This window comes from Oncorhynchus keta, chromosome 25 (genome assembly GCF_023373465.1).
Source record: "Oncorhynchus keta strain PuntledgeMale-10-30-2019 chromosome 25, Oket_V2, whole genome shotgun sequence".
NCBI lineage: Eukaryota > Metazoa > Chordata > Actinopteri > Salmoniformes > Salmonidae > Oncorhynchus > Oncorhynchus keta.
In genome coordinates, this window is record NC_068445.1 from 39853381 (window position 1) to 39997559 (window position 144179).

The following is a 144179-nucleotide window of genomic DNA, read 5'->3' on the forward strand; positions in this document are numbered from 1 at the left end:
TCCACTCAGTCAAGTAGGCTTACTCCGCGAACAACAGCAACACAGTTCTCTATGGACCAGTTTATGCCAAAGTCTATATCTGTAGCAAAACAAGGCCAAATTGATATTGCATTGGCTAAAATGATTGCCACCAATTTCCAGCCATTTTCGATCGTGGAGGACAGAGGTTTTAACAATTATAGTAATAGTCTAAATCCAATGTACACAATTCCAAGCAGGAAAACCCTTTCAAAATCACTTATTCCTCAACTGTACAAGAGCACACAGGCTTCAGTGTGGGAAAGAGTCCAAAAAGCTACTGCGGTTTCTCTTACCACTGACTGCTGGACATCAAGGGTAACCACTTCTTACATGTCGGTTACATAACACTTCATTGAAGATTCTTCGATGTCTAGCTGTCTTCTGGACTGCTTTGAGTTCGGCGTCAGACACACCGCAGAGAACTTGGCAGAGGAACTGTTGAGTGGCCAGAGAATGGCAAGTAGATGGAAAAGTGGTCTGTTGCGTTAGCAACAATGCAGCTAACATAACCAAAGTCATGAAAATGTTAAAATGGACCCATCATCCATGTCTTGCCCACACAATCAACCTGATTGTAGGAGATGCTCTGAAGGTGATGAAGCCCACTGTGGACAAAGTGAAAGCAGCTGTGGAATACACCCACAGGAGCACAGTAGGTGCTGAAACTCAAGTCTACACAAAGCCAGATGGGGTTGCCTGAGCTGAGGCCTAAACAAGACTGCACTATTTTATATGTTGAAGCTGTTTCTTGAGTCAAGGATGCCATCATCTCTACCCTGGACGTTGTCAATGCACCTGTTGATGCTCTGACCCAAGAGGAATGGGAGGTGGTGGAGGAGGTGTGCAGAGTCCTGGAACCCTTTGAGCAGGTCACTATGGAGATCAGTGGAGAGAGGTACAGTAAGCAGTTATTACTACATCACTATTATATATGTATATGAGCAGTAGATAAGTATGTAGTATCAGTAGACAAAACATGAACTTGAACTAATAACTTACTGTTCTCTCTTTTCAGCTATGTGACAACCTCAATAATGATACTCCTGTATAAGGGTCTGCAGCGAATCACAGCCAGCCGCAAATGTAACCTCAAATGTAACCTCAGGACATGTGACGGAGTTGATGGACACCCTATGTTCATCAACGGACAGAAAGTTCCACAGAATGGAATATAATCATGTGCTATCAGAAACCGCTGCACCTGACCCCAGGTTTAAGAAGTTAGCCTTCAGTGATGCCAGAGCGATTGATGAGGCTCTTCAAAGAATAACCTCAGCAGCAGGGAGGGACAGCCCCAGCAGTCAGCTGGCTCAGGCACCAGGGAAACAGGAAGAAGAGGGATCAGATGGAGCAGAAGCACCAGCAGTAGTGCCACAAACGTCTGCTGTTTGACGAGAGAGCAACTGGGGATGCAGATTGAAGGAATCCCTCAGCAGATGCCATAATGGAGGTCCGATCCTATTTGGAGGAGCCCCTCCCCATCCTCTGAGCTGGTGGAAGAACAAGGCCTCTGTCTACACACGGCTTACTAAAGTCATGACAGGGAGACTCTGCATAGTGGCCACATCCGTTCCCTCTGAGAGGGTCTTCTCGAAAACGGGACAAATAATTACTGAGAGAAGAAACCGCATCAGCCTTTTGAAAGTGAGGCCGCTTGTATTTCTGACAAAAAATACAAAATATGGTCAGCGTTGTTGTGCTGCTGGTTATAACATGGCAATAAAGAAGAGAGAGAAAAGAGGGACCAGTTTAATGTTTTAAGTGCGATGCTGCAGTTTTGCACATTGTTATTTATTTTCTTTTGATATGGTGCAATATTCTATTATTATGTTGTTCAGATTGTATTAGTTTTGAATGGTTAGATTTATAGGCACTTTGTTTATATACATTAAAAAGTTATACTTTAAATAAAAATGTTTAATAGCGTTCTTTTTCATAACAACCCAATGCATTTTTAAATACATTGTGGTTAAGGTAGAGTATGATTTCATTTAATAATTGAAATAGTTTGACTATGATTGGTGTTAAAACAATTCTATCTCAAACTATTTGACTTGGAAAAAATACAAAACATATATTTTTTTAAGAGCCGTTTGAGGGCCAGAAGAGTCGGCTCTTTTTGGTGAGCTGAGCCGAACGAGAGGGCTCACTGAAAAGAACTGGAATGCCCATCACTATCGACAGTTTTGGTTACAATACCCATAAAACTTAGCGGTCAAGAAGGGAAGTGGTTCCAATCGTTTTTCAACCATTCCATTTTAGAAACACTTCCAATCAAATCAAACTGTATTTGTCACATGCGCAGAATACAAGTGTAAACTTTACCGTGAAATGCTTTACTTACAAACGCTTAACCAACAGTGCAGTTCAAGAAGAAAATATTTACCAAGTAGGCTAAAATAAAAAGTTATAATAAAAAGTAACACAATAGCGAGGCTATATACAGGGGGCACCGGTACTGAGTCAGTGTGCGGGGTACAGGTTAATTCAAATAAGGGCTGTGTTTCGTGTAGGCTCACCCTGGTGTGACATTTTGATAACCGTGTACATCTCTTTAGGTCAAGTGACTTTTATCAATATATTCAGCTCTATTTACTCCCAGATTCTAAAATGCTAATTAGCATCAAAGTAGACATCATGCAAAACTACAAGTCCCTGCACATCGCTGTCCTCCTGCACGTCATCTCTAGCTGACGCCTAGTTGCATTAACCTGTCAGTCTTTACAGACATCGTTGGGAGCGGGAGACGCCACTCTATCAATTGAGAGACTAAATCATCATACATAATAAAAACAAAGCCTATATTACAATTATTTAAATGTATGGCAGACCAAGCTAGTTACCCTATCCAGTACATCACCCATTCACTGTGACGTTCAGGACAGAACAGCTCCATCTATAGGAACTGCTTATGGATACTATCTCCACAATCCAAGACTTCCCATATTTTAATGTTTATACCTTAGCCCAGGGGTATTAAATTCTTACCCTACAAGGTCTCGTCACTGACCGGTCTTTGTCTTGGAGCGACCGCATGTCTCGTCGCCGCTGCAGGAAGCAGCACAGTTGTTCTCACAGCGGTTGAGTTTACGTGAAACCGGCTCTGTTTGCTGTACCTTCACCCTCCTGCAGGTGGTGCTATCAGAGACTTACTGCCTCGTCAGTGGTGTGAGGTACATAAGTAAAAATACTTTAAAGTACTACTTAAATATTTTTTGGGGGGTATATGTACTTTACTTTACTATTTCTATTTGTTCAAACTTGTACTTTTACTTCACTACATTCCTAATGAAAATAATGTACTTTTAATACATTTTCCCTGTACTCGTTACATTTTGAATGCTTAGCAGGATGGAAAATGGTCCAATTCACACACATTTATCAAGAGAATATCCCTGGTCATCCCTCCTGTCTCTGATCTGGCGGACTCACTAAACACACATGCTTTGTTTGTAAATTATGTGTGTTGAGTGTGACCCTGGCTACCCATACATTTTTTTTTAATACAAGAAAATTGTGTTGTCTGGTTTGAATAATATTAGATATTTTGATATACTTAAGTAGATTTTAGCAATTACATGTACTTTTAATACTTAAATATATTTAAAACCAAATACTTTTAGACTTTTACTCAAGTAGTATTTTACTGGGGGACTTTAGCTTTTACTTCTATTATGGTATCTTTTGGATACTTTTCCCACCACTGTGCCTCGTCTTGCCCGAAAGGCTGAGCATCTGCATGGTAGAGGATGAGGGAGTGAGACGGGGAGCCGTCCCTCCATGCTCTGCCACAGGCCTCCATGTAGGTCTCCATCTCCCACGGCGAGCTAGAGTTCACCACGTGACGCACCCTCGCGAAGTCCATCCCCTGCCCCAGCACTGCTGTTGCTATGACGACCCGGAGAACGGACGAGGGGTCGTTCAGGGAGCTGATGATGCTCTGTTGGATGTTCCCGGGGTTACGCGAATGGAACATGTCGAACAGTCGGTTCCCAGAGACATTTTCAGCTCCTGTAGCCTGACTTCTTTCCCAGGGCTGCCAAGAACACATACCAGGTCAGTTGACCACAGTCCTTGATGTCGGGCCCCTTGAAGGCCAGCTTCTCACACAGCCAGGAGAAGGTCTTCTAAAGCAAATCAAAGTTTATTTGTCACGTGCGCTGAAAACAGACCTTACAGTGAAATGCTTACTTACAGGCTCTAACCAATAGTGCAGAAAAGGTGTTTGGTGAACAATAGGTAGTTAAAGAAATAAAACAAATGTAAAAAGACAGGATATATACAATAGCGAGGCTACATACAGACACACTTGTTTGTCAGGCTGATTGAGGTAGTATGTACATGTAGATATGGTTAAAGTGACTATGCATATATGATGAACAGAGAGTAGCAGTAGTGTAAAAGAGGGGGTGGCGGGTGATGGGACACAATGCAGATAGCCTGGTTAGCCAATTTACGGGAGCACTGGTTGGTCGGCCCAATGGGTTTGAGGACACTTTTCACAGCCAGGCGGGTGTTGTCCCTCTCCAGGCTTTTGACCCCCTCCAGGCATTCCTATTGAAGTACACTACATGACCAAAAGTATGTGGACAACTGTTCATCGAACATCTCATTCCAAAATCATTGGCTTTAATATGGAGTTGGTCCCCCTTTTGCTGCTATTACAGCCTCCACTCCTCTGGGAAGTTTTTCCACTAGACGTTGGAACATTGGTGAGGGGACTTGCTTTCATTCAGCCATGAGCATTTAGTGAGGTCGGGAACTGATTATGCCTGGCTCGCAGTCTGTGTTCCAATTCATCCCAAAGGGGTTCGAGGGGGTTGAGGTCAGGGCTCTGATCAGGCCAGTCGATCTCGACAAACCATTACTGCATGGACCTCGCTTTGTGCACGGGGGCATTGTCATGCTGAAACAGGAAAGGACCTTCCACAAAATGTTGCCACAAAGATGGAAGCTCAGAATCGTCTAGAATGTCATTGTATGCTGTAGTGTTAACATTTCCCTTCACTGGAACTAAGGGGCCTAGCCTGAACCATGAAAAATAGTCCCAGACCATTATTCTTCCTCCACCAATCTTTACAGTTGTCACTATGCATTGGGGCAGGTAGCGATCTCCTGGCACAGCCAAACCCAGATTCATTCATCGGACTGCCAGATTGTGAAGGGTGATTCATCACTCCAGAGAATACGTTTCCACAGCTCCAGAGTTCAATGGCGGAGAGCTATACATCACTCCAGCTGACGCTTGGCATTGCGCATGGTGATCTTAGGCTTGTGTATATCTGCTTGGCCATGGAAACCCATTTCATTAAGCTCCTGTCGAACAGTTATTGCGCTGACGTTGCTTCCAGAGGCAGTTTGGAACTCTGTAGTGAGTGTTGCAACCGAGGACAGATGATTTTTACTCGCTACACACTTCAGTACCATGCAGTCCCGTTCTGTGAACTTGTGTTGCCTACCACTTTGCAGCTGAGCCGTTGTTGCTCCTTGACATTTCCACTTCACAATAACAGCACTTACAGTTGACTGGGGCATCTCTAGCAGGGCAGAAATTTTGATGAACTGACTTGTTGGAAAGGTGGTATCCTATGACCGTGCCATGACGATCGTTACTGAGCTCTTCAGTAAGGCCATTCAACTGCCAATGTTTGTCTATGGAGATTGCACGGCTGTGTGCTCGATTTTATACACCGGTCAGCAACGGATGTGGCTGAAATAGCCGTATCCACAAATTTGAAGGGGTGACCATATACTTTTGTATGTACAGTGTACTTCCTCACCCACTTCCTGGTGGTCTGTGATGCTGTGGAGGTGAGGGTGAGGAGTAGCCTCTGCCAGGGTAGGATACATCTCAGCTCATCCGCTAGTTTTCACCACTTCTGGAACGGAGCGCCATTTTGGTGTTCCTTTGCACCTGTTACAAAAAAAAAGCTAAATCACAATGGTCATGTCAGATTAAAGTAATCGAGGTCACCAATGAAAGACGTACAGCATAATTTATCATGATTAATAAGTCATTAATTTCACCCATTCTAGACTGACTTAACAGCCATAACTCAATATAGCCACAACTTGCTATTCCCAAATGTGGGCATTATCATTTTCATATTGCAGAGTCTCTACCTTTCAATATAGCCAGGTATTTGAAACATCCTCATCTAAAAATGTTGATTGTTTTCTTAGCTATCTAACTGATTTACTGTCGGACTACTGTGTAGACCCTTCCACGACCATTCCAACCAGTCGCTGTCCATACAAAGGACTCTCCAGTATTGTCCACATGGCATAATCGTTGAACAAACTCTGGTGACCCAAACACAAAGGTGAATTCCCCTTTGGCAATTCTTCCATTCCTCTCTGGGTGGCTGTGGCCAACTCATGCAGCAGTGATTGAAAATTCTACTTGATCTTCCATTGTCAATTTCAACAAGATTGGTTTCTTCTGACATTTTTGTGGATAACTTCTGCCAGCAAACCACTTTTTTAATTTTTTATTTGTTTTATTCAAACTTTATTTAACACATACTGACATCCACACTTGGTAGATCAAACTTGTGTTATGTGCCAAAGGCTCCATAGAAAAAAATAATGAATATGTATTCTTATTTCTATAAATGGCTCCATCCATGTTTGTTTTGGTTGTCCAAAAGCTCGTGTCTGTTTGTGTCACCGCCACGCTACCTATTGTGCCGAGGGGTGACAGTCATTGGAGCGGTGGGGTCAGATTTATGCAATATAACCAATTCACCACCAGAGGGCGTTATTCACACACAAATAGTCAAGGAGTACAGAGTGGGTATACGGAGAACGTTTCTCAAATTGGTCCTGGAGAGCTACTTGCAACATTTTCACAAAAACGTATATTGACGCTGTCCTTTCCAGCATGGTTCCAGTAACTAGGGTGCAGCTCAGTACAGCTCAGCTTTGCGCAGTAGTGTGAACTGTGAAGAGGATATGAGTGTGCATGGTTTCATTCCAAACCTGCAGTAACACATCTGAATCAGTTAATTATGGTCCAGAATGAAGACAAAAAATATTGTCAGGTGTGTTAATGAAGGCTGCTGGAAGGATCAATAACTGCACAAGCTGCTCTCCTGGACAGGATCTGAATAATCCTGGTGTTTTCAGCTCAAAACTAATCATATCTTTGGATCTTTGAAATAATAATATTTTGGGGATTCTCCTTTATTGGATTGTGTGCATTGAAAGGGGTTGTTATACTGTCTGTAAAGTGACACCAGGAAGGGTGGTCTCCTTGTTATACTGTCTGTAAAGTGACACCAGGAAGGGTTGTCTCCTTGTTATACTGTCTGTAAAGTGACACCAGGAAGGGTGGTCTCCTTGTTATACTGTCTGTAAAGTGACACCAGGAAGGGTTGTCTCCTTGTTATACTGTCTGTAAAGTGACACCAGGAAGGGTTGTCTCCTTGTTATACTGTCTGTAAAGTGACACCAGGAAGGGTGGTCTCCTTGTTATACTGTCTGTAAAGTGACACCAGGAAGGGTGGTCTCCTTGTTATACTGTCTGTAAAGTGACACCAGGAAGGGTGGTCTCCTTGTTATACTGTCTGTAAAGTGACACCAGGAAGGGTTGTCTCCTTGTTATACTGTCTGTAAAGTGACACCAGGAAGGGTTGTCTCCTTGTTATACTGTCTGTAAAGTGACACCAGGAAGGGTGGTCTCCTTGTTATACTGTCTGTAAAGTGACAGGAAGGGTTGTCTCCTTGTTATAGGAAGGGTGGTCTCCTTGTTATACTGTCTGTAAAGTGACACCAGGAAGGGTTGTCTCCTTGTTATACTGTCTGTAAAGTGACACCAGGAAGGGTTGTCTCCTTGTTATACTGTCTGTAAAGTGACACCAGGAAGGGTGGTCTCCTTGTTATACTGTCTGTAAAGTGACACCAGGAAGGGTTGTCTCCTTGTTATACTGTCTGTAAAGTGACACCAGGAAGGGTGGTCTCCTTGTTATACTGTCTGTAAAGTGACACCAGGAAGGGTTGTCTCCTTGTTATACTGTCTGTAAAGTGACACCAGGAAGGGTTGTCTCCTTGTTATACTGTCTGTAAAGTGACACCAGGAAGGGTGGTCTCCTTGTTATACTGTCTGTAAAGTGACACCAGGAAGGGTTGTCTCCTTGTTATACTGTGACACCAGGAAGGGTGGTCTCCTTGTTATACTGTCTGTAAAGTGACACCAGGAAGGGTTGTCTCCTTGTTATACTGTCTGTAAAGTGACACCAGGAAGGGTGGTCTCCTTGTTATACTGTCTGTAAAGTGACACCAGGAAGGGTTGTCTCCTTGTTATACTGTCTGTAAAGTGACACCAGGAAGGGTTGTCTCCTTGTTATACTGTCTGTAAAGTGACACCAGGAAGGGTTGTCTCCTTGTTATACTGTCTGTAAAGTGACACCAGGAAGGGTGGTCTCCTTGTTATACTGTCTATAAAGTGACACCAGGAAGGGTTGTCTCCTTGTTATAGTAAAGTGACACCAGGAAGGTGGTCTCCTTGTTATACTGTCTGTAAAGTGACACCAGGAAGGGTGGTCTCCTTGTTATACTGTCTGTAAAGTGACACCAGGAAGGGTGGTCTCCTTGTTATACTGTCTGTAAAGTGACACCAGGAAGGGTTGTCTCCTTGTTATACTGTCTGTAAAGTGACACCAGGAAGGGTGGTCTCCTTGTTATACTGTCTGTAAAGTGACACCAGGAAGGGTGGTCTCCTTGTTATACTGTCTGTAAAGTGACACCAGGAAGGGTGGTCTCCTTGTTATACTGTCTGTAAAGTGACACCAGGAAGGGTTGTCTCCTTGTTATACTGTCTGTAAAGTGACACCAGGAAGGGTTCAAAGTCTAAAAGTATTTGTTTTAAATATACTTAAGTATCAAAAGTAAAAATATAAATAATTTCACATTCTTTATATTAAGTAAATCAGATGGCACCATTTTCTTGTTTTTTTTTTCAATTTACGGATAGTCAGGGGCACACTCCAACACTCAAACATAATTTACGACGAAAGCATTTGTGTTTAGTGAGTCTGCCTGATCAGAGGCAATAGGGATGCCCAGGAACATTCTGTTGATATGTGTGTGAATTAGACCATTTTCCTGTCCTGCTAAGCATTCAAAATGTACTTTTAGGTGTCAGGGAAAATGTAGGGAGTAAAAAGTATAGTATTTTCTTTAAGAATGTTGTGGAGTAAAAGTAAAAGTTGACAAAAATATAAATAGTTAAGTACAGATACCCCAAAAAAACAACTTAAGTTGTACTTCAAAATATTTTTACTTAAGTACTTTACACCACAGTTGTAAAGTGACAGCAGGAAGGGTTGTCTCCCGGTTATACTGGATCATTCTTGATACACACAGGAAACTGTTGTGCGTGAAAAACCCAGCAGCGTTGCAGTTCATGACACAAACCGGTGCGCCTGGCACCTACCACCATATCCTGTTCAAAGGCACCCTCTGAATGGCACACATGCACAATCCATGTCTCAATTGTCTCAAGGCTTAAACATAATTGTTTAACCTGTCTCCTCCCCTTCACCTACACTGAGTGAAGTGGATTTAACAAGGTACAGCAATAAAGGATCATATCTTTCACCTGGATTCATCTGGTCAGTCTATGTCATTGGAAAGAGTAGATGTTCTTAATGTTTTTCGAACACTCAGTGTATATTGTTCTCTATTGAAATGTTATTAAAATTTCACAGAGAGCTTCACAGAGTTTTTTGTCAAAGAGCTTCACAGAGAGCCACAGCAGATTTTCATGTGATGCATATTTGCTTTTCAAAGTTTATTTGTCCATTTGTAGGTAACGGACTACGTACATAGGGATATGTTTTGTGAGAGTAAAAAAACATACACAAGACAGTCAATGTAAAAATGTAGTAGACATAAAATACTAGACGAGGTGGCCTGTCAAGTAAAAAGCTGTAGTTGTGACCATAGAGACTGCAGTCGGTGCTTATTCCAGACCTACGGGGACACTCCCTGTTCTGTCCTGTTGCTTATTGCCAGACTCCACAGTATTGTCCCAAATGACACCCATATTCCCTATATAGTGCACTACTTTTGATCAGAGCCCTATAGGTAATAGGGTGTCATTTGGGACACACACCCCATAAGCAGGTAATGAGTACTGCATTATTCATAAACCTTCCGTGGCCATCCTACTGAAGAATCAGCCAATAAGCAGGCCCTGTGCTGGTGAGATGTGATGAGCCTGGAGCTGATTGGTTGGCTGCTCGCTCTGGTGAGGGCTTCCCATTGTGACATCACTCAGGATGAATTCTGAAACCTTAACCCTGTGGAAATCCAACGGCCCTCAAAGCCATATATACAGACTGCCCCTATTCAGGGTTTAAAAAATAACGGCTTTCTAATCCTGTTTCAATAGTCACTTTTACTACAGCAGGTCTGCTCTGCCTGTGTGTCTGACAGTGGCTTACAGTAGCTTCACTGTATGTGTGTGTGTGTGTGTGTGTGTGTGTGTGTGTGTGTGTGTGTGTGTGTGTGTGTGTGTGTGTGTGTGTGTGTGTGTGTGTGTGTGTGTGTGTGTGTGTGGTCACCAAGCCTGGTCATTAAGTTCACATACAGTATTCACATGCTAAAATATTGATTGAGCTATCAGCTATGACCCCCAACGTTGAACTGAGTCTGCAATAAACTGTTCAAGTGGAATTCAACTAGGACACTGAGGGGTTTTTCATAGACTTACAGTAGTTATTTAGTTAGTCGAACCTAAAATACAGTAGTTATTTAGTTAGTCGAACCTAAAATACAGTAGTCATTTAGTTAGTTGAACCTAAAATACAGTAGTCATTTAGTTAGTTGAACCTAAAATACAGTAGTTATTTAAATCAAATTTTTATTTGTCACAAGGTTAGCAGATGTTAATGCGAGTGTAGCGAAATGCTTGTGCTTCTAGTTCCAACAATGCAGTAATAACCAACGAGTAATCTAACCTTTTTTTTTTTTTTTTATCAATTTCACAACAACTACCTTATACACACAGGTGTAAAGGAATGAAGAATATGTACATAAAAATATATGAATGATTGATGGTACAGAGCGGCATAGGCAAGATGCAGTAGATGGTATCGAGTACAGTATATACATATGAGACGAGTAATGTAGGGTATGTAAACATATAAAAGTGGCATTGTTTAAAGTGGCTAGTGAAACATTTTTCTGTACTGACCTCACCTTCTGGATGATAACGGGGTGAACAGGCAGTGGCTCGGGTGGTTGTTGTCCTTGATGGTCTTTATGGCCTTCCTGTGACATCGGTGGTGTAGGTGTCCTGGATGGCAGGTAGTTTGCCCCCGGTGATGCGTTGTGCAGACCTCACTACCCTCTGGAGAGCCTTACGTTTGTGGGAGGACCAGTTGCCGTACCAGGCGGTGATACAGCCCGACAGGATGCTCTCGATTGTGCATCTGTAAAAGTTTGTGAGTGCTTTTGGTGACTCGCCAAATTTCTTCAGCCTCCTGAGGTTGAAGAGGCGCTGCTGCGCCTTCTTCACCACGCTTTCTGTGTGGGTGGACCAATTCAGTTTGTCCGTGATGTGTACTCCGAGGAACTTAAAACTTTCCACTTTCTCCACTACTGTCCCGTTGATGTGGATAGGGGGGTACTCCCTCTGCTGTTTCCTGAAGTCCACGATCATCTCCTTTGTTTTGTTGACATTGAGTGTGAGGTTATTTTCCTGACACCACACTCCGAGGGCCCTCACCTCCTCCCTGTAGGCCGTCTCGTTGTTGTTGGTAATCAAGCCTACCACTGTAGTGTCGTCTGCAACCTTAGTGATTAAGTTGGAGGCGTGCATGGCCACGCAGACGTGGGTGAACAGGGAGTACAGGAGAGGGCTGAGAACACACCCTTGTAGGGCCCCAGTGTTGAGGATCAGCGGAGTGGAGATGTTGTTACCTACCCTCACCACCTGGGGGCGGCCCATCAGGAAGTCCAGGACCCAGTTGCACAGGGCGGGGTCGAGACCCAGGGTCTTGAGCTTGATGACGAGTTTGGAGGGTACTATGGTATTAAATGCTGAGCTGTAGACGATGAACAGCATTCTCACATAGGTATTCCTCTTGTCCAGATGGGTTAGGGCAGTGTGCAGTGTGGTTACGATTGCGTCGTCTGTGGACCTATTGGGGCGGTAGGCAAATTGGAGTGGGTCTATGGTGTCAGGTAGGATGGAGGTGATATGGTCCTTGACTAGTCTCTCAAAGCACTTCATGATGACGGAAGTGAGTGCTACGGGCGGTAGTCATTTAGCTCACTTACCGTAGCTTTCTTGGGTACAGGAACAATGGGGGCCCTCTTGAAGTAGACTGGGATAAGGATTGATTGAATATGTCCGTAAACACACCAGCCAGCTGGTCTGCGCATGCTCTGAGGACGCGGCTGGGGATGCCGTCTGGGCCTGCAGCCTTGCGAGGGTTAACACGTTTAAATGTTTTACTCACGTCGGCTGCAGTGAAGGAGAGTCCACAGGTTTTGGTAGCGGGCTGTGTCAGTGGCACTGTATTGTCCTCAAAGCGAGCAAAGAAGTTGTTTAGTCTGTCTGGGAGCAAGACATCCTGGTCCGCGACGGGGCTAGTTTTCTTTTTGTATTCCGTGATTGACTGTAGGCCCTGCCACATACCTCTTGTGTCTGAGCTGTTGAATTGCGATTCTACTTTGTTTCTATACTGACGCTTAGCTTGTTTGATTGCCTTGCGGAGGGAATAGCTACACTGTTTGTATTCGGTCATGTTTCCGGTCACCTTGCCCTGATTAAAAGCAGTGGTTTGCTCTTTCAGTTTCGCGCGAATGCTGCCATCAATCCACGGTTTCTGGTTTGGCAATGTTTTGATAGTTGCTGTGGGTACGACATCGCCAATGCACTTGCTAATAAACTCGCTCACCGAATCAGCGTATTCGTCAATGTTGTTTGTTAGTTCGTTAAACCTAAAATGCAGTAGTTATTTAGTTAGTTAAACCTAAAATACAGTAGTTACCACAACATTTGAAAATCATAACTTCATAAAGTCAATAAAAACTGTAACTTTGTTTTCTATTGTACATTTTTATTGTAAATTCCCTTTTTTTATTACAAAATATATGCGAAATACATCTGTATTATTGACTACAGAAGTATAATGCTCAGATCAGATCTCCACATTCGCCATTAGAAATGTGGACAAACCAGCAGTCTGTGACTCACACAATCCACCATGAATGGTTTCCCTTTCCCCCATTGTTTCTGACCATCCAAAGACAAGGGGTTTGAAACAGCCGTTTCTGACCATCCAGATACATGGGGTTTGAAACAGCCGTTTCTGACCATCCAGATACATGGGGTTTGAAACAGCCGTTTCTGACCATCCAGATACATGGGGTTTGAAACAGAATATAGTGTACATACTTTCGCTTGTTACACAGGAGGCGGCATCCATTTTTATGAGTGGCAGACATTTGAAGCCAAACCGGTTAGTTGTCTTGCGTGTGCAGTCAGTGCCACTTGTTCACACGGTTCTTTTCCACAATAACAACTATCTACCCAATCAAGCCAACGTCATCGCTTATTATAGCACCTTTATCTGCATACACACCAGTGTCTCTCGAACCTTTAACAAGTGGTAAATGTCTCTTTACATGTTCTCCCTGGCATTACAAACCGTTTACAACTCAAGTTCTTATAAGAGAAACAGGCTAAAGCTTTGTTTTTAGGGAATTACTTTTTCTAGGTTATGAAGGCTGTATTTGGCAATTAAAACAATTTGCAAGTACATTAATCAAGACGTTTGGGTATACTTTTTCACATTTACAATCTCCAGCTTTCGTTGAATGTCCTTGTTTCTTTGAAGACATTTGCCAATCTATAATTAGAGTTCTGTTACAGTACAGAACTCTAGCCTGGGTGCCAGTCTGATTCTGTTCTCTTGACAACTCCGTATGGAATTGTCATGCTAAACATGTTTGGCTTGGCAATGACAATACAGTTAGACAAGAGCACAAACAGATCTGGGACCAGGCTAACAGAACTCTACACCGTTGTGTCACAGTTCTGCTGTGGCTAAACTCAACTCTTAGTTACCCAGTAAACTGCTTCGGCATTGAACCTTCAACCCAAGCATAATAAAAAAAACAACGCCCGGTACTAACATGTACATGATGAGTAAGTCTTCATAGTCAACTGCTTTAAAATAAAAAATTAAAAGTTTGTTCACGATACAAAAATAGTCCAGAGAGAGAAAATCTGTCTGATTTCAGACGTTGTGTTTCCACTTTCCAGCACAATGAGGCATGATGATAAGTACACTGATGTTAGAGGAGGAATACACATTGAATGACCACAGTATGTTTTTTTTTTTTTTAAACACAATGAAATAGTGTTAAATATGCAATATGTATCTGTGTTTCTGTCCAGACATGATGCTCCTTGTTCTTGGGTATGTCCAAAATGGCATCCTATTTCCTTTATAGTGTCCTTCTTTTGACCAGAGCCCTATAAATGTGAACAGGGTGCCATTTGGGTCTTAGCCCTGCTATTGTGCTGGGAAGAGAAGTCCTCGGTTCTGTTGGGTTGGTCCCAGGGAAGGGCTCCCTCTCACCTCTCCTGTCTATACCCCAACACCCAGAGAACCATGATGATCCATAACATCTCAAGATGCTTTCTTGGTACAGGCGCCTGGGGTTGTTTCCTGCAGGTTTACCTTGGACCTGTAGAAAATAACGAACAAACACGACATAATAAACGTGACAGAAAGTATTGATCAATTTAAGCTATAGTGCATTCGGAAAGTATTCAGACCCCTTCACTTTCTCCATATTCTGTTACGTTATTTTGTTTTGTCTTCTTCTAAACTGTATTAAATGAATCTACACACAATACCCCATAATGAGCTTGAGAGGATCTGCAGAGAAGAATGGGAGAAACTCCCCAAATACAGGTGTGCCAAGCTTGTAGTGTCATACACAATAAGACTCAGTGCTGTAATCGCTGCTAAAGGTGCTTCAACAAAGTACTGAGTAAAGGGTCTAAATACTTATGTAAATGTAATATTTCAGTTGTTTTTTTAAAATACATTTGCAAAAGTTTCTATTTATGTTTTTGCATTGTCATTATAGGGTATTGTGTGTAGATTGATGAGGGGAGAAAAAACTATTTAATATGTTTTAGAATAAGGCTGTAACGTAACAAAATGTGGGAAAAGGTCAAGGGGTCAGAATGCTTTCTGATTGCCCTGTAGAGAGGAGATCTGACACGCTTTTATCTACTTCAATTAAAACCATTTGTATCGCTACATCTCCACAGACTTTTCCCAAATATTCCACCGTTCATCACACTATCCCAAACCCTCACCTGTTGTGGGTCATGTGACTCTTGACGAGGTGCCCGGCGGCGAGGGCAGCCATGAGAGACAGCTCACCGGCCAACACCGTGCCACACACCACCCTGGCCAGCTGCCTGGCGTTCTCCCCAGGGCACTCCTGACTAGCACCTTGCACGCCCAGCATCTACAGCAACACAGTGGGAGTGGAATCACATGAAGACATTTGGGGGGTAGGCCAACCATCTCACACTCACTGTGTGGAAAGTGATCTTCTGCAGCAGACACAACTATTTACTGATTGGACAGTGATCTTCTGCAGCAGACACAACTATTTACTGATTGGACAGTGATCTTCTGCAGCAGACACAACTATTTACTGATTGGACAGTGATCTTCTGCAGCAGACACAACTATTTACTGATTGGACAGTGATCTTCTGCAGCAGACACAACTATTTACTGATTGGACAGTGATCTTCTGCAGCAGACACAACTATTTACTGATTGGACAGTGATCTTCTGCATCAGACACAACTATTTACTGTGTGTGTGTGTGTGTGTGTGTGTGTGTGTGTGTGTGTGTGTGTGTGTGTGTGTGTGTGTGTGTGTGTGTGTGTGTGTGTGTGTGTGTGTGTGTGTGTGTGTGTGTGTGTGTGTGTGTGTGTATTTATGTAGAGCTTTTAATGTTTTGCTTATACGTTTCACACATTATTCATAGATAACTGTATGTCTGCTATGAGGTTATTTTATGGAATGAAACACTCATGTACACAATACATTAATATTCCAATCTATATAATATTGTAGTCTAGTCTAGATACTGTTGTGTGTGTGTGTGTGTGTGTGTGTGTTCCTACCTGTAGACAGGCTTGCTGTGGTGCCAGGATGGTTCCTCCTCCGACAGTACCCAGCTCTATGGAGGGCATGGTACAGCTGATGTAGAGGTCTTCTCCTGTAGGCCCTGACGTCTCCATCAGAGTGATGCAGTTACTGCTGCCCACCGTCTGGGCTGGGTCCTTAACGAGACAGGTGGCTTGGTTAGTGCCCCGACTAACATTATGGACTTGTTTCCTGGACCCAGATTACACATATTCCTGGATTTAAAAGCATTTATAGGGTAGGTTTCCTGGACCCAGATTACACATATTCCTGGATTTAAAAGCATTTATAGGGTAGGTTTCCCGGACCCAGATTACACATATTCCTGGATTTAAAAGCATTTATAGGGTAGGTTTCCCGGACCCAGATTACACATATTCCTGGATTTAAAAGCATTTATAGGGTAGGTTTCCCGGACCCAGATTACACATATTCCTGGATTTAAAAGCATTTATAGGGTAGGTTTCCCGGACCCAGATTACACATATTCCTGGATTTAAAAGCATTTATAGGGTAGGTTTCCTGGACCCAGATTACACATATTCCTGGATTTAAAAGCATTTATAGGGTAGGTTTCCTGGACCCAGATTACACATATTCCTGGATTTAAAAGCATTTATAGGGTAGGTTTCCTGGACCCAGATTACACATATTCCTGGATTTAAAAGCATTTATAGGGTAGGTTTCCTGGACCCAGATTACACATATTCCTGGATTTAAAAGCATTTATAGGGTAGGTTTCCTGGACCCAGATTACACATATTCCTGGATTTAAAAGCATTTATAGGGTAGGTTTCCTGGACCCAGATTACACATATTCCTGGATTTAAAAGCATTTATAGGGTAGGTTTCCTGGACCCAGATTACACATATTCCTGGATTTAAAAGCATTTATAGGGTAGGTTTCCTGGACCCAGATTACACATATTCCTGGATTTAAAAGCATTTATAGGGTAGATTTCCTGGACCCAGATTACACATATTCCTGGATTTAAAAGCATTTATAGGGTAGGTTTCCCGGACCCAGATTACACATATTCCTGGATTTAAAAGCATTTATAGGGTAGGTTTCCTGGACCCAGATTACACATATTCCTGGATTTAAAAGCATTTATAGGGTAGGTTTCCTGGACCCAGATTACACATATTCCTGGATTTAAAAGCATTTATAGGGTAGGTTTCCCGGACCCAGATTACACATATTCCTGGATTTAAAAGCATTTATAGGGTAGGTTTCCTGGACCCAGATTACACATATTCCTGGATTTAAAAGCATTTATAGGGTAGGTTTCCTGGACCCAGATTACACATATTCCTGGATTTAAAAGCATTTATAGGGTAGGTTTCCTGGACCCAGATTACACATATTCCTGGATTTAAAAGCATTTATAGGGTAGGTTTCCCGGACCCAGATTACACATATTCCTGGATTTAAAAGCATTTATAGGGTAGGTTTCCCGGACCCAGATTACACATATTCCTGGATTTAAAAGCATTTATAGGGTAGGTTTCCCGGACCCAGATTACACATATTCCTGGATTTAAAAGCATTTATAGGGTAGGTTTCCCGGACCCAGATTACACATATTCCTGGATTTAAAAGCATTTATAGGGTAGGTTTCCCGGACCCAGATTTAGCCTCGTCCTAACACATTAAACATAGCTTCTTAGTTCAGGATTAAAAAACTATGTTAATATCTCCATGTACACTATGTAACAAAATACATGTACAATTCTTCCTACTTTAAACATTTATCCGATGAAGCTAAACTATCCCTGTTTGAAAAGACAGGTCCTGCTCTTCTCTTACCTGTCCACAGGCGATGTAGATGGCCGCCACTAGGTTGGCTGCGTGGGCGTTGTAGCCTCCGATGCTTCCAGCCATGGCGGATCCTACTAGGTTCTTGTTAATGTTGACATCTACCAGGGCTTCAGTGCTGGTCTTCAACACCTGGTAGATAGACAGGGAAAATACACTCAACACAAAGCATAGATCGGCTCGGACATAGAAACACGGTGCATAGATCGGCTCGGACATAGACACACGGTGCATAGATCGGCTCGGACATAGAAACACGGTGCATAGATCGGCTCGGACATAGAAACACGGTGCATAGATCGGCTCGGACATAGAAACACGGTGCATAGATCGGCTCAGCCATAGAAACACGGTGCATAGATCGGCTCGGTCATAGAAACACGTTGCATAGATCGGCTCAGACATAGAAACACAGTGGATAGATTGGCTCGGACATTGACACATGGGAAAATACACTCAACACAAAGCATAGATCGGCTCAGACATAGAAACACGGTGCATAGATCGGCTCGGACATAGAAATATGGTGCATAGATCGGCTCAGACATAGAAACACGGTGCATAGATCGGCTCGGTCATAGAAACACGTTGCATAGATCGGCTCAGACATAGAAACACAGTGCATAGATTGGCTCGGACATCGACACACAGGGAAACATGGGAAACTCAACACAAAGCATAGATCGGCTCAGACATAGAAACACGGTGCATAGATTGGCTCGGACATAGAAATATGGTGCATAGATCGGCTCAGACATAGAAACACGGTGCATAGATCGGCTCGGACATAGAAATATGGTGCATAGATCGGCTCGGACATAGAAATATGGTGCATAGATTGGCTCGGACATAGACACATGGTGCATAGATCGGCTCGGTCATAGAAACACGGTGCATAGATTGGCTCGGACATAGAAATATGGTGCATAGATTGGCTCGGACATAGAAATATGGTGCTTGGACATAGGTCAAATACATAATGTTAAATATTTGAGCTTTATTTGATGCAGTTTGACTGGTTCAACAGAACCAATGGAATTTCCCACAGAGTGCAAACCCTTATATAAATTAAGCACACCTCAAATACTTTCCATATGACATATGTACTTGACCTAGGTCTGGAATGACGATCAATATGACATTTTGAATGAAAAAACAAACAAACAGAAGAAACTAAGCTTCAACTGTATAAAGTGGTGTACCTCTCTGACCACTTTAGCTGGGATGGTGGCCTCGCACACAGCAGACTTTCCCCGGCCCTCGATCCAGTTGATGGCTGCAGGCTTCTTGTCGGTGCAGTAGTTCCCACTGACTGCCAGAACCACCAGCTCAGGGTACTGCTCCTGTAACCTGGCCAGAGCCTGCTCTGTTCCCTGACGAGATAGACACACAATGCTGGTTACACACAGAGCAACACACGCACGACATATACAGAACAACACACACCGGGAGACAATAACCAGCTAATTAACATGACACATGATAGTCACACACATTACATGTCAGTCACACACATTACATGTCTTACACACACATTCGCTCGCAGTACGCACGCACGCACACACACCTTAGAGATCATGTTCATTCCCATGGCGTCTCCTGTTCTGGACTGGAAGCGGATGTAAAGGTTTCTACCAGCGAGACCAATCATGAGCTTCTGCAGACGAGCAAACCTGGAAACACAACCAAAAGACGAGGCCATCAGTCTTCTCTCTTCACAACTGTTTTCAAATGCTGACCATAGAAATAGAACATATAGAGTGGACTGATCTATAAAATAATTATATTTCTGTCATATATATATTTCTATATAACAGACTTCACCCACATTCTATATAACAGACTCCACCTACATTCTATATAACAGACTCCACCCACATTCTATATAACAGACTCCATCTACATTCTATAGAACAGACTCCACCCACATTCTATATAATAGACTCCACCCACATTCTATATAATAGACATTCTATATAACAGACTCCATCTGCATTCTATATAATAGACTCCACCTACATTCTATATAACAGACTCCATCTACATTCTATAGAACAGACTCCATCTGCATTCTATATAATAGAATCCACCTACATTCTATATAACAGACTCCATCTACATTCTATAGAACAGACTCCACCTACATTCTATTTCTATAACTGAGGCACTCCTCCTCAATATCCCCTAAATCTAAAGTATATTTTATTCCAGACAGTTTGACTTCTGACCTGCTGGTGTGGTCGAAGGCGTCCTTGATGGCCTGGAATCCGTCGGTGCTCTCCAGCCAGCCCTTGACCTCTGCAGCCAGGCAGGCCGACGGGCACCTAATCACAGGACCCCGGGTCATCCCGTCAGCCAGGATACGACTGCTGGCACCGCCACTCAACTGGGGGAGAGGAGAGGGGGCAAAGGTTAAGGAAAGGTCAGGGTGGTCATAGACTGGATACAGCTACTTCACTTAATTATTCCTAGTAGTACTGTTTAATATATACTTCCATATGTAGTTACTGGTATACAGTACAGTGATTCTACCATTGTCTAGTGCAGTATGCTGTATGACAGTATATAACACTGTAACTTACGGAGATAGCACGACAGCCCCGGTTGGTGCTGGCCACCAGGCAGCCTTCTGTGGTCGCCATGGGGACCTGGAACTGCTTCCCATCGAGGTGAAGAGGCCCGGCCACGCCTACCGGAATGGGCATGTATCCAATCACATTCTCACAGCAGGTCCCCATCACCTGGCAACCAAAACATCAACAAAGATTGTTTTTCAGTTTCCATCAACCACAGAGGTGGTTATGCAAATAAAAACAAAGAACTGAATTACTGTTTTGTGCATCAAGCATTGATGTTTTAATGCCCTTTGGGTGGACATTCTGTATCAATCACACAACAACTTCAACCAAAAGCCTAGAAATCCTCACCTTAGAGTAGTCGTAGTCTAGATAGGGCAGAGAGGAGAGGGCGGAGGAGTTGGGGAGCTTGGAGGAGATCATGTGTCTACGGATGGATACCCCTCTCTCTGGTCTCTCCATCATGGCCTCCAGCTTGTAGGAAGGGATGTGTTTAGAGTTGACCAGAACCACCACCTCATCATCGCTCAGGAATCGGGCTCCCATCTGTGGAGGCCGCACAGAGACTTTGTCAACTCAAAACACACACACATTCTGTGTACAGCAGTATGCAATGAAACCCAATGAAATGCATGTATAAAGCACTTTTCAAAGTGTATTACACAATGCAATGGATCTTGGTGATAAGAATGTATGTAATAACATGTAACCTCTCGTGGACAGATTCACATGAAAAGTGACAACTTTTTTACTTCTGGGTAACAAACATTACAGCACATGTAGCTAAAGTCACCTGATCTACCTGTGACCCATCGTCTGATGGTCACCTGATCTACCTGTGACCCATCATCTGACGGTCACCTGATCTACCTGTGATCCATCGTCTGACGGTCACCTGATATACCTGTGACCCATCGTCTGACAGTCACCTGATCTACCTGTGACCCATCGTCTGACGGTCACCTGATCTACCTGTGACCCATCATCTGACGGTCACCTGATCTACCTGTGATCCATCGTCTGACGGTCACCTGATCTACCTGTGACCCATCATCTGACGGTCACCTGATCTACCTGTGACCCATCGTCTGACGGTCACCTGATCTACCTGTGACCCATCATCTGACGGTCACCTGATCTACCTGTGATCCATCGTCTGACGGTCACCTGATCTACCTGTGACCCATCGTCTGACGGTCACCTGATCTACCTGTGATCCATCGTCTGACGGTCACCTGATCTACCTGTGACCTATCGTCTGACAGTCACCTGATCTACCTGTGACCCATCGTCTGACGGGTCTACCTGTGACCTATCGTCTGACGGGTCTACCTGTGACCTATCGTCTGACGGTCACCTGATCTACCTGTGACCTATCGTCTGACGGTCACCTGATCTACCTGTGACCTATCGTCTGACGGTCACCTGATCTACCTGTGACCTATCGTCTGACGGTCACCTGATCTACCTGTGACCTATCGTCTGATGGTCACCTGATCTACCTGTGACCCATCGTCTGACGGTCACCTGATCTACCTGTGACCTATCGTCTGACGGGTCTACCTGTGACCTATCGTCTGACGGTCACCTGATCTACCTATGATAGATGTGGTAAAGAGGTCCAAAACAATGGAAATGCCATGGAAACAAGTGGGGTAAAGATACTGTGTGGGAAACATCCCAAATCTCCTCACTGCCCCCCACAACTTTAAAATAGGAGGACGGGCTCATTGTAATGGCTGGAAAGGAGCTTGGCCTCTATGTTCTCTCCCCACCAGCCTCCACTGGGTCACAGGAAGATCAGGTGACGATCAGACGATGGGTTCACTGAATGTCCGTCCTCTATTACTGTCCTGCTCTAATAGGTTCAGCCTAAGTGAATGAGTAAAGTGAGTTAAGCTCATTAGGGATATAGTTAAACCCATAGACCATAGCAAGGGGTTATTACTGCACAGACATACAATACTCCTACAGGTCCACACCATAGAAACAGTCGTTGGGTTGACATTGTGAAACAGGGGATCAGTTCTGCATTTCATTACATGCCATTTTAGTCCATCTTATCCAGAGTGACTTATCGTATGTAATTCAGTCCATTCTGCACTGAAATGGACTGTAATTGACCATAGCCCTGGTTGTAAACGATGTGTGAGTGTGCATGTGTGCGTGCATGTGGAACCATAGCTATGTAAGTGTACATATCTCCATACCTCAGGGTTTTTCAGGATGGTCAGGCACTCCTCCAATGGTCTGGGGTCTGAGGGTAGGCTGGGCTGAGAGGGTTCTGCTCTGGGGCACTCCGCCTGGCTCTCCCTCTCCTCCTCCATGGAGCCCAGACGGAATGTGGGCTCGGGTTCGGTGGTCGGGGCAGGCAGCGGCCGGATCACCTCGGCTAGGGTAGGGAGGAGGAGGGGGAGGGGAGAGAGGGGGAGAGGGGAGGAGAGAGAGAGGAGGAGGGGGAGAGGGTAGGATGGGGGAGGAGAGAGAGGGGAGGAGGAGGGAGAGGGGAGGAGAGGGAGGGGAGGAGGAGGGAGAGAGGAGGGGGGGGGGAGAGGGGAGGAGAGAGAGGGGAGGAGGGGGAGAGGGGAGGAGAGAGAGGGGAGGAGGAGGGAGAGAGGAGGAGGGGGAGAGGGGAGGAGAGAGAGGGGAGGAGGGGGAGAGGGGAGGAGAGAGAGGGGAGGAGGGAGAGGGGAGGAGGGGGAGGGGAGGAGGGGGAGAGGGGAGGAGAGAGGGGGAGGAGGGAGAGGGGAGGAGGAGGGAGAGAGGAGGAGGGGAGAGAGGAGGAGGGGAGAGAGGGGAGGAGGGGGAGAGGAGAGGAGAGAGAGGGGAGGAGGGGAGAGAGGGGAGGAGGGGGAGAGGGGAGGGGGGAGAGGGGAGGAGAGAGAGGGGAGGAGGGGGAAAGAGGGACGGAAAGGAACGATAATTAAGTTAACCAACGAGTTCAGAGCAAAGCCCCAGAGGCTGAGAGAGTTTCACCTTGTTGAGATCTATTCTAGAGCTAGACAGCACTGTAAGGAATGTATTGACGCAGTCAAGAGGTCAGGGAAACTCGACCAGAACAATGGAAATGTCATTGAAACGGCTGGGGGAAAGATCCTGAATCTCCTCATTGCACCCCAGCAGAATAAGCCTACTTTTAGGCTACTGTTTCTATGTGTATTTCACACAATGTTGAGGTTGAAACCGGAGTATAATGTTTGTATAGATGTCAACCCCAATACATGTTCATGTTATCGTCCCCAATCAACTGCATTAGTTAAAATCGACTGACTACCTCCATCTATTTCTGTATGTTAGCAACGCTACCAGCTAATACGACTGCATTTCTCACAGTCCTTTCCAGACCACCATAACACCACTGTACAACACGTCTGGTTCCTCCCTGCCGTACCTCTCTCCTCCTTGGTGGCCTCAGCCAGGGCGGGGGTGTGGGGGTGGCGGTCCTGAGAGGGGACCTGGGGGGGTGGGGGGGGGCAACCTCCTTCCTGCAGCACTGGTCTGCGCTCCAGCGGGTGGCACGGTCGGGCCCCTGGGACAGGGGGCTCTTCAGAGACAGGGTGGACTCCAGCTCGACTTGTTCAAAGAAGATGTACTTGATGGCCAGCAGCAGGGCCAGACCCAGACAGATCACCTGCTCTATGTCCATGCTGACCAACCTGGGGACACGACGGACGGAGAACAACAATAAAACAACAGATGAAATAACAGAAGAGAATATGGATTGTACTTTAACAAAATGTCACATACGTTTACATTTCACTGTTGAGACTGGATTGGTCGAGTCACAGTCCAGGGGTGGAATCAATTCCATTTCAACTTCGTCAGTTCCAGAAGTGAATTAAAAAGTCCAGGTAGAACTCACCTTGACATGTAGAACTGCCAGAGGGGTCTCTCGGGGTCGATCCTCTTGGGTAAATGGTTGTCCAGGGACATGGAGCTCACCTGGGAGACGTCCAGGTTGGAGTTGAGGGAGAGAGGGTCGGCGATCCAACGGCTGTGGGCGTGCACCATTACCAGGCCCAGAGACTGGAGAGGAAACAGCAACGTTAAAAACACACACACACCACAACACACACACACACAGGTGTAGTCTTACCATGATCATCTTGACTCTCTGGGTGACAGGGTTGGGCTTGTGATCCTCCTCTTCCTCCATCACGCGGGAGAAGTGGCTCAGCTGCCAGATGGGGTGACCCTCCTGACTCTCCCTGGACAGCTGAAGAGAGAACACACACAGGTCAGAATATACACACACACACACACACACACACACACACACACACACACACACACACACACACACACACACACACACACACACACACACACACACACACACACACACACACACACACACACACACACACACACACACACACACACACACAACCAACCTGTCATAGGCACTTCCTTAAAGGCATTTCGTGCCAGTCTCATCATGTTGCTTAAAGGCATTTCGTGTCAGTCTCATCATGTTGCTTAAAGGCATTTCGTGTCAGTCTCATCATGTTGCTTAAAGGCATTTAATCTAGATTTCTCCTCATGTTATGGCTCTCCTCTCCTTACACATCTACATCAGTTGTTTTACCTATTTCATTTGATGTGTGTGGGTGTGTGTGTTTGTGGATGTGTGTGAATGTGTGTGTTTGTGGGTGTGTGTGTGTGTGTGTGTGTGTGTGTGTGTGTGTGTGTGTGTGTGTGTGTGTGTGTGTGTGTGTGTGTGTGTGTGTGTGTGTGTGTGTGTGTGTGTTTGTGGATGGATGCGTGTGTGTGTGGGTTTAGATATGTGTGTGGATGTGTGTGTGTCTGGGTTTGGATGATGTGTGTGGGTTTAGTGTGTGTGTGTGTGTGTGTGTGTGTGTGTGTGTCTGTGGATGTGTGTGTGTGTCTGTATGTGTGTCTGTGTGTGTGTTAACCCTTACCTCTAGGACCAGGGAGACGCAGGCAGGGAAGAACGTCATGAAGACAAAGTAGTTGGCCAGGACAGACATGCAGCCAAAACAACACATGATCTCCAACTGTCGTACACCTGGAAGATCAATCAGTCCATCAATCAATCAAACCTGGAATACTGCATCCAACATAACATCCTATTCCCTGTACAGCCAACTCTGGTCACAATTACTATATGTGGACCCTGGTGCTCCGTGCTCCCTTCCATACCTGACATGGTGCCCACCCCGATCACCAGGCATTCCACCAGAGCATCCAGAGTGAACGTGGGCCCCAGGACGGCCATGCCGCGGGCGATGTTGTCGCGCACCTCGTCCTGTTACACAGGTGATCAATCAATTAGTACATTTATTCAAAACGTATTTCAGGAAACCTTTTTAAAGCCTTTTCAACACGGGCCACTACTACAGACAGAGTGTTCACTATCACAGAAACACAACGTGTTGCAAAAGCATATAACAGCTGTATAATAACAGAATAACGTGCTGTATATTACTACTGATGTGTTCCCACTTTTTATTTTATATTTAACCTTTATTTAACCAGGTAGGCTAGTTGAGAACAAGTTCTCATTTGCAACTGCGACCTGGCCAAGATAAAGCATAGCAGTGTGAACAGACAACACAGAGTTACACATGGAGTAAACAATTAACAAGTCAATAACACAGTAGAAAAAAAAGAGAGTCTATATACATTGTGTGCAAAAGGCACGAGGAGGTAGGCGAATAATTACAATTTTGCAGATTAACACTGGAGTGATAAATGATCAGATGGTCATGTACAGGTAGGGATATTGGTGTGCAAAAGAGCAGAAAAGTAAATAAATAAAAACAGTATGGGGATGAGGTAGGTGCAAATGGGTGGGAGTATGACGTGTACCTGTGAGTTAGAGCTGAGAGCGTACTTGGCGAGAGCGCAGGCCTTGGAGAGGTCGATCAGAAGCAGAAAGAAAGGTAAGGCCTCGCTGGAGAACAACATGGACGACAGTGTGTGAGAGACTCAAACGTTTCCTGAAGAGCTACAGTAGTACTGAACTGGAGGACAACATGGACGACAGTGTGTGAGAGACTCAAACGTTTCCTGAAGAGCTACAGTAGTACTGAACTGGAGGACAACATGGACGACAGTGTGTGAGAGACTCAAACGTTTCCTGAAGAGCTACAGTAGTACTGAACTGGAGGACAACATGGACGTCAACAGGAAACCCTCTCTCTGTCTCTCCTCTATTAGTAATTAGACAAATGGTTAAATAACCTATATGACGAATCTTGGTGATATTACAGTAGGCCAACTAATCCAAATACTTAAGAGGAAAATTGAGGCTCAGAGTGTATTAACATATCTTATAACATAAACCATTTATCAGATGTTTTTTAAAATCCAAAGCGACTCACACTGCTGTGTTCATACATTCACTGAAAACCAGTATATAGCAACCAGCCTACTGCAACCGTGTCTAAACCTGAGAACCAGTATATAGCAACCAGCCTACTGCGACCGTATCTAAACCTGAGAACCAGTATATAGCAACCAGCCTACTGCAACCGTATCTAAACCTGAAAACCAGTATATAGCAACCAGCCTACTGCGACCGTATCTAAACCTGAAAACCAGCCTACTGCAACCGTGTCTAAACCTGAGAACCAGTATATAGCAACCAGCCTACTGCGACCGTATCTAAACCTGAGAACCAGTATATAGCAACCAGCCTACTGCAACCGTATCTAAACCTGAAAACCAGTATATAGCAACCAGCCTACTGCGACCGTATCTAAACCTGAAAACCAGCCTACTGCAACCGTGTATCTAAACCTGAAAACCAGCCTAAACCTGTCTAAACCTGAGAACCAGTATATAGCAACCAGCCTACTGCGACCGTATCTAAACCTGAGAACCAGTATATAGCAACCAGCCTACTGCAACCGTATCTAAACCTGAAAACCAGTATATAGCAACCAGCCTACTGCGACCGTATCTAAACCTGAAAACCAGCCTACTGCAACCGTGTCTAAACCTGAGAACCAGTATATAGCAACCAGCCTACTGCAACCATGTCTAAACCTGAAAACCAGTATATAGCAACCAGCCTACTGCAACCGTATCTAAACCTGAGAACCAGTATATAGCAACCAGCCTACTACCGTATCTAAACCTGAAAACCAGCCTACTGCAACCGTGTCTAAAACTGAGAACCAGTATATAGCAACCAGCCTACTGCGACCGTATCTAAACCTGAGAACCAGTATAGCAACCAGCCTACGGCAACCATATCTAAACCTGAAAACCAGTATATAGCAACCAGCCTACTGCGACCGTATCTAAACCTGAAAACCAGCCTACTGCAACCGTGTCTAAACCTGAGAACCAGTATATAGCAACCAGCCTACTGCGACAGTATCTAAACCTGAGAACCAGTATATAGCAACCAGCCTACTGCAACCGTATCTAAACCTGAAAACCAGTATATAGCAACCAGCCTACTGCGACCGTATCTAAACCTGAAAACCAGTATATAGCAACCAGCCTACTGCGACCGTATCTAAACCTGAAAACCAGTATATAGCAACCAGCCTACTGCGACCGTATCTAAACCTGAGAACCAGTATATAGCAACCAGCCTACTGCGACCGTATCTAAACCTGAAAACCAGTATATAGCAACCAGCCTACTGCAACCGTATCTAAACCTGAAAACCAGTATATAGCAACCAGCCTACTGCGACCGTATCTAAACCTGAAAACCAGTATATAGCAACCAGCCTACTGCGACCGTATCTAAACCTGAGAACCAGTATATAGCAACCAGCCTACTGCGACCGTATCTAAACCTGAAAACCAGTATATAGCAACCAGCCTACTGCGACCGTATCTAAACCTGAAAACCAGTATATAGCAACCAGCCTACTGCAACCGTATCTAAACCTGAAAAACCATTATATAGCAACCAGCCTACTGCAACCGTATCTAAACCTGAAAACCAGTATATAGCAACCAGCCTACTGCAACCGTATCTAAACCTGAAAACCAGCCTACTGCAACCGTGTCTAAACCTGAGAACCAGTATATAGCAACCAGCCTACTGCGACCGTATCTAAACCTGAAAACCAGTATATAGCAACCAGCCTACTGCGACCGTATCTAAACCTGAAAACCAGTATATAGCAACCAGCCTACTGCTACCATATCTAAACCTGAAAACCAGTATATAGCAACCAGCCTACTGCGACCGTATCTAACCCTGAAAACCAGTATATAGCAACCAGCCTACTGCAACCGTGTCTAAACCTGGAGCAATGCGTGGATGCCTGGGAACAGTCACCATAGGACATCAATATTGACAGAAACATTGTGTTTTGTACTGTTCTCTTGGGTTTACATACTTGAGGCCAGTGAGTTCTTTATCCAGGAAGTGAATCACGACAGTACTGAATACGAAGCTGGAGAATATGGTGAATAGTCCAGCGATGCCTAAAAACAAAGATGATATATGGTAACAAGTGCAACTGGTTAGATTTAAATTGACAGTATATATTTAAGTAATAAGGCCTGAGGGGGTGTGTCACACTCTGCAACGCGGAGTGCCTGGACACAGGCCTTAGCCGTGATATATTGGCCACATACCACAAACCCCCGAGGTGCCTAATTGCTATTATAAACAGGTTACCATTGTAATTAGAACAGTAAACAAGTCGTTTTGTGTCATACCTGTGGTATATTGTCTCATATAACACGGCTTTCAGCCAGTCAGCATCCAGGGCTTGAACGAGCCGTTTATAATGCAGTATATTTAACTGAATATTGCTTGCCCTGAATGACGATGCTTGCCTAGAATATATTTTGATATTGTAATATATTTCACTTTAGATTAATTAACACGCTACATTTACATTACTTTAAAGTGTAAGTGTAAAGTTCACAGTACATAGAATTTACAGTATGTTTACAGAATATTTACAGTATAAACAAATGCTGACCTAGAATATATTTTATGTCACTTGCAAGATTCATTTGACTGTGTATTTTACAGTATATTTACAGGATTTTTACAGTAAAATGCTCACCAAGAATATATTTGGAACCTAGTTGCCGTAGATTCTGGAACTGGAAGTAGATGTACACGATGGCTATGCACCGTGTGATGGTCAGAATGATGATGTCACTGCTTAGAACCAGCTGGAAGCGAGGCAGAGACAACATAATCAATGCAGTAAGTTCATCATAAAAGTCAATTGAAAAAAAAATCCCTAAAGGAGACGATGATGATTAACTGAAGGAACTAAAAGTACAATGAACAGAAAGTTGACCTAACTACTGTGTGTTGTAAAATAGACAAGTTGATGGACGTGTAAAACATGTGACCCATGAAAAATGCACTTTAAATAAAAGGTATTTGACTCAAGTTAAAATGGTTTTCTCATGTACCGTGAACAAGCTACCTTTTGTTAGGTGTCCTACTTGTACTCAATGACGAGAAGTGTGTACATACCCTCCAAACCATATAGGGTAACCAGGTGAAAGTGTACACTACAGTATAGGTCCCTAGGCTAGTTTGCTAGGAGCCCTTGTTGCCTCGATAGTTCTTACAAGCTCTAGTCTAAGACTGCCCTGATACGGTGCAGAGACGACAAAGGCCTTCACTCCTCCTCCCACCCCTTTACCCCTCTATGCCTCAACCCTTTTAAATCCATCCTTCCTAACCCTGTACCGCACTTCTTACATAAGTCTATGGCTCTCTGGGGCGGCAGGTAGCCTATCGGTTAAGAGCGATTCAGACAGTAACTGAAAGGTTGCTGTTTAGAATGCTCGAGCTGGCAAGGTGGAAAAGTCTGCCGCTCTGCCCTTGAGCAAGGCAGTTGACCCCAAACAACAACTGCTCCCCGGGTGCCGATGATGTTGATTTAATGCAGCCCCCCCCTCTGATTCAGAGGGGTTGGGTTAAATGCGGAAGACACATTTTGGTTGAATACATTTGGTTTTTGAAATTGACTAGGTATCCCCTCCAGCACAGTACTATGCTTCCATCCGGGTTCCGTACCTCCTCCATTTTGGGGCAGTCGTAGTTCCAGCCGCAGATCTGGGCGTTGCCAGTGAACATGTTCATGGACATCATGCAGATGGTGAGGGTGACAGTGCCTACGATCACCTCCCAGGGGTGGGAGGCCACCAGCATGCCGTGCATACGGAACAGACCAGTCAGCATGGTGGGGCTGGGGTTGGGGAACGGTGAATGTGCTTTAGAAAAAGACAAAAAGAAAGACTGAAACTCCAACTCTGACAGAGGCAACAGAGAGTGGCATCCTAGAAGAGAAGAGCAGTATTTTGTTTTGTGGCAACCTATGTATGAGATCAAATACTATCAGTACTAAAGCTTAGTGTCGAAATGTGTAAAGTCACTGAGAGGATAGAAACACCAACAGCAATGTTGACAAATGACCAGAAAAATAGCGAGTATTTTTAGAATTTTGGAGCGCAGTGTCCCTTCAACTTTATAGGGTTGGCCTGATGTGCTCTTTCATCTTTGTACTGTGGTGACGATGACAAAGCCAACAGAGAAGGAAGACTTCCTGGAAGGCAGAGAGTAGAGTAACCCATACAGAAACACTGACTCAAACCAGGGTGGAGACCAGATCGAGCCCATTTGTCAAAATCACAGAACTGTGGTACTTTCCAAGTTCCCAATTCGCCTACTCAGGAGCAAGACATTTAGCGAGTCAAATACAGTAGCCTATATTAGCTAATTTATTTATTAGCCTTTATTGGTCCTACAACAATAGACTGTATCTGATGTAGTAGTATCTCAATCACACACACTGACTGGATAGATTGGACATTTGTTCACGGGAAAAAAACATCAGCTGAGTTTCAGTCACTCTATTTACTATACCAAATATTCTCATATATACCAAAACCTTTCTTCACAATTTGTGTAGTGTACTATACACTGCCTATATACCTATAGGGTACTGACTGTATGGTGTCATGATGCATAGGAGAGGACAGGGATTAAGCTATCTACACTTTCTGATGATGCAAGAGGAATATAGGAAATACTTGTCCATCTTTAAATTCAGTTTAAAAAAATAGGCAATTCTCCGGAAGCTATGACTGAACAATATGTTGAAGTCCAAAGCAGAAAAATGACAAATTAAACCTTTACGCATATAAAACAGTATCACAACCTTGATCAACACGTTTATAAAACACAGCATTAACAAAAATAAACAGATTATTATAATGTATAATAAGGTTTACAGCAAGTTTCACCAGAGTGACTTATGACGTTGACTGAACGAGTCAGCGGCAGGCACACCTTAGACACCGGCTGGCAGCATCAACCAATAAGAAAGAGACGCTAATGGCCTCATCATGGATGCAACTCACACATCATCCGACCATGAACAGCGCGAGAACAGTCGCTGTCTATCATCACTGACTAAAAATGTAAGAAACACCAGCCACAGCAAATACAGTAGGCTATACGGAGACGGCTTTATCTACTGTGGTTATACTATAGTATAGTCTGGGCTACAAGGAGACGGCTCTATCTACTGTGGTTATACTATAGTATAGTCTGGGCTACAAGGAGACGAATCTATCTATCCTACAAAAAACTGTATCAGATTCGGTACTAGAGCGAGCGTTCTAAAGAGATGTGCGAGCGCTGCTACAAATGCAAGATAACACAGAGAACAACCTCAACCATCTGAATGTTGTAGTCGGTGCATGCATTTTCTGACCAACAAACCATGTATTGCAAAACATATTGTAGGCTTAGTAATAGCGGCGTCTGATACCGGTAATACCGGTGGTAGGTTTTTAACATATTAGTTACATAATGTCTCTACTGCTAATAGAGAGGAAGATTGGCAGCCATATATATCTATGTCACTAACTGCCTGTGTGTGCAATCCCAGAATTTGCTAAACAACCCTTAGAAATAGGTGCGAAAAAAATTATCCAGTGGAAATATTGGGCACAAATCCACACAGGTGTAAATATCAAGCAGGTTCAATAGAATCGGAGACTGCTTACCTGTGTCGAAAAGTCTCAAAGACCGCTAAATGGATGCAGTTAAAAGCCGGAGTCAACCCTCGCTTAAAACCGATCGTCCTTGCTTTAAATCCCGGTTTCTGTTTGAAGATTAATTTGAGCCCGAGTACAGATTAGCCTATACAGTGTGCATATTTTTATTGATACAATAAATAATTGACATGCACACAAGCTCCCAAATGGTCGTGCTCGCTTGAGAGACAGCTTTCGGGCTGAGACAACAGAGAGCAGGCTTCCTACTGTATGAGCGTGGAGAGATGGCATGGGAATGCGTCATCCGATACATTAGCCAATCGCATCGGAGATTTGCTCCGCGAGCGCTTTGGGCACGCCTCGTTTCCAAGGCGACGGTCCTTAGGGGCGTGTTCAGAGGGGGGACGCGTGATCTCACCACTGGCGCTCGGGCCAATTTCTGCGAGGAATAGGAAACAGGCAGTGGCTACAGGCGGTGCGATTCAGCATCATTGGACGTTCCATTTCAATTGGTGCGGCATTTTGATTTCAAACGTGATGCAAAGAAAGAGCACACGTTTTTCGTTTAAAGTTAATCATTAAAATTAGTCGGGTTTTTAAATTAATTTGAATAATTGTTTTATTTGAAAATGTCAAGGTCAAAACTGTGTAAAAAGCCTTGACCTGCTGTAGCCTAGTGCTTAGTCCTTGTTTATTCCGATATATAATATATATATGTATAATTGTATAATTGCAGTGAAATGTGTTGTTTTATATGGTCAGCCATAGTAGTAAGGTTCCCCTTGAGCAAATTAGGGTTTAGTGCCTTGCTCAAGGACACATCGACAGACTTTTATCTAAATCGCTTCACAATGTCTATGGGTGGATTATTAAATGACCCTGGCATATAGGCCATAATGATTAAGGATCCCAAACCTCTCAGACTTAAACTTTTAGCCCTACAATAGATTATGTATTAGCAATGAATGGTTAAAAAGCCTATAGCCTATGTATTTCAGTGCTATCTTCGCGGATTTGAAACCTTTCCGACCCGACATTATGGACCTAGTCGGATACATAATTTGTTCATTTATTTCTGCAAATATAAACCTATATTTGTTTCGTTCGTTTGCATTAGGTAAATTGTGTCCGATTAATGGAAACGTTGGCTACTATACCTGCATTGTAACATTTTATTTAAACAAAATAGATATTTGCCAGTGTTTTGCCTTATTTTATTAATTTCAGTTGAGTTTTCATGGGAGTTTATCAATAAATTGGTGGTATTGTCACTCATACTCTGTTGCTAAGGAGTTATGTATTAGATTAGAACATTTCATAAGAAAGCAGCTGTCAAAAAACTTGGTCCAGGAGAGCAGGTGACAGACATTATATAATATGGGCTGATGGTTTATCACACACACACACACACACACACACACACACACACACACACACACACACACACACACACACACACACACACACACACACACACCTCTGGTTCAACTGATATTTATTTAGCTCTTCCCAGCCTGAGGTAGGAAGGTGTAGGCTGCTATGCTGGCCTGGAACAACGACTTTCACCTCTCTAAAACCGGAATGGTTTTGGTAAACACTGCTTTTAAGATAAAATATTTTTGGTGACCACTCGTTTTGAGTGGAGGCTGAGTGAGGGCCACTGCCAAGTCAGGCCCAATCTCAGAGTTTTTCAAATGTAGGCCTAATATTATATTTGGCGCATTTTTTTTCTGCCATGGGAAAACAAGGGGTACTGTTGTAGCCTACTCAGTCTGCTACGCCCTCTTGTGGCAGGAAAAAAAGTATTTCCACTTTTCTCCAACTTGGCAAGGAACGCCCACCAGGAACGCCCACCAGGAACGGCCTAGAGAGAGTCTGCAGTCACACATTTTCTCTTTTCGCGCGCTAATCTCATCCGTTACTAATCCAAACTAGTAACGTCGACGTGGCCCGCCAGCTAGATGTAAATATTGACTAATTGGAAATTTATCACACATGTTATGGAGACAAGTTGCTTCTCTGATATCGACAATGAGTCGGCGTCAATTGTCGGTGATTCTGAAGGAGAAGAAGAAACAAATCTTTACCTGGACAGGTTTGGACACTTTTAGCTTGGTAGCTAAACTAGCTACCGACACTTTTAGCTAGCTAACGTTGGTTGGATAACTTCTAGCAAACCCCAGTTCTCGCTACTTACCACAGCCACAAAGTCAAACTTGGAAACATAAAAAAAAAAATGCGTAAGGTTAGCAGTATGGTTAATGTTAGGGTTAGGTTTGAAGTCAGACAGTGTGAATTAACACTTTTCGTGGATGAAATAGCTGGCTAAAGTATTGTTATGAAATGTTTTCTCTTGTGCCAAAATGAAACGCTGTGCGATTGCTTGGTCGGTTATGGCTGGTTAGCAGCTAGCCACTATTTAGCTAGCTAACATGAATTACTTTCTTCCTGTTGTTTTTTACAGATTGATGCTTGCAGATTTGCTAGACCCGCCGTACTCATATCATTTGTCCACACCACACACCATCAATGGCTGTACAGACGGTAAGTTGGCCCTTCCATCAAGGCCTCGGACTGCCATATCTTTGACACTGCTCACCGTTTCTGTTGTAATATAATCGTTTCTAATGTGATACCATGTCTGTCCGCTAGGGTTTTCTCCTCAGATAGCGATGTTGACTTGTAGACGTTTGGATGGCTTGGACCAAGTGCTTCTCACACCTGAAAAGGTAGCTTGTGCAACAGTAGCTCTCAAAAACCTTTTTTACGCCTTAGGTTGGGTTTTCAGAGAAGACATTCGCCCACGGTTGGCTCCATGTGAACTACAATTCCCGGTGCTGTATTTTTAATGTTTAGAACATGTGAACTACAATTCCTGGTGCTGTATTTTTAATGTTTAGAAACGTCAATCATCATGTTTTTAAAACCATTCTGTATACATCTGGCCATTTTTTGGACACTTGTGTTAACCAACCTCCAGACAAGCTTCATTGCCATACAACTCTCCTTCTGTGGCCTCCAACTGCTCTTAAATGCTAGTAAAACTAAGTGCATGCTCTTCAACCGATTGCTGCCCGCACCTTCCCGCCCGACTAGCATCACTACTCTGGGCTAGAGGTCGACCGATTAATCGGAATGGGCGATTAATTAGGGTCGATTTCAAGTGTTCATAACAATCAGTATTTTTGGGTACTGATTTTGCCGATAATTTTTTTATATATTCTTTATATATACCTTTATTTAACTAGGCAAGTCAGTTAAGAGCACAGTCTTATTTTCAATGACAGCCTAGGAACGGTGGGTTAACTGCCTTGTTCAGGGGCAGAACGACAGATTTTCACCTTGTCAGCTCAAGGGATCCAATCTTGCAACCTTACAGTTAACTAGTCCAACACTCTAACCACCTGCCTCTCATTGCACTCCACGAGGAGCCTGCCTGTTACGCAAATGCAGCAGAAGCCAAGGTAAGTTGCTAGCTAGCATTAAACTTATCTTTATAAAAAACAATCAATCAATCATAATCACTAGTTATAACTACACATGGTTGATGATATTACTAGTTTATCTAGCGTGTCCTGCGTTGCATATAATCGCCTCAACGCTGGCTGATGATTTAACAAAAGCGCATTTGTGAAAAAAGCACAATTGTTGGACGACTTCACCTAACCATAAACACCAATGTCTTCCTTAAAATCAATACATAGAAGTATATATTTTTAAACCTGCATATTTAGCTCAAATAAATCCAGATTATCAGGCAATATTAACCAGGTGAAATTGTCACTTCTCTCGCGTTCGTTGCACGCAGAGTCAGGGTATAAGCAACAGTTTGGGCAGCCTGGCTCATTGCAAACTAATTTGCCAGAATTTTACATAATTATGTCATAACATTGAAGGTTGTGCAATGTAACAAGAATATTTAGACTTATGGATGCCATCCGTTAGATAAAATACGGAATGGTTCCATATTTTATTGAAATAATAAACATTTTGTTTTCGAAATGATAGTTTCCGCATTTCACGATATTAATGACCAAAGGCTCGTATTTCTGTGTGTTATTATGTTATAATTAAGTCTGATTTGATATTTGACAGAGCAGTCTGACTGAGCGATGGTTGGCAGCAGCAGGCTCGTAAGCATTCATTCAAACAGCACTTTCGTGTGTTTTGCCAGAAGCTCTTTGCAAGCACAGTGCTGTTTATGACTTCAAGCCTATCAGCCTAATGGCTGGTGTAACCGATGTGAAATGGCTGGCTAGTTAGCGGGCTGTGTGCTAATAGCGTTTCAAACGTCACTTGCTCTGAGACTTGGAGTAGTTATTCCCCTTGCTCTGCAAGGTCTGCGGCTTTTGTGGAGCGATGGGTAACGCTGCTTCGAGTGTGGCTGTTGTCGATGTGTTCCTGGTTCGAGCCCAGGTAGGGGCGAGGAGAGGGACGGAAGCTATACTGTTACACTGGCAATACTATAGTGCCTATAAGAACATCCAAAAGTCAAAGGTATATGAAATACAAATGGTATAGAGAGAAATAGTCCTATAAATACTATATTAACTACAACCTAAAACCCCTTACCTTGGATTATTGAAGTCTCATGTTAAAAGGAACCACCAACTTTCATATGTTCTCATGTTCTGAGCAAGGAACTCAAACGTTAGCTTTTTTACATGGCACATATTGCACTTTTACTTCTCCAACGCTTTGTTTTTCCATTATTTAAACCAAATTGAACATATTTCATTATTTATTTGAGGCTAAATAGATTTTTATTGATGTATTATATTAAGTGAAAATAAGTGTTCATTCAGTATTGTTGTAAGTGCCATTATTACAAAAAAAAAAGTCTGATTAATCTGTATCCGCTTTTTTGGGTCCTCCAATAATCGGTATCGGCGTAGAAAAATCATAATCGGTCGACATCTACTCTGGACGGTTCTGACCTAGAATATGTGGACAACTACAAATACCTAGGTGTCTGGTTAGACTGTAAACTCTCCTTCCAGACTCACATTAAGCATCTCCAATCCAAAATGAAATCTAGAATTGGCTTCCTATTTCGCAGCAAAGCATCCGTCACTCATGCTGCCAAACATACCCTCGTAAAACTGACTATCCTACCGATCCTTGATTTCGGCAATGTAATTTACAAAATAGCCTCCAACACTCTACTCAGCAAACTGGATGTAGTCTATCACAGTGCCATCCGTTTTGTCACCAAAGCCCCATATACTACCCACCACTGCGACCTGTACGCCCTCGTTGGCTGGCCCTCACGTCATATTCGTTGCCAAACCCACTGGCTCCAGGTCATCCCTCCTTATCTCAGCACACTGGTCACCATAGCAACACCCACCCGTAGCACGTGCTCCAGCAGGTATATTTCACTGGTCATCCCCAAAGCCAACACTTGCTTTGGCCACCTTTCCTTCCATTTCTCTGCTGCCAATGACGGGAACAAATTGCAAAAATCAAAATCAATCAATGAAGCTGAAGTCTAAAATCTCCCTCTCAAACTTTAAGCATCAGCTGTCAGAGCAGCTTACCGATCACTGTACCTGTACATAGCCAATCTGTAAATAGCCCACCCAACTACCTCATCTCCATATTGTTATTTATCCTCTTGCTCTTTTGCACCCCAGTATCTCTACTTGCACATCTATCACTCCAGTGTTAATGCTAAATTGTAATTATTTTTCCTCTATGGCCTATTTATTGCCTTACCTCCCAACTCTTCTACATTTGCACACACTGTACATAGGTTTTTCACTGTACGTCTGTTTGTGTAACTGTGTTGTTGTTCTTGTCCCACTGCTTTGCTTTATCTTGTCCAGGTCGCAGTTGTAAATGAGAACTTGTTCTCAACTGGCCTAACTACCTGGTTAAATAAAGGTGAAATAATTAAAATAAAAAATGTAATAAAGGTGAGAAGAAAAAAAAGTTATGAACTTCACAGGGTGGTGAAAGTGCAAGGTGATGAACTTGATACGCCTTTCCAATTAAAATCGAGGGTCTTATTCTGGTGACATGATCATCGATGCTTGGCTGCCAATTGACAAATAAAAATAATCTGGCTCTTTTCTCCATGATAATCTCATCATGTAGACTATACCCACACAGTATCTCATCATGTAGACTATACCCACACAGTATCTCATCATGTAGGCTATACCCACACAGTATCTCATCATGTAGGCTATACACACACAGTATCTCATCATGTAGGCTATACCCACGCAGTATCTGAGCTGTAGGCTATACCCACACAGTATCTGAGCTGTAGGCTATACCTACACAGTATCTCATCATGTAGGCTATACACACACAGTATCTCATCATGTAGGCTATACCCACACAGTATCTCATCATGTAGGGTATACACACACAGTATCTCATCATGTGGGCTATACCTACACAGTATCTCATCATGTAGGGTATACACACACAGTATCTCATCATGTAGGCTATACACACACAGTATCTCATCATGTGGGCTATACCCACACAGTATCTGAGATGTTGGCCATACCCACACAGTATCTCATCATGTAGGCTATACCCACACAGTATCTCATCATGTTGGCTATACCCACACAGTATCTCATCATGTAGGCTATACCCACACAGTATCTCATCATGTAGGCTATACACACACAGTATCTCATCATGTGGGCTATACCCACACAGTATCTCATCGTGTAGGCTATACACACACAGTATCTCATCATGTGGGCTATACCCACACAGTATCTGATCTGTTGGCTATACCCACACAGTATCTCATCATGTAGGCTATACCTACACAGTATCTCATCATGTAGGCTATACACACACAGTATCTCATGTGGGCTATACCTACACAGTATCTGAGCTGTTGGCTATACCCACACAGTATCTCATGTGGGCTATACCTACACAGTATCTGAGCTGTTGGCTAGAGCGCAAGTGCCAATACCAGAGTGGGCACATTCGCTATATAACTCGCATTATTTTGATAATAAAAATCATTAGTAGAGTGTTAAATGCGATGGGAACCCATTTAACTTGTATTTTTTATTCGGTACATGGGAATTTAACAATACTTCATAATGCACACACTTTTATCCGCAACAAGTCAATTTGTTGGAAACATCTCTGGGGGGAAAATGCATATTTCATTTTTGCTAGAATATTCGCATGAGAGTCTGTCACCAATTGGATGGGAACCTAGGGAGCAATTGGGTTAGTGCAGCAGTAGTGGGTTTACACAAAATGAAGTCCTAGCTTACATGTTCTTTTGTCTGATTATTTGTCGGATTTGAATGCGTTTTGAAAATGTTTTCCTTCGGCAGATCCAATCTCCATTTTTGTCAAGGTGTGTATAATCCATTTAGCTACATCATATTCAGTTTTAGTTATCAGTGCATATTTATGGTTAACTGTGTAACGTTACACTTATCTAATGAGTAAATACCATTCTACTTACTTCCTTGTTGATTACTTACTAATTTCCTCTCTTCAACGCTAGGAGTTCTGGGAATCCAGATGACGAGAAGGGAATGGACGGTGTTATCGCTCAAGGAAATGATGGAGGTGTGTGTGTGTGTGAAAGAGAGTGAGTGTTCAAGGCTGCAGCGCTAGCAGGCATTTGCACAGATTACACTCTGAATGTGTGTCTGCCCTGTCTAGTCCTACTGAAGACTATTCATTTATGGTAGTTTATCACCAGTTGTAGAATGAAGCAACTGCTTTTGGTGGCACTTACAGTATCAATCAATCATTTTGTCAAATGTATTTATAAAGCCCTTCTTACATCAGCTGATGTGCTGTACAGAAACCCAGCCTAAAACCCCAAACAGCAAGTAATGCAGGTATAGAAGCACCAGTCAAATGTTTGGACACGCTTACTCATTCAAGGGTTTTTCTTTAGTTTTACTATTTTCTACATTGTAGAATAATAGTGAAGACATCAAAACTATGAAATAACAAATATGGAATCATGTAGTAACCAGAAAAGTGTTAAACAAATCCAAATTATATGTTATATTTGAGATTCTTCAAAGTAGCCACCTTTTGCCTTGAAAACCCCTGGAATGAGTAGGTGTGTCCAAAACGTTTGACTGGTACTGTAACCCAATGCCTGCATCCCAAATGTGACCTTATTCCCTATGTAGTACACTCACTTTTAAAAAAGGGCCTGCCTATAGGGCTCAGTGTGCACTATATAGGAAATAGGAATCCATTTGGGATGCAAGCCAATGCAACTTGTCATGTAGAAGCTCCTGTACACATGCAAGCCAAGGAACAATATAGCTACTATAACTATTATCACTCCTAATGTCTCTAGGATATTATGTTGCTCAATATTTATTTGGGATTATCATTCTCTGATAGCATAACGGGTCAATAATATAATTTATCTTCACCGTCATTGCTCGTCTGACACTTTCCAGAGACTCAATCAAAATGGTGTATTTGCTTCCTCCTGGTGGTGCTATTTGGTAAATCAGTATGTGCAAACTACACTGAACAAAAATATAAACACTATGAAGTGTTGGTACTATGCTTCATAAGATGAAATAAAATATTCCTGAAACGTTCTATACGCACGAAAAGGTTATTTATTTAAAAAAATAAAAATCTCCTTTGCCAAGATAATCCATCCACCTGACAGATTTGGCTTATCAAGAAACTTGATTAAACAGCATGATCATTACACAGGTGCACCTTGTGCTGTGGACAATAAAAGGCCATTCGAAAATGTGCCGTTTTGTCACGGAACACAATGCCACAGATGTCTCAAGTTGTGAGGGAATGTGCAATTGGCATGCTGACTGCAGGAATGTCCACTAGAGCTGTCGCCAGATAATTGAATGTTCATTTCTCTACCATAATCCGCATTCTACGTTGTTTTAGAGAATTTGGCAGTGCGTCCAACCGGCCTCACAACCGCAGACCACGTGTATGGCATCGTGTGGGCGAGCGGTTTGCTGATGTCAACGTGAACACAGTGCCCCATGGTGGCGGTGGGGTTATGGTATGGGCTACGGACAACGAACGCAATTGCATTTTATATATGGCAATTTGAATGCAGAGAGATACAGTGACGAGATCCTGAGGCCTATTCGCCGCCAACACCTCATGTTTCAGCATGATAATGCACGGCCCCATGTCGCAAGGATCTGTACACAATTCCTGGAAGCTGAAAATGTCCCAGTTCTCCCATGGCCTGCACACTCACTAGACATGTCACCCATTGTGCATGTTTGGAATGCTCTGGATCAACCGGTACGACAGCGTGTTACAGTTTTTGACAATATCCAGCAACATCACACAGCTATTATAGAGGAGTGGGACAACATTTCACAGGCCACAATCAACAGCCTCATCATCTCTATGCGAAGGAGATGTGTCACACTGCATGAGGTGGTCACACTAGATACTAACTGGTTTTCTGATCCACGCCTCTTGCCTTTTTTAAGGTATTGATAAGGAAATGATATACTTCATGGTAATGACTAAAAATATTCCACCCTGAAACCATATAATTGTATGAAATTTATTAGAATCATAAATGTATAATCTGATGATTTGTGTAGTTTTAGTCAGAATTAGAACAAGGACATTTTAGCATGTAAGCAGGGTGCAAGTGTGAAACAAATGATAGGAGGAGACATCGACAGACGAGCTGTACTACTGTGTTCCATACAGGACATTCTGTCTCCACCCGTGGAGGGGAGAAACCGTTAGGCTTGCAGAAAATGACGAAACATGTTGCAGATTAAACAATGTATCTGTATAGTGGAAAAACACAGACTGTCTGAGCAAGGCTTAGCTTAAGATTTGTGTGTATGTATGTGCGTAGGATATCTACTGTTTGTGTGAAGGTATGTGCGAAAGGAGCCAGTATAAAATGGATGTTTTTGTACAATGGACTAGAACGTTCTTGTGAATAAACTGTACTAACCTTTTGCATGAGCTGAGTCTGTGCCTAATTATTATTATACCCACGGTCTTCCAAACCTCGGCGATTGGTCAAAGCTATTGATTGTCAGTTATTATCATTGGGATTGAAAAATCTCCTGGCGGGTATCTGTGACCAGCAGATACATATCTGTATTCCCAGTCATGTGAAATCCATAGATTAGGAGCTAATGAATTTACTTCAATTGAATGAGTGTCTAATTTGAACTGTCACTTGTTGTGTTTTTTATATTTTTTGTTCAGTATATAATGACAGAAATATGATCAAAGTCTACTATCATTTATTTCTGCCAGTATAGTATTTTTCCTCTGTATGATGCATCACAGATTAATACTATAAGGCTAACAACACCTATTTAGCTGCATATGTGTTTTTTTTTCATTGATGCTTTTTTACAGAAGACAATGAGGGGATGATAGAAGAGGATCCCTCTGAGGGGTCAGTGTCAGAGCGTCCCTCACAGCACGTTGGGAGTGGTACCTCTACCAGACGTTTGAAGAGAGCAGCGACGGTAGCTAAGACACAGGTAGATAACAGTAGTTAGGACCCCTTCACACAGGAAGGGTACACAGTGGACCCTTGGACATAATCCTAAAAAAAATGTTCCCCAGGGTGGCGGTGGTTGTGACCTCTCACAGAAGGAGATAGGTGCAGAGCCCAAGAGACAGACCAGGCTGACTGACAGTCAGACACAGAGGAGTAGACAGACCAGACCAATGGAAGAAATCAGAGCAACCAGACAGAATGACAACCAGGCACAGGAGAACAAACAGGTAAAGGGAGTGAACATCCTGAACACTTTCCGTTTTGCGTAAAAACACTGTGAGGGTAGATGGAGTGCCAGTCTGTTTGTGATGTCATGTCAAAGAGTGACAAGGAGAGGGCGTGACAGCAGACTGGCACTCTGTCTAGTGAACGGGTGCTTAAAGTCAACAGTAAACAAAGACTTCAATTGCAATTACATTAAATGATTGCTGGTCCCCTGTTTTCAGGCCAGACAGAGCAGGGGTAACAACAGACAGAATCAGGACACCAGTATACAGTTAAAGGGAACACCATAAAGATCCTATTCAATTAGGCTTGAATTCTGTGGGAAACAGGCTCAACTCTCTCCACTTCCATAAAAACAGTGAAAGGGTGCTTGAAGTCAACAGTGAATAAACAAAGATTTCAATAGCCATAACATCAAGTGATTGCTGGTCCACTTTTTTCATTGTTAGGAGAACAGACAGACCAGGCAGACTGACAGCCAAAAGCAGGAGACCAGCGGACCAACCAGGCAGACTGACAGCCAGAAGCAGGAGACCAGCGGACCAACCAGACAGACCAGGCAGACTGACAGCCAGAAGCAGGAGACCAGCGGACCAACCAGACAGACCAGGCAGACTGACAATCAGAAGCAGGAGACCAGCGGACCAACCAGGCAGACTGACAGTCAGAAGCAGGAGACCAGCGGACCAACCAGACAGACCAGGCAGACTGACAGTCAGAAGCAGGAGACCTGCGGACCAACCAGGCAGACTGACAGTCAGAAGCAGGAGACCAGCGGACCAACCAGACAGACCAGGCAGACTGACAGTCAGAAGCAGGAGACCAGCGGACCAACCAGACAGACCAGACAGACTGACAGTCAGAAGCAGGAGACCAGCGGACCAACCAGACAGACCAGGCAGACTGACAGCCAGAAGCAGGAGACCAGCGGACCAACCAGACAGACCAGGCAGACTGACAGCCAGAAGCAGGAGACCAGCGGACCAACCAGACAGACCAGGCAGACTGACAATCAGAAGCAGGAGACCAGCGGACCAACCAGGCAGACTGACAGTCAGAAGCAGGAGACCAGTGGACCAACCAGACAGACCAGGCAGACTGACAGTCAGAAGCAGGAGACCAGCGGACCGACCAGACAGACCAGGCAGACTGACAGTCAGAAGCGGGAGACCAGCGGACCAACCAGACAGACTGACAGCCAGAAGCAGGAGACCAGCGGACCAACCAGACAGACCAGGCAGACTGACAGCCAGAAGCAGGAGACCAGCGGACCAACCAGACAGACTGACAGCCAGAAGCAGGAGACCAGCGGACCAACCAGACAGACCAGGCAGACTGACAGTCAGAAGCAGGAGACCAGCGGACCAACCAGACAGACCAGGCAGACTGACAGCCAGAAGCAGGAAAATGGAGGTAATAGTTCCACCAGCAACAAGCCAGAACACTGAGAGGTAGGCATAGGATAATATTCACATGTAACCTAGAGAGGAACCAGGCACTCAGGTCCTCCTGGAGGGAGAGAGAGGGAGCGACCAAAGTTATCCCGGACAGGGCCAACCAGGAAGCAAATAACCCCACCCACTTTGCCAAAGCACAGCCCCCACACCACCAAAGGGATATAAACAGCCCACTGACTTACCACCCTGAGACAGGGCCAAGTATAGCCCATGAAGATCTCCCCCATCGCACAAGCCTGGGTCGGCGCAAAACTGGACAGGAAGATCACGTCAGTCACTCAACCTACTCATGTCGAGTTTAGCGGGAAAAAAGCTTGACACGACGTGGGGACGGCATGTGGGAGCGCGATGGGGTCAGAGGTAGAGAATCCCAGTGGAGAGAGGGAAGCCAGCCAGGCAGAGACTGTAAGGATGGTTCGTCACTCCAGTGCCTTGCCGTTCACCTTTGCACCGCTGGGCCAGACTACACTCAATCATAGGACTAACTGAAGAGATGAGTCTTCAGTAAAGACTCAAAGGTTGAGACTGAGTCTGCGTCTCTCACATGGATCAGCAGACCATTCTATAAAAATGTAGCTCTATAGGAGAAAGCCCTGCCTCCAGCTGTTCACTTAGAAATTCTAGGAACAATAAAGAGACCTGCTTCTTGTGACTGTAGCGTATGTGTAGGTAAGTACGGCAGGACCAAATCGGAGAGATGGGTAGGAGCAAGCCCATGTAATGCTTTGTAGGTTAGCAGTAAAACCTTAATCAGCCCTTGCCTTGACAGGAAGCCAGTGTAGGGAGGCTAGCACTGGAGTAATATGATCACATTTTTGGATTCTAGTCAAGATTCTAGTAGCCGTGTTTAGTTAGCACTAACTGGAGTTTATTTAGTGCTTTATCCAGGGAGCCGGAGAGTAGGGCAATGCAGTAGTTTAATCTAGAAGTCACAAAGCATTGGATTAGCTTTTCGGTATCCTTTTTTGGACCAAGTATTTCAGATATGTTCGTCAAAAGAGAGCTCAGGGTCCAGGGTAACGCAGAGGTCCTTCACAGTTATATTTTAGATGACTGTACAACCAGGGTGGGAAATGAAAGTTAGTGGATTCAGCCACACCCGTTGCTGACAGGTGTATAATATCGAGCACACATACATGCAATCTCCATAGACAAGCATTGGCAGTAGAATGGCCTTACTGAAGAGCTCAGTGACTTTCAACGTGGTACTGTCATAGGATGTGTGTTGTTCGCCAAGCAGTGAAATGAACTTGCCCGTTTTTCACAAAATCTAAAATGACGGACCTTATGGGTCCCTGAAGCAAATGTGTTCCTTGTGAGGAGAGGGACCTATGTACCGAATTTGATGACTTTAGGTCAAATAGCGCCACCATTTGACCAATCAGTGTCCTTTTGTAAATGCCTGATCTCTATGGCAAGACGCATCATGCCGGGGCGGCAGCGTAGCCTAGTGGTTAGAGCGTTGGACTAGTAACCGAAAGGTTGCGAGTTCAAACCCCCGAGCTGACAAGGTACAAATCTGTCGTTCTGCCCCTGAACAGGCACTGTTCCCAGGCCCTCATTGAAAATAAGAATTTGTTCTTAACTGACTTGCCTGGTTAAATAAAGGTAAAATAAAAATCTGGCTAGTGCTCTCTGAGATAGTGCATGTGACTAAAGTACAAATGGACAGAGACAGATTGTATGAAGAGGATGTAATATGCATAACAGATTCATGGCTGGATGACTGGATGACTGGATAAGGTCCTGTTTGGTGATGTTCTTGAGATGAACACTAGGTGGAGTCAGTATAGCAGCAATCAATCCACTTGTTTTCTGGGCCTGACCAGATATACAGTAAGCCTGTCTTCTGGGCCAACCAGATATACAGTAAGCCTGTGTTCTGGGCCTAACCAGATATACAGTAAGCCTGTCTTCTGGGCCAACCAGATATACAGTAAGCCTGTGTTCTGGGCCTAACCAGATATACAGTAAGCCTGTCTTCTGGGCCAACCAGATATACAGTAAGCCTGTGTTCTGGGCCTAACCAGATATACAGTAAGCCTGTCTTCTGGGCCTAACCAGATATACAGTAAGCCTGTCTTCTGGGCCTAACCAGATATACAGTAAGCCTGTCTTCTGGGCCTAACCAGATATACAGTAAGCCTGTCTTCTGGGCCAACCAGATATACAGTAAGCCTGTCTTCTGGGCCTAACCAGATATACAGTAAGCCTGTCTTCTGGGCCTAACCAGATATATAGTAAGGCTTTTTTGGACTCTTCTGTGATTACCATGGTTCCCAATTGGCACCTTGCCAGGTCAAGGGCCCATAAGGCTCTCGTCAAAAGTCGATGGGTTCCCAATTGTCAAATAATTTCTGGAATGTCATGGAATTTCAAGATGTTAATTCCCAACTGGGATGTAATAAATTAATTTCTGCAATTTCATGGGAAAAAAGTGAGGGAATTATTTTCTAGGGGGGCAAGACACCACACAATGCCACATAACAACAGACACACAGAACACCATGCATTTGATTTGCATAGTCACTTATTTTACAGCCTGACGCCATCGACTATTTGACAGCACTCGGAGCCATTCTACAGTAGCAACCAGCAAACATAATGCCTGGTATTGTTACTCTACATCTGGTGGTATAATTTGTTCAGGTTTACAAAGCTGTGAAATGTAGACAGGCACGTCCCAAATGCCACCCTATTCCCTATATAGTACTCAACTTAACCTTTGACCTGGACGGCCCATAGGAGGCCGGAGGCATATTGAGGGAAAGTGAATGTTGAGGGGAATGTGTGCCACCATTGACTCCAGTGTATGATAAAACATTCCTTGTCGTGTGTGCATATGCGTCCTACAGCAGTAACATACAATGACCAGTGTTTTCCAGCCCCTAGGCCTGTGTGTTACAAAGACACAGGCATGAACACAAGCCTCCTACTCCCCGTCCAGCTCCCTACTTCAGATCCCATGTTTTAGTACATTCTGTACTGGACCTTATTGAAAAGGTTCTGATTGTGTGGATGGCTGTGCATGGCTGTAAGCAGGGCTATACAACTGACATACAGATAGCAGTGTATACATACATTTACAGGTACATTTAATGTACATGTGTTTCCCCTATCGTTGGATAGGCAGGGCGGGCCCCTGCTGCCGTTGATCTTTGTCCCCAATCTAAAATAGTTGGTTTCAATTTAAATGTTTTGGTTAAAGAGGATGTTGATTTGGGGGACTTGGCTGTCAGGGTAGCCTCCACAGTAGGGCCCACCTTGATTATGTCAATAGCTGAGTATCTATACTGTAAGGGTTAGAGTGTAGAGTTAGCTGAGTCTACCTATACTGTAGAGTTAGGGTAAGCTGAGTCTACCTATACTGTAGAGTTAGGGTTAGCTGAGTCTACCTATACTGTAGAGTTAGGGTTAGCTGAGTCTACCTATACTGTAGAGTTAGGGTTAGCTGAGTCTACCTATACTGTAAGGGTTAGAGTGTAGAGTTAGCTGAGTCTATCTATACTGTAAGGGTTAGAGTGTAGAGTTAGCTGAGTCTATATATACTGTAGAGTTAGGGTTAGCTGAGTCTATCTATACTGTAGAGTTAGGGTTAGCTGAGTCTACCTATACTGTAAGGGTTAGAGTGTAGAGTTAGCTGAGTCTATCTATACTGTAAGGGTTAGAGTGTAGAGTTAGCTGAGTCTATATATACTGTAGAGTTAGGGTTAGCTGAGTCTACCTGTACTGTAGAGTTAGGGTTAGCTGAGTCTACCTATACTGTAAGGGTTAGAGTGTAGAGTTAGCTGAGTCTATCTATACTGTAGAGTTAGGGTTAGCTAAGTCTACCTATACTGTAAGGGTTAGAGTGTAGAGATAGCTGAGTCTACCTATACTGTAGAGTTAGGGTTAGCTGAATCTACCTATACTGTAGAGTTAGGGTTAGCTGAGTCTACCTATACTGTAGAGTTGGGGTTAGCTGAGTCTACCTATACTGTAAGGGTTAGAGTTAGGATTAGCTGAGTCTACCTATACTGTAGAGTTAGGGTTAGCTGAGTCTACCTATACTGTAAGGGTTAGAGTATAGAGTTAGCTGAGTCTACCTATCTGTAAGGGTTAGAGTTAGCTGAGTCTACCCATACTGTAAGGGTTAAGAGTGTAGAGTTAGCTGAGTCTACCTATACTGTAAGGGTTAGAGTTAGCTGAGTCTACCTATACTGTAAGGGTTAGAGTGTAGAGTTAGCTGAGTCTATCTATACTGAAATATTTTAAAAGGGTTGGGTGCAAAAATCTATTAATCAAAAACAACACTTTGTTTAAGAGTTAGCTGAGTCTATCTACACTGTAAGGGTTAGTGTTAGGGTTAGCTGAGTCTATCTATACTGTAAGGGTTAGAGTTAGCTGAGTCTACCTATACTGTAAGGGTTAGGGTTAGCCCCTCTAGTAATTTCATAGGATCTCTATGATCTACCTATACTTAAGGGAGACATTTAACGTGATGTATAAGCTTTTCTTCAACAATTAAAACGAGTTGACTATTTATGTATTGCTCAGTGTACTAAACTAGTTAAATAATCACCTCCTTTGTAACGCACATCGTTGAAGAGAAGTTTAAAATTAAATCATGCTGCCAGATTACAGTAAGCCTGAGGTTTATGGTAAATGTTGCACTGAACACAATGTTTTTTCACCGCGTCGCCCTTCCTATGTTCTCCTCAGGTGTGAACCACGGTCAATCCCATAGCAGGCGGTGCATCACCCGTCTGAATGCCCTCCACCGGAGGAACCGTTACGGGGAGACTCTACTCCACATTGCAGCCATGCAAGGAGACACCCAGTGGATCAGAGGCATGCTGTCGCTGGGCCCCGACATCAACATGGCCGACAACGCAGGTAAGACATTAGAGGAGGTTGGTGGGCAGCAATCTGTCACTTCAGTTAGTTTCAAATTACTTTATAGATACTCACACACAGGGCCTAAAATTAACAACCTCCACCTGCCAAATGCGGGTAGATTCTGGCATTGGCGGGTAAAATTTGTGATTGAAAATAGTCAAGTATGATCACATTTATAGCAAAATAAATGCTGCAGAAGCTGCTTTCATAGCTGGTAAGTTGTTACTGTATTTTAATTATACCAATGTGTTTTCATTAATTGAATTCCCTTAATCTATTTTATGAGAATTTGTAAGATTCTTGGTTGCATAAAATAGAAGGAGACCAGTCTTATCAATAATAGGTAACAGAATTTATTCTCGGAACGCGCTGCCACGTTACCACGAGCAACAGTTAATATACAATAACATGACGTAATTTCATTGCTTAACAGAATCCCTCTCGACCGGGACAATGGGAACTTTAAAAGTTCATTCTGACCCCCCTAGCACATACACAGGACACACAACACAACTGAGTTCATTCTGACCCCCCCAGCACATACACAGGACACACAACACAACTGAGTTCATTCTGACCCCCCCAGCACATACACAGGACACACAACACAACTGAGTTAACTTTTGACCCCTCAACATTATCGATCACCACTTAGCTGACAGTTCTAATTAACAGAAAACCTAGGAATGCACTCACTGCCTTACCTAAAACACCCCAGAGCTCAGTTTCGTCGGTCCAACCATAGGTTAACTACATTATCTGTTTACTTAATCCACAACCCATTCGTTTCTGCCTAGTTGGAATGGTGTTCATTAACTTTAATTACTCCTTGTCCGTGTCACACAATCCCTTCTTATGAACTCATATTGTTAATCAGATATAATAAAACAGTATAAGTTTACTTAGTTACAGTTCCATTTAAAATGATTTGTTCATTTAATCATAATTTTCCTAACATAAATGAATCACACAAAGTCAAAAAAACTATGAATCCTATATAGCCTATTCCACCTCGCGCTGCAACACTGCCTGGCTGGGGGCTGGATGTCCGTGAAGATCTGAGTGAAATATACATTTTTAGAAGCGCTGCTTACAGGCATAAAAGTTGGTCTAATTTACTTGAAATGAAAGTCTACTGAAGTGAGACGTTTTCCTTGTGTTTCTTGGCTATTTACCTTGTTTTGTTCACAAGCTGTGTTGTTTTTCACTGTTTTGAGTTTTAACTGCTAGGGAAGAGAAGACAACGCTGCTACTTGTCAGACTTTATCTCACAGGCACAAACATGAATCGAGAGTCGCATAACCAAGGTAACCTGCCGCCCTTAAAGGGACAGGTGAACATTTGTGTCTCATCTGTGATATTTTGGTTAAAAGACTCGGGTCACAAAAAATGAAATTAAGTTAAACAATATACCACATTACTTCTTACAGGTAATACATGTATTGTGTTAGAAATATTACAAAGCATGCATATTCCATTTTTTTTGTGTTTTGTTGGTATAAATTTAGCAGAAGAAGGAAAAAAATAGGCTGGTCGTAAAAAATCTGAGTGGCTGGTAGATTTTAAAATCTACCTGCCACAGTGGCTGGTGGACCAAAACGTTAATTTAGGCCCTGCTCACAAAGTACGCAGGTAAGACACTGGACTAGAGGCGGTACATTTAGGGACACTGGACTAGAGGCGGTACATTTAGGGACACTGGGCTGGAGGAGGTACATTTAGGGACACTGGACTAGAGGCTGTACATTTAGGGACACTGGACTAGAGGCGGTACATTTAGGGACACTGGACTGGAGGCGGTACATTTAGGGACACTGGACTAGAGGCGGTACATTTAGGGACACTGGACTGGAGGAGGTACATTTAGGGACACTGGACTAGAGGCGGTACATTTAGGGACACTGGACTAGAGGCGGTACATTTAGGGACACTGGACTAGAGGCGGTACATTTAGGGACACTGGACTAGAGGCGGTACATTTAGGGACACTGTTTCCTCTTTATTTCCTGTGTATAGTGATGCAGGAATAAATGCACTCGTCCTAAACAGACTTGAATAAAACAAATAGAGCATCTCTCTATGCTGTGACCATCAGTTGTTGCTTTATTGTTTCTGACAGGTTGGACTCCTCTTCACGAGGCAGTGTCCCACGGTCAATATGAGATCAGTAAGCACCTGATCCAGGCAGGAGCTCTGGTCAACTGTACTGGAGAAAATGGAACCACACCTCTACTTGATGCTGTAGTGCAGGGACACCTGCAGGTACATATATCATACTTTGGTCTTCTTCTTGGCACTGATGCCCTAGGCTTGCTTGTGTGTTTGTGCTGCATACACGGTGGGAAGAAAAAGTATGTGAACCCTTTGGAATTACCTAGATTTCTGCATAAATTGGTCATAAAATTTGATCTCATCATCTAAGTCACAATAGACAAACACAGTTTGCTTCAACTAATAACACACAATTATAATTATTCATGTCTTTATTGAACACACCATGTAAACATTCACAGTGTAGGGTGGGAAAAGTATGTGAATCCTTGGATTTAATAACTTGTTGACCCTCCTTTGGCAGCAATAACCTCAACCAAAAGTTTTCTGTAATTGCGGATCAGACCTGCACAACGGTCAGGAGGAATTTGGTCCATTCCTTTTTACAAAACTGTTTCTGTTCAGCAATATTCTTGGGTTGTCTGGTGTTAACTGCTCTCTTGAGGTCATGCCACAGCATCTAAATCGGGTTGAGGTCAGGACTCTTGACTGGGCGTATTTTCTTCTGTTGAAGCCATTCTGTTGTTGATTACTTCTGTGTTTTGGGTCGTTGTCCTGTTGCATCACCCAACTTCTGTTGAACTTCAATTGGTGGACAGATAGCCTAACATTCTCCTGTAAAATGTCTTGATAAACTTGGGAATTCATTTTTCCGTCGGTCGATGATAGCAAGCTGTCGAGGCCCTGTGGTGCTCCCTCCACCATACTTTACAGTTGAGATGAGGTTTTGATGTTGGTGTGCTGTGCCTTTTTTTCTCCACACATAGTGTTGTGTGTTCCTTCCGAACAACTCAACTGTAGTTTTATCTGTCCACAGAATATTTTGCCAGTAGCGCTGTGGAACATCCAGGTGCACTTTTGCAAACTTCAGATGTACAGCAATATATTTTTTGGACAGCAGTGGCTTCTTCCGTGGTGTCCTCTCATGAGCACTATTTTTGTTTATTGTTTTACGTATTGTAGACTCATCAACCGAGATGTTAGCATGTTCCAGAGATTTCTGTAAGTCTTCAGCTGACACTCTAGGATTCTTCTTATCCTCATTGAGCATTCTGCGCTGTGCTCTTGCAGTCATCTTTGCAGGACGGTCACTCCTAAGGAGAGTAGGAACAGTGCTGAACTTTCTCCATTTATAGACCGTGAACTGATGAACATCAAGGCTTTTAGACATACTTTTGTAACCCCTTTCAGCTTCATGCAAGTCAACAATTCTTAATCAAAGGTCTTCTGAGATCTCTTTTGTTTGAGGCATGGTTCACATCAGGAAATGCTTCTTGTGAATAGCAAACTCACATTTTGTGAGTGTTTTTTATAGGGCAAGGCAGCTCTAACCAACATCTCCAATCTCGTCTCATTGAGCTGACTCCTGACTTCAATTAGCTTTTCGAGAAGTCATTAGCCTAGGGGGTTCACATACTTTTTCCAACCTACACTGTGAATGTTTAAATTATGTATTCCGTATAGACAAGAGAAATGCAATAATTTGTGTGTTATTAGTTTAAGCACACTATGTTTGTCTATTGTTGTGACTTAGATGAAGATCAGAAAAAATGTTTTGACCAATTTATGTAGAAATCCAGGTAGTTCCAAAGGGTTCACATACTTTTTCTTCCCACTGTAAGATAATATTTGTTTTGCTTTGTGTGTCCCAGATAGCAGAGTTGCTGTTGAAGCACGGGGCAGACCCTCTACTGAAGAACAATGACGGACAGACAGCCTATAGCAACACCTCAGAACCCTGTCTGATCAAACTCATGGAGAAAAACATCCCCAATAACAAGAGAAAGGCACTAGCAGGTCTGGACCTTTCCATAACCAAGGTTGTCTCTGTCTTTATCCCAAATGGCACCCTATTCCCTATATAGTGCACTACTTTAGACCAGAGCCCTATTCCCTATATAGTGCACTACTGTTGACCAGGTCCCTATTCCCTATATAGTACACTACTTTTGACCAGGTCCCAAATTAAATAGGCCTACATGTTGTTCTCTATGTGTGTCTCTTGTAGGAAGAAGCGTTGAGAGGTCAGGAGCAGGAGAACCCATGTAAGTTGGTGGTGGGGGGGAAGGTGTCTGAGGTTTTACATAACTAGAAAGTCAAATTGTCATAGGCACATTTCATATCATTTAGGCTATATACGTGGCTCAGTTGGTAGAGCTTGGCGCTTGAAATGCCAGGGTTGTATAAGGTTCCATTCTTGCTGTGGCCACAACACAAAATGTGTATGCATGCATGACTTAAGTTGCATCAGCTAAATGGCCTATTTTTATATGTATTACACAACAAACCTGAAGTACATTGTTAAATGATTGATAAACATTTGTAGTGATTTATTTCACACTCCCAACACACACAACAAGCTATTGTAAATACTCTAGGTCTAAATAGGTCTGGGACAGGACTCTTCAACCCTGTTCCCGGAGAGCTACCCTCCTGTAGGTTTTCTCTCCAACCCTGTTCCTGGAGAGCTACCCTCCTGTAGGTTTTCTCTCCAACCCTGTTCCTGGAGAGCTACCCTCCTGTTGGTTTTTACTTCAACCCTGTCCCTGGAGAGCTACCCTCCTGTAGGTTCTCTTGCCAACCCTGTTCCTGGAGAGCTACCCTCCTGTAGGTTCTCTTTCCAACCCTGTTCCTGGAGAGCTACCCTCCTTTTGGTTTTTGCTCCAACCCTGTTCCTGGAGAGCTACCCTCCTGTAGGTTCTCTTTCCAACCCTGTTCCTGGAGAGCTACCCTCCTGTAGGTTTTCGCTCCAACCCTGTTCCTGGAGAGCTACCCTCCTGTAGGTTTTTGCTCCAACCCTGTTCCTGGAGAGCTACCCTCCTGTAAGGTTTTCGCTCCAACCCTGTTCCTGGAGATCTACCCTCCTGTAGGTTTTTGCTCCAACCCCAGTTATAACTATTCTGATTCAGTTTATTAATTCAAATAACATTTTATTTGTCACATGCGCTGAATACCGTGAAATGCTTACTTACAAGTCCTTAACTAACAATGCAGTTCAAGGAATAGAGTTAAGAAAATATTTACTAAATAAACTAAAGTAAAAAATTTAATAAAAAGTAACACAATAAAATAACAATAACGAGGCTATATACAGGGGGTACCGGTACCGAGTCAATGTGTGGGGGTACAGGTTAGTCGAGGTAATTTGTACATGTACTGTAGGTAGGGGTAAAGTGACTATGCATAGATAATAAACAGTGAGTAGCATCGGTGTAAAAACAAATGGGGGGGAAGGTGGGGGGCATGTCGATGTAAATAGTCTAGGTGGCCATTTGATTAACTGTTCAGCAGTCTTATGGCTTGGGAGTAGAAGCTGTTAAGGAGCCTTTTGGATCTAGACTTGGCGCTCTGGTACCGCTTGCCGTGCGGTAGCAAAGAGAACCGTCTTATGACTTGGGTGACTGGAGTCTTTGACCATTCTTTGGGCCTTCCTCTGACACCGCCTGGTATAGAGGTCCTGGATGGCAGGAAGCTTGGTGCCAGTAGCGTACTGGGCCGTACGCACTACCCTCTGTTGCGCCTTATGGTCAGATGCTGGGCAGATGCCGTACCAGGCAGGAATGGAATGCAACCGGTCAGGATGCTCTCGATGGTGCAGCTGTAGAACTTTTTGAGGACCTGGGGATCCATACCAAATCTTCTCAGTCTCCTGAGGGGGAAAATATGTTATTGTGCCCTCTTCACAACTGTCTTGGTGTGTTTGGACCATGATAGTTTGTTGGTAATGTGGACACCAAGGAACATGAAACTCTCGACCCGCTCAACTACAGCCCCGTCAATGTGAATTGGGGTGTTCGGCCCTCATTTTCTCGTAGTCCACGATCAGCTCCTTTGTCTTGCTCACGTTGAGGGAAGGGTTGTTGTACTGGCACCACACTGCCAGGTCTCTCACCTCCTCCCTATAGGCTTTTTCATCGTTGTCCGTGATCAGGCCTACCACCATTGTGTCGTCAGTAAACTTAATGATGGTGTTGGAGTCGTGCTTGGCCATGCAGTTGTGGGTGAACAGGGGCCCCCGTGTTTAGGATCAGCCTGGCAGATGTGTTGTTGCCTACCCTTACCACCTGGGGGCAGCCCGTCAGAGTCAATGAACAGCATTCTCACATAGGTGTTCCTTTTGTCAAGGTGAGAAAGGGCAGTGTGGAGGGCGATTGAGATTGCGTCATCTGTGGATTTCTTAGGGCGGTATGCGAATTGGAGTGGTTCTAGGGTTTCTGGGATGAGGGTGTTGAAGTGAGCCATCAACAGCCTTTCAAAGCACTTCATGGCTACCGACGTGGGTGCTATGGGGTGGTAGTCATTTAAGCAGGTTAGCTTCATTTTCTTGGGCACAGGGACTATGGTGGTCTGCTTGAAACGTGGGTATTACAGACACGGTCAGGGAGAGTTTGAAAATGTCAGTGAAGACACTTGCCAGTTGGTCAGCGCATGCTCTGAGTACACGTCCTGGCACACGTCCCGCAGCCTTGAGAATGTTGACCTGTTTAAAGGACTTGCTCACATTGGCTACGGAGAGCGTGATCACATAGTCGTCCAGAACAGCTGGTGCTCTCATGCATGCTTCCGTGTTGTTTGCCTCGAAGCGAGCATAAAAGGCATTTCGCTCGTCTGGTAGGCTCACGTCACTGGGCAGCTCGCGACTGGGTTTCCTTTTGTAGTCCGTAATAGTTTGCAAGCCCTGCCACATTCAACGAGCGTCAGAGCGGTGTAGTAAGATTCAATCTTAGTCCTGTATTGATGCTTTGCCTGTTTGATTGTTCATCTGAGGGCATAGCGGAATTTCTTATTAGCGTCCAGATTAATGTCCTGTTCGTTGAATGCGGCAGCTCTAGCCTTTAGATTGGTGCAGATGTTGCCTGTAATCCAAGGCTTCTGGTTGAGATATGTACGTACGGTCACTGTGGGGACGATTTTTTCGATGCACCTATTGATGAAGCCGGTGTCTACGGTGGTATACTCCTCAATGCCATTGGATGAATCCCAGAACATATTCCAGTCTGTGCTAGCAAAACAGTCCTGTAGTGTAGCATCCGCGTCATCTGACCACTTCCGTATTGAGCGAGTCGCTGGTACTTCCTGCTTTCATTTTTGCTTGTAAGCAGGAATCAGGAGGATAGAATTATGGTCAGATTTACAAAATGGAGGGCGAGGGAAAGCTTTGTATGCGTCTCTGTGTGTGGCGTAAAGGTGGTCTTGAGTTTTTTTTTTCTTTGGTTGCACATGTGACATGATGGTGGAAATGAGGTAAAATGGATTTACGTTTGCCTGCATTAAAGTCCATGGTCTTCGTGCCAGCATCGGTTTGTGGTGGTAAATAGACGTCAACGAAGAATATAGCTGAAAACTCCCTTGGTAAATAGTGTGGTCTACAGCTTATCATGGGATACTCTACCTCGGGCGATCTATACCTTGAGACTTCCTTGATATTAGACATCGCGCACCAGCTGTTATTGACTAATAGACACACACCCCCGCCCCTCTTCTTACCAGACGTAACTGTTCAGTCCTGTTGATGCACGGAAACCCAGCCAACTGTATATTATCCGTGTCGTCGTTCAGCCACGACTCAGTGAAATAAGATATTACAGTTTTTAATTTCACGTTGGTAGTATAGTCTCGAACGGAGCTCATCCAGTTTATTCTCCAGGGATTGCACGTTGGCCAATAGAACGAATGATAGAGGCGCGTTACCCACTCGTCGATGAATTCTCACAAAGCACCCCAATCTCTTCCCCCTGTATTTCCGTCTTTCCTTCACGTGAATGACAGGGATTTGGGCCTGGTCTCGGAGAAGCAGTATATCCTTCGCGTCAGATTCATTAAATAAAAAATCTTTGTCCAGTTCGAGGTTAGTAATCGCTGTTCTGATATCCAGAAGCTCTTTTCGGTCTTATGAGATTGTTGCAGCAACATTATGTACAAAATAAGTTACAAACAATATGAAAAAACACACAAAAAAGCACAGTTGGTTATGTGCCCGTAAAATATCAGCCATCCCCACTGGCGCTATTATATCAACCAGCTAATTACTAGAATCAGGTGTGCTAGATTAGGGTTTGAGTAAAAACCTACAGGACGGTAGCTCTCTAGGAACAGGGTTGGGAAGCCCTTGTCTGGGGTATATTAGCCTAATATCAGTTGTCTGTAAAGTAGACCGTTGAGGTCCGTGTCCGAGGGCACTGTGTCCAGGAACATCCCTGGGGGGTCCCAGAGCGGGCGGACCGTCACCCCTCTGAATATCCTCCACCGGAAGAGCTGTTACGGGGAGACTCTACTCCACATTGCAGCCATTCAGGGAGACACCCAGGGGGTCAGAGACATGCTGTCACAGGGGCTCGACGTCAACATGCCCGATAATGCAGGTAAGACATATAGCAGCCATTTATACTGAACAAAAATATAAATGCAACTTGCAACAATTTCAACAATTTTACTGTGTTACAGTTCATAAATAAATTCATTAGGCCCTAATCTATGGATTTCACGTGATTGGGCATGGGAGGGCATAGGCCCACCCACTTGGGAGCCAGGTCCAGCCAATCAGAATATGTTTTTCCCCCATTTATATACAGTGGGGCAAAAAAGTATTTAGTCAGCCACCAATTGTGCAAGTTCTCCCACTTAACAAGATGAGAGAGGCCTGTCATTTTTTATCATATGTAAACTTCAACTATGACAGACACAATGAGAAAAAAAATCCAGAAAATCACATTGTAGGATTTTTAATTCATTAATTTGCAAATTATGGTGGAAAATAAGTATTTGGTCACCTACAAACAAGCAAGATTTCTGGCTCTCACAGACCTGTAATTTCTTCTTTAAGTGGCTTCTCTGTCCTCCACTCGTTACCTGTATTAATGGCACCTGTTTGAACTTGTTATCAGTATAAAAGACACCTGTCCACAATCAAAATGATCACGAGAACGGTGAGCAAAAATCCCAGAACCACACGATGGGACCTAGTGGATGACCTGCAGAGAGCTGGGACCAAAGTAACAAAGCCTACCATCAGTAACACACTATGCCGCCAGTGACTCAAATCCTGCAGTGCCAGACGTGTCCTACAATGTGATTTTCTGGATTTTTTTTCTTCTCATTTTGTCTTGTCATAGTTGAAGTGTACCTATGATGAAAATTACAGGCCTCTCTCATCTTTTTAAGTGGGAGAACTTGCACAATTGTTGGCTGACTAAATACTTTTTTGCCCCACTGTACATATAGGGGCGGCAGGTAGCCTAGTGGTTAGAGCATTGGACTAGTAACCGAAAGGTTGTAAGTTCGAATCCCGAGCAGACATTCTGACAAGGTACAAATCTGTTGTTCTGCCCCTGAACAAGAATTTGTTCTTAACTGACTTGCCTAGTTAAATAAAGGTTATATATATGACCTTTATATATATACGTTTCATCAGCTGTCCGAGGGGCTGGTCTCAGATAATCCCGCAGGTGAAAAACCCAGATGTGGAGGTCCTGGGCTGGTTTGTTACATGTGGTCTGCGGTTGTGAGGCCATTTGAATGTACTGCCAAATTCTCTAAAACGACATTGGAGGCAGCTTATGGTAGAGAAATTAACATTCAATTCTAAGGCAACAGCTCTGGTGGACATTCCTGTAGTCAGCATGCCTTTGTGGAATTGTTTTGTGTGAAAAAACTGCACATTTTAGAGTTTCCTTTTATTGTCCTGTATAATGACCATCAGCTTCTTGATATGCCACACCTGTCCGGATCATCTTGGCAAAGGAGAAATGCTAAGTAACAGGGATGTAAACACATTTCTGCGCAAAATATGAGAGAAATAATATTTTAATGAATGTGGAACATTTCTGGAATCTTGTATTTCTGCTCATGAAGCATGGGACCAACATTTTACATGTTGCATTTATATTTTTGTTCATTATAGATACTCACACATAGCACTTCAATAAGATTCCAACGAGTACAGTAATTTTACACTGCTAAGACTTAATAATATTATACATTTATGGCGTGTTAACAGTTATGAAAATATATATATATATTTTACTTCCTGCTTTGCTCCTATAGTACACTTGCAACAGATCAACATTCTGCCAGTCCACCCACTATGCTAACATTGACTTAAATGGGCACTCCTTTTCTATTCAGTATTTCTCTATGTGTACAGTATTAGTGACTCATAATGGAAGGCTCAATCAACAAGTGACCAGGTTTTCCCACGTGAAAAAATACTACAGTTTACTATAGAGTACTACAGTACTTCTATAGGAAATGGTAGTATCCCTCATGTGTAGTACTTACTGTAGATTGTTGTAGAATACCATAGAATACTATAGTATTATCTGCAACACTAGTAAATAGTACAGTAATTTCAGCAGAAACACTGCATTCCACCAAAACCCTACACTTTTTTAACTATAGTAAATACTAAACTATTTAATTTGCTTATACCTTGCCCATTACCCTCCCCCATATTGCAATTTGTGCCACCCATAACTGGTAAACCTACATGCCAAGTATAGACCATATTGTGTTCCCTGCAGGTTATAGAAAAGAGCAGAAGCTCTGAACTATCAGACCTACTGACGTACCTACCATGAAACATTTGCTCTTTTAGTATTTCTGCCTGCCTCCCTGTTATGGAATATATTGTGTTCCCTACAGGTTATAGAAAAGAGCAGACGCTCTGAACTATCAGACCCCAGCCCTGCCTACCTACCTACACTACCGTTCAAACGTTTGGGGTCACTTAGAAATGTCCTTGTTTTCTATTAAAACATACATGAAATGAGTTGCAAAATTAATAGGAAATATAGTCACGATGTTGACAAGGTTCTAAATCATGATTTTTAATTTAAATAATAATTGTGTCCTTCAAACTGCTTTCGTCAAAGAATCCTCCATTTGCCTCAATTACAGCCTTGCAGACCTTTGACATAGTTGTCAATTTGTTGAGGTAATCTGAAGAGATTTCACCCCATGCTTCCTGAAGCACCTCCCACAAGTTGAATTGGCTTGATGGTCACTTCTTACGTGCCATACGGTCAGGCTGCTCCCACAACAGCTCAATAGGGTTGAGATCCAGTGACTGTGCTGGCCACTCCATTCAAGACAGAAGACCAGCTGTCTGCTTCTTCCCTAAATAGTAATTGCATAGTTTGGAGCTGTGCTTTGGGTCATTGTCCAGTTGTAGGAGGGAATTGGCTCCAATTAAGCGCCGTCCACAGGGTTTGTCATGGCGTTACAAAATGGAGTGATAGTCTTCCTTCTTCAAGATCCCTTTTACCCTGTACAAATCTCCCACTTCACCACCACCATAGCACCAGCAGAAGATCACATTGCCTCCACCATGCTTGACAGATGGCGTCAAGCACTCCTCCAGCATCTTTTCATTTTTTCTGCATCTCACAAATGTTCTTTGTGATCCAAACACCTCTAACTTAGATTAGGTCTGTCCATAACACTTTTTTCCAATCTTCCTCTGTCCAGTGTCTGTGTTATTTTGCACATCTTAATCTTTTCTTTTTATTGGCCAGTCTGAGAGATGGCTTTTTTTTGCAACTCTGCCTAGAAGACCAGCATCCCGGAGTCGCCTCTTCACTGTTGACGTTGAGACTGGTGTTTTGTGGGTACTATTTAATGAAGCTGCCAGTTGAGGACTTGTGAGGCATCTGTTTCTCAAACTAGACACTAATGTACTTGTCCTCTTGCTCAGTTGTGCACCGGGGCCTCCCACTCCTCTTCCTATTCTGGTTAGACAGTTTTGTCTGTTCTGTGAAGGGAGTAGCACACAGTGTTGTACGAGATCTTCAATTTCTTGGCAATTTCTTGTAAGGAATAGCCTTCATTTCTCAGAACAAGAACAGACTGACGAGTTTCAGAGGAAAATGCTTTGTTTCTGGCCATTTTGAGCCTGTAATCGAACCCACAAATGCTGATGCTCCAGATACTCAACTAGTCTAAAGAAGGCCAGTTTTATTGCTTCTTTAATCAGCATAACAGTTTTCAGCTGTGCTAACATAATTCAATCAAATTTTATTTATATAGCCCTTCGTACATCAGCTGATATCTCAAAGTGCTGTACAGAAACCCAGCCTAAAACCCCAAACAGCAAGCAATGCAGGTGTAGAAGCACGGTGGCTAGGAAAAACTCCCTAGAAAGGCCAAAACCTAGGAAGAAACCTAGAGAGGAACCAGGCTATGTGGGGTGGCCAGTCCTCTTCTGGCTGTGCCGGGTGGAGATTATAACAGAACATGGCCAAGATGTTCAAATGTTCATAAATGACCAGCATGGTCGAATAATAACAAGGCAGAACAGTTGAAACTGGAGCAGCAGCACAGTCAGGTGGACTGGGGACAGCAAGGAGTCATCATGTCAGGTCGTCCTGGGGCACGGTCCTTGGGCTCAGGTCCTCCGAGAGAGAGAAAGAAAGAGAGAATTAGAGAGCATATGTGGGGTGGCCAGTCCTCTTCTGGCTGTGCCGGGTGGAGATTATAACAGAACATGGCCAAGATGTTCAAATGTTCATAAATGACCAGCATGGTCAAATAATAGTAAGGCAGAACAGTTGAAACTGGAGCAGCAGCATGGCCAGGTGGACTGGGGACAGCAAGGAGTCATCATGTCAGGTAGTCCTGGGGCATGGTCCTTGGGCTCAGGTCAGTTGAAACTGGAGCAGCAGCATGGCCAGGTGGACTGGGGACAGCGAGGAGCCATCATGTCAGGTAGTCCTGGGGCATGGTCCTAGGGCTCAGGTCCTCCGAGAGAGAGGAAGAAAGAAGGAGAGAATTAGAGAACGCACACTTAGATTCACACAGGACACCGAATAGGACAGGAGAAGTACTCCAGATATAACAAACTGACCCTAGCCCCCCGACACAAACTACTGCAGCATAAATACTGGAGGCTGAGACAGGAGGGTTCAGGAGACACTGTGGCCCCATCCAAGGACACCCCCGGACAGGGCCAAACAGGAAGGATATAACCCCACCCACTTTGCCAAAGCACAAAATTAATTGCAAAAGGATTTGCTAATAAATTAGCAAATTTGCTAACACAACGTGCCATTGGAACACAGGAGTGATGGTTTCTGATTAATGGGCTTCTGTGCGCCTATGTAGATATTCCATAAAAAAATCAGCTGTTTAGTGTCCTACAGTCCTCAAAAACACTACAGTAAATACTACAGTCCTCAAAAACACTACATTAAATACTACAGGATACATCAATCCGAAAAAACGAGATTAATTTTAATAGTGTATACTACAGTTTTGTATACTACAGTAGTATATACTACAGTATTGTAAGGTACTGGGTGTTGTGAGTGTGACGTCAGGCCCAGGAAAACAGAGAGTTCAATATCGTGCTATTTTAATGCACACACGGTGAACCACGGCCACCCCACTAAACACTGGGTGCTCAAAACAAAATGCCCCAGACATGGGGAACGAAAACAGTCCAGCACTATACACGGACATACACCAACACATTCGTCTGTATCAAACACCAGGGTTACAATAATCAATAAAGCCCAACTAATTACAACAAATTCAAAACAGGTGTAATCAATAAACACATAAGGAGGGGGAGAAAAGAATCAGTGGCAGATAGTAGGACGACGACCGCCGAGCGCCACCCGAACGGGAAGGGGAGCCACCTTCGGTCGGAGTCGTGACAAGTATACTATGGAAAATACTACAGTATTCACTGTAATGTTCTTGCGGAATACTACAGTAAAGTCCGCAAAAACACTACAGGGAATAAATACTATAGTATTTATACCATAGTATACTATAGTATTTCAAATTAAAATGTTTGTCTGTCATCTCATGCAGGTTGGACTCCTCTTCACGAGGCAGTGTCCCACGGTCACTATGAGATCAGTAAGCACCTGATCCAGGCAGGAGCTCTGGTCAACTGTACTGGAGAAAATGGAACCACACCTCTACTTGATGCTGTAGTGCAGGGACACCTGCAGGTACATACATATATGTCTGTGTGTGTGTCACTATAAACCACGTCCACCTACATCCAAATAAAGTACAGAATCACTAATGGCCTTTTGCACCCAGACGAGTTTCAGTGTGTATGCATGTTTGTGTGAAAGAGAAAGACTGAGAAATTGTGTGCGTGTGTGAGACAATTTGTGTGTGTGCTAGAGCTGGCCAATACTGACAAAAATCCATATCGCAATAAATTGACTGAATTATTATGATTATTATTATCACGATTTTATCACGATAAAATTAATTAAACGATAAGATTCATAAAACTACTATTACTGCTTTGAATGTTGTACCTATCAATTGTCCTATTAACAATCACCTATATTAGCAAACTTATTTCATTTCAAACTTCACATTTCTCTATTAGGACCCTAGTCAAAGGTTGCACCTCCGGCACTCGGTCTCGTCATGTCATTGTTATGAACGTTCTCAAGCCTCCCTCTACCAGCCGCACAATAGTGATGCCCTGAAGTCGTGATAAGCCCAGTCATTCTGGACGGAGGCTAACGATTGTTTAGTATAAATTACACTAATAGTGCTTGTCAATACTATGACATTACTAACATAGTCAAATATTTAGTAGGAAACAACTTTGCCAGCAGATCACCGACCATTTCGAATCCCACCGTACCTTCTCCACTAATATAATTTACAGCCAATCTGTAAATAGCCCACCCAACTACCTCATCCCCATATTATTACTTGCTATTTTGCACCCCAGTATCTCTACTTGCACATCATCATCTGCACATCTATCACTTCAGTGTTAATGCTAAATTGTAATTATTTCGACCTCTATGGCCTATTTATTGCCTTACCTCCCTCCTCTTCTACATTTGCACACACTGTACTTAGATTTTTCTATTGTGTTTATTGACTGTATGTTTGTTTATGTGTAACTCTTTGTTGTTTTTGTCCAACTGCTTTGCTTTATCTTGGCCAGGTCGCAGTTGTAAATGAGAACTTGTTCTCAACTGGTCTACCTGGTTAAATTAAAAAAATATATATTATCATGTCGTCAAATTTACTTTAGACAGATGCCATTGTTGTCATTAGCTAGCAAAGTTAGTCAAAAAAAAATGCTAGCAATGCTAACTTTAGTTAGCTAAAATCTGTTGTACTCCCCTCAACCTTAGCTAACTAGCTAACGTTACGAAACATGCAACCCATGAATTGGTTATTTATTGTAATGAACGCTATCAGCAAAATGTCCACGATAAGTGGTCAGTTTGGTCGGTGTCAAACAAATGTGGTTTATCGGCCCAGCTCTGTGTTTGCACATGTGAGTGTTACCTCTGTAAATGCATACTAGGTCAGCTGTGGTTTGCTTTGTGTATCACAGATAGCAGAGTTGCTGTTGAAGCACGGGGCAGACCCTCTACTGAAGACCAACAACGGACAGACAGCCTATAGCAACACCACAGAACCCTCTCTGATTAAACTCTTGGAGGAAAACATCCCCAAGAACAAGAGAAAGGCACTAGCAGGTCTGGACCTGTCCATAAACAAAGACATGTTATTCTGTTGTTTCTTTGGTTTAGGTTTCTACCAAATGTTTTGCTGTTGTCTATATTATTTAATGGTAAAGTTATATTGTTCTAGGCTTGGGTGAGTTTCCTAGAAGCTTTGTAACACTGTCATTTTTGGTCCAGTGACAAGGTGATCTTAGTCCTACAAAGCTTCCAGGAAACTCTCACCTGTCTCGTTCTGTTCTGTTTATCCTAGCACCAACAAAACGACCTGCAGACTCGTCCCAACTCAGCCCTTCCCAAAGTGGAACAGGGAGAAAGCTCAGGAGGTTACCAGTTCAGGCAGATCAGACCAGCACTGACCAGGAGAGATACCAGCAGAGACGCACAATAACCAGGTCTGAAACCAGCAACACTGACCAGCAGAGACGGACAACAACCATGTCTGAAACCTGCAACACTGACCAGCAGAGACGGACAACAACCAGGTCTGAAACCAGCAACACTGACCAGCAGAGACGGACAACAACCAGGTCTGAAACCAGCAACACTGACCAGCAGAGACGGACAACAACCAGGTCTGAAACCAGCAACACTGACCAGCAGAGACGGACAACAACCAGGTCTGAAACCAGCAACACTGACCAGCAGAGACGCACACCAACCAGGTCTGAAACCAGCAACACTGACCAGCAGAGACGGACAACAACCAGGTCTGAAACCAGCAACACTGACCAGCAGAGACGGACAACAACCAGGTCTGAAACCAGCAACACTGACCAGCAGAGACGCACACCAACCAGGTCTGAAACCAGCAACACCGACCAGCAGAGACACACAACAACCAGGTCTGAAACCAGCAACACTGACCAGCAGAGACGGACAACAACCAGGTCTGAAACCAGCAACACCGAACAGCAGAGAGACACAACAACCAGGTCTGAAACCAGCAACACCGAACAGCAGAGAGACACAACAACCAGGTCTGAAACCAGCAACACTGACCAGCAGAGACACACACCAACCAGGTCTGAAACCTGCAACACTGACCAGCAGAGACGCACACCAACCAGGTCTGAAACCTGCAACACTGACCAGCAGAGACGGACAACAACCAGGTCTGAAACCTGCAACACTGACCAGCAGAGACGCACACCAAACAGGTCTGAAACCTGCAACACTGACCAGCAGAGAGACACAACAACCAGGTCTGAAGCCAGCAACACTGAACAGCAGAGAGACACAACAACCAGTTCTGAAACCAGCAACACTGACCAGCAGAGAGACACAACAACCAGGTCTGAAACCAGCAACACTGACCAGCAGAGAGACACAACAACCAGGTCTGAAACCAGCAACACTGACCAGCAGAGAGACACAACAACCAGGTCTGAAACCAGCAACACTGACCAGCAGAGACGGACAACAACCAGGTCTGAAACCAGCAACACTGACCAGCAGAGACGCACAACAACCAGGTCTGAAACCAGCAACACTGACCAGCAGAGACGCCCACCAACCAGGTCTGAAACCTGCAACACCGAACAGCAGAGAGACACAACAACCAGGTCTGAAACCAGCAACACTGACCAGCAGAGAGACACAACAACCAGGTCTGAAACCAGCAACACTGACCAGCAGAGAGACACAACAACCAGGTCTGAAACCAGCAACACTGAACAGCAGAGAGACACAACAACCAGGTCTGAAACCAGCAACACTGACCAGCAGAGACGGACAACAACCAGGTCTGAAACCAGCAACACTGACCAGCAGAGGGACACAACAACCTCTACTAAAGGTATTTGAACCAGGTGCCTGCATGTCTCTGTGAAAACTGTCATGTCTATGTATGGGCTGTAGGGCTGTAGTAGTGATGTAGGGCTGTAGTGCTATAGTAGTGATGTAGGGCTGTAGTGCTGCTGCAGGGCTGTAGTGATGTAGGGCTGTAGTGATGTAGGGCTGTAGTTCTGCTGTAGTGATGTAGGGCTGTAGTTCTGCTGTAGTGATGTAGGGCTGTAGTTCTGCTGTAGTGATGTAGGGCTGTAGTGATGTAGGACTGTAGTGCTGCTGCAGGGCTGTAGTGATGTAGGGCTGTAGTGATGTAGGGCTGTAGTTCTGCTGTAGTGATGTAGGGCTGTAGTGCTGCTGCAGGGCTGTCGCAGTGTTGTAAAGTACTTTAGTAAAAATACTTTTAAGTAATACTTATTGTTTTTTGGGGTATCTGTACTTTAATTTACTATTTATATTTTTGACAACTTTTACTCCTACATTCCTAAAGAAAATGTATTTTTACTCCTTACATTTTCCCTGACACCCAAAAGTACTCGTTACATTTTCAATGTTTAGCAGGAATGGAAAAAGGTCCAATTCACACACGTATCAAGAGAATATCCCTGGTCATCCCTTCTGCCTCTGATCTGATGGACTCACTAAACACAAATGCTTTGTTTGTAAATTATGTCTGAGTGTTGAGCTGTGACCCTGGCTATCAGTAAATTAAAAGAAATCAATAAAATTGTGTCTTCTGGTTTGCTTAATGTAAGACATTTTAAATGATTTATACTTTTACTTTTGATACTTAAGTACATTTAAAACCAACTAGACTTTTACTCAAGTAGGATTTTACTGGGTAACTTTTACTTGAGTAACTTTGTATGAAGCTATCTTTATTTTTACTCAAGTATGACAATTGGGTACTTTTTCCACCACTGCGCTTTAGCGATGTAGGGCTGTCGGTTGGGCTGTAGTGATGTAGGGCTTTAGTGATGTTGGGCTTTAGTGATGTTGGGCTGTAGGTTGTGATGTAGGGCTGTAGGTTGGGCTGTAGTGATGTAGAGCTGTAGGTTGGGCTGTAGTGATGTAGAGCTGTAGGTTGGGCTATAGTGATGTAGGGCTGTAGGTTGGGCTGTAGTGATGTAGGGCCCTTTCTATCACCTCCTGTCTCTCTCTCTGTCCAATACATATGAAAACTGGTTCTCATATCCCCCTGTAGTACAGTCATGTATTCTTCCCTGTACTAGTCCCCATCATAGAACTAGCATTACTAGAACGGACAGTCTTACCATTCTCCATTGAGTGTACCCACCAGTCAAATCACTATTGGTAAGGCCTCCCGAGAGGCGCAGTGGTCTAAGGCACTAAAGATCTAGTAGCTGTGCCACTAGAGATCCTGGCCGGCTCTGTCGCAGCCCGGCCGCAACCATGTTTGCGGCGCACAATTGACCCAGCACCGTCCGAGTTAGGGTGAGGGTTTGGCCGGCAGGGATATCCTTGTCCCATCACTCTCTAGCGACCCCTGTGGCGGGCCGGGCGCATGCAAGCTGACACAGTTGCCAGGGGTAGGGTGTTTCCTCCCACACATTGGTGTGGCTGGCTTCTGGGTTAAGCAGGCATTGTTTCAAGATGCAGTGCGGCTTGGTTGGGTTGTGTTTCAGAGGGCTCTCTTCACCTCTCCCAAATCCGTACTGGAGTTGCAGCGATGAGACAAGACTGTAACTACCAATTGGATACCATGAAATTGGGGAAAACATTTTTTTATTTTTTATTAAAAAATAAGCATGAAAAAAATCCATATTGGTCAGGGCTTTGTTGTTTCTAGTGATTCGATTTCTATGGTCCCCATACAGACCTGGCCACCAGAAGAACCTTTACTCCTCCTCCTCACCCTCAACCAATCCCAGAGGTCCTGAGGAGAAGGAGTTCGCTCTATGTCCCCAACCCTGATCCAGAGGTACAAGGAGAGGACAGTGTTGCTATTAGTGACAGCGAGAGTGACGAGACCATTGACTACACGGGAGAGGTTTTTAACTTCTCGTCGGACGAAACAGAAGACTGGACTCATGAAACCACGCTGGAGCTCTATAGAGAGGGAGCTGTGAGGAGCAGGGAGGACTCTGGTTGAGCTGAATTATAGTTTGTTGTTGTGTTTCGTCTATTACATCACATTTGTTGTTGTGTTTCGTCTATGACATCACATTTGTTGTTGTGTTTTGTCTATGACATCACATTTGTTGTTGTGTTTCATCTATGACATCACATTTTTTGTTGTGTTTTGTCTGTGACATCACATTTGTTGTTGTGTTTTGTCTATGACATCACATTTGTTGTTGTGTTTTTGTCTGTGACATCACATTTGTTGTTGTGTTTTGTCTATGACATCACATTTGTTGTTGTGTTTTTGTCTGACATCACATTTGTTGTTGTGTTTTGTCTATGACATCACATTTGTTGTTGTGTTTTGTCTGTGACATCACATTTGTTGTTGTGTTTTGTCTGAGACATCACATTTGTTGTCGTGTTTTGTCTATGACATCACATTTGTTGTCGTGTTTTGTCTATGACATCACATTTGTTGTTGTGTTTCGTCTATTGTCCCAGTTGAAACTAGTAAAAACCTTTCTCAGTCTTATGAATGTTGATCATATTGGATTCAAAGGTTTTTAAAATTAATTCAGTTTGATCTTGTGTTTAGTTTTGAAAGATTATGTGCATGTTTGTTGAGTATATTTTTCCAAGTTATTTTTTCACAAAGAATACCTTTAAACATTTGTGATGTGTTAATATGTTTGTGACATTGGGATAATATATTGTATGATATGTATTATTTTTTTGTAGAGTAGCTACAGTAGTAGCTGGTACAATTAAATAATTTGTTGTAAAAGTGTAACAAAGTATCTTATTTATTTGTAAGCTCACGTTCAACGTTTCTCCTTCTATTGTATCATAATACTTGTTAATGTTAAGAGATCATCCTGAAATTATAAAGTGCTTTTTTGCTATTAAAGTTGACATGTTGCTTCGTCAAATGTTGGCCATTTTCTGCAGTCAAACAGAACACTTGACACCTATGATGCTTAACCTTTTTCCCCACTCCTGAACGGCAGTGACACATTGATTGTTGGACAGTGTTATTATTAATAATAATAATATAATATATGCCATTTAGCTGACGCTTTTATCCAAAGCGACTTACAGTCATGTGTGCATACATTCTACGTATGGGTGGTCCCGGGAATCGAACCCACTACCCTGGCGTTACAAGCGCCATGCTCTACCAACTGAGCCACAGAAGGACCACAAGGACCACCATTAAGGTGGTCTGCACCATTTGAGATGTCCATCCCGTATGGGTTTTTTGGTTCTACCAAACCATCTATTTAAAAAAAAAATTCTAATTAGGTGTTTTGTGCTCAGTTGCAGGGGTCCTGGGAGAGAAGGAGGAGCCTCATGGCGATGGCTCTACTTGTCCAAACCGTCCACTACCTTCTGTCCAGGATGGGACGCGGTCTACGGCACCAGCTATGAAGAGGAACCTGGAGGACCAGGCAGGGGAAGAAGACTCAAGGCCTAATCATGCCACACCTAGAAAAGTCATTAAACGCATCACCACCAAACGGAAGGATATCTTTGATTTGCTCCTGCAGAGCAACCCTTTCGACCTGGACAGTATTCTATTGGCGGCCCAGACAGGAAATGGTCAGGCGACAACAGGAAGTCTTCATGACTCTGTTGATTCGGTTGTGTTGAGAAGTCGAAGTGCAGGTTTCCTGCTGGAGACAGCCGATTTCAAAGGAAAAGAGGAAGGAAAGAAATGGAACACAGAAAAGCAGGAAATTACAAAATCCTCAGAGGAGCTAACTCTAACTAAAGATGGGAATCTCTCCCAGCATACTGACCACTGCCAGAGCCAGAGAGAGGAGATCACTCTAGATATGAATCTCTCTCAGCATACCGACCACTGCCAGAGAGAGGAGATTACTCTAGATAGGAATCTCTCCCAACATACTGACCACTGCCAGAGCCAGAGAGAGGAGATCACTCTAGATAGGAATCTCTCCCAGCATACTGACCACTGCCAGAGCCAGAGAGAGGAGATTACTCTAGATAGGAATCTCTCCCAGCATTCTGACCACTGCCAGAGAGAGGAGATCACTCTAGATATGAATCTCTCCCAGCATACTGACCACTGCCAGAGAGAGGAGATTACTCTAGATAGGAATCTCTCCCAGCATACTGACCACTGCCAGAGCCAGAGAGAGGAGATCACTCTAGATAGGAATCTCTCCCAGCATACTGACCACTGCCAGAGCCAGAGAGAGGAGATCACTCTAGATAGGAATCTCTCCCAGCATACTGACCACTGCCAGAGCCAGAGAGAGGAGATCACTCTAGATAGGAATCTCTCCCAGCATACTGACCACTGCCAGAGCCAGAGAGAGGAGATCACTCTAGATAGGAATCTCTCCCAGCATACTGACCACTGCCAGAGCCCGAGAGAGGAGATCACTCTAGATAGGAATCTCTCCCAACATACTGACCACTGCCAGAGCCCGAGAGAGGAGATCACTCTAGATAGGAATCTCTCCCAGCATACCGACCACTGCCAGAGAGAGGAGATTACTCTAGATAGGAATCTCTCTCAGCATTCTGACCACTGCCAGAGAGAGGAGATCACTCTAGATATGAATCTCTCCCAGCATACTGACCACTGCCAGAGAGAGGAGATCACTCTAGATATGAATCTCTCCCAGCATACTGACCACTGCCAGAGCCAGAGAGAGGAGATCACTCTAGATAGGAATCTCTCCCAGCATTCTGACCACTGCCAGAGCCAGAGAGAGGAGATCACTCTAGATAGGAATCTCTCCCAGCATACTGACCACTGCCAGAGAGAGGAGATAACTCTAACTCAAGAGGGGCATCTTTCCCAGCATACTGACCACACAGACAAAGCAGGGTTCAATCTAGGTGAATATTTCAATTTTAACCCAGCAACGAGTGCTAACAGCTACCAACACAATAACACTATCTGGGCAGAGAAAACCAGTCAAAACCCTGACCAGAATACATGTCCTGAAGCCTTGGTGCAGCTAGCTGGAATGGATGCCACAAGAAACAGCATCTCCACCGATAAGTCAAAGGTCACCCTCACCCACCGACCTGCTAGGCCAGAGATTGACCCCATGGACAAGACCAGATCTGCGGTAGAGGTTGACCTGAGCCAAATGGACCAGGATGACACCTGCTGTACCCTTATAGACAACGTCTCACTTGTTGAACACCTGTCCCTGTCCAAAGCACCTGTCCCTTTGGAAACCACTGAAGTTGTGAATGCCTGTGTGGCTGGGACATCATCTCCATATATTGATGATCAGTGTAAGCTAGACAATGGTCTCCTGTCCAAGGAAGACTTGGAGGAGCAGTGTAGCGTGTCTCTTCTTCCGCCTCATTCAGACGCTACAACAACAACACACCTGGATGTCACAAGACAAGCTTCCATTGTTGACGAGAAGCAGACACAACCAGTAGAGGCCCCATCAGCGATGGAGGATGATAATGATGAATATCTTGGCTCTTGCAACACTAGCTCACCATCCCTCCTAGTGGCTGAGGAGCTCCACGGCCCTGTGGGGATATCAGAATGTACAGAGACCAATATCGATACACTGTTTATGCAGAGAGCAAGTCAAATCCCCAAAGCTTCTTCCATTGGATCAGATGTTGGTTTAAAAGCCAACCTGCTAAAATGCACTGGTCTCGATCTCCAGCTGATTGGAGACAGACTGGACAGCGAGACCACGGCTGCTGTGACTGATAGAGATGGTGAGAGATGTCATATTGATGGTGGACAACGTGAGGGAGGCTCTGTAACACACAGAGTGTCTAGAGACCCGGATGCTTCTACTGACAAGACTTTGTCTTCCGACAATAAAGACAATAGTGCTGACTCTGACATCACCGTGGTCTCTGAGCTGGACCAAGCAGAGACAAAGAACAATGATCTGGGACAAGTTGAAAAGGAGGAGGTGGCAAAAGCTCATGTTCAACTTGATTCAGAAGCAACAATTGGTTCCGTCCAAGATCAGGTGAGAGGAGTAGAAAACCAAACCCCCGGGACTGAAGTTGAGACTTTAGATACATTAATAGATTACTCTGAGGCGTGTAAGATGAATGGTAATGGATATACCACTACTGTAATGGAAGACTCCACTAGCCTGTTACCCGCTTTAGATGACTGCCAAGCTAAAGACGGTGTGAAGGAAGATGAACCAGAGATGAACACTATGCAAAGTGATACGGGCAGTGCCAAACACCACAACAGCTGTAGTCAACACAAGAGGAAAGCCAAGAGCAGTAGAGCCAGACCTGGCAAGAGGCAAGCCAAGCTGTTGTTGAAGCCAAAGCCAAACCCTTGGGCATCGCAAAACACAAGTACTAGTTACACAACAGGTGGTGCTGATACCTCGTCTAGTTCAGGTATTGGAATATTGTATTTATGAATAGATTCACTTTTTCAACATTGTTCATTTGATTCATAAATACAGTCAGGTCCATAAATATTTGCACATTGAAGAAGTTATTATTATTTTGGCTCTGTATACCACAATGGATTTGACTATCAAGATGAGATGAAAGTTAATTCTGAGGATATTTACATCCAAATCAGGTGAACGGTGTAGGAATTACAGGAAGAACAGGGCTCCGGGCAGCCAAGCGGAAATGGAGGAAAACTCGCCTCCCTGCGGACCTGGCATCCTTTCGCTCCCTCCTCTCTACATTTTCCTCTTCTGTCTCTGCTGCTAAAGCCACTTTCTACCACTCTAAATTCCAAGCTTCTGCCTCTAACCCTAGGAAGCTCTTTGCCACCTTCTCCTCCCTCCTGAATCCCCCTCCTCCCTCTCTGCAGATGACTTTGTCAACCATTTTGAAAAGAAGGTCGACGACATCCGATCCTCGTTTGCTAAGTCAAACGACACCGCTGGTTCTGCTCACACTGCCCTACCCTGTGCTCTGACCTCTTTCTCCCCTCTCTCTCCAGATGAAATCTTGCGTCTTGTGACGGCCGGCCGCCCAACAACCTGCCCGCTTGACCCTCGATCCCTCCGATGTCAACAACTACAGACCAGTATCCCTTCTTTCTTTTCTCTCCAAAACTCTTGAACGTGCCGTCCTTGGCCAGCTCTCCCGCTATCTCTCTCAGAATGACCTTCTTGACCCAAATCAGTCAGGTTTCAAGACTAGTCATTCAACTGAGACTGCTCTTCTCTGTATCACGGAGGCGCTCCGCACCGCTAAAGCTAACTCTCTCTCCTCTGCTCTCATCCTTCTAGACCTATCGGCTGCCTTCGATACTGTGAACCATCAGATCCTCCTCTCCACCCTCTCCGAGTTGGGCATCTCCCGGCGCGGCCCACGCTTGGATTGCGTCCTACCTGACAGGTCGCTCCTACCAGGTGGCGTGGCGAGAATCTGTCTCCTCACCACGTGCTCTCACCACTGGTGTCCCCCAGGGCTCTGTTCTAGGCCCTCTCCTATTCTCGCTATACACCAAGTCACTTGGCTCTGTCATAACCTCACATGGTCTCTCCTATCATTGCTATGCAGACGACACACAATTAATCTTCTCCTTTCCCCCTTCTGATGACCAGGTGGCGAATCGCATCTCTGCATATCTGGCAGACATATCAGTGTGGATGACGGATCACCACCTCAAGCTGAACCTCGGCAAGACGGAGCTGCTCTTCCTCCCGGGGAAGGACTGCCCGTTCCATGATCTCGCCATCACGGTTGACAACTCCATTGTGTCCTCCTCCCAGAGCGCTAAGAACCTTGGCGTGATCCTGGACAACACCCTGTCGTTCTCAACTAACATCAAGGCGGTGGCCCGTTCCTGTAGGTTCATGCTCTACAACATCCGCAGAGTACGACCCTGCCTCACACAGGAAGCGGCGCAGGTCCTAATCCAGGCACTTGTCATCTCCCGTCTGGATTACTGCAACTCGCTGTCGGCTGGGCTCCCTGCCTGTGCCATTAAACCCCTACAACTCATCCAGAACGCCGCAGCCCGTCTGGTGTTCAACCTTCCCAAGTTCTCTCACGTCACCCCGCTCCTCCGCTCTCTCCACTGGCTTCCAGTTGAAGCTCGCATCCGCTACAAGACCATGGTGCTTGCCTACGGAGCTGTGAGGGGAACGGCACCTCAGTACCTCCAGGCTCTGATCAGGCCCTACACCCAAACAAGGGCACTGCGTTCATCCACCTCTGGCCTGCTCGCCTCCCTACCACTGAGGAAGTACAGTTCCCGCTCAGCCCAGTCAAAACTGTTCGCTGCTCTGGCCCCCAATGGTGGAACAAACTCCCTCACGACGCCAGGACAGCGGAGTCAATCACCACCTTCCGGAGACACCTGAAACCCCACCTCTTTAAGGAATACCTAGGATAGGATAAGTAATCCTTCTCACCCCCCCTTTTAAGATTTAGATGCACTATTGTAAAGTGACTGTCCCACTGGATGTCATAAGGTGAATGCACCAATTTGTAAGTCGCTCTGGATAAGAGCGTCTGCTAAATGACTTAAATGTAAATGTAAATTACAGCACTTTTTTATGTGGTCACCACAATATTAGGTGCTCAAAAAGTAATTGGACAAACTAACATGAACATAAATTAAATTGTTTTAATATTTAGTTGCAAATCCTTTGCCGTCAATGACTGCCTGAAGACTGGAACCCATAGACATCACCAGATGCTGGGTTTCTTCCCTGGTGATGCTCTGCCAAGCCTTTACTGCAGCTGTCTTCAGTTTCTGCTTGTTCTTGGGGCGTTTTGCCTTCAGCAAGTGAAATGCATGCTCAATTAGATTCAGGTCAAGTAATTGACTTGGCCATTGCAGAACATTTAAATTCTTTGTCTAAAAAAAGTATTGGTTTGCTTTCGCAGTATGCTTCGGGTCATTGGCCATCTGCACTGTGAAGCGCCGTCCAATGAGTTCTGAAGCATTTGGCTGAATCTGAGCAGATAATAACATTAGCCCTCAACACTTCGGAATTCATCCTGCTGCTTTTGTCAGCAGTCACATCATCAATAAATACAAGGGAACCAGTTCCATTGGCAGCCATACATGCCCACCCCATAACACTACCTCCACCATGCTTCACAGATGAGGTGGTATGCTCTGATGATGAGCAGTACCTTCCCTTCTCCATAACACTACCTCCACCATGCTTCACAGATGAGGTGGTATGCTCTGATGATGAGCAGTACATTCCCTTCTCCATAACGCTACCTCCACCATGCTTCACAGGTGAGGTGGAATGCTCTGATGATGAGCAGTACCTTCCCTTCTCCATACTCTTCTCTTCCCATCATTCTGGTACAAGTTGATCTTTGTGTCGTCTGTCGATAGGATGTTGTTTGACAAGCTCTAATCTCTAATCTTCCTGTTTTTAAGGCTTACCAGTGGTTTACATCTTGTGGTAAACACTCTGTATTTACTCTGGTCTTCTCTTGAATGTTGACTTTGACACAGATATCCCTACCTCCTGGATGGTGTTCCTGATCTGGCCAACTGTTGTGAAGGGGTTTTTTCTTAATCGGGGAAGAACAGTTGTTTTCCGTGGTCTTCCGGGCCTTTTTGTGTTCCTGAGCTCCCCAGTACGTTCTTTCTTTTTAAGAATGTACCAAATAGTTGATTTGGGGCTCCCAAGTGGCGCAGCGGTCTAAGGCACTGCATCTCAGTGCTAGAAGCGTCACTACAGACCCTGGTTTTATTCTAGGCTGTATCGCAACCGGCAGTGATTGAGATTCCCATAGGGCGGCGCACAATTGGCTCAGCCTCGTCCGGGTTAGGTTAGTTAAATAAAGGTTAAATAAATAAAATACTTTTGGACACACCTAATGGTTTTGCTATCTCTCTGATGGGTTTGTTTTGATTGTTCAGTCTAATGATGGCTTGCTTCACTGGCAGTGACAGCTCTTTGGCCTTCATATTGAGGGTTAAACAGCAACAGATTCCAAATGCAAATGTCACACTTGAAATCAACTCTAGACCTTTTATCTGATTACTTGTAAATGAACTAATGAGGGAATAACACACCTGGCCATGGAACAGCTGAGCAACTGTTGGTCCCTTAAAAGGGGGGGCCCACAAGTAAAAAATGCTGTAATTCCTACACCGTTCACCTGATTTGGATGTAAAATACCCTCAAATTAAAGCTGGAAGTCTGCTGAAAGTTGGCGTACAGAGCCAAAATGATAATAACTCAATATCCAAATATGTATGGCAAACCGATAGTAAAATAAAAATACAAAAATTGTATCAAATAGAACATCTTACATAATTCTGTGTCTGTGACTTTCCCGTTGTTGTCACCTTGATCAATCATATTTTATTTATATTTCATACATATTTTATTTATATGCTCATCTTTCTATCAATGTTTTATCAGTAGGTCCCATGCCTGGCACAAAGATTCCCTTGAGGAATCTACACAAGAGAAACAGTATGGGAGAGAGCCACCTTCACCTGGCATGCAAGAAAGGAGACCTGGCTCTAGTGAGAGGCCTTCTGGAAGCAGGCCTAAATGTTAATCAGATAGATCACGCAGGTTTGTAACAGGCCAGACTCTATACTGCCCTACCAAGCACAAAGGCAGTGACTGCTCATAGCGTGGAACTGATAAATATGGCTTCTATTTACCTTGGTTTCACAGTAACTATATGCAGTTACTGCTAACATGATCCCCATTTTCTCCAAAACACAATACAGTAGAGGCAAGATACTTGTCCACATGATTAAGCATGTATTTAATGTAGCAAAAAAATGACATTAACTCATTTTTGACCAAATGAGCAGTTACTGCCTTTTTGCTTGGTACGGCAGTATAGACTATTTCATTTTTATTCACCTTTATTTTTAGCAGGGTGTCACTGAAACCAAGTCTTATTTTTGTCTTCTTCAAATGAGCCCTGCACAATACAAACACACATCAATACAAAACTATCCAAATAAAATTATACATTTACAAAACATATCTGGTCAGATCCATGGCTGCTTTAGTTCCCCAATACAGTAGTTAAAAAGGACAACCTTTTCATGTAAAATCAAACTGATCCCCAACATGTTCCCAATTTTTTGGGGGGGGAAACCAGTCCTCTTTTACTATTGTTTTAGCGTTCTGTCTTTATGTCCATTAGTACACTTAGTTACACAATCCTTTTATGTCTTATCACTGTTTGTAAATGATGACGAATGCTTATAATGCATCGTAACCTGCCTGCCTGCCTGCCTGCCTGCCTGCCTGCCTGCGTGTTTGTGTGTGTGTCAGGCTGGACGGCGCTGCATGAGGCCAGTGCTGCAGGTTCTGAAGCTGTGGTCAAGGAGCTACTGCAGGCTGGGGCTGATGTTACCAGTAGAGGTCTGGAGGGCCTCACTCCTCTACATGATGCTGCTGCCTCAGGACACTGTAAAGTACGCTACATACTCTGATTGATACGATTGACCGACTTTCGTGGCTCACTCACGTTGATTATGATGTACTGACACTTGGATGTGTATTGTATGCCTGTTGAGAATCAAACAAGTTATTCCCAACTTCCTGTCTGAATATATAGTGCCCTTATTTTTTTGTGTGAATTGTGTGTTTTTCATCATCAACATTTCTATCAATATTGTTTGATAATGTGAGGCTGAAATGTACCCCCCCATTGAGACCCTCAGGTAGTGCAGCTCCTTCTTCAGTATGGCGCAAACCCGCAAGACAAAAACGCTCTGGGCCAGACCGCCGTGGACCTAGCCTGCCACGACGACATCAAACAACTCCTCTCCACATTCCCAGGACCTTTTGTCCAACGTGAGCAGCCTAGCGAAGCACCTAAACACAAGTATGGGTAGCTGCAGCCCAATATGGTGAACAGAGTGTGGGCCAGTGGGTGTGTCGAAAGAAGTGAGTGTGTGGAAAGCGAATCGGCTAATTGGGCAGATTTGTTGCCACTCAAGACAGTTTTGCGTTGCTGATCAGGTTGCACGAAAAGTCAATAAGCCGGCAACCAGTGCACCGGTGAGACCTGAGATCTGACCTTAATACCCAGTAGGAAGCTTCTGTTAAAAAGAAGAAATGCTATTGCAACCTCTTTGCAATAAGGAATTGAGACCAAAAGCTCAAGAGAAGTTTCAAGTGTTTAATACCAATGATACAGTCAGCTGAGTGCATCCATTTAGAAAGATCACAACACATTTTACACTCTTCCCTTGTCGGCGTCACCCCCTCAGCTATACATTTTATGGCCCCAATGAGTTTCCCTCTTTTCCCCTGTGGAATGTCCATGGTCCTCTCTCTGTGGAATGTCCAATGGTCCTCTCTCTGTGGAATGTCCATGGTCCTCTCTCTGTGGAATGTCCATGGTCCTCTCTCTGTGGAATGTCCATGGTCCTCTCTCTGTGGAATGTCCATGGTCCTCTCTCTGTGGAATGTCCATGGTCCTCTCTCTGTGGAATGTCCATGGTCCTCTCTCTGGAATGTCCATGGTCCTCTCTCTGTGGAATGTCCATGGTCCTCTCTCTGTGGAATGTCCATGGTCCTCTCTCTGTGGAATGTCCATGGTCCTCTCTCTGTGGAATGTCCATGGTCCTCTCTCTGTGGAATGTCCATGGTCCTCTCTCTGTGGAATGTCCATGGTCCTCTCTCTGTGGAATGTCCATGGTCCTCTCTCTGTGGAATGTCCATGGTCCTCTCTCTGTGGAATGTCCATGGTCCTCTCTCTGTGGAATGTCCATGGTCCACTCTCTGTGGAATGTCCATGGTCCTCTCTCTGTGGAATGTCCATGGTCCTCTCTCTGTGGAATGTCCATGGTCCTCTCTCTGTGGAATGTCCATGGTCCTCTCTCTGTGGAATGTCCATGGTCCACTCTCTGTGGAATGTCCATGGTCCACTCTCTGTGGAATGTCCATGGTCCTCTCTCTGTGGAATGTCCATGGTCCTCTCTCTGTGGAATGTCCATGGTCCTCTCTCTGTGGAATGTCCATGGTCCTCTCTCTGTGGAATGTCCATGGTCCTCTCTCTGTGGAATGTCCATGGTCCTCTCTCTGTGGAATGTCCATGGTCCTCTCTCTGTGGAATGTCCATGGTCCTCTCTCTGTGGAATGTCCATGGTCCTCTCTCTGTGGAATGTCCATGGTCCTCTCTCTGTGGAATGTCCATGGTCCTCTCTCTGTGGAATGTCCATGGTCCTCTCTCTGCGGAATGTCCATGGTCCTCTCTCTGTGGAATGTCCATGGTCCTCTCTCTGTGGAATGTCCATGGTCCTCTCTCTGTGGAATGTCCATGGTCCTCTCTCTGTGGAATGTCCATGGTCCTCTCTCTGTGGAATGTCCATGGTCCTCTCTCTGTGGAATGTCCATGGTCCTCTCTTTGTTTAGCCAGATGTCAGAATCACACCCTGTCCTTCTGTTCTGGGCCTGACCCAGCTCTCTGATCCGAGGCAATTTCCTCTTATCCGATTGGGTCGACCTTTCTAAATTAGCATACGCACAGTTTCATGGACTAAACTCAATTAATACTCACAGTAATCATTCACTAAACAGGGTACAAACTAAACTACAGTTTAACTTGAAACATGTTACATTTTAATAGAGTCCATCACTTCCTACCTGGTAAAACGGTCACGTCTCCGACGGTAGCTAACGTGACCATGTTTTTCCCTCCTGTGATTTTATTTAAAGTAGGACAGCAGCCTACACAATAAATCATTCATATTGTTAACCATCTAGATGTCACTTTGACACATGTACAAGTCTACTCAATGGGGAGGGCATGAACGGCAACAACCCCCGGGACACACTGCCCTTTGCTCCCGCTTGACACGCACTACTTGTCCGGCAGTGGCGTGGGAAGTAGCTACCTAGTAACAGGTTGACGGTCACAGTAAGCACACACATACAACGCAGGAAGCAACAGTACACCCATCATCAGTACTTTTAACTAAAATTAAAATAAACAATCTTCAGTTTTATAACTGAAAATGTACAATTATTTGTGGAAAATCGGAACAGTGAAATACGACTCAGACTCATCCAGTAGTCCACAATCTCTCGTGGTATGCTAGCTTAATGTAATGTATGTTAGTGGAAGAAAAGAAAAAAACACAGCTCAATCAAAACTGTCTAACCAAACCAGGTCCCTGGGCCCTCTCCTGGGTGCACATTTTGTTTTAGGCCCTAGCACTACACATCTGATTCAAATAATCAAGGCTTGATGATGAGTTGGTTATTTGAATCAGCTATGTCGTGCTTGAGCAAAAACCAAATCGTGCACGGGGGGCTGGGGAGCGGGGCAGGACAGAGTTTTGGAAACCTTGGTCTAACCTATAGCAGAGTGCTTTCGACCCACCCACTTCTATCCACACGTCCATTACTTTCCTTTGGACACACCCACTTCTATCCACACGTCCATTACTTTCCTTTGGACACACCCACTTCTATCCACACGTCCATTACTTTCCTTTGGACACACCCACTTCTATCCACACGTCCATTACTTTCCTTTGGACACACCCACTTCTATCCACACGTCCATTACTTTCCTTTGGACACACCCACTTCTATCCACACGTCCATTACTTTCCTTTGGACACACCCACTTCTATCCACACGTCCATTACTTTCCTTTGGACACACCCACTTCTATCCACACTTCCATTACTTTCCTTTGGACACACCCACTTCTATCCACACTTCCATTACTTTCCTTTGGACACACCCACTTCTATCCACACATCCATTACTTTCCTTTGGACACACCCACTTCTATCCACACATCCATTACTTTCCTTTGGACACACCCACTTCTATCCACACGTCCATTACTTTCCTTTTTACACACCCACTCACCCATAATCCGGTCACTATGATGAGCAGCAGCTACCCCCTTCTCTGTAACCAAGGTACATAACATTCTTACCAGTCTTTTGTAGACCTGGGTTTAAATACTATTTGAAATCATTTAAAATACTGTAGCTGCGCTTGATTGAGCTTGCCTATTGCAATGAAACCAATAGAACGATTTCAAATAGTATTTGAACCCAGGCACATTCCCAGCCTAGTACAGGCCACGATGCTGCAATATCGATTAGATGGTACGTTGACAAAAGTTCAATGGGGATATTTTTAGGCCTCAGATTGACAGGCCGGAAGTACTTTTTTTAAAATTCCTTTTCGGCTGTTACTATCCAGATTTACGCATTTGTTATCAGTTGTCAAAATTGACAACATCACTTTATTGATCATAAATATAATATTGATTTAAGATAAGACATGTACACACAACACTCTTTACAACATGTACATAAAGAGCAGGGTTGGGGTCAAATGAGGTCAGTCAATTCAGGAAGTTATTTGAATTTAAAATAAAAGTAATTTTGAGTATTGCGAAGTCATCGAAAATGTATTTTAAAAAACATTTTACAATAATTAAGTAACAATGTCAGTTTATTTTTTGTATTGACTGTGTTCATTTTGAATTGACCCTGATAAAGAGACATAGTGTTAGCTGCAACTCTTCACAATATCAGTTGTCCATGACCTGAGAGAATGTGGTATGTATTCATTCAGGAAGTTCCGCGCCCTCTGAGAGGCCCTCTGAGCGTTGTGGTGTCTCTAGGTCTGGGTCTGAGGGTCGCAGCAGAAGGAAGCCAGCTGGCCCAGCACGTCTTTGCTGTGAAGGCGACTGGGAAAGGCACAAAGCCAGACACACAGGTGTCAGGGATACAGACAGAGACGGAGAACGAGACAGGCAGCCTGGTGACATTCAGCCCAGACAGAAAGACAGCACCACTGAGACAGTAAAAGCTGAATACAGTACACACCTCTGAAAGTTGTAGAATAAATACTAGTTTAACATTATTCGGTTACAGTTAGTTCTTTAGGAATTTCTTTGAGAGAAAAAGAGAATATTTGAATGAGTACAACATGTTTTATTGTAAGAATGATCTAGCATTGGGTTGGATTCTGTGTCTAGTCCAGTCAAATCAAAGTTGATTGATTGTGCACACAGTTTAGCAGATTTTATAGTGCTTAAAGCCAAATGCTTATGTTACTAGCTCCTTACAATGCAGTAAAATGTCAACAAATACACAAATAATCCAAATTAAAAATAAATAAAACATCTTCAAATGTCAGAATGAATCCCAATTAACCCACATGGTACTGTAACAGTAATCCAAATGCAATTTAGTCATTATAAAATATTGGAACATTGATATGTATAATAAGATCCCCTTTGATGTTGTTTCTCTAGCTGCATCCCTCTGAAGCTATCACTACGGCTCTGGAGGATGTGGAGCGAAAGCAAGAGGAAATGTCAACCTGGAAATTAAATCATTCAGAGGATGCAAGAATAGCAGCAGAAGGTAAACTTTTTACATTTTTAGCCCTTTTTCATGGTATCCAATTGTTTTCATGGTATCCAATTGTTCTACTATCTCCCGTACGGGCTCGGGAGAGACAAAGGTTGAAAGTCATGCGTCCTCCGATACACAACCCAACCAAGCCGCACTGCTTCTTAACACAGCGCCCTCCAACCCCGGGAAGCCAGCCACACCAATGTGTCGTAGGAAACACCGTGCATCTGGCAACCTTGGTTAGTGCGCACTGCACCCGGCCCGCCACAGGAGTCGCTGGTGCGTGATGAGAAAAGGATTTCCCTACCGGCCAAACCCTCCCTAACCCAGACGACGCTAGGCCAATTGTGCGTCGCCCCACGGACCTCCCGGTCAGTTACGACAGAGCCTGGGCGCAAACCCAGAGTCTCTGGTGGCACAGCTGGCGCTGCAGTACAGCACCCTTAGCCACTGCGTCACCCGGGAGGCCCTGAAGGTAAACTTTTAAGGAGGCTTGACAATGATGCAGAGATGGCTAGAGAGAGAGAGAGGTCAGGTTCAGATCAGCTCCTGCATTTTTCAGCATTTTCTTTAAAAAAGATAGATTAAGAGTCAGATAAACTTAGATTTTTTGTCTGGAACACATACTGATTTTACCTCTACAACATAACCCCTACTTCAAATCAAAACTTAAAACCTACAACCTGATTTTGGTTCGGAATCACCTGGAAGGTTCACAACTACCAAGGATTTTTCCTATACAGCAAATTCTCTGGAAAACAACAGAAACCTGAAAACACCATCCAACCTGGAACTGAGTGAGTAATGCTTAGGCTGAAACTATATCTTATTTCCAAAAGCCAAGAAGAAAAATACACAACATTACTTTATAAGGACTGAATTCTAACATAATTCTGCCAAGCTTGATACAGCTTCAACTAGCACTGACGTGTCAAGTGAGAGGTGTCAAAGCCCATTAGCCCAACAATGGCAGGAGAGTCACACAGTCTACCCCAACCAAATGGAGAGGCCTTAGAAGCTCCCTCCCGCTGTTCAGAGGCAATTAAAATACAGTACCCTGTGCATGTAAAGAATGAGAAGTCAAGAAAAGATTACAAAATGAAGCTCCTTATGGAAAATCAAGAGACACTTTTTGCTGACTATTACAAAAATGGGAACATCAGCAACCTTATCTTCCACACAAACCATCCCCGGGCATGGCACAGTGCTATATTAGCACACTACCCCTCTGTTACGAGAGCGGGGATTACCGAGGGGTGGAAACTCAGAATACTTGATAACGAGGACTCTGAGTCATGTAATATAAATATCTATAAGTCCGGAACAGTGATCGTATGTCAAAGTAACCACAAACAGCTTCAGCTGGACTTTCACCTAATCAAAGTATTAGCCCAACAGGAGAAGCTCTCCCTTGATAAAGATACCCCCACCCCGAGCGGGTCAAACCAGAGCTCTTCATTATGTAACACCACAGACGAGCAACCCCAGCGGAGAGTCAACCTCCCAGCACGGACTACCACTCCCTCATTGAAATGAAGGACAAATTCACCCAGCTGGAGGTAAGACAGGTGGAGCTGGAACAGCAGGTGATTACACTTCAGTCAGCACAGACCCAGACAACAGTCCAGCACAACAACCTTAACCAGACCCGGAGAGCTGGAGGTGGACAGAGACATATCTGCACTCCTGTGGTGAGACAACTTCAACAGGAGAAAGAGCAGAATCAGGAGAAGAACAGAGCATTAGAGGAGAGGATCGGACTGCTGGTGGAGGAGAGGTTGAGGGGGATCCCATTGAGGGGGACGGAGGAGAGGTTGAGGGGGACGGCGTGTGACAGAGAACAACCCACTAGAGAGGTGGCCACCCCCACAGAGAAGCCAGCAGAACAGCCCACCCCAGCACCTGACAAAAGTTTCGACACCACAGCAGTCCATAGAGTCACCAGAACAGACAAATGAAGAACCACAAGCCCAGCTTCACCCCTCCGAGCACCCCCTGTCAGCCACCCTGAAGCCCTTCTTGGTTCACACCCACTGAGGACAAACACAAGACACAGATTGTACTACTTATGGACTCAAATGGGAAATATATAGAAGAAAAAAACTTTTTCCCAAACATAGTGTGTCTAAACTCTGGTGTCCAAACACCCAGCGTGCCCTCGACCTTCTGTCTGAGGACCAACTAGGTTCACCCAGCCACATAATAATACACACAGGCACAAACGACCTGAGAGCACAGCAGGAAAGGGTGGCAACAGCACTGAAGGGAGTGATTGAAAAGGCTTCTTCTACTTTCCCCAACGCACAAGTGGTTATCTCCACCCTGCTACCACGAAAAGACTTCCTTGCCACAATACAGCGGGTAAACGCAAGTATTTGTCAAAACCAAATGTTTTCCTGGCCCACCACTCCACCCTGGACTTGTTCTATGACCAGGTCCACTTCTACAAGGCAGCAGTGCCCACCTTTATGTCTCAAACGTATCCCCAACACTTCACACAGGAGCAACAGATCCTTCCACCCAGACCAGCGAGACACCCTCCCAGACCTGCAGGACCCCCTGACCTACACATAGAGGACCCACGCCAAGAGGAATTACATCCAGACCACAGTACACCCAGACACATCCACACCCCCACCCCAACCAATCAACCCCCCCACGTCAACCATGCCCACACCCCATTTAGGCCCCTCAGATCAGACCTATGCCACTCCTGCCCACCCCATGCACCCCACCCCGCAAAGACGGCCTCAACATGGAAGCCACACATACGCCCAGGTAGTGAGCGGGCAAACAGTCCCCCACTCTCACACTCGCCCAAGCCAATAGCATGTACCAGATTCAGCAGGCCTTCACACTTACTGGCCTGAGGCCAAACCACACGACCAACAACATTGGACATTCTATGGAACAAAAGCCTTCACTATATCATCCTGAATATCCAAGGCCTGAGGTCATCTGCCTTTGGCCTAAAGAGCAGAAACCCGGACTTCACCAAAGAAATCGGTAACACAGACATTGTCATCCAGCAAGAAACCTGGTATAGAGGAGACGGACCCACTGGTTGCCCTCTAGGTTACAGAGAGCTGGTAGTCCCATCCACCAAACTACCAGGTGTGAAACAGGGAAGGGACTCAGGGGGTATGCTAATTTGGTATAGAGCAGACCTAACTGTTCCATTAAATTAATCAAAACAGGAACATTCTACATTTGGCTAGAAATTCAAAAGGAAATTATCCTAACAGAGAAAAATGTCCTCCTGTGTGCTACCTATATCCCCCCACTAGAATCCCCATATTTTAATGAAGACAGCTTCTCCATCCTGAGGGCGAAATCAATCATTTCCAGGCCCAGGGACATGTACTAGTCTGTGGCGACCTAAATGCCAGAACCGGACAAGAACCTGACACCTCAGCACACAGGGGGACAAACATCTGCCTGGAGGTGACAGCATCCCTCCCACATATGCCCCCTAGGCACAACTATGACAACATAACCAACAAAAACGGGTTCCTGCAGCTCTGTCGCACGCTGGGTATGTACATAGTCAACGGTAGGCTTCGAGGGGACTCCTATGGTAGATACACCTATAGCTCATCTCTTGGCAGTAGTACTGTAGACTACTTTATCACTGACCTCAACCCAGAATCTCTCAGAGCGTTCACAGTCAGCCCACTGACACCCCTATCAGACCACAGCAAAATCACAGTCTACTTAAACAGAGCAATACTCAACCACGAGGCATCAAAGCCAAAGGAACTGAGTAACATTAAGAAATGCTATAGGTGGAAGGAATGCAGTTTGGAAACCTACCAAAAAACAATTAGGCAACAACAAATTCAATCCCTTTTAGACAATTTCCTGGGTAAAACGTTCCACTGTAATAGTGAAGGTGTAAACTTGGCAGTAGAAAATCTTAACAGTATATTTGACCTCTCAGCTTCCCTATCAAATCTAAAAATCTCAAATAGAAACCGAAGAAAATTAACAATAATGACAAATGGTTTGATGAGGAATGCAAAAATCTAAGAAAGAAATTGAGAAACCTGTCCAACCAAAAACATAGAGACCCGGAAAACCTGAGTTACGCCTTCACTATGGTGAATCACTAAAACAATACAGAAACACACTACGGAAAAAGAAGGAACAGCATGTCAGAAATCAGCTCAATGCAATTGAAGAATCCATAGACTCTAACCACTTCTGGGAAAATTGGAAAACACTAAACAAACAACAACACGAAGAATTATCTATCCAAAATGGAGATGTCTGGGTAAACCACTTCTCCATCTTTTTTGGTTCTATAACAAAGAACAAAGAGCAAAAACATATACATGATCAACTACAGATCTTAGAATCAACTATTAAAGACTACCAGAACCCACTGGATTCTCCAATTACATTGAATGAGTTACAGGACAAAATAAAAACCCTCCAACCCAAAAAGGCCTGTGGTGTCGATGGTATCCTCAATGAAATGATCAAATATACAGACAACAAATTCCAACTGGCTATACTAAAACTCTTTAACATCATACTTAGCTCTGGCATCTTCCCCAATATTTGGAACCAAGGACTGATCACCCCAATCCACAAAAGTGGAGACAAATTTGACCCCAATAACTACCGTGGAATATGTGTCAACAGTAACCTTGGGAAAATCCTCTGCATTATTATTAACAGCAGACTCGTACATTTCCTCAATGAAAACAATGTACTGAGCAAATGTCAAATTGGCTTTTACCAAATTACCGTACAACAGACCATGTATTCACCCTGCACACCTTAATTGACAACCAAACAAACCAAAACAAAGGCAAAGTCTTCATGCTTTGTTGATTTCAAAAAGCCTTCGACTCAATTTGGCATGAGGGTCTGCTATATAAACTGATGGAAAGTGGTGTTGGGGGTAAAACATATGACATTATAAAATCCATGTACACAAACAACAAGTGTGCGGTTAAAATTGGCAAAAACACACACATTTCTTCACACAGGGTGATTGGGGTTAGACAGGGATGCAGCTTAAGCCCCACCCTCTTCAACATATATATCAACGAACTGGCGGGCACTAGAAAAGTCTGCAGCACCCGGCCTCCCTGGAATCCGAAGTCAAATGTCTGCTGTTTGCTGATGATCTGGTGCTTCTGTCACCAACCAAGGAGGGCCTACAGCAGCACCTAGATCTTATGACAGATTCTGTCAGACCTGGGCCCTGACAGTAAATCTCAGTAAGACCAAAATAATGGTGTTCCAAAAAGGTCGAGTCACCAGGACCACAAATACAAATTCCATCTCGACACTGTTGCCCTAGAGCACACAAAAACTATACATACCTTGGCCTAAACATCAGCGCCACAGGTAACTTCCACAAAGGTGTGAACGATCTGAGAGACAAGGCAAGAAGGGCATTCTATGCCATCAAAAGAAACATAAATTTCAACATACCAATTAGGATTTGGCTAAAAATACTTGAATCAGTCATAGAGCCCATTGCCCTTTATGGTTGTGAGGTCTGGGGTCCGCCGCTCACCAACCAAGACTTCACAAAATGGGACAAACACCAAATTGAGACTCTGCACGCAGAATTCTGCAAAAATATCCTCCGTGTACAACGTAAAACACCAAATAATGCATGCAGAGCAGAATTAGGCCGATACCCACTAATTATCAAAATCCAGAAAAGAGCCATTAAATTCTACAACCACCTAAAAGGAAGCGATTCACAAACCTTCCATAACAAAGCCATCACAAACAGAGAGATGAACCTGGAGAAGAGTCCCCTAAGCAAACTGGTCCTGGGGCTCTGTTCACAAACACAAACACACCCTACAGAGCCCCAGGACAACAGCACAATTAGACCCAACCAAATCATGAGAAAACAAAAAGATAATTACTTAACACATTGGAAAGAATTAACAAAAAAACAGAGCAAACTAGAATGCTATTTGGCCCTACACAGAGAGTACACAGCGGCAGAATACCTGACCACTGTGACTGACCCAAAATTAAGGAAAGCTTTGACTATGTACAGACTCAGTGAGCATAGCCTTGCTATTGAGAAAGGGCCGTAGGCAGACATGGCTCTCAAGAGAAGACAGGCTATGTGCTCACTGCCCACAAAATGAGGTGGAAACTGAGCTGCACTTCCTAACCTCCTGCCCAATGTATGACCATATTAGAGACGTATTTCCCCCAGATCACACAGATCCACAAAGAATTCGAAAACATATCCAATTTTGAAAAACTCCCATACCTACTGGGTGAAATTGTGTGTGCCATCACAGCAGCAAGATTTGTGACCTGTTGCCACGAGAAAAGGGCAACCAGTGAAGAACAAACACCATTGTAAATACAACCCATATTTATGCTTATTTATTTTATCTTGTGTCCTTTAATTATTTGTACATTGTGTATATATATATATATATATATATATATATATATATATATATATATAATATGACATTTGTAATGTCTTTACTGTTTTGAAACTGTTGTATGTGTAATGTTTACTGTTAATTTTTGTTGTTTTTCACTTTATATATTCACTTTGTATGTTGTCTACCTCACTTGCTTTGGCAATGTTAACACATGTTTCCCATGCCAATAAAGCCCTTGAATTGAATTGAATTGAATTGACACTTTCATTGAGTATTGGCTTGAAATGTCACTCCCATTGGTTCCTTCCCTATATATGTCACTCCCATTGGTTCCTTCCTATATATGTCCCTCCCATTGGTTCCTTCCCTATATATGTCCCTCCCATTGGTTCCTTCCCTATATATGTCCCTCCCATTGGTTCCTTCCCTATATATGTCCCTCCCTTTGGTTCCTTCCCTATATATGTCACTCCCATTGGTTCCTTCCCTATATATGTCACTCCCTTTGGTTCCTTCCCTATATATGTCCCTCCCATTGGTTCCTTCCCTATATATGTCACTCCCATAGGTTCCTTCCCTATATGTCACTCCCATTGGTTCCTTCCCTATATATGTCACTCCCATTGGTTCCTTCCCTATATATGTCTCTCCCATTGGTTCCTTCCCTATATGTCCCATTGGTTCCTCCCTATATATGTCCCTCCCTTTGGTTCCTTCCCTATATATGTCCCTCCCTTTGGTTCCTTCCCTATATATGTCCCTCCCATTGGTTCCTTCCCTATATATGTCCCTCCCTTTGGTTCCTTCCCTATATATGTCCCTTTGGTTCCTCCCATTGGTTCCTTCCCTATATATGTCCCTCCCTTTGGTTCCTTCCCTATATATGTCCCTCCCTTTGGTTCCTTCCCTATATATGTCCTCCCTTTGTTCCTTCCTATATATGTCCCTCCCTTTGGTTCCTTCCCTATATATGTCCCTCCCATTGGTTCCTTCCCTATATATGTCCCTCCCATTGGTTCCTTCCCTATATATGTCCCTCCCATTGGTTCCTTCCCTATATATGTCCCTCCCTTTGGTTCCTTCCCTATATATGTCCCTCCCTTTGGTTCCTTCCCTATATATGTCCCTCCCTTTGGTTCCTTCCCTATATATGTCCCTCCCTTTGGTTCCTTCCCTATATATGTCCCTCCCATTGGTTCCTTCCCTATATATGTCACTCCCATTGGTTCCTTCCCTATATATGTCACTCCCATTGGTTCCTTCCCTATATATGTCACTCCCATTGGTTCATTCCCTATATATGTCCCTCCCTTTGGTTCCTTCCCTATATATGTCCCTCCCTTTGGTTCCTTCCCCAGGCGTTATTGTTTCTGTTTCATGTCCGTGTTTCTTTTGTATTATGTTCCGTTTTATTTATTTGAAGGTATCTAGCTGGTTTATGTTAACTTTGACTGTGTTGACGAAAATGACAGACCTTTCAAAAGTTGAATACAACTTTATCATCAAGTGACTTGACACCTACTTTGCCAAAGCGATTTAGAGTTATTAAACGGAGTGACGAGTGTGTTATGTTAATATTGTCAAAATTATGCTTCTAACAACCTTCAGAATTAAAAAAATATATTATAATGAAATATGCAAAATATGCATGCCAATATATTAGGCAATTAAGAGTAGGCAAAGTGATGGTGTAAGGCGACAATTATTTCAAATGTTTTACCATTGCAACATTCGATGTACAGTCACATTCACCGTGGTTCTCTGGAGCGTTGGTTATTCCACATACTTGCTACAATGTCAATCAGCGTCATCACTATCTTTCCTTTGCGGTACCTCAAGCTGTCGTGATTACCAGCTGAGATAAACTTTTTAGGAGTTGATTTTACTCCTGGCTCAGAGTTTGTCAGAGCACTGGCTTAGCATCACCACCAAAAACCAACGCTGAGCTGGGAGGTTTTTGTTGTCTTAAAACAAGTTTTGTGATTCATCTCTCCAGAGAACCTTTCTGACATACCCTCACCTACTCATTTGTTTAAATTTCCCTGTAGACAAATTGACGATGGCGCTATCAGAGATCCAGAGTGTTCTGAATGTTGTGCTGGAGAAACAGCAGGCAGAGAAAGATGACCTCACCAAGAAGTACAGGTCTGGAAACAACACGGCTTTCTATTGCTTCACAACATCTTGAGTTTCAAGTTTATGATGTTTTGTACACACACACATGCACCCCACCCAAACACACACACACACACACACACACACACACACACACACACACACCAGCATCCTGAGTGTGATGTTTATCAAGCTCTGCTGTGTGACTCAGCTTATTGGTGAGTCAGTGACTAAAGCAAACAGTGGGGTGCATAGAATTAAAGAACAGAAAGGGTGACCTTCTTGTCGTGCGAAAGCATTTTGCAAAGCTTAAACCTCATCATTAATAATTCTTAATTATGAAACCTCATTATAAAACCTCATATGTTGCGGCGTCACTATAGCCTGGGGTTCTATCCCACAAGCGGCTGTGAACCGGAGTCCCATTGGGCGGCACACAATTGCCCCAGCGTCGTCCAGGTTAGGGGAGGTTTTGGCCGCGGGGCTTTTCTTGGCTCATCGCGCTCTAGCGACTCCTTGTGGCGGGCCGGGCGCCTGCAGGCTGACCATGGTCATCAGTTGAACGGTGATTCCTCCGACACTTTGGTGCAGCTGGCCTTCAGGTTAAGCGAGCGGGTGGTAAGAAGTGCAGTTTGGTGGGTCATGTTTTGGAGGAAGCATGACTCGACCTTCACCTCTCCTGAGCCTTTTGGGGCGTTGCAGCGATGAGACAAGATCGTTATCACGAAGGGGGGATATATATATATATAAATAACTCATTAAAACATTATTAAACCTCATTATAATCTGGCAGCATGATTTAATTTGAAACTTTTCTTCAACAATGTGCGTTATAAAGAGGCAGCTAGATGGTGAAGTGTGATTCATCCCTCTAGAGAACGTGTTTCCACTTCTCCAGAGTCCAATGCCGGCGAGCTTTACACCACTCCAGCCGGCGCTTGGCATTGTGCATGGTGATTTTAGGCTTGTGTGCGGCTGCTCGGCCATGGAAGCCCATTTCATGAAGCTCCTGACAAACAGTTATTGTGCTGACGTTGCTTCCAGACGCAGTTAGGAACTCAGTAGGGAGTGTTACAAACGAGGAAAGACTATTTTTACTCACTTCAGCAAATTGTTGATCCTAGGCGTTTCCACTTCACAATAACAGAACTTACAGTTGACTGGGGCAGTTCTAGCAGTGCAGAAATTTGACACACTGACTTGTTGGAAAGGTGGCATCCTATAACGGTGCCACATTGAACGTCTCTGAGCTCTTCAGTAAGACCATTCTACTGCCAAAGTTTGTCTATGGAGATTGCATGGCTGCATGGTTGATTTTCAGCCACACCTGTGCCAAATCCACTCATTTGAAGGGGTGTCCACATCATTTTGTATATATAGTGTATCTCTGTGGGGGTCAACATGTATTAGGGTCAGTACTGTAAAGGTTCATTATGAGTTATGAGTTTATTATGGGAAGAGTTGAGCATCCAGGGTTTGTCTGGTAAGGGTAGATACATTCCTAAAATACTTTGTTGTATGGATAATACATGGATAAGTTATTCTCCTTCAACTTCTCTTCCTCCTCATCTTCCTCTTCTTCTCTTCCTTCTCCCCGTCTTCCTTTCCTCTTCCTTCTCCTCCGTCTTCCTTTCCCTCTCCTCTTCCTTCTCCTCCTTTCCTCCTCTTCCTCCTCCTCCTCCTTCATTTCCTCTTCTCCCTCCTCGTCTTCCTTCTTCCTTTCCTCCTTCCTCCTTTCCTTCTCCTCCTCGTCCTCTCCTCTTCTTCTTCTCCTGCAGGATAGCGTCAGACTCGTTCCGGCAGGGAGTGCTGCGTAGTCAGCTGACTTCGTTGGCGTCGCGTCAGAAGAGGCTGCTGGGTATCCTCCAGAAGCAAAGCGACCTCAAGCTCCAGCTCCGCACCTGGAAGGGCCCGACCCTGACTCAGCACTCCCAGACAGGGAGAGATCAGAACATCTCCCACTCATCAACCACCACTTCCAGCCCTGCTCCCTCAGAAAGGAGCCTCGCAGGCAACCAGGAGGGGAGCCACGCTTCCCCCTTGTTTAGCTCTACTGGTAGTCACGACAACCGAGACAAACAAGAAGGTAGTAGCCAGACATCTCAGGTAGCGCCGCCTCGAAAACATCCAACACAACACCGGGATGACAACAACAAAAACAACACTACCTTTCCATCACAACAAGGAAATAGAAACAGCAAACCACAACATGGAAACACCCTTGACATGGGAAGCAATGTGTTACAACAATGGACGGCCAGTGATGGAGAAGAGAACAGGAAGTTGATCGGGCTCATCAAGAAAGGGGTCATCACACCAGGAGAGGATGTACTACAGCTGATGTGGAGGGTGAGGCAGGGCTGGGGGCAATTCCATTTAAATGTAATCAATTCAGGAAGGTAAGTTCGATTCACATTGTCCTCGTTGTTTTCGATGAGGAACGTCATACACAGTATATATTTCGTTAGAAAGGTCCATTTAACATTCATATAAAATCATATATTTCCTAATATTTCAATGGAATGGTTTAAATGATATGGCCATATTCTGTTCTGTCTTCCAGGGCTGTGTCCACCAGGCGTCTCTGCTCCTAGAAGGCTGGATCAGAGACAGCGTCACGGGCAGAGAGTTCCAGGCCCCAGAGCTCTGGGTAGCGGCTATCCTGGGAAACAACATCCCTGTTTCCTCAGCCTACGCCTGGGACAAGGTCAACACTACACTACAGTCTTCCTGAGTCACTAAAACACACCTAGTGCTACACAAAGACGACAAACACATTGATCATTTAATGTGACAAATCTTAGAATATTTTGCACTGCATTTCCTTGACTGCATACCTTGCTGAAAATGATGTTCAGGTAGCCTAAAGTTAGTTCTCTTTCTCCCCACCTAAAAGTGTGTGTTGCTTTGGGGACCTTTGCACCCCTGTCTGGGAATTAATCTAGGAAAGACCTGAGCCCAAGCTGGTAGAGAAGTTAGCCCCAGTGCTTGAAATGGATTGAAATAGGTGTTTGTACTTAATTTGGGGTGTTAACTCAACGGTCGAACATAGCAAAACACATCACATTCTGGAGAACTGGTACAGTGTTTTGTTACTAAAGTTTTCATAAGAAAAATAATGAAGTTGACTCATTCCTAATGATCTGGCTGAGTTTCAGTTTGTTCTGTGCTTATTTAATTGGTTTAAATATTTACTTTGGAAACGGAAACAGATCGAGTATTTGGATTTATCTTGATCTCTTTGACCATGATCATATCAAAACCTTCTCTCTTACATAAGAAGAAACACACACACACACACAAAAACACTTGCCAGGACTATTGACGTTGGATTGTCATCTCCCTAGCGATGTCTAACAAACTGTAGAACTGTTGGCTGTCGTGGTCAACATACTGAATCTTATCTGATTCTAGGGCGTGTCTGCTGTTCTAGACTTGTTGGTGCATTGTGGGCCGTAAAGCTGAATGTTGTCTTGGCTGACGAATGCTGCTATGTGGTACATTGAAAGAGGATTGCTTCATAAGATAGACATAACCATCTATAGATTTATAGTGATTTTATTATTGATTTCAAGGGGATAGCTGAAGCACAGTTAGAGGACAGCTGAAGCACAGCTAGGGGACAGTTAGAGGACAGCTGAAGCACAGCTAGGGGACAGTTAGAGGACAGCTGAAGCACAGTTAGAGGACAGCTGAAGCACAGCTAGAGGACAGCTGAAGCACAGCTAGAGGACAGCTGAAGCACAGCTAGAGGACAGCTGAAGCATAGCTAGAGGACAGTTAGAGGACAGCTGAAGCACAGTTAGGGGACAGTTAGAGGACAGCTGAAGCACAGTTAGAGGACAGCTGAAGCACAGCTAGAGGACAGCTGAAGCACAGCTAGAGGACAGCTGAAGCACAGCTAGAGGACAGCTGAAGCATAGCTAGAGGACAGTTAGAGGACAGCTGAAGCACAGCTAGAGAACAGCTGAAGCACAGCTAGAGGACAGCTAGAGGACAGTTAGAGGACAGCTGAAGCACAGTTCGAGGACAGCTAGAGGACAGCTGAAACACAGCTAGAGAACAGCTGAAGCACAGTTAAAGGACAGCTGAAGCACAGCTAGAGGACAGCTGAAGCACAGCTAGAGGACAGCTAGAGGACAGCTGAAGCACAGTTAGGTGACAGCTGAAGCACAGCTAGAGGACAGCTGAAGCACAGCTAGAGGACAGCTAAAGCCTAAGAAGATAGACCCTCCGCTCTGCACTCTTTGACTACTTCCGGCGCCGACAGAGATGGCCGCCTCGCTTCGCGTTCCTAGGAAACTATGCAGTTTTTTGTTTTTTTACGTGTTATTTCTTACATTAGTACCCCAGGTCATCTTAGGTTTCATTACATACAGTCGAGAAGAACTACTGAATATAAGATCAGCGTCAACTCACCATCAGTACGACCAAGAATATGTTTTCGCGACGCGGATCCTGTGTTCTGCCTTACAAACAGGTCAACGGAATTGATTCCATGCAGCGACCCCAAAAAACGACTTCGTAAAAGAGGGAAACGTAGCGGTCTTCTGGTCAGACTCCGGACACGGGCACATCGTGCACCACTCCCTAGCATTCTTCTTGCCAATGTCCAGTCTCTTGACAACAAGGTTGATGAAATCCGAGCAAGGGTAGCATTCCAGAGGGACATCAGAGACTGTAACGTTCTCTGCTTCACGGAAACATGGCTCACTGGAGAGACGCTATCCGGGGCGGTGCAGCCAACGGGTTTCTCCACGCATCGCGCCGACAGAAACAAACATCTTTCTGGTAAGAAGAGTGGCGGGGGCGTATGCCTCATGACTAACGAGACATGGTGTGATGAAAGAAACATACAGGAACTCAAATCCTTCTGTTCACCTGATTTAGAATTCCTCACAATCAAATGTAGACCGCATTATCTACCAAGAGAATTCTCTTCGATTATAATCACAGCTGTATATATCCCCCCCCCAAGCAGACACATCGATGGCTCTTAACAAACTTTATTTAACTCTTTGCAAACTGGAAACCATTTATCCGGAGGCTGCATTCATTGTAGCTGGGGATTTTAACAAAGCTAATCTGAAAACAAGACTCCCTAAATTTTATCAGCATATCGATTGCGCAACCAGGGGTGGTAAAACCTTGGATCATTGTTACTCTAACTTCCACGACGCATATAAGGCCCTGCCCCGCCCCCCTTTCGGAAAAGCTGACCACGACTCCATTTTGTTGATCCCTGCCTACTAACAGAAACTTAAACAAGAGGCTCCCACGCTGAGGTCTGTCCAACGCTGGTCCGACCAAGCTGACTCCACACTCCAAGACTGCTTCCATCACGTGGACTGGGACATGTTTCGTATTGCGTCAGATAACAATATTGACGAATACGCTGATTCGGTGTGCGAGTTCATTAGAACGTGCGTTGAAGATGTCGTTCCCATAGCAACGATAAAAACATTCCCTAACCAGAAACCGTGGATTGATGGCAGCATTCGCGTGAAACTGAAAGCGCGAACCACTGCTTTTAATCAGGGCAAGGTGTCTGGTAACATGACCGAATACAAACAGTGCAGCTATTCCCTCCGCAAGGCTATTAAACAAGCTAAGCGTCAGTACAGAGACAAAGTAGAATCTCAATTCAACGGCTCAGACACAAGAGGCATGTGGCAGGGTCTACAGTCAATCACGGACTACAAGAAGAAACCCAGCCCAGTCACGGACCAGGATGTCTTGCTCCCAGGCAGACTAAATAACTTTTTTGCCCGCTTTGAGGACAATACAGTGCCACTGACACGGCCTGCAACGAAAACATGCGGTCTCTCCTTCACTGCAGCCGAGGTGAGTAAGACATTTAAACGTGTTAACCCTCGCAAGGCTGCAGGCCCAGACGGCATCCCCAGCCACGCCCTCAGAGCATGCGCAGACCAGCTGGCCGGTGTGTTTACGGACATATTCAATCAATCCCTATACCAGTCTGCTGTTCCCACATGCTTCAAGAGGGCCACCATTATTCCTGTTCCCAAGAAAGCTAAGGTAACTGAGCTAAACGACTACCGCCCCGTAGCACTCACTTCCGTCATCATGAAGTGCTTTGAGAGACTAGTCAAGGACCATATCACCTCCACCCTACCTGACACCCTAGACCCACTCCAATTTGCTTACCGCCCAAATAGGTCCACAGACGATGCAATCTCAACCACACTGCACACTGCCCTAACCCACCTGGACAAGAGGAATACCTATGTGAGAATGCTGTTCATCGACTACAGCTCGGCATTCAACACCATAGTACCCTCCAAGCTCGTCATCAAGCTCGAGACCCTGGGTCTCGACCCCGCCCAGTGCAACTGGGTACTGGACTTCCTGACGGGCCGCCCCCCAGGTGGTGAGGGTAGGCAACAACATCTCCTCCCCGCTGATCCTCAACACGGGGGCCCCACAAGGTGCGTTCTGAGCCCTCTCCTGTACTCCCTGTTCACCCACGACTGCGTGGCCACGCACGCCTCCAACTCAATCATCAAGTTTGCGGACGACACAACAGTGGTAGGCTTGATAACCAACAACGACGAAACGGCCTACAGGGAGGAGGTGAGGGCCCTCGGAGTGTGGTGTCAGGAAAATAACCTCACACTCAACGTCAACAAAACTAAGGAGATGATTGTGGACTTCAGGAAACAGCAGAGGGAACACCCCCCTATCCACATCGATGGAACAGTAGTGGAGAGGGTAGCACGTTTTTAGTTCCTCGGCATACACATCACAGACAAACTGAATTGGTCCACTCACACTGACAGCGTCGTGAAGAAGGCGCAGCAGCGCCTCTTCAACCTCAGGAGGCTGAAGAAATTTGGCTTGTCACCAAAAGCACTCACAAACTTCTACAGATGCACAATCGAGAGCATCCTGGCGGGCTGTATCACCGCCTGGTACGGCAACTGCTCCGCCCTCAACCGTAAGGCTCTCCAGAGGGTAGTGAGGTCTGCACAACGCATCACCAGGGGCAAACTACCTGCCCTCCAGGATACCTACACCACCCGATGTTACAGGAAGGCCATAAAGATCATCAAGGACATCAACCACCCGAGCCACTGCCTGTTCACCCCGCTATCATCCAGAAGGCGAGGTCAGTACAGGTGCATCAAAGCTGGGACCGAGAGACTGAAAAACAGCTTCTATCTCAAGGCCATCAGACTGTTAAACAGCCACCACTAATATTGAGTGGCTGCTGCCAACACACTGACATTGACACTGACCCAACTCCAGCCACTTTAATAATGGGAATTGATGGGAAATGATGTAAATATATCACTAGCCACTTTAAACAATGCTACCTTATATAATGTTACTTACCCTACATTATTCATCTCATATGCATACGTATATACTGTACTCTATATCATCGACTGCATCCTTATGTAATACATGTATCACTAGCCACTTTAACTATGCCACTTTGTTTACTTTGTCTACATACTCATCTCATATGTATATACTGTACTCGATACCATCTACTGTATGCTGCCCTGTACCATCACTCATTCATATATCCTTATGTACATATTCTTTATCCCCTTACACTGTGTATAAGACAGTAGTTTTGGAATTGTTAGTTAGATTACTTGTTGGTTATCACTGCATTGTCGGAACTAGAAGCACAAGCATTTCGCTACACTCGCATTAACATCTGCTAACCATGTGTATGTGACAAATAAAATTTGATTTGATTTGATTTTTCTCATTTTGCTTGGAAAGCAAAAACACACACACACACACACAGGGTAAAGGCATGGATATGTTTACAATAGCTATGTAATGGTTATGGAAGATGGAAGGGCTTTATCCTGGATGGATGCTCATGGATTAAATGGTGCTAAAGGGGGGTCTGCTGTCAGTCATTGGTTCAGGTAACCCACAGTCGCCTCTCTCTACATATATAATGCAATGGTTTACATCTATAAAACATTAACCCATTGTTGTTGCCTCCATCGGTTGTAGATTGATTGTGTCACTCTACTGTCTTGTCAGTGTGCCATGGTCACAGTGGCCTGGTTATATGCCACATTAAATATGGTGGGAGAAAGTAATGCACTTGTGTTGGTGCTCGCTCGCGCGCGCGCGCACACACACACACACACACACACACAAACGTACACACATAACACATACACGTACACACACACACACATAACACACACATCTCCTCAATAACATTACAGAGTTTCCAATTCTTGAAATGGTTTGGAAACCCTTGTCTTTGTTTTGACAGGTGACGTACGGAGACAGGTCTCTGTCTGGTTACTTACTGGGCGTAGTGGACGTGACAGCCCCAGCAGCACAGAACCCTGCCGAATCCACACACCATGATGGCTCCTCTGCTCAGCCTCAGGATGTCCCCTCTGCAGGGGCACCCCTCTCAGGTCTGTCAGTTGGTGATTATCCTATACAGCCTGCTAATTGACAGGTTGATTATCCTATACAGCCTGCTATGTGACTGGTTGATTATCCTATACAGCCTGCTAATTGACAGGTTGAATATCCTATACAGCCTGCTTTGTGACAGGTTGATTATCCTATACAGCCTGCTATGTGACTGGTTGATTATCCTATACAGCCTGCTATGTGACAGGTTGATTATCCTATACAGCCTGCTATGTGACAGGTTGATTATCCTATACAGCCTGCTATGTGACAGGTTGATTATCCTAAACAGCCTGCTATGTGACAGGTTGATTATCCTATACAGCCTGCTATGTGACAGGTTGATTATCCTATACAGCCTACTATGTGACAGGTTGATTCTCCTATACAGCCTGCTATGTGACTGGTTGATTATCCTATACAGCCTGCTATGTGACTGGTTGATTATCCTATACAGCCTGCTATGTGACTGTTGATTATCCTATACAGCCTGCTAATTGACAGGTTGATTATCCTATACAGCCTGCTATGTGACTGGTTGATTATCCTATACAGCCTGCTAATTGACAGGTTGATTATCCTATACAGCTTGCTATGTGACAGGTTGATTATCCTATACAGCCTGCTATGTGACTGGTTGATTATCCTATACAGCCTGCTATGTGACAGGTTGATTATCCTATACAGCCTGCTATGTGACTGGTTGATTATCCTATACAGCCTGCTATGTGACTGGTTGATTATCCTATACAGCCTACTATGTGACTGGTGATTATCCTATACAGCCTGCTAATTGACAGGTTGATTATCCTATACAGCCTGCTATGTGACTGGTTGATTATCCTATACAGCCTGCTAATTGACAGGTTGAATATCCTATACAGCCTGCTATGTGACAGGTTGATTATCCTATACAGCCTGCTATGTGACAGGTTGATTATCCTATACAGCCTGCTATGTGACAGGTTGATTATCCTATACAGCCTGCTATGTGACAGGTTGATTATCCTATACAGCCTGCTATGTGACAGGTTGATTATCCTAAACAGCCTGCTATGTGACAGGTTGATTATCCTATACAGCCTGCTATGTGACAGGTTGATTATCCTATACAGCCTGCTATGTGACAGGTTGATTCTCCTATACAGCCTGCTAATTGACAGGTTGATTATCCTATACAGCCTGCTATGTGACTGGTTGATTATCCTATACAGCCTGCTATGTGACTGGTTGATTATCCTATACAGCCTGCTATGTGACTGGTTGATTATCCTAAACAGCCTGCTATGTGACAGGTTGATTATCCTATACAGCCTGCTATGTGACAGGTTGATTATCCTATACAGCCTGCTATGTGACAGGTTGATTATCCTATACAGCCTGCTATGTGACAGGTTGCCTAGTGTCTCTAACTCTTACCGGCTGATGTTAACTATCATTGTTGTTTCCTCTGAGAGAGTGAGAGGAAGGGAAGGGAGAGAGAGGGAGGGGGAGCAGGGAAAGAGGGATGGAGAGAGAAGGGGAGGGAGGGGGGGAGCGAGAGAGAGGGGGAGAGGGATGGAGAGTGAGAGGAAGAGAGGGAGATAAGGGATGGAGCGAGAGAGTGAGAGAGGGGTGGAAGGGAGAGGGAGGGAGAGAGAAAGAGAGAGGGGGGAAGAGGGATAGAGAGAGGGGGAGGGAGAGACCGAGAGAGAAAGAGTGAGGGGGAGAGAGAGAGCAGCTCAACAGATAGAAGACATGATTCAGCGGTCACACTCTATCTTTCAATCATTAATAGGTCTAGACTTGAGGCCTAGGCTATAGTGAACCTGCTGAAGAAACACACATACACAACCTGGTGATGGGATGCAGGAACACACACACACTATGGGAGTAGGAGAAATATGGAAATGAACATTACAGCGTGTGAATTGTACGGCTGGGAACGATTCATTGGTCTAACTCTCACTTCAGAGTTGCCGATAGAGAATAAACATGAGTTTTGAATTAATTCTGTTTTTGTCTCACTCTCTACAGAGTCATCGGCAGTACTCAGAAATATAATGCAAATCAAGTCGATCAGATTAATTGGTGATGAGGAGTTTGTGCCCCATCATATAATGGACCGCTACTGGGACAGTCTTACACAGACACACACTGACGACTGGCTGTTTTAAACTCTTTATTCCCCATGGAGACACTGAGGACTCATAATAATGTGTGATTCACTGTTATCAATGTTATTATTCAAGATGTACAAGTGGGTGTTTTTAGAATGAACTCTTTATCCCACAAAGAGAACTGAACACTCTAGGGCAACTGATGTTATAATTAAGCAATAAGGCACGAGGGGGTGTGTTATATGGCCAATATACCGAGGCTCAGGGCTGGTCTTAGGCACGATGCAATGAAGAGTGCCTGGACACACCCCTTAGCTGCCATATACCACATACCCCGAGGTGCCTTATTGCCATTATAAACTGGTTACCAATGTAATTAGAGCAGTTAAAAGTAAATGTTTTGTCATACCCGTGGTATACAGTCTGATATACCACGGCTGTCAGCCAATCAGCATTCAGGACTTCGAACTACCCAGTTTATAATAACCCTTAAGTTACACTAATGTTATAATGTAATGTTTTAAAAATGACTGTTATTTGAACACTTATCAATTTTATGATTTATTGATATTCAAGCCTATCAAAGTAGTTCTATGACGTCACCTTTATATGTTAATTTGTTCTTCCCACGGTTGTGTTTTTCTCCCAAGTGTTGTTGTTGTGAAGCCTAATTGGTTATTGTGAAGCCTAATTGGTTATTGTGAAGCCTAATTGGTTATTGTGAATCCTAATTGGTTATTGTGAATCCTAATTGGTTATTGTGAAGCCTAATTGGTTATTGTGAATCCTAATTGGTTATTGTGAATCCTAATTGGTTATTGTGAATCCTAATTGGTTATTGTGAATCCTAATTGGTTATTGTGAAGCCTAATTGGTTATTGTGAATCCTAATTGGTTATTGTGAATCCTAATTGGTTATTGTGAATCCTAATTGGTTATTGTGAATCCTAATTGGTTATTGTGAATCCTAATTGGTTATTGTGAAGCCTAGTTGGTTATTGTGAAGCCTAATTGGTTATTGTTTTTGTGTAAAGTAATTCCATTATTATTGGACTTTATCTAGACTCCCACAATTACAGCAAGTTTTATTTTCTTAAGTAAACCATAATTGGATATTATGTTATTGTTTATTGACAGTAATAAATAAATAAATAAATAAATATATATATATATCTATAAAGTGTTTAATAAAGAAAATTAAGTAATTGTTGAATGTGTCCATTTGCTTATTATTTATGAGTGGTGTCTGGTCTGCCTCAGTTTGAAGCATCTAAGAAAGATGTGAAACATAAAACTCAATGTAATTTTCTGCAGTTTGGTGTGTGTGTGTGTGTGTGTGTCACTCTGCTATGAGTCAGTGCCAGCAGTGGGTGGAGAACTTGACTTTCGCTCGTGTCTCCGTGACTGCCTGCAGTGTGTGTGTGTGTGTGTCTTCCCCCTCTCCCTCTCTCTGCCACACCTCCCCTCCAAGCCATCGAGCGCCAGAGGTCCGGAGAGAGGGAGAGACAGACAGGACTCATGACTGTGCTGAATTTCCCGAATCAAGTTCCTTCACAAATGTAAGTATTTTTCTGTCCTCTGCCTTTGTAAGTATTTGTTGTGCTTTACAGTAATATCCTGTGATTGACAGATAACATGTTTTACCCGGAGCAAACTAAGATCTCCTCTACGGCAGATGCATAAAGTCTTAAATGCCAAAAGATGTATAGTATTTTTGGACTGACAAAAGTTTTTTGGTGAGGAGAGGGGATAATTTTTAACCACCTTAATTTCCAGGTTATTCTGACTTTTTTTTATCTTCTTGTTTTGCTTTAGCAGTACAGTAATAGATATTTTTGTCCGACGTTACGTTTTGCCTGGCATGAATGTTTAATTTGACTCAAAAAGTGATAAAACATTGATTACTAGGAGCGCTGTTTAGGTTAGTCAAGTATGTCGCGAGAGTGCTTTTAGCTTACTGAAATATAGGTTTATGTGACTACGTTCCTGTAGTGGGAATGTGTATTAATATCTGTACTACTAGGTTATAATTAAAGATACATGTTACTGCTGTGTGTTTTAATTTATAATTAAAAGATGAATGTTACTGCTGTGTGTTTTTATTTATTTATAATTAAAGATACATGTTACTGCTGTGTGTTTTAACTTATAATGTAATTCAATTACTTTTGAATGACTTTTTAACTTGTGTGAGTGTATTGTGTAGCGTAAAACACTTTTTCTTCTCTCTGTAGGCTGTCTAGCGATACTTTGGAAAACTTTTTGATGGCACATAGTAGAAACTCAAAGACGTCTTTAGCGTGCAAGGTATGTCCTTTTTTGTTTTGATATGAATACTGGTCTATTTCCCTGCTGTGTTTATTTAAATATTGGGCTGTCAGAAACACGGTATATCCTGTTCCATGACGGTACATTAAAGGACCTTTTTCCACGAGTGTGTCTCTGCACGTGCGCACGTTGTTACGCGTGGCATGGCACAGAACGGTTACATGAACACGATACCCCCCCCCCGTATGAATATGTCTTAATGCATGTATGTTATCACACAGCTAATATAGATCATATTACTGTAGAGAGAGACCATAATGCCTGTATGTTATCACACAGCTAATATAGATCATATTACTGTAGAGAGAGACCATAATGCCTGTATGTTATCACACAGCTAATATAGATCATATTACTGTAGAGAGAGACCATAATGCCTGTATGTTATCACACAGCTAATATAGATCATATTACTGTAGAGAGAGACCATAATGCCTGTATGTTATCACACAGCTAATATAGATCATATTACTGTAGAGAGAGACCATAATGCCTGTATGTTATCACACAGCTAATAGTCATTTATGTCATGTTGTTGCCCCCTGGCTACAGAATGAAAACTATACGCTTAAAGATGCACTGTGTGGAAATCTCTCCGCCATTTCCACGGTGCTAAAATTCTAATAGTTCGACAAATTTCAGTTTGTGACATAATAAATAAGTATAATGTAAAGATTCATTCTACCATCTAAACCACGGTGAAATATTTTTTCAATAACCAAAAATATTTTAATTTCAGCTGTTTGAAGCTGGTGTACAAAATCGAAAGTAAAAGAAAGAAAAAAACTAAAATTAAACATAAAACTGGTGCACATAGAATTGATCTAACGCTTCTTAGACTTGCTTTCAATGACAGATCTATAACTCATATTTCTACGTGAATTTGGTATGTCGCCCAATTAGTTACATAAGAGTAACTTTCATGATTTACATTTGTGTTTTATAGGCTTAGTTATAGATAAACACGTCAATTCTGGTCTTTATTTTGACAGTTCATTGCAAAACTGATACATTTTGGTATTTGAGTAGTAAATCTAGTTCTTGTTGCCTGGAGCATAGCAGTTCCCAAACTAGGGGTTGCAGCCCCGTGTAGGGTCGGCTGATATGAAAATGGGGTGGAGGGAGAATTTCCAAAATCCTGGTAAAAAAATAAATACAACATTTTACATTTACATTTAAGTCATTTAGCAGACGCTCTTATCCAGAGCGACTTACAAATTGGTGCATACACCTTATGACAACCAGTGGAACAGCCAAGCTACAACATAGTATATCTTCTGTCTCTCAAAATCATTGTAATGAGATTAACCTTTAAAAATCTAAATGAAGATTAGTCAAATGTAAACGTTTCAATTCAACTACAGAGTGCCCTTGGATCCTGGGAAAAGGCCACACTTGACCTTTCAATTTGAATCATTCCTACAGTGAATGGCTAGGGTATGAAACCACATACTAATGCAGAGATTTAATATTACAGGCCACCATTGATACGGTAAAAACAATGTGTGGGGAGGCAGAGGCACAGCAATTCACATCTACACCTTTGTCAGAAAACACCGTGAAACTAAGAATGTATGCTATAGCTAGCATTCAAGAAGAAACTGATTGAATGCCTCAAAAACAACCCAACTTATGCTCTCCAAATGGACGTTAGCTGTGAGGGCCGAGATGCCCATGCATTGACTTTAGTTCGATACTTCTCGGGGGATGCTATTCATGAGGACATATTGTTTGTTCTGCCTCACGATTACCGAGCAAGAAACGGTACATGGGATGTTCAGTGTGCTGCGTTATTATATTGACGAAAATATTCATGGGATCGAATGGTGGGCTTTTGCACAGATGAGGCTCCATCGATCATAGGACGGCAGGCAGGCCTCTGCACTCTAGTTATGAATGTGTGTCCCTCTGCCATATGGACACATTGTATGATACACCCACTGAGCTGTAATGGGTTCACCGAGAGCAACTGGCGGCAAAAGAGCTGAAGCGCAGAACTCCGGAGATATGCAGCAGGTAACATCGATTGTAAACTACATCGCAAAACCTTTTGGAGATATCGGATCAGAGCAGGACTGTTCTATTTCACTTGTCTTGGTGGTTATTGAGGTGAAGTGTTTAAATATGTTTTTGAATTGAGAGAGGAACTGTGGTCATTCACAATGGATGTAAAAAAAAAACAGACTTTGTTGACTTTCTGTGTAAGGAAAATAAAAGGTGTCTCCTTGCCTATGTAACAGATATATTTCGTGAAACTGAACGCAAGCATGCAGGGGAAATACAAAACAATTCTACAGATGCGTGACCGAATCAGCGAAATCCGTTTGACTGTGATCCTGGCTCAGTTGACATCCCGGTAAGTGGAATCGAACAGCTGGTCGAGCTGTCACGTGGCCGAATGCGTCAGACCATACATTCACCGGTCACTATGGAGGAAATTCGGTTCCTGACTCAAAGGGAATACTGTGCCGTCTCCCTCCGAGCATTACAAGGAATGGTATGCTTATTCAGTGCTGTCTGCATTAAAAACATTGACCCAGGTTGGATATGACAGGAGAGATGAGGTTCTCACTGTCGACCACGCCCCCTGACTTTGTGAAGCTCCGTCGCAACATCCATCAAGCCCCCATCTCATTAGTGGTGGTAAAATAAGATTTTCAATTGACTCGTAGCCCCACATGAAACGTATATGATGGTGAGTTGAGAATACAATCAGAAATATTGTTAGAATGTTTTGCAATTGACTGTCATAACTTTTTTTAATTGAGGCTAACATTCTTTTTTTTTTTACATGGTTGTCGCCAGAATGTTCAGATATCAAAATGGGGTCCTAGGCCAAACAAGTTTGTGAATCCCTGCCCTTGCGCTTCAACTCTACCCCTACCTCATCTCAATGTAGGGGTTCGGTGTTAAATACACTCCCTTCTAGACAGTGGTGTGAAGTACTTAAGTAAAAAATACCTTAACTTAAGTAGTTTTTGGGCGTTTCTGTACTTTACTATTATTATGTATTTGGGACAACTTTTACTACACATCTATGTGGTTTTACGAAGAGGAAGAAAAAAGCATGTAGGTTTTGAGGATTATACATTTATATTCTTAGCTACATCGGTCGTAACAAGAAATCGATGACGACTGTGGTCATGTTAACTCGCTAACAGTTGGCTCATATGATAGGTCAGTGGCTGTGAGTTTCCCCAAATCTTTTATTTACAGTATCCAACCAGTTCCCCACACGTTTATAATTCTGAAAAGTGAAAGCCTATCTGAGAAGGGTCGCCCTGGTAGTAGTTGTAGGTCTTTATACAGTACCAATCTGTGAGTTAATTTGACCATTGGGAAAAGATCTACTGTGTAAATACTGCAGTGTGGGTTGAATTGAGCCCCTAATCTTAATTGTCAAGGTGATGATTGCACCTTGTGAGCAGCCTTACCACTGTGAGCTAACTGTCCACGCAGTATTGGCTTGCGATGTACATTATTTAATTATCAGAGCATGTCAGTAGACTTCTGGTAAACTATGTTTACCCCCCCAAAATGTTTATTCATGATAAATGATAAATTCCCACCCACAACTTACTTCTCACCTGAATGCATTATATAAGTAAGTAATCCTTCTCACCCCCCCTAAAAAGATTTAGATGCACTATTGTAAAGTGGCTGTTCCACTGGATGTCATAAGGTGTATGCACCAATTTGTAAGTCGCTCTGGATAAGAGCGTCTGCTAAATGACTTAAATGTAAATGTAATATATATATATATATATATATATATTTGAAAGCGTTGGGCAAAGCCTGAAATTGGGTAGTTAGCCTAATAACATGCTTTTCTTATTACATTTATGTTATTAGCTTAGTGACAGAATACTCTTATGTTTGTTACAGTGCATTGTTTCATTGACATTGTTTCTGCCTCTTCTTCTTCTGCAGAATGAAAATAAGATGTGCCCTGTTCCATAAATTGAGACAGAGGTGCTTCCTGTTGTCCCTGGCCCTGCTGCTGCTGTGTCTGCTGAAGCTGTTCTATGTTAAAGTAACTTTGAGGAACAGCTTCTACATCGAACCCTATGGGATCACAGACCGCTCCTCACAGAACCCCAACCACCAGTACAACATCAACTGCACCGCCATCTACCAACTGGACCCTGTGGAGGTACATTAATAGATTGAATTAATTTGACCATTTTAAATATGTAAATAAATAAAAAATAAAAACATTTCAAAATAACTATAAAGGATAAGATGGTGAAGTCGTTTTATTTTTCCGTTATGGTCCTTGTGTCAAAGGTAGGGAAGTCCTTGGAGATCAGACGCAAAGTCATAGTGGACTTGGAGGATGACCGCCTCGTGTCTTTAACCTCAGACTGTCAGAGGTACTTCTACTTTTGTAACTTGCATTTGGTTTTCTATGTATTTATTGAAAGATGACAGCCTAATGGTGATTTTAATAAAGTACTATCGCATCTCTCATATCTTCTAATCTCAGGTACATCGAGACGAGAGGATATGACATCATCCCAGTGTCGGAAGAGGAGCGGGGGTTCCCGCTGGCGTACTCCCTGGTGGTGCATAAGAACGCTGCCATGGTCGAGAGGATCTTCAGGGCCACCTACGCCCCTCACAACCTGTACTGCATTCACTATGACCAGAAGGTAGGGTCGGCAACCAGGTAGCCTAGAGAAGGTAGGGCCGGCAACCAGGTAGCCTGGAGAAGGTAGGGTCGGCAACCAGGTAGCCTAGAGAAGGTAGGGTCGGCAACCAGGTAGCCTAGAGAAGTTAGGGTCGGCAACCAGGTAGCCACGAGAAGGTAGGGTCGGCAACCAGGTAGCCAAGAGAAGGTAGGGTCGGCAACCAGGTAGCCTGGAGAAGGTAGGGTCGGCAACCAGGTAGCCAAGAGAAGGTAGGGTCGGCAACCAGGTAGCCTAGAGAAGGTAGGGTCGGCAACCAGGTAGCCTAGAGAAGGTAGGGTCGGCAACCAGGTAGCCAAGAGAAGGTAGGGTCGGCAACCAGGTAGCCTGGAGAAGGTAGGGTCGGCAACCAGGTAGCCTGGAGAAGGTAGGGTCGGCAACCAGGTAGCCAGGAGAAGGTAGGGTCGGCAACCAGGTAGCCTAGAGAAGGTAGGGCCGGCAACCAGGTAGCCTGGAGAAGGTAGGGTCGGCAACCAGGTAGCCTGGAGAAGGTAGGGTCGGCAACCAGGTAGCCAAGAGAAGGTAGGGTCGGCAACCAGGTAGCCAAGAGAAGGTAGGGTCGGCAACCAGGTAGCCTGGAGAAGGTAGGGTCGGCAACCAGGTAGCCTGGAGAAGGTAGGGTCGGCAACCAGGTAGCCTGGAGAAGGTAGGGTCGGCAACCAGGTAGCCAGGAGAAGGTAGGGTCGGCAACCAGGTAGCCTAGAGAAGGTAGGGCCGGCAACCAGGTAGCCTGGAGAAGGTAGGGTCGGCAACCAGGTAGCCTGGAGAAGGTAGGGTCGGCAACCAGGTAGCCAAGAGAAGGTAGGGTCGGCAACCGGGTAGCCTGGAGAAGGTAGGGTCGGCAACCAGGTAGCCAAGAGAAGGTAGGGTCGGCAATCAGGTAGCCAAGAGAAGGTAGGGTCGGCAACCAGGTAGCCTAGAGAAGGTAGGGCCGGCAACCAGGTAGCCTAGAGAAGGTAGGGCCGGCAACCAGGTAGCCTAGAGAAGGTAGGGCCGGCAACCAGGTAGCCTAGAGAAGGTCGGGGAAAATCAGAAGGGATTTGTGCTGACTACTTGAGGGTTTTTAGTGATGTCTGTGTGTGTAATGGGAAGAGTTGGGTACAGGAGCAGACACATTTCTTGTCTCCTATATGGATTATTGATAGGCGTCTTCTTATCCTTCTAGTCCTCTCAGAGCTTCATAGCAGCCATGAGGAACCTGGCTCACTGCTTCCCTAACCTCTTCCTGGCCTCCAAGCTGGAGTCAGTGCAGTACGCCCACATCACACGGCTTAACGCCGACCTCAACTGCCTCAACGACCTGTTAGAAAGGTCAGAGGTCAAGTGGAAGTATGTCATCAACCTCTGCGGCCAGGACTTCCCCCTCAGGTAAATCCCCCTCTCCTTTCCATACACTTTTACAGATTATTTTACTCATAGTATAATTGTTTTAATAATGTTTTATTGTCACATACACTGGATAGATGTAGTGAAATGGCTTCTCTGGAGCCAATTAGGGTTAAGTGCCTTGCTCAAGAGCACATCGACAGATGATAGTCCTAGTCCTTATCTGTAGTTTTTTAAAATCGTACTTATAGTCATATACTCCTGAAATGGCACCGCTACTCTGGTCAGCAGTACACGGTATAGTCTTTATCTGTAAAGTCTTGAAAAGCACTGTACAATTGAAACGTTTGATAATGATTATTATCATTAGGTCGAACGGTGAGCTGGTGTCGGAGCTGCAGGCGCTGAACGGTGCCAACATGCTGGAGACCTCCCGTCCCAGCGAGCTGAAGAAACAGCGCTTCCGTTTCCAGCACCAGCTGAAGGATGTGCCCTACGAGTACCGCCGCATACCCGTCCGAACCACACAGGCCAAGGCGCCGCCGCCGCACGACATTGAGATGTTCATCGGCAGCGCCTACTTCGTCTTGTCCCGTGACTTTGTCCTGTTCGTGGAAACCAGCCGGGTGGCGAGGGACTTCCTGGAATGGTCAGCTGACACTTACTCTCCGGATGAACACTTCTGGGCAACGTTGACGAGAATCCCCGGTGTACCGGGAGAGATCTCCCGGTCTGCCCCAGATGTAACAGACTTGAAGAGTAAGACACGTCTGGTGAAATGGAATTATCTGGAAGGGTCTCTGTACCCTCCCTGCACTGGGACTCACATGAGGAGTGTCTGTATATATGGGGCTGCAGAGCTGCGATGGTTGCTGAACTATGGCCACTGGTTCGCTAACAAGTTTGACCCCAAAGTTGACCCGGTGCTTATCAAGTGTTTAGAGGAGAAACTGGAAGAGAAACGTAGGCAATGGGAAAACACTGTGAAGAATTAAAAAGGAAAAAACATCTGTAAATGAAATGGGATGGGAGAATCAGTTCACTTGTTGGTTTACATGGAAGATCTACCCAGTCTGCAGATGAGGTACTCCAGATCAACTAACTGCAAGGAATAAGTCCAATTCTGCAGTGGCAGGATTTTCTTGTTTTACAAAAAAATAACTTTTATGTCTATTGAATACTAGTTCAAACTAAATTGAACCCCGCTGAAAATGAAGTGTTGAAGTTCAATTGAACTGTTCGAATAAAAGGCTTCGCCCAACAGTTCTTTAATTGATGTCCAAGATGGACGTTTCAGAGGATAGTGAAACAAGACGATCAATGGCCAAAATATCTACACTGCTAGTTCTGTCACGGATATCGCAAAGAACTTGTCACATGTTGCAATAACACCTAATGGAATGTCTCATCTTGATACCAGATCCAATGAGAAATGCATGTAGATTGAATAGACGGTAATTTATGTTATTCTCTAAGATGCTGTCACGTAGGTACAATGCTACACTCTTTACCAAACCAACAATACCAAAGACACTCACTCCACTGTAACAAAACGGCACATCAAAGCTGAATGTCAGGTTTTTATACATTTTCATGGAAACACTTAATTTTTTTGTATTAGTATTTTAGTATTAAGAATTAGTATTTTAGTATTAAGAATTAGTATTTTAGTATTAAGAATTAGTATTTTAGTATTGAGAATTAGGATTTTAGTATTAAGAATAAGTATTTCAGTATGAAGAATTAGTATTTCAGTATGAAGAATTAGTATTTTAATATGAAGAATTTGTATTTTAGTATTAAGAATGAGTATTTTAGTATTTATCATCTAAATGATAATATATATTTGTAGAGAAGGGAGTTTGATACAGCAGTGATGCAACAAGGTTTATATCCCTTAATAAGTATAAATGATTTGTTTCTTAATACATCTATCACTTTGAATAGTTTCTTAAGGCATAATTCATGAAGTGGTTTTACTTGGTCAGTATATCTTGTTCCCTACCCTAGCTCACTGTCTATCCATAAGTAAGCATACACTAAGACTTATATAGTACCTGAAGGTTTTAGGAAGTTTAATGTGATAAGTAGGCTTTGTACTGTATTGAGGTAAGTTCAGTGTTGTGTTTTTGGGGTAGACACGCTGTTTATATGCTTGTATTCCTCTCACACTGCCTGCTGCAGTTGTACTTGTACTTCTTGATACAAACTGGTGTTTTTATCTCCTCTGTGACGACTCCACAGCCCAGAGCTCTGAAGACTGAGGACTCTGCAGCACTAATATACATCAACTCTGCATTGGCCGGACGGGAGGAGACCAGCCACTACAGCTCAGACTGCCTAGTGTCTGGTCTACACTCTGACTCCTGGCACAGTCCTCAGAGTGGAGTTAGAGAGGAGGGAGGGAGAGATGGATGGAGGGAGGGATGGAAGGGGGCAAGGAGGGAGGGGGGATAGAGAGAGGGAGAGAAGAAGGAGATGAGGGAGCCTCTCCTACCACTGGCAGCCAACAAAGTAATGTCTCCCCTCCGGCCTGCAACATTAAACAGATGACACAACTCAGCCCTGCTGCTGTTACCAAGCCAATGCTGATGTAGTCGGAAATGTGATCATTTGTGATGTTATGGAGCTCGTGAATCTTAATAATATGCCAGGTTACCACAACAAATAATGTAGCAGATAGCAGGACAAGATGTTGGTTTGTGTTGCAGACAGGGCTGACTGGCTGACTGACTGGCCCGGCTGGTTGGATGGCCGACTGGCTGGCTGGCTGGTCGACTGGCTGGCTGGTCGACTGGCTGGTCGGCTGGTTGACTGGCTGGCTGGACGGCTGGCTGGTTGGCTGGCTGGTCGGCTGGCTGGTTGACTGGCTGGCTGGCTGGTTGACTGGCTGGCCGGCTGGCTGGTCGACTGGCTGGCTGGCCGACTGGCTGATTAGTTGGTACTATGCTCCACTGTGTCGATCAGGTGTCGTCGTCTCATAGTGGGACTCTTAGGCTGCGTCCCAAATAGCACCCTGTTCCCTATACAGTTCCCCCACAGGGGACTGGTCAAGAGTAGTGCCCTATATAGGGGATAGGGTGTCTGAATGGAGTGATGGTAGAGAGGGTGTCAAATAGAAAACACCTTATCTCCGGGACATCATGTCTACACACAGTAAGCAGTGATAGAGCTTCTTAAGGCCATTTGGTTTTTCCTGGTTATAGAAATTATTTTTTAATAATGAACCAAATTGGACTTCCAGTCATTTGAATATGTAGTATTTCAGGTGATGTCGAACCAGCCATGTTATTTATGGACTGTAATACTAGCTGCTAGCTACCTCACTGCGACATTATTTGTTGTGTGTGACAGCTGAATATTACTACTAATCACAGGAGACTGCTGAGGGGAGGAATGGTATAAAACACATGAAAACCATGTGTTTGATGAGTTCGATATCATTCAATTTATTCCGTTCCAGCCATTACAATGAGCCCGTCCTCCCCAATTGAGGTGCCACCAACCTCCTGTGATGTACAGTGCCTTGCGAAAGTATTCGGCCCCCTTGAACTTTGCGACCTTTTGCCACATTTCAGGCTTCAAACATAAAGATATAAAACTGTATTTTTTTGTGAAGAATCAACAACAAGTGTGACACAAGTATGAAGTGGAATGACATTTATTGGATATTTCAAACTTTTTTAACAAATCAAAAACTGAAAAATTGGGCGTGCAAAATTATTCAGCCCCTTTACTTTCAGTGCAGCAAACTCTCTCCAGAAGTTCAGTGATGATCTCTGAATGATCCAATGTTGACCTAAATGACTAATGATGATAAATACAATCCACCTGTGTGTAATCAAGTCTGTATAAATGCACCTGCACTGTGATAGTCTCAGAGGTCCGTTAAAAGCGCAGAGAGCATCATGAAGAACAAGGAACACACCAGGCAGGTCCGAGATACTGTTGTGAAGAAGTTTAAAGCCGTATTTGGATACAAAAAGATTTCCCAAGCTTTAAACATCCCAAGGAGCACTGTGCAAGCAATAATATTGAAATGGAAGGAGTATCAGACCACTGCAAATCTACCAAGACCTGGCCGTCCCTCTAGACTTTCAGCTCATACAAGGAGAAGACTGATCAGAGATGCAGCCAAGAGGCCCATGATCACTCTGGATGAACTGCAGAGATCTACAGCTGAGGTGGGAAACTCTGTCCATAGGACAACAATCAGTCGTATATTGCACAAATCTGGCCTTTATGGAAGAGTGGCAAGAAGAAAGCCATTTCTTAAAGATATCCATAAAAAGTGTCATTTAAAGTTTGCCACAAGCCACTTGGGCGACACACCAAACATGTGGAAGAAGGTGCTCTGGTCAGATGAAACCAAAATTGAACTTTTTGGCAACAATGCAAAACGTTATGTTTGGCGTAAAAGCAACACAGCTCATCACCCTGAACACACCATCCCCACTGTCAAACATGGTGGCAGCATCATGGTTTGGGCCTGTTTTTCTTCAGCAGGGACAGGGAAGATGGTAAAATATTATTATTATTATTATTAAAATTAATGGGAAGATGGATGGAGCCAAATACAGGACCATTCTGGAAGAACCTGACGGAGTCTGCAAAAGACCTGAGACTGGGACGGAGATTTGTCTTCCAACAAGACAATGATCCAAAACATAAAGCAAAATCTACAATGGAATGGTTCAAAAGTAAACATATCCAGGTGTTACAATGGCCAAGTCAAAGTCCAGACCTGAATCCAATCGAGAATCTGTGGAAAGAACTGAAAACTGCTGTTCACAAATGCTCTCCATCCAACCTCACTGAGCTCGAGCTGTTTTGCAAGGAGGAATGGGAAAAAATGTCAGTCTCTCGATGTGCAAAACTGATAGAGACACCCCAAGCGACTTACAGCTGTAATCGCAGCAAAAGGTGGCGCTACAAAGTATTAACTTAGGGGGGCTGAATAATTGTGCACGCCCAATTTTTCAGTTTTTGATTTGTTAAAAAAGTTTGAAATATCCAATAAATGTCGTTCCACTTCATGATTGTGTCCCACTTGTTGATGATTCTTCACAAAAACTACAGTTTTATATCTTTATGTTTGAAGCCTGAAATGTGGCAAAAGGTCGCAAAGTTCAAGAGGGCCGAATACTTTCGCAAGGCACTGTATCTGCTTCTAAACGATCGTACGATAGTGCAGTATCTCTGATCACCCAGCACTCTCTCAGATCACCCTGCACTCTCTCAGATCACCCTGCACTCTCTCAGATACCCTGTAGTCTCCCAGATCACCCTGTAGTCTCTATGATCTCCCTGCCGTTTCTATGATCTCCCTGCAGTCTCTATGATCTCCCTGCAGTCTCTATGATCTCCCTGCAGTCTCTATGATCTCCCCGCAGTCTTGCTGATCTCCCAGCACTCTCAGATCTCCCTGCAGTATCTGTAATCTCCCTGCAGTCTTGCTGATCTCCCTGCAGTATCTGTACTCTTAATCTCCCTGCAGTATCTCTGATCTCACTGCAGTATCTCTGATCTCACTGCAATATCTCTGTAATCTCCCTGCAGTCTCTGTGATCTCCCTGCAGTATCTGTATTCTTAATCTCCCTGCAGTATCTGTAATCTCCCTGCAGTGTCTGTGATCTCCCTGCAGTGTCTGTAATCTCCCTGCAGTGTCTGTAATCTCCCTGCAGTGTCTAATCTCCCTGCAGTGTCTGTAATCTCCCTGCAGTATCTGTAATCTTAATACCCCTGCAGTCTCTGTGATCTCCCTGCAGTATCTGTAATCTTAATCCTCCTGCAGTATCTGTGATCTCCCTGCAGTCTCTGTGATCTCCCTGCAGTATCTGTAATCTCCTTGCAGTATCTGTAATCTTACTCTCCCTGCAGTATCTGTAATCTTAATCTCACTGCAGTAGCTGTAATCTCCTTGCAGTATCTGTAATCTCCCTGCAGTATCTGTAATCTTAATCTCCCTGCAGTGTCTGTAATCTTAATCCTCCTGCAGTCTCTGTGATCTCCCTGCAGTATCTGTAATCTTAATCTCCCTGCAGTATCTGTAATCTTAATCTCCCTGCAGTATCTGTAATCTTAATCTCCCTGCAGTATCTGTAATCTCCCTGCAGTATCTGTGATCTCCCTGCAGTCTCTGTGATCTCCCTGCAGTATCTGTAATCTTAATCTCCCTGCAGTATCTGTAATCTCCTTGCAGTATCTGTAATCTTAATCTCCCTGCAGTATCTGTAATCTTAATCTCCCTGCAGTATCTGTAATCTCCTTGTAGTATCTGTAATCTCCTTGCAGTATCTGTAATCTCCCTGCAGTGTCTGTAATCTTAATCCGCCTGCAGTCTCTGTGATCTCCCTGCAGTATCTGTAATCTTAATCTCCCTGCAGTCTCTGTGATCTCTCTGCAGTATCTGTGATCTCCCTGCAGTCTCTGTGATCTCCCTGCAGTATCTGTAATCTTAATCTCCCTGCAGTATCTGTAATCTCCTTGCAGTATCTGTAATCTCCCTGCAGTGTCTGTAATCTTAATCCCCCTGCAGTCTCTGTGATCTCCCTGCAGTATCTGTAATCTCCCTGCAGCATCTGTGATCTCCCTGCAGTCTCTGTGATCTCCCTGCAGTATCTGTAATCTTAATCTCCCTGCAGTATCTGTGTCTGGCAGTTGTTAAACTGAACATTAACATTACAGTAGAGAATTGATTAATGTACGTACACACACACACACACACACACACACACACACACATACAGGCACACGCACACACCCACAGGTTCCCAGATAAACCGTACATTAGAGTATTGATTCATGAGGAGACAAAGGTCGTTAAAAGGTCTCTAATTGGCCCCCAGGTGATCACCAGACAGGAAACAGCTGGTGTGAATCTCACTGATTGGTCTGGTAATGGAGGGGATTCCCCCATATTTCTCTAATGTAAAGGTTCCTGATCCATAAAAACATCCTGGTCACAGACTTATTTGTGCTGACCATAGGAGTTGGCAAAACAGCACAAACAAATCTGCGACCAGGCTACCACTAAAAGACTAGAGATATAGCTAGTTTACCAAGGTGACAGTAGAACCAGCACTAAAGAACGGTTGCCTTTAACAACAGAGACCGATGTACTGCACACCACCTTTAAGCTGTTTCAGGTGCAGCAGGAGTCAAATGCATAGAAAGAGAGAGGGGGAGAGGAGAGGTGTCATGCATAGGAAGAGAGAGGAGAGGTGTCATGCATAGGAAGAGAGAGGAGAGGTGTCATGCATAGGAAGAGAGAGGGAGAGAGGAGAGGTGTGTCATGCAGAGGGAGAGAGGAGAGGTGTCATGCATAGGAAGAGAGAGGGAGAGAGGAGGTGTCATGCAGAGGGAGAGAGAGGAGAGGTGTCATGCAGAGGAAGAGAGAGGAGAGGTGTCATGCATAGGAAGAGAGAGGAGAGGTGTCATGCAGAGGGAGAGAGAGGGGAGGTGGCATCAGCCCATCTAAGACAGGTGTTTTGTTCATTGAGCCATCAGCTCCTGACAATGACCTCAATTCATCCTTGTTGTACAGCGTTTAGGGTGGTAGAGGACAGGTGAAATGAGAACATGAAACCTCCTCTGCTCTCTGTCTCCAGGTACACACACACAATGAACAATAAGCGTCATTATCTTTCCCCTCTGCTGGTATGTTGGACTTGGCCCAAGATGAGTTGGGTTTTTTCCTCTTCTCTCTTCCTGACAGACTGGCTCTCTTCCTGGCAGACTGGCTCTCCTCCTGACAGACTGGCTCTCCTCCTGACATACTGGATCTCTTCCTGACAGACTGGCTCTCTTCCTGACAGACTGGCTCTCTTCCTGACAGACTGGCTCTCTTCCTGACAGACTGGCTCTCCCCCTGACAGACTGGCTCTCCTCCTGACAGACTGGCTCTCTTCCTGACAGACTGGCTCTCCTCCTGACAGACTGGCTCTCCTCCTGACAGACTGGCTCTCCTCCTGACAGACTGGCTCTCCTCCTGACAGACTGGCTCTCCTCCTGACAGACTGGCTCTCCTCCTGACAGACTGTCTCTCCTCCTGACAGACTGGCTCTCCTTATGACAGACTGGTGCTCCTTATGACAGACTGGCTCTCCTCCTGACAGACTGGCTCTCCTCCTGACAGACTGGCTCTCCTCCTGACAGACTGGCTCTCCTCCTGACAGACTGGCTCTCTTCTTGAAGGACTGGCTCTCCTTATGACAGACTGGCTCTCCTTATAACAGACTGGCTCTCTTCCTGACCGACTGACTCTCTTCCTGACAGACTGGCTCTCTTCTTGACAGACTGGCTCTCTTCTTGACAGACTGGCTCTCCTTATGACAGACTGGCTCTCCTTATGACAGACTGGCTCTCCAACTACTGTGGTACTATGTCATCTTGACTACTACTACTGATCATCAGTGGCTGAGCCTTCAGGGTGGTTTTGTATGTTTGTGCGCTACAAATTAAAGGCAGGACAATGACCTCCCTCAACCCATTCAGTAATTACTTCCCTGACTTAATACATAAGACTGTGACTCACAGTTCCAAGATTGTTTGTCACAAAAAGAGGGATGAAAACTATTCTGTCCAGACAGAAGCCCTTCCAGAGGTTCTGTTCTGTCCAGACAGAAGCCCTTCCAGAGGTTCTGTTCTGTTCAGACAGAAGCCCTTCCAGAGGTTCTGTTCTGTTCAGACAGAAGCCCTTCCAGAGGTTCTGTTCTGTTCAGACAGAAGCCCTTCCAGAGGTTATGTTCTGTCCAGACAAAAGCCCTTCCAGAGGTTATGTTCTGTCCAGACAGAAGCCCTTCCAGAGGTTCTGTTCTGTTCAGACAGAAGCCCTTCCAGAGGTTCTGTTCTGTTCAGACAGAAGCCCTTCCAGAGGTTCTGTTCTGTTCAGACAGAAGCCCTTCCAGAGGTTATGTTCTGTTCTGACCAGTCTGTTTCTGGTTTTATATTTAATATATTTAATCTGAAGTTGGAACACATTTTATAATAGTTGATATGACTCTCTCCAGTCTATAATAGGTGATATGACTCTCTCCAGTCTATAATAGGTGATATGACTCTCTCCAGTCTATAATAGGTGATATGACTCTTCAGTCTATAATAGGTGATATGACTCTCTCCAGTCTATAATAGGTGATATGACTCTCTCCAGTCTATAATAGGTGATATGACTCTCTCCAGTCTATAATCCAGTCTATAATAGGTGATATGACTCTCTCCAGTCTATAATAGGTGATATGACTCTCTCCAGTCTATAATAGGTGATATGACTCTCTCCAGTCTATAATAGGTGATATGACTCTCTCCAGTCTATAATAGGTGATATGACTCTCTCCAGTCTATAATAGGTGATATGACTCTCTCCGGTCTATAATAGGTGATATGACTCTCTCCAGTCTATAATAGGTGATATGACTCTCTCCAGTCTATAATAGGTGATATGACTCTCTCCAGTCTATAATAGGTGATATGACTCTCTCCAGTCTATAATAGGTGATATGACTCTTCCAGTCTATAATAGGTGATATGACTCTCTCCAGTCTATAATAGGTGATATGACTCTCTCCAGTCTATAATAGGTGATATGACTCTCTCCAGTCTATAATAGGTGATATGACTCTCTCCAGTCTATAATAGGTGATATGACTCTCTCCAGTCTATAATAGGTGATATGACTCTCTCCAGTCTATAATAGGTGATATGACTCTCTCCAGTCTATAATAGGTGATATGACTCTCTCCATCTCATAATAGATTATTTGACTCTCTCCAGTCTATAATAGGTGATATGACTCTCTCCAGTCCAGTGACTCTCTCCAGTCTATAATAGGTGATATGACTCTCTCCAGTCTATAATAGGTGATATGACTCTCTCCAGTCTATAATAGGTGATATGACAGTCTCTCCAGTCTATCTATCCAGTCTATAATAGGTGATATGACTCTCTCCAGTCTATAATAGGTGATATGACTCTCTCCAGTCTATAATAGGTGATATGACTCTCTCCAGTCTATAATAGGTGATATGACTCTCTCCAGTCTATAATAGGTGATATGACTCTCTCCAGTCTATAATAGGTGATATGACTCTCTCCAGTCTATAATAGGTGATATGACTCTCTCCAGTCTATAATAGGTGATATGACTCTCTCCAGTCTATAATAGGTGATATGACTCTATAATAGTATATCCAGTCTATAATAGGTGATATGACTCTCTCCAGTCTATAATAGGTGATATGACTCTCTCCAGTCTATAATAGGTGATATGACTCCAGTCTATAATAGGTGATATGACTCTCTCCAGTCTATAATAGGTGATATGACTCTCTCCAGTCTATAATAGGTGATATGACTCTCTCCAGTCTATAATAGGTGATATCTCTCCAGTCTATAATAGGTGATATGACTCTCTCCAGTCTATAATAGGTGATATGACTCTCTCCAGTCTATAATAGGTGATATGACTCTCTCCAGTCTATAATAGGTGATATGACTCTCTCCAGTCTATAATAGGTGATATGACTCTCTCCAGTCTATAATAGGTGATATGACTCTGTCCAGTCTCCAGTCTATAATAGGTGATATGACTCTCCTCCATATGTCCAGTCTATAATAGGTGATATGACTCTCTCCAGTCTATAATAGGTGATATGACTCCAGTCTATAATAGGTGATATGACTCTCTCCAGTCTATAATAGGTGATATGACTCTCCAGTCTATAATAGGTGATATGACTCTCTCCAGTCTATAATAGGTGATATGACTCTCCAGTCTATAATAGGTGATATGACTCTCTCCAGTCTATAATAGGTGATATATGATAGGTGATATGACTCTCCAGTCTATAATAGGTGATATGACTCTCTCCAGTCTATAATCCAGTCTATATAGATAAGGTGATAATAGGTGATATGACTCTCCTCCATGTCTATATAATAGGTGATATGACTCTCTCCAGTCTATAATAGGTGATATGACTCTCTCCAGTCTATAATAGGTGATATGACTCTCTCCAGTCTATAATAGGTGATATGACTCTCCAGTCTATAATAGGTGATATGACTCTCTCCGGTCTATAATAGGTGATATCTCTCCAGTCTATAATAGGTGATATGACTCTCTCCAGTCTATAATAGGTGATATGACTCTCTCCAGTCTATAATAGGTGATATGACTCTCTCCAGTCTATAATAGGTGATATGACTCTCTCCAGTCTATAATAGGTGATATGACTCTTCAGTCTATAATAGGTGATATGACTCTCTCCAGTCTATAATAGGTGATATGACTCTCTCCAGTCTATAATAGGTGATATGACTCTCTCCAGTCTATAATAGGTGATATGACTCTCTCAGTCTATAATAGGTGATATGACTCTCTCCAGTCTATAATAGGTGATATGACTCTCTCCAGTCTATAATAGGTGATATGACTCTCTCCAGTCTATAATAGGTGATATGACTCTTCCAGTCTATAATAGGTGATATGACTCTCTCCAGTCTATAATAGGTGATATGACTCTCTCCAGTCTATAATAGGTGATATGACTCTCTCCAGTCTATAATAGGTGATATGACTCTCCAGTCTATAATAGGTGATATGACTCTCTCCAGTCTATAATAGGTGATATGACTCTCTCCAGTCTATAATAGGTGATATGACTCTTCAGTCTATAATAGGTGATATGACTCTCTCCAGTCTATAATAGGTGATATGACTCTCTCCAGTCTATAATAGGTGATATGACTCTCTCCAGTCTATAATAGGTGATATGACTCTCTCCAGTCTATAATAGGTGATATGACTCTCTCCAGTCTATAATAGGTGATATGACTCTCTCCAGTCTATAATAGGTGATATGACTCTTCAGTCTATAATAGGTGATATGATCCAATAGGTGATATGACTCTCTCCAGTCTATAATAGGTGATATGACTCTCTCCAGTCTATAATAGGTGATATGACTCTCTCAGTCTATAATAGGTGATATGAGTCTCTCTCAGTCTATAATAGGTGATATGACTCTCTCCAGTCTATAATAGGTGATATGACTCTCTCCAGTCTATAATAGGTGATATGACTCTTCAGTCTATAATAGGTGATATGACTCTCTCCAGTCTATAATAGGTGATATGACTCTCCAGTCTATAATAGGTGATATGACTCTCTCCAGTCTATAATAGGTGATATGACTCTCTCCAGTCTATAATAGGTGATATGACTCTCTCCAGTCTATAATAGGTGATATGACTCTCTCCAGTCTATAATAGGTGGAGATAGATCATCTCTGTGATGCGTCTTCTTTCAGTTTGATCCAATCAGTGTGTTAATGTAATCAGTGTGTTAATTGAATCTGGAGCCAGGGGATGCTGCTGGTCATATGAGAGCCATTATACTGACTTTAATAGGGGCAGCGTGAGCTGAGGAGCTGTGGGCTTGCCTCCCAAATGACACCCTATTCCCTATATAGGGAATAGGGCTTTGGTCTATAGTAGTGCACTATATAGGGAATAGGGCTCTGGTCTATAGTAGTGCACTATATAGGGAATATGGCTCTGGTCTATAGTAGTGCACTATATAGGGAATAGGGCTCTGGTCTATAGTAGTGCACTATATAGGGAATAGGGCTCTGGTCTATAGTAGTGCACTATATAGGGAATTATGGCTCTGGTCTATAGTAGTGCACTATATAGGGAATAGAGCTCTGGTCTATAGTAGTGCACTATATAGGGAATAGGGCTCCATTTGGAATGCAGGGCTTGAGGAGAGGGAAACTAACATTTCAATGTTCCCGATTCTGTAATCAAGTCAAAATATAACCAGTAGATGACAGTGGTAATTAATCCGTCAATCCTTATTTGACTAAACTGCTGAAGAGTAACGGGTACTGTACACGACTAAGTAGGAGACAGACTTTTTTGACAACCGTATGACAATAACCATAGGAGTTGCCAAGACAACCAACAATGAGATTAAACACAAGTTCCTGCCTGAATGTCATGATGTCACCAGTCTGGGCGGCATTACATCTGGTCCTTGAGGAGGACAGGACATTTTGTTCACATTCTGCTGACTTGTTTGTAGTGTCTCAATATGACCCTATATGAAGACAGAGGCTCCATCCAAAATGGAACCCCATAGTCCCTAGTAGTGCGTCATTTCAGATGTGTCCAGTGGGTGTGAGATCTGAAGGGCCTGTTCCATAGACATTGGCCTGTCCATGTTGTAATAAAGCTGTCAGTGTGTTAGACCACGAGCTATGATGAGACACACAGCAAAGGGCGGAGGAGACAGGCCAGGGTAACGTCTTGGGGGAATCACACCCAAGTTACAGAAGGCTTGAGGTTAGGGCTGAGAGCCAGTCATGGGGAATGGAGAGGAGAGACTCCTGAGGACATTATTAAGAAGTACCATTGTGGTGATTGGTCTTCTGTTAACTCTGGTAACGATGCTCTCTTCTTCAGAGTTGAACTGTCATGTACTTCTGTCTCAAAGATGGACTGTCATTGACAGGGAATCTAATTTACACCACAGTCAGTTTCACGCTCCATGACAAGGTGAACATGTCACCCTAGACCTCATTTTAGTAGCTTGTTATGACATCTTAGGGCCAGTTTCCCCAGACACAAAGTAAGCCCAGTCTTAAATATATAAGTGCTCTCAGGCCTGATTTAATCCGTACGTGGGAAACCAGTCCTTGGAGCCTAAATGTTCTACCTCTTGACCACTCCCTTATTTAATCACTGTTACAACATACACCAACCAATAAACTTACATGCTTTACACTTCTGACCAGGGAACATTCAAGCTCAGAATAGTTATTTCCACTGAAAGAGTTAAGCTAAGTTATGGCCAGAGCCCGTATTAAAAAATAGTTGATCTAGGATCTGATCCCTTCTGTCCATGAAGTCGTATTCAATAGGATCTAAAAAAGTGAAACTGATCCAAGATCAGCACTTCTACTCTGAGAGTCTTTGTTAATATGGTCCCAGAGCCACGTGCGCTGCCAGATTCTGCTTGGTCAGACCTGGTTGAGTGGTGTTGTCATCGTTGCCATCATCTTCGTCCCTACTGGGTTACCGTGGTGACAAAGGTTCGTCCTGAGGCCCTTGACAGACGAGCAGCGCCATGGTGACCCGGGAGCACCTCGCCACGGAGACAGACAACAAAGAGCCTTTCTTCCTGCCGTCCCTCCACTCCACCCTCTCCGTCCGTCCACCCCCTCCGCACCCTCTCCGTCCCTCCACCCTCTTCATCCCTTCCACCCTCTCCGTCCCTCCACCCTCTCCGTCCCTCCGCACCCTCTCAGTCCCTCCACCCTCTTCATCCCTTCCAACCTCTCCGTCCCTCCACCCCTCCGCACCCTCCCCGTCCCCCCACCCTCTCCGTCCCTCCACCCTCTCCGTCCTCTCCACCCTCTCCGTCCCTCCACCCTCTCCGTCCCTCCACCCTCTCCGTCCCTCCACCCTCTTCATCCCTTCCACCCCCTCCGCACCCTCTCAGTCCCTCCACCCTCTTCATCCCTTCCACCCTCTCCGTCCCTCCACCCTCTCCGTCCCTCCACCCTCTTCATCCCTTCCACCCTCTCCGTCCCTCCACCCTCTTCATCCCTTCCACCCTCTCCGTCCCTCCACCCTCTTCATCCCTTCCACCCTCTCCGTCCCTCCACCCTCTTCATCCCTTCCACCCTCTCCGTCCCTCCACCCTCTTCATCCCTTCCACCCTCTCCGTCCCTCCACCCTCTTCATCCCTTCCACCCTCTCCGTCCCTCCACCCTCTCCGTCCCTCCACCCTCTTCATCCCTTCCACCCTCTCCGTCCCTCCACCCTCTCCGTCCTCTCCACCCCTTCCACCCTCTCCGTCCCTCCACCCCTTCCGCCCTCTCTGTCCCTTCCGCCCTCTCTGTCCCTCCACCTCCCTGTCCCTTCCGCCCTCTCTGTCCCTTCCGCCCTCTCCACCCCTTCCGCCCTCTCTGTCCCTCCACCCTCTCTGTCCCTTCCGCCCTCTCTGTCCCTTCCGCCCTCTCTGTCCCTTCCGCCCTCTCCGTCCCTCCACCCCTTCCACCCTCTCCGTCCCTCCACCCCTTCCACCCTCTCTGTCCCTCCACCCCTTCCACCCTCTCTGTCCCTCCACCCTCTCTGTCCCTCCACCCTCTCTGTCCCTCCACCCTCTCTGTCCCTTCCGCCCTCTCTGTCCCTTCCGCCCTCTGTCCCTTCCGCCCCTCTCTGTCCCTTCCGCCCTCTCTGTCCCTCCACCCTCTCCGTCCCTCCACCCCTTCCACCCTCTCCGTCCTTCCACCCTCTCCGTCCCTCCACCCCTTCCACCCTCTCTGTCCCTCCACCCTCTCTGTCCCTCCACCCTCTCTGTCCCTTCCGCCCCTCTCTGTCCCTTCCGCCCTCTGTCCCTTCCACCCTCTCTGTCCCTTCCACCCTCTCTGTCCTTCCACCCTCTCCGTCCCTCCACCCCTTCCACCCTCTCCGTCCCTCCACCCCTTCCACCCTCTCTGTCCCTCCACCCCTCTCTGTCCCTCCACCCTCTCTGTCCTTCCGCCCTCCCTTCTGTCCCTTCCGTCCTCTCTGTCCCTTCCACCCTCTCCGTCCCTCCACCCTCTTCATCCCTTCCACCCTCTCCGTCCCTCCACCCTCTTCATCCCTTCCACCCTCTCCGTCCCTCCACCCTCTCCGTCCCTCCACCCTCTTCATCCCTTCCACCCTCTCCGTCCCTCCACCCTCTCCGTCCCCTCCACCCTCTCTTTCCTCTCCACCCCTTCCACCCTCTCCGTCCCTCCCACCCCTTCCGCCCTCTCTGTCCCTTCCGCCCTCTCTGTCCCTTCCGCCCTCTCCACCCTTTCCGCCCTCTCTGTCCCTTCCGCCCTCTCTGTCCCTCCACCCTCTCTGTCCCTCCACCCTCTCTGTCCCTTCCGCACTCTCTGTCCCTTCCGCCCTCTCTGTCCCTTCCGCCCTCTCTGTCCCCTTCCGCCCTCTCTGTCCTTCCACCCTCTCTGTCCCTTCCGCCCTCTCTGTCCCCTTCCGCCCTCTCTGTCCTCCACCCTCTCTGTCCCTTCCGCCCCTCTCTGTCCCTTCCGCCCTCTCTGTCCCTTCTGCCCTCTCTGTCCCTTCCTCCCTCTCCGTCCCTCCACCCCTTCCACCCTCTCCGTCCCTCCACCCCTTCCACCCTCTCTGTCCCTCCACCCTCTCTGTCCCTCCACCCTCTCTGTCCCTTCCGCCCTCTCTGTCCCTTCCGCCCTCTCCGTCCCTCCACCCCTTCCACCCTCTCCGTCCCTCCACCCCTTCCACCCTCTCTGTCCCTCCACCCTCTCTGTCCCTCCACCCTCTCTGTCCCTTCCGCCCTCTCTGTCCCTTCCGCCCTCTCTGTCCCTTCCGCCCTCTCTGTCCCTTCCGCCCTCTCTGTCACTCCACCCTCTCTGTCCCTTCCGCACTCTCTGTCCCTTCCCGCACTCTCTGTCCCTTCCGCACTCTCTGTCCCCTTCCGTCACTCTCTGTCCCTTCCGCACTCTCTGTCCCTTCCGCACTCTCTGTCCCTTCCGTCCCTCCACCCCTTCCACCCTCTCCGTCCCTCCACTGTCCCTTCCACCCCCTCTCCGTCCCTCCACCCCTTCCACCCTCTCCGTCCCTCTCCACCCCTTCCACCCTCTCCGTCCCTCCACCCTTCCACCCTCTCTGTCCCTCCACCCTCTCTGTCCCTCCACCCTCTCTGTCCCTTCCGCCCTCTCTGTCCCTTCCGCCCTCTCCGTCCCTTCCGCCCTCCTTCCACCCTCTCCGTCCCTCCACCCCTTCCTCTCCCCTCTCTGTCCCTCCACCCTCTCTGTCCCTCCACCCTCTCTGTCCCTTCCACCCTCTCTGTCCCTTCCGCACTCTCTGTCCCTTCCGCCCTCTCTGTCCCTTCCGCCCTCTCTGTCCCTTCCGCCCTCTCTGTCCCTTCCGCCCTCTCTGTCCCTTCCGCCCTCTCTCCCTTCCGCCCTCTCTGTCCTGTCCACCCTCTCTGTCCCTTCCGCCCTCTCTGTCCCTTCCACCCCTTCCACCCTCTCCGTCCCTCCACCCCTTCCACTCTCTGTCCCTTCCGCCCTCTCTGCCCCTTCCACCACTCTCTGTCCCTTCCGCCCCTCTCTGTCCCCTTCCGCCCTCTCCGTCCCTCCACCCTTCCTTCCCTCTCCGTCCCTCCACCCCTTCCACCCTCTCCGTCTGTCCTCCACCCCTTCCCACCCTCTCTGTCCCTCCACCCTCTCTGTCCCTCCACCCTCTCTGTCCCTCCACCCTCTCTGTCCCTCCACCCTCTCTGTCCCTTCCGCCCTCTCTGTCCCTCCACCCCTTCCACCCTCTCCGTCCCTCCACCCTCTCCGTCCCTCCACCCCTTCCACCCTCTCTGTCCCTCCACCCTCTCTGTCCCTTCCGCCCTCTCTGTCCCTTCCGCCCTCTCTGTCTCTTCCGCCCTCTCTGTCCCTTCCGCACTAGCAGGGCTAGTGAGGACAAGGAGAGGAGGATAGGGGTAGTGGGGGGTAGTGGGGACAGGGAGAGGGGTAGTGTGGATGGGGAGAGGAGGGCAGGACTAGTGAGGACAGGGAAAGGAGGATAGGGGTAGTGGGTACAGGCAGAGGGGTAGTGTGGATGGGGAGAGGAGGGCAGGGCTAGTGGGGACAGGGAAAGGAGGATAGGGGTAGTGGGGACAGGGAGAGGGGTAGTGTGGATGGGGAGAGGAGGGCAGGGCTAGTGGGGACAGGGAAAGGAGGATAGGGGTAGTGGGGACAGGGAGAGGAGGATAGGGGTAGTGGGGACAGGGAAAGGAGGATAGGGGTAGTGGGGACAGGGAGAGGAGGATAGGGGTAGTGGGGACGGGGAGAGGAGGGCAGGGCTGGTGGGGTAGGAGGGAGAGGGGTAGTAGGGAGAGGGGTAGTGGGGATGGGGACAGGGAGAGGGGTAGTAGGGATGGGGAGAGGGGTTGTGGGGACAGGGAGAGGGGTAGTGGGTAGTCGGGAGAGGGGTAGGAGGGATGGGGAGAGGGGTAGTGGGGATGGGGAGAGGGGTTGTGGGGACAGGGAGTGGGGTAGGAGGGAGAGGGGTAGTGGGGATGGGGACAGGGAGAGGGGTAGTGGTAATAGGGAGAGGGGGAGTGGAGACAAGGAGAGTGGTAGTGGAAATAGGGGGAGTGGAGATGGGGAGAGGGGTAGTGGGGACAAGGAGAGAGAGAGCAGAGAGCAGGCCAGAGGTCATGATCAGATGAGCTTCTGCATGTTTCAGCATTTTCCTTAAAAAAATATAGATTTAGAGTTAGATAAACTTGGATTTTTTTGCAAGGAACATATACAGGATGCTACCCTCTACAACATAACCTTCACTTCAAATCAAAACTCAAAACCTACAACCTGATTTTGGATGGAATTACGGAATCACCTGGAAGGTTTACAACCACCAAGGATTATTATTCTATACAGCAAATTCTCTGGAAAACAACAGAAACCTGAAAACACCATCCAACCTGGAGCTGAGTGAGTAATGTTTATGTCTGAAACTATATTCTATTTCCAAAAGCCAAGAAGAAAAATACACTACATTACTTTATAAGGACTGAATTCTAGCATAATTCTGCCAAGCTTGATACAGCTTCAACTAGCACTGACGTGTCAAGTGAGAGGTGTCAAAGCCCTATAGCCCAACAATGGCAGGAGAGTCAAACAGTCTACTCCAACCAAATGGAGAGGCCTTAGAAGCTGCCTCCTGCTGTTCAGAGGTAATTAAAATACAGTACCCTGTGTATGAAAATAATAAGGCAAGAAAAGATCTTCCACACACCATCCCCTAGCATGGCACAGTGCTATATTAGCACACTACCCCTCTGTTAAGAGAGGGGGGTAACGAGGGGTGGAAACTCAGGATACATGACAATGAGGACTCTGAGTCAGGTAATATAAGTCTGGAACAGTAATGGGACAGGGCAACCCCAAACAGTTTCAGCTGGACTTTCACCTAATCAAAGAATTAGCCCAGTAGGAGAAGAAGATCAGACCTCTTCGTTATATAACCCCACAGACGAGCCACCCCGAGCAGAAAGTCAACCTCCCAGCACAGAGTACTACCCTCTCATTGAAATGAAGGATACATTTACCCAGCTGGTGGTAAGGCAGGTGGAGCTGGAACAGCAGGTGATTACACTCCAGTCAGCACAGACCCAGACAACAGTCCAGCACAACAACACTCTCTTAACCAGACCCAGAGAGCTGGAGGTGGAGAGAGACATATCTGCACTCTGGACAGTGGTGAGACAACTTCACCAGGAGAAAGAGCAGGAGCAGGAGAAGAACAGAGCACTAGATGAGAGGATCAGACTGCTGGAGGAGAGGTTGAGGGGGATGGAGGAGAGGGTGAGGGGGATGGCGTGTGACAGAGAACAACCCACTAGATAGGTGGCCACCCCCACAGAGAAGCCAGCAGAACAGCCCACCTCAGCACCCGACAAAAGTCTCAACAGCAGAACAGTCCACACCAGACCCTGACCATAGCGTCGACATCACAGCAGAACAGACAAATGAAGAACCCCAAGCCCAGCGGCTCTCACCCCTTTGAGCAGCCACCCTGATAGCCCTTCTGACAACCCCCCCTGTCAGCCACCCTGATAGCCCTTCTGACAACCCCCTGTCAGCCACCTGATAGCCCTTCTGACAACCCCCTGTCAGCCACCCTGATAGCCCTTCTAACAACCCCCTGTCAGCCACCCTGATAGCCCTTCTGACAACCCCCCCTGTCAGCCACCCTGATAGCCCTTCTGACAACCCCCCCTGTCAGCCACCCTGATAGCCCTTCTGACAACCCCCCCTGTCAGCCACCCTGATAGCCCTTCTGACAACCCCCCCTGTCAGCCACCCTGATAGCCCTTCTGACAACCCCCCCTGTCAGCCACCCTGATAGCCCTTCTGACAACCCCCCCTGTCAGCCACCCTGATAGCCCTTCTGACAACCCCCCCTGTCAGCCACCCTGATAGCCCTTCTGACAACCCCCCACACCCACTGAGGACATACACAAGACACAGATTGTTCTCCTTATGGACTCAAATGGGAAATATATATACAAGGGAAAAAAACTTTTTCCCCAAACAGTGTCTAAACTCTGGTGTCCAAACACCCAGCGCGCCCTAGATCTTCTGTCTGAGGACCAACTAGGTTCACCTAGCCACATGATAATACACCCAGCGCGCCCTAGACCTTCTGTCTGAGGACCAACTAGGTTCACCCAGCCACATGATAATACACCCAGCGCGCCCTAGACCTTCTGTCTGAGGACCAACTAGGTTCACCCAGCCACATAATACACACAGGCACAAACGACCTGAGAGCACAGCAGGGAAGGGTGGCCACAGCACTGAAGGGAGTGATTGAAAAAGCTTCTTCTACTTTCCTCAACGCACAAGTGGTTATCTCCACCCTGCTACCACGAAAAGACTTCCACCCTGTTACAATACAGCGGGTAAACGCAAGTATTTCCCATGACTGTGCCTCAAAACCAAATGTTTTCCTGGCCCACCACTCCACCCTGGACTTGAACAGCCTCTATGACCAGGTCCACCTCTACAAGGCAGCAGTGCCCACCTTCGCCCGGACTCTAAAAGACATCGCTCTCAAACGTATACCCAACACTTCACACAGGAGCAACAGATCAATAGACACCCCGCCCAGACCAGCGAGACACCCTCCCAGACCTGCGGGACCCCCCCCCCTGGACCTACACATAGAGGACCCCCGCCAAGAGGACTTACATCCAGACCACAGCACCCCCAGCCACATCCCCAACCAATCAACAACACCCCACGTCAACCATGCCCACACCCCATTTAGGCACCCTCAGATCAGACCTATACCCCTCCTGCCCACCCCATTCACCCCACCCCTGCAAAGAGGGCCTCAACATGGAAGTCACACATACGCCCAGGCAGTGAGCGGGCAAACAGGCCCAACCCCCACACTCGCCCAAGCCAATGGCATGTACCAGATGCTCAGCAGGCTCTGCTCACACTTACTGGCCTGAGGCCAAACCACACGACCAACAACATTGGACACTTTATGGAACACAGAGCATTCATCATGGAATATCCGAGGCCTGAGGTCATCTGCCTTTGGCCTAAAGAGCAGGAACCCGGACTTCACCAAAGAAATTGGTAATACAGACATTGTCATCCTGCAAGAAACCTGGTATAGAGGAGACGGACCCACTGGTTGCCCTCTAGGTTACAGAGAGCTGGTAGTCCCATCCACCAAACTACCAGGTGTGAAACAGGGAAGGGACTCAGGGGGTATGCTAATTTGGTATAGAGCAGACCTAACTCACTCCATCCAATTCATCAAAACATGAACATTTTACATTTGGCTAGAAATTCAAAAGGAAATGATCTTAACAGAGAAAAATGTCCTCCTGTGTGCTACCTATATCCCCCCACTATAATCCCCATACTTTAATGAAGACAGCTTCTCCATCCTGGAGGGGGAAATCAATCATTTCCAGGCCCAGGGACATGTGGCAACCTAAATGACAGAACCGGACAAGAACCTGACAATCTCAGTACACAGGGGGACAAACACCTGCCTGTAGTTGACAGCATTCTCTCCCCCATATGCCCCCCTAGGCACAACTATGACAACATAACCAACAAAAACAGGTCACAACTCCTGCAGCTCTGTCGCACGCTGGGTGTGTACATAGACAATGGTAGGCTTCGAGGGGACTCCTATGGTAGGTACACCTATAGCTCATCTCTTGGCAGTAGTACTGTAGACTACTTTATCACTGACCTAAACTCAGAGTCTCTCAGAGCGTTCACAGTCAGCCCACTGACACCCCTATCAGACCACAGCAAAATCACAGTCTTCTTGAACAGAGCAATACTCAATCATGAGTCATCAAAGCCAAAGGAACTGAGTAACCTTAAGAAATACTATAGATGGGAGGAATGCAGTTTGAAAACACCCTAATTGACAACCAAACAACCAAAACAAAGGCAAAGTCTTCTCATGCTTTGTTGATTTCAAAAAAGCCTTCGACTCAATTTGGCATGAGGGTCTGCTATACAAATAGATGGAAAGTGGTGTTGGGGGTAAAACATACGACATTATAAAATCCATGTACACAAACAAGTGTGCGGTTAAAATTGGCAAAAAAACAAATTTCTTCCCACAGGGCTATGGGGTGAGCCAGGGATGCAGCTTAAGCCCCACCCTCTTCAACATATACATCAACGAATTGGCGCGGGCACTAGAAAAGTCTGCAGCACCTGGCCTCATCCTACTAGAATCTGAAGTCAAATATCTACTGTTTGCTGATGACCTGGTGCTTCTGTCAGCGACCAAGGAGGGCCTACAGCAGCACCTAGATGGTCTGCACAGATTCTGCCAGACCTGGGCCTGACAGACCTGGGCCCTGACAGTAAATCTCAGTAAGACCAAAATAATGGTGTTCCAAAGAAGGTCCAGTCGCCAGGAACACAAATACAAATTCCATCTAGACACCATTGCCCTAGACCACACAAAAAACTATACATACCTTAGCCTAAACATCAGCGCCACAGGTAACTTCCTCAAAAGCTGAGAGACAAGGCAAGAAGGGCATTCTCAATAGCAAGGCTATGCTCACTGAGTCTCTACAGTCAAAGCTTTCCTTCATTTGGGGGGTCACAGTGGTCAGGTATTCTGCCACTGTACTCTCTGTTTAGGGCCAAATAGCATTCTAGTTTGTTCCGTTTAAAAAAAATCTTTCCCATGTGTCAAGTAATTCTCTTTTTGTTTTCTCATGATTTGGTTGGGTCTTATTGTGTTGCAGTCCTGGGGCTCTGTTTGTGTTTGTGAACAGAGCCCCAGGACCAGCTTGCTTAGGGGACTCTTCTCCAGGTTCATCTCTCTGTAGGTGATGGCTTTGTTATGGAAGGTTTGGGAATCACCTCTTTTTAGATGGTTGTAGAATTTGACGGCTCTTTTCTGGATTTTGATCATTAGAGGGTATCGTCCTTATTCTGCTCTGTATGCATTATTTGGTGTTTTACGTTGTACACTGATTATATTTTATTTTGGGGCGGCAGGTAGTTTAGTGGTTAGAGCGTTGGACTGGTAACCGAAAGGTTACCAGATGGAATCCCCGAGTCTGACAAGGTAAAAATCTGTCGTTCTGCCCCTGAACAAGGCAGTTAACCCACTGTTCCTAGGCCGTCATTGAAAATAAGAATTAGTTCTTAACTGACTTGCCTAGTTAAATAAAGGTAAAATATTTTTACAGAATTCTACATGCACTTTCAATTTGGTGTTTGTCCCATTCTGTGAATTCTTGGTTGGTGAGCGGAACCCAGACCTCACAACCAGTGAGACTCTGTTCCGGTGAGTATATAAAGAGAAAATGAAATATTAAGAGATACACGCCAAGGCACAGACAACTGTTTGTTCACTTCTTGCCTGTGATTGTGCATTACTTAGTCTCTTTTCACAGTTCCTGCTCCTACTCAGACTGAAGTCTCTTTTCACAGTTCCTGCTCCTACTCAGACTGAAGTCTCTTTTCACAGTTCCTGCTGCTACTCAGACTGGGGTAAACGTCATGTTTTCATCTTCGCTGAAAAGCCAGTTTTATTACTGCTCACTTTTCAGAAGCTGGCAGTCGAGCCTCTCTCTCTGTGCACAATGGGAGCCTTGTCCGAGCAGCGGAGTGAGCAGACAACCTCTCGTTCAAACCAACACCTCAGAATGTGAAGGAACTGTTTATAAGGAGAGACGTTACAAACCAACTGAACTGTCACTGTTCTTCTAATGCTTATCTGATTCAATTGAAAGTCCCAAAATCTCTCAGAGAACGTGTGAGAAAAAATGAAATATTTTTGTACATTATGGATAGTTATGCTTTTGTAAATTCTACATTACAACAATGTCATGTATTACCCATTTACATTTAGTCATTTCTGTAGCTGTTCAACTTGTCTAAAAAGAGGGCCCGATTCTGACTTGACTGTATGGGCCCGATTCTGACTTGACTGTATGGGCCCGATTCTGACTTGACTGTATTGGCCCGATTCTGACTTGACTGTATGGGCCCGATTCTGACTTGACTGTATGGGCCCGATTCTGACTTGACTGTATGGGCCCGATTCTGACTTGACTGTATGGGCCCGATTCTGACTTGACTGTATGGGCCCGATTCTGACTTGACTGTATGGGCCCGATTCTGACTTGACTGTATGGGCCCGATTCTGACTTGACTGTATGGGCCCGATTCCGACTTGACTGTATGGGCCCGGCCCGACTGTTGGGCCCTCGACTTGACTGTATGGGCCCGATTCTGACTTGACTGTATGGGCCCGATTGACTGATGGGCCCGATTGACTGTATGGGCCCGATTCCGACTTGACTGTATGGGCCCGATTCCGACTTGACTGTATGGGCCCGATTCCGACTTGACTGTATGGGCCCGATTCCGACTTGACTGTATGGGCCCGATTCCGACTTGACTGTATGGGCCCGATTCCGACTTGACTGTATGGGCCCGATTCCGACTTGACTGTATGGGCCCGATTCCGACTTGACTGTATGGGCCCGATTCCGACTTGACTGTATGGGCCCGATTTCGACCTGAGTTAAGTGCATGTAAATGGAACCTGCTTGAGTAAAAAGTACAATATTTTCTTAAGGAATGTAGTGAAGTGAAAGTAAACGTTGTCAAAAATATAAGTAGATACCCCAAAAAACTACTTAAGTAGTATTTTAAATGATTTTTACTTAAGAACATTACACCACTGCCTACATTATCATTCCATTTAAATACATTGTTTCGTTTACCTTCATTAGCTTCCTCTGTAAACGCTGTCACGGCCATGTGGTTGTTGCTGAGGTTCATTAGTAAAAATTGATAATATATAAAATCATGAAATCAGTATGGTGCGGAGCGCAGACCAAGCCATAACAGTTGGAACCCAACGCATGGTGCAATACTTAGCTGTGTCATCACACAGTTCAATGCTTAGCACAGGCAATAGATGAGGCTATAGTCTACTATTGTACACTATTCTCTCTATTATACTTCTATGTACACTAATATTCCAACATTACCATGGATTAATGAACTGAATGTGGCAATTTTTTCATAACGGCTCTCCAAACCAGTTGTTTACGACTCATAAACACTTTCATAATCCTAAATAATCTACAAAATCAGAGTATTTTTTAAATCTACCAGTTGGTTCTGAAACAGAGACTAATATGCATATATTAAGATGGCTTTCATTCATTGGTCCATAATATTCTCAACCTGTTCTCTCCGTGTATTCTATTGAGTCTGTGGACAAAATTCTAACTTAAAGGTACACCATATTTAAAGGGACGGCTTAAGATAAATGTACTGAAAACCATATTGAATGAAAACTCCACTAGAAAATCTGTTGGCCAGCAAGTGGGTGGGTTTTCATCAGTTGAATTACATTTATTCAGTGCGTACAAAGGGAACCACATCTGCCTGTTATGTCTTCATACGGTAAGTTTGAATACTGACTACTGAGACATGCATAGGAAAGGCATTGGGTAAGAGAGGCGTAATTTCCTAAATCGGAATCGGGCCCCATGAGAACAGCCAGTCATCTGAAGCCCAATCTGAGTTGCCACCCCACCTCATATCTACAGTCAGTTCATCTCTGGACTGGAGTGAGGTTTGTCTAGTGGAGGTGGTAATTTGGAGAGTGGGCTCGTGTAAAAGTTCACAGTGGTGCCAGATCAGTTATTCCTGAGCGTGTGTAAAAGTTCACAGTGGTGCCAGATCAGTTATTCCTGAGCGTGTGTAAAAGTTCACAGTGGTGCCAGATCAGTTATTCCTGAGCGTGTGTAAAAGTTCACAGTGGTGCCAGATCAGTTATTCCTGAGCGTGTGTAAAAGTTCACAGTGGTGCCAGATCAGTTATTCCTGAGCGTGTGTAAAAGTTCACAGTGGTGCCAGATCAGTTATTCCTGAGCGTGTGTAAAAGTTCACAGTGGTGCCAGATCAGTTATTCCTGAGCGTGTGTAAAAGTTCACAGTGGTGCCAGATCAGTTATTCCTGAGCGTGTGTAAAAGTTCACAGTGGTGTCAGATCAGTTATTCCTGAGCGTGTGTAAAAGTTCACAGTGGTGCCAGATCAGTTATTCCTGAGCGTGTGTAAAAGTTCACAGTGGTGCCAGATCAGTTATTCCTGAGCGTGTGTAAAAGTTAAGAGGTGTGACGGAGAGAACAGTTATTCCTAAACCTGCCGCCTCTACCAGGAATCTGAGCCTCCCGCATGAAAACTAACACAGAGAGAGAGACTGAGTGAAAGAGAGACTGAGCGAGAGAGAGACTGAGTGAAAGAGAGACTGAGAGAGAGACGGAGCGAGAGAGAGACAGAGCGAGAGAGAGACAGAGCGAGAGAGAGAGAGAGAGAGCGAGATGAAGAAAGATCTAACCAAACGATGAGAAAGCAAAAAGATAACTATTTGATACACTGGAAAGTGTGTCACTCAAGCTCCCGAGTGGTGCAGCAGTCTAAGGCACTACATCTCAGTGCAAGAGGTGTCACTACAGTCCCTGGTTCAAATACACGTTGTATCACATCCAGCCGTAATTGGGAATCCCATAGGACAATGCACAATTGGCCCAGCCTTCTGGGTTTGGCCGGTGTAGGCTGTTATTGCCTAGTAACATTTTTATTTATTTAGAATCAACCAAAAAACGGAGCAATTGGAACGCTATCTGGCCCTAAACAGAGAGTACACAGTGGCAGAATACCTGACCCCTGTGAATGACCCAACATGAATAAACTCTTGTCTATATAACAACTCATTAAACATAGCCTTGTTATTAAGAGAGGCAGGCGTAGGCAGAAGACAGGCTGTGTGCACAGGTGGAAACTGAGCTGCACTTCCTAACTTCCTGACAAATGTAGGACCGCATTAGAGATACATTGTGACCAACCGGCTCAATCCGGTCTGATGTAGCAGAATTTGAATTTTTTTTAAATTTTTTACATTGGATAAAAGTAGCGACTCAGAGCTAGAAAATGATATATCATACACTACATTTGAGGAACAATGTGAAAGTAATTATGCTTGGAAAGTTGATAAACTTGTAACCCCACTTTTGAGAAAATAGCCTTTGAATGCTTTGATACACCTACTAGAGAGCTCTTCTTTGTCCACACCCATTCAGCATCGTCCACACCCATCTCTTTAAGGATTCGCGTGTGAGGCCATGTGCTAAACAGAGTGAGTACGGTAGTGTGCTAAACAACCAAAGAGTGCAAGACTAAAAGCTGGTTTACCAAATAAAATCAAAGTGTATTTGTCACGTGCACAGGATATAAAGGTGTAAATGGCACAGTGAAATTGTTATTTGCGTACATGTTTTGTTTAGACATGTAGCTAGCTAAATAATGAACCAAAATCCCAACTCATAATGAGTTGTGGGAGAGAGTGGGAGAGACCTTGCAAGAATCTACAGATAGCTAAAGCTAACCAACTAGGTTCATTGTTAGCTGGCTAGCTAACATTAGGCTATAACCTGCTCTGAGATACAAGGAATACTACTACACAGATCATACACGTAATGTTAGCTAGTCATTCAGCCAGCTAACGTTAGCTAGCTCGCTAACTTTCTGACAAAATTAATGCCATGGGTTGCCATTAGATTGAAGATGTAATCTGGAGACGGGTGTTTCACACAACAGCCTTCTGTGCATATTTGCAATCAAAAGCCTGCATTTTATCCATCTGCTTAGCTATCATACTCTGCTTCCACCGGGTATTCCACTGATTTCATTCAAAACTCGGTCTTCCAAGAAAGTGGAGAGACTTAGCAACACTTTAGCAGTTCTTTGTGACATCTTTCAAAAAATTGCCCCGTTAGAAAGGATTACCTACACATACTGAGCAGCTCATATTATAGACCAAAGTGTGCTACATGGCAGACCAATCAGAACTCAGACAGACAGATGGAGAGAGAGAGATGGAGAGAGAGTGAGAGGGACACACAGAGTGAGAGAGACACAGAGTGAGAGAGACAGAGTAAGAGAGACACAGAGTGGGAGAGAGACAGAATGAGAGATGGAGAGACAGAGAGTGAGAGAGACACACAGTGAGAGAGACACAGAGTGGGAGAGGGAGAGAATGAGAAAGACACAGTGGGAGAGACACAGAGTGGGAGAGACATAGAGTGGGAGAGACACAGAGTGGGAGAGACACAGAGTGGGAGAGAGACAGAGTGGGAGAGAGACAGAGTGAGAGAGACACAGAGGGAGAGATACACAGAGTGGGAGAGACACAGAGTGGGAGAGACACAGAGTGGGAGAGACACAGAGTGGGAGAGACACAGAATGAGAGATGGAGAGAGAGTGAGAGAGACACAGAGTGAGAGAGACACAGAGTGAGAGAGACACAGAGTGGGAGAGAGACAGAATGAGAGAGACAGAGAAATGGAGGGACAGAGACAGAGGGACATTCATACCTATTTTACACTATTCGGCCAACCTGAACAAAACTGTGCTGGCTCTTTTGGCTTGGCTCAGTTCAACTTAGTATGTTTGAAAAGCTGCTGTGTTTCTCAGTGATTTGCCTTAATTTCTATCCAACATGAAGGTTAGAAAAGATTAGAGAATAAATCTGAGTGATGTCTTTGGCTGAGGTGTACTTAACTTGATGGTTCAAGGTGCAACACAGACACAGGAAGGATCGTGCTCAATCGACCATATAACCAGCCCCCCCCACACACACACCTCACCAAATAAACACAACACAGCACTACCCAGATCAGAAACAGATGTTGTGTTTTCAATGGAGCAATGGAGGATATGACAGAAGGTGTATTAGTGATATATCTTCCCAAATGGATTTCAACGACACAGTCCAAAAGATTATGACCTCTCCCCCGTCTATTATGAATTATGACCCCCCCCTCGCTAGTCCATTTCCCCATTCATAAGTCCATGGGAAAGGAAAGGGTTTGAGTGCTAGATCACATGGGTTAGAAGTACAGGAGAAAATAGTTGTCATCTGATTGGTTCTCATGCATCCAATCAGCAACTTCATTCCCTTTCCCACGTGTGATCTAGCTCTAATCACAGAGAAGCTATCCTCTTTTCTGGTTTCCCACACTGTCTGGCCTCAATAACCTGTCTTAGTGTCTTTGGCATTAATGCCTGGGCGTACATCCAGATCTAAATATACACTCATCAAATATGCTCCTCCACTCTGAGGGCCTTACGCTACTCTTCTTTAAGACTGGGGGGAAGGAGACTGGATCTGTCTTCTCTCAGTGTGTGTGTGTTTGTTTACTCTCAGCCGTAGCTATAGTAATCCTGCTATAGTAATGCCTCTCTAATTTATCCTGATAGCTCTGTGTTCATTAAGACGCTGTTATAGTCTACACTGTGTTATACTATATAGTCTACACTGTGTTATACTATATAGTCTACACTGTGTTATACTATATAGTCTACACTGTGTTATACTATATAGTCTACACTATATTATACTATATAGTCTACACTGTGTTATACTATATAGTCTACACTTTATTATACTATAGTCTACACTGTATTATACCATATAGTCTACACTGTGTTATACTATATAGTCTACACTGTGTTATACTATATAGTCTACACTGTGTTATACTATATAGTCTACACTGTATTATACTATATAGTCTACACTATATTATACTATATAGTCTACACTGTGTTATACTATATAGTCTACACTGTATTATACTACTGTATATAGTCTACACTGTGTTATACTATAGTCTACACTGTGTTATACTATATAGTCTACACTGTGTTATACTATATAGTCTACACTATATTATACTATATAGTCTACACTATTATACTACTGTATATAGTCTACACTGTGTTATACTATATAGTCTACACTGTGTTATACTATATAGTCTACACTGTGTTATACTATATAGTCTACACTGTGTTATACTATATAGTCTACACTGTGTTATACTATATAGTCTACACTGTATTATACTACTGTATATAGTCTACACTGTGTTATACTATATAGTCTACACTGTGTTATACTATATAGTCTACACTGTATTATACTACTGTATATAGTCTACACTGTGTTATACTATATAGTCTACACTGTGTTATACTATATAGTCTACACTGTGTTATACTATATAGTCTACACTGTGTTATACTATATAGTCTACACTGTATTATACTATATAGTCTACACTGTGTTACACTATATAGTCTACACTGTGTTATACTATATAGTCTACACTGTATTATACCATATAGTCTACACTTTATTATACTATAGTCTACACTGTATTATACCATATAGTCTACACTGTGTTATACTATATAGTCTACACTGTGTTATACTATATAGTCTACACTGTGTTATAATATATAGTCTACACTGTATTATACTATATAGTCTACACTGTGTTATACTATATAGTCTACACTGTGTTATACTATATAGTCTACACTGTGTTATACTATATAGTCTACACTGTGTTATACTATATAGTCTACACTGTATTATACTATATAGTCTACACTGTGTTATACTATATAGTCTACACTGTATTATACTATATAGTCTACACTGTGTTATACTATATAGTCTACACTGTGTTATACTATATAGTCTACACTGTGTTATACTATATAGTCTACACTGTGTTATACTATATAGTCTACACTGTGTTATACTATATAGTCTACACTGTATTATACTACTGTATATAGTCTACACTGTGTTATACTATAGTCTACACTGTGTTATACTATATAGTCTACACTGTGTTATACTATATAGTCTACACTGTGTTATACTACTGTATATAGTCTACACTGTGTTATACTATATAGTCTACACTGTGTTATACTATATAGTCTACACTGTATTATACTACTGTATATAGTCTACACTGTGTTATACTATAGTCTACACTGTGTTATACTATATAGTCTACACTGTGTTATACTATATAGTCTACACTGTATTATACCATATAGTCTACACTTTATTATACTATAGTCTACACTGTATTATACCATATAGTCTACACTGTGTTATACTATATAGTCTACACTATATTATACTATATAGTCTACACTATATTATACTATATAGTCTACACTATATTATACTATAGTCTACACTGTATTATACTACTGTACTACTGTGTTATACTATATAGTCTACACTGTGTTATACCATATAGTCTACACTATATTATACTATAGTCTACACTTTATTATACTATAGTCTACACTGTATTATACTACTGTATATAGTCTACACTGTGTTATACTATATAGTCTACACTGTGTTATACTATAGTCTACACTGTGTTATACCATACAGTCTACACTGTGTTATACTATATAGTCTACACTGTGTTATACTATATAGTCTACACTGTGTTATACTATAGTCTACACTGTGTTATACTACTGTATATAGTCTACACTATATTATACTATATAGTCTACACTGTATTATACTATAGTCTACACTGTGTTATACTATATAGTCTACACTATATTATACTACTGTATATAGTCTACACTATATTATACTATATAGTCTACACTGTATTATACTATAGTCTACACTGTGTTATACTATAGTCTACACTGTGTTATACTATATAGTCTACACTGTGTTATACTATATAGTCTACACTGTGTTATACTATAGTCTACACTGTGTTATACTATATAGTCTACACTGTGTTATACTATATAGTCTACACTATATTATACTATATAGTCTACACTGTGTTATACTATATAGTCTACACTGTATTATACTATAGTCTACACTGTGTTATACTACTGTATATAGTCTACACTGTGTTATACTATATAGTCTACACTGTGTTATACTATATAGTCTACACTGTGTTATACTATATAGTCTACACTGTGTTATACTATATAGTCTACACTGTATTATACTATATAGTCTACACTGTGTTATACTATATAGTCTACACTGTATTATACTATAGTCTACACTGTGTTATACTACTGTATATAGTCTACACTGTGTTATACTATATAGTCTACACTGTGTTACACTATATAGTCTACACTGTGTTATACTATATAGTCTACACTGTGTTATACTATATAATCTACACTGTATTATACTATAGTCTACACTGTATTATACTATATAGTCTACACTGTGTTATACTATATAGTCTACACTATATTATACTATATATGTCATGCCCTGGCTATAGAGAGGTTTTTATTCTCTATTTTGGTCAGGCCAGGGTGTGAGGAGGTTGGGCATTCTAGTTTCTCTATTTCTTTGTTAGTGTGGTTCCCAATCAGAGGCAGGTGTCTATCGTTGTCTCTGATTGGGGATCATATATAAGTTCTCCTTTTTAGTTTGGGTTTTGTGGGTAGTTGTTTTCTGTTTAGTGTCTGCACCTGACAGGACTGTTTCGGTTTTCCCTCTTTGTTAGTTTGTTCGAGTGTTTTGAGTATTACATTTATCATGAACACTCACTTTTGGTCCACTCCTTCATACGACGATCGTTACAATATAGTCTACACTGTGTTATACTCTATTATAAACTAGGTGTTTCGGGCCCTGAATGCTGATTGGCTGATAGGTATGACAAAACGTTTATTTTTACTGCTCTAATTACATTGGTAACCCATTTTTAATAGCAATTAGGCACCTCGGGGGTTTGTGGTATATGGCCAATATACCACGGCTAACGGCTATATCCAGACACTGCGTCTTGCCTAAAAACAGCGCTTAGTTGTGGTATATTGGCCATATACCACAAACCCCCGAGGTGCCTTATTGCTTAAATCTACACTGTGTTGTACTTGTGTTGCGACTACTGCAGTGTGGCATTATGAACATGACACACTGATGGCCAGTGAGAGACATTCTTTATGATAAAACCTTTGCAAAGCCAACGCAGAGAAGGCCGTCGGACGGTCTGGAATGTCTGCATTGTGGTAACACACCAGAAGCCCAGGGTAGTAAAGGATCCCATTCACTCATGTCATGGTTGGTAAACACACTTTGAGTAAAGGCATTGTGTTTCAAGAGAGCCAATATATTACTATTTCAAAGCAATAACTCCATTTATCTTGATACCACCGTTGAGGAGCTGCCGAAGGTAACCCAACACCCTGTATTCCTCTCCCTAACACACTGCAGCGATTGTTTGGCGCAAAATGTCATAGTCTCCATTTTGATCATTGCTTGCGTCCCAA

The 144179-nt window shown here is 44.4% G+C and overlaps 3 protein-coding genes and 4 long non-coding RNA genes across 67 annotated transcripts; 5 read left to right on the plus strand and 2 right to left on the minus strand.

Moving 5' to 3' along the window:
* Window positions 1-13073: 13073 nt before the first annotated feature.
* On the minus strand, window positions 13074-40074 carry LOC118357975 (3-hydroxy-3-methylglutaryl-coenzyme A reductase-like). The gene is given in 21 exon segments (XM_052479374.1): window positions 13074-14730; window positions 15374-15528; window positions 16201-16359; window positions 18033-18173; window positions 19244-19414; window positions 19609-19714; window positions 20270-20427; window positions 20624-20782; window positions 20969-21163; window positions 22828-23009; window positions 24009-24033; window positions 24036-24273; window positions 24480-24643; window positions 24714-24833; window positions 25540-25646; window positions 25781-25886; window positions 26450-26534; window positions 28950-29037; window positions 29631-29742; window positions 30605-30801; window positions 40052-40074. Coding segments are annotated over 20 exon segments (2694 nt in total). The 5' UTR covers window positions 30770-30801; window positions 40052-40074; the 3' UTR covers window positions 13074-14672.
* LOC127911781 (uncharacterized) lies at window positions 16331-18023 on the plus strand. Of its 4 annotated transcripts, none has more exons than XR_008079366.1 (3): window positions 16331-16409; window positions 16630-17124; window positions 17290-18023. It is a non-coding gene; the product is annotated as an uncharacterized LOC127911781 (long non-coding RNA). The 4 variants fall into 4 exon arrangements; XR_008079365.1 differs by lacking the exon at window positions 16331-16409 and having other exon boundaries at window positions 16423-17124; window positions 17290-17564; window positions 17675-18023; XR_008079363.1 differs by lacking the exon at window positions 16331-16409 and having other exon boundaries at window positions 16423-17124; window positions 17290-17454; window positions 17620-18023.
* LOC127911782 (uncharacterized) lies at window positions 26541-28834 on the minus strand. 6 transcript variants are annotated; one of them, XR_008079370.1, is made up of 5 exons: window positions 28540-28834; window positions 27848-28491; window positions 27505-27551; window positions 27301-27347; window positions 26541-27173 (listed from the first exon to the last, which is right to left on the minus strand). It is a non-coding gene; the product is annotated as an uncharacterized LOC127911782 (long non-coding RNA). The 6 variants fall into 6 exon arrangements; XR_008079371.1 differs by lacking the exon at window positions 27505-27551; XR_008079372.1 differs by lacking the exon at window positions 27301-27347.
* LOC118357956 (uncharacterized) lies at window positions 34523-103779 on the plus strand. 50 transcript variants are annotated; one of them, XM_052479346.1, is made up of 35 exons: window positions 34523-34687; window positions 35057-35136; window positions 35245-35321; window positions 36021-36056; window positions 39918-39940; window positions 40094-40158; window positions 42949-43076; window positions 43162-43323; window positions 43771-43829; window positions 44211-44734; window positions 49480-49653; window positions 51776-51918; window positions 53580-53724; window positions 53936-53972; window positions 58078-58289; window positions 63739-63881; window positions 65252-65396; window positions 65635-65776; window positions 65867-66181; window positions 66227-66271; window positions 66317-66586; window positions 66677-66811; window positions 66857-66946; window positions 67082-67179; window positions 70575-73637; window positions 77609-77767; window positions 78488-78630; window positions 78880-79012; window positions 82769-82998; window positions 83454-83565; window positions 91988-92084; window positions 93833-94403; window positions 94618-94761; window positions 100327-100477; window positions 102495-103779. In XM_052479346.1, the coding sequence occupies exons 1-35, from the start codon at window positions 34593-34595 to the stop codon at window positions 102632-102634; spliced, it is 8286 nt and encodes a 2761-aa protein (XP_052335306.1). In that variant the 5' UTR covers window positions 34523-34592; the 3' UTR covers window positions 102635-103779. The 50 variants fall into 50 exon arrangements, with proteins under 50 accessions (XP_052335306.1, XP_052335307.1, XP_052335312.1 ...); XM_052479347.1 differs by lacking the exon at window positions 66857-66946 and adding an exon at window positions 66947-67036; XM_052479352.1 differs by lacking the exon at window positions 66857-66946 and adding an exon at window positions 66947-67036 and having other exon boundaries at window positions 66677-66766.
* A 199-nt stretch (window positions 103780-103978) lies between these two features.
* Window positions 103979-112868, plus strand: LOC118358588 (beta-1,3-galactosyl-O-glycosyl-glycoprotein beta-1,6-N-acetylglucosaminyltransferase 4). 3 transcript variants are annotated; one of them, XM_052479375.1, is made up of 9 exons: window positions 103979-104136; window positions 104812-104884; window positions 106383-106921; window positions 107146-107261; window positions 108836-109058; window positions 109193-109278; window positions 109392-109557; window positions 110759-110961; window positions 111290-112868. In XM_052479375.1, exons 3-9 carry the CDS (start codon window positions 106856-106858, stop codon window positions 111912-111914), a joined length of 1485 nt encoding a protein of 494 aa, XP_052335335.1. In that variant the 5' UTR covers window positions 103979-104136; window positions 104812-104884; window positions 106383-106855; the 3' UTR covers window positions 111915-112868. The 3 variants fall into 3 exon arrangements, with proteins under 3 accessions (XP_052335335.1, XP_052335336.1, XP_035592447.1); XM_052479376.1 differs by lacking the exons at window positions 106383-106921; window positions 107146-107261; XM_035736554.2 differs by lacking the exons at window positions 103979-104136; window positions 104812-104884; window positions 106383-106921; window positions 107146-107261 and adding an exon at window positions 107296-107600.
* On the plus strand, window positions 109557-110728 carry LOC127911783 (uncharacterized). Of its 2 annotated transcripts, none has more exons than XR_008079373.1 (4): window positions 109557-109619; window positions 109744-110022; window positions 110085-110146; window positions 110364-110728. It is a non-coding gene; the product is annotated as an uncharacterized LOC127911783 (long non-coding RNA). The 2 variants fall into 2 exon arrangements; XR_008079374.1 differs by having other exon boundaries at window positions 109744-109898.
* A 9167-nt stretch (window positions 112869-122035) lies between the features above and the next one.
* LOC127911932 (uncharacterized) lies at window positions 122036-124677 on the plus strand. Its single transcript, XR_008079826.1, has 3 exons — window positions 122036-122173; window positions 122491-122803; window positions 123051-124677. It is a non-coding gene; the product is annotated as an uncharacterized LOC127911932 (long non-coding RNA).
* The last annotated feature ends 19502 nt before the right edge of the window (window positions 124678-144179 follow it).

Coding starts and splice junctions, on each gene's coding strand:
- LOC118357956 (XM_052479323.1), top strand. CDS start 34,593: ATGGAGACAAGTTGCTTCTCTGATATCGACAATGAGTCGGCGTCAATT. Junction 43,830..44,210: donor GAGACCAGCGGACCAACCAG/GCAGACTGACAG, acceptor CGGACCAACCAG/ACAGACCAGGCAGACTGACA. Junction 92,085..93,832: donor GACCTCACCAAGAAGTACAG/GTCTGGAAACAA, acceptor CTTCTCCTGCAG/GATAGCGTCAGACTCGTTCC.
- LOC118358588 (XM_052479375.1), top strand. CDS start 106,856: ATGGGTTCACCGAGAGCAACTGGCGGCAAAAGAGCTGAAGCGCAGAAC. Junction 109,059..109,192: donor ACCAACTGGACCCTGTGGAG/GTACATTAATAG, acceptor CTTGTGTCAAAG/GTAGGGAAGTCCTTGGAGAT. Junction 110,962..111,289: donor GGCCAGGACTTCCCCCTCAG/GTAAATCCCCCT, acceptor TATTATCATTAG/GTCGAACGGTGAGCTGGTGT.